Source organism: Pleuronectes platessa, chromosome 7 (assembly GCF_947347685.1).
Source record: "Pleuronectes platessa chromosome 7, fPlePla1.1, whole genome shotgun sequence".
Classification (NCBI taxonomy): domain Eukaryota; kingdom Metazoa; phylum Chordata; class Actinopteri; order Pleuronectiformes; family Pleuronectidae; genus Pleuronectes; species Pleuronectes platessa.
In genome coordinates this window covers 5,867,300-5,989,195 of record NC_070632.1, presented here as the reverse complement: position 1 = coordinate 5,989,195, position 121,896 = coordinate 5,867,300, and the positions used below count along the sequence as shown (strand labels likewise).

Here is a 121,896-nt window from a genome sequence, read left to right as displayed (position 1 = left end):
AATGAGTGCTGTTTAACTTTAACATGTTATCCTTGGGATTTAATTGTCTTATTGTCTGCTAATCCATAAATAAAAATCTATCTATCAATCATACGATGAATATAAAGATGGATGACAGCTACAGAAAAAGTGAAGCCAAATCACCTGGACCGCCCCCTAGTGGCAGGCTGTGGTACAGGTCTCAGGAATCGTCTCGTAATTATCCCATATTTTACTATAATGGAATAATTATAATGTCACATGTATTCTGCTTGTTGATATATTTACCTCAACTCGCACAGAAACAAAGAACCGGATGTGTTGAAGTCGTGTCTTATCTTCAAAAGCCACAACCGGAAGTTGCGTTACCTCTGAAATACGTCAGTCCATGTGAACCCGCCAGGAGCTGAAGTGAGTTCCAGCTGTTTTCTGAAGTTCTGCTGGAGCGGTGGACAACTGTCACTGTTTGTGTTTACTAACTCTACACAAACACAGACTTGTACCAGCAGACATGGCGCTGACCGACGCTGACGTGCAGAAACAGGTGAAGTGGAAGAAAACACTCGACACGTGAAAGTGAAGTTAAAACCACCAGGATGCAAGTGGGAGGTTGTGAACGTCAGTAAACATGTCAGCTTGTTAGCTACGAAGCTAAAACACCCCCCGAACCACGAGGTTTCTTCAGGCTGTTTAAATGTTGTACAGAAACAACTGTAACATCTTATAACTCACTTCGTTAACTGAAATGTTGTGTTACTCTTCACTTTGAAGAGATAAATAAGATGTTATGTATAGATCTGTATATATATACATGTTATGAATAGTTTGTACTTGTATATAAAACACTGACTTGACGGGATAAAGACTAAACTCTGTCTCTTGTCGCAGATCAAACACATGATGGGCTTTATTGAACAGGAGGCCATCGAGTCAGTTGAGGAAATTCATGGCAAGGTAACAGAAGTCTGTCTGTCTGTCTTTCTGCCTGTCTGTCTGTCTGTCTGTGTCTATCTTTCTTTCTGCCTGTCTGTCTGTCTGTATGTCTCTGTCTGTCTGTCTGTGTCCATCTTTCTTTATGCCTGTCTGTCTGCTTGCCTATCTGTCAATGTGTCTGTCTGTGTCTCTTTCTGTCTCTGTCTATCTGTCAATGTTTCTGTCTGTCAGTTTGTGTCTACCTTTGTTTTTGTCTGTCTTTCTGTGTCTGTCTGTGTCTATCCTTACCTGTCTGCCTGTCTTTCTACCTGTCCATCTGTCTTTCTGTCTCTATCTGTCTGTGGCTCTGCCTGTCTGTCTGCCTTCCTGTGTGTCTGTCTTAGTGCTGTTGGCCTCATTCACTGCAGTGACTGTCTCTCTGTCCTTTTGTCTGCCTGTATGTGTGTCTATCTCTGTCTGCCTGTCTGTCTGCCTTCCTGTGTGTCTCTCTGTCCTTCTGTCTGTCCTTATGTCTGCCTGTATGTGTGTCTGTCTCTCTGTCCTTGTGTCTGCCTGTATGTGTGTCTGTCTCTCTGTCCTTGTGTCTGCCTGTATGTGTGTCTGTCTGTCTGTCTGCCTGTATGTCTGTCTGCCTGTGTGTGTGTCACAGTGCTGTTGGCTTAATTCACCGCAGTGACTCCAGCTGATGTGTTAACAGGCGGAGGAGGAGTACAACATCGAGAAAGGTCGTCTGATTCAGACTCAGAGGGTGAAGATCATGGGTCACTACGAGAAGAAGGACAAGCAGATTGAACAGCAGAAGAAAATGTGAGTTCCTGGTCATTCAGAGTTCGAGCAATCTCCATGAACACAGACAAACACATTCCTCCCCCGAGGCCCAACAGTCCCTGTGAATTCAATCTAGCTGCACACACTTGTTGTTTTTCTGTCAAGATCCCTGAATTTGGGAAATTTGTGAACGTCCAATGAAGTTCTATCTCGCAATGAAAAAGAAAGAGACAGAAGTTCCTGGATCTGCCTCTTTTCCCGCATCCACGCCAACATTTCATGGTATCCTTCTTGCCCCATGTTTGGTAGTCATCCATCTGGTTGGTTTTTGTGTAATCCTGCTAAAAAACAAACCAACTGTTGAGCAAAAACATCACCTCCTTTACAGAGGTGTTTAGAAAAGCACAAGAGCACAAACCTCCACCAAGGCCAAACTATCCTACACATGATGGTCTGGTTCTTATAGTAGACATGTTGCAGAGAAGAGGACATGCTCTGATGACCTAAATGGTTTATTTCTCATTAAACATAGTAAAGAAAATGTAAAAAAGGGTTATGAGATGAATCAAACCAGTTTTTTCCACTGTCCTGGTTGTCTTTTAAATTCCATTTAGATTCAGTGTAAAAAATGTACTGGAAACAGTCCAGCCAATTTACTCACTGCCTACTTTTGCCCTCCCTCTCACAGCCAGATGTCCAACCTGCTGAACCAGGGGAGGCTGAAGGTGCTGAAGGCCCGAGACGACTTGATCGTGGTTAGAGATCAGCTCTTCATGTCGTACAACATTTACATTCATGACACGGTTGTATTCATGAGATAGGATTGTGTGTTTATTAACTCAGGCCACTAGTGTGTATGTGCGCTCATGTTAAGTCCCATTTGACTCCTGAATTAAATCTACGTTTCAGTTGGGTCTCCTTCCCCACTATGATGGAAGTAATGGAATTTAAGTTATGGTCCTAAGATCATAACATTTACCTTTCACCACAGACAAGTATTTTTTACACAACTGCCTATATTTTTAGTAGCTTAACTTACTTCCACTTGTACCTTACTTCATAAATGTGTCTTATCCCACTCTATCACTCTAGAGTATCAATCTATCTATTAAAATAATCAAAATTAATCCATGAACCTGCCGACACTAGTCTCTCTGTGATGCTGTCTCAGGATTTGCTGAAAGAGGCTCGTCAGAGACTTGGAGAGATCGCCAAGGACCCTGTGGCGTACTGCACCCTGCTGGAGGGCCTCATACTGCAGGTAACTTCTCCCAGCTGCTGTGGCACCCTCTCCTATCCAGCTGTTGCTTTCCTCAGTTTGTGCGTTTTCTCTCTCAGGGATTCTACCAGCTGCTGGAGCCAACGGTCACCATTCGCTGTCGACAGCAGGATGTAGAAATCGTTAAGGTGAGGATGATGTGTAATATGGGGATGAGTGAAAGAGGTTATTTCGGAGATAACAGAGCATCACCATAGCTTCGCCGATGACAGTTGATAGCTTTGTGTTTTTCTGGTTTACTACATGATAGGCTGCAGTGATTAAGACCATACCCATCTACAAAGAGGCAGTGAAGAAGAACATTGCCGTCAGAATCGACCAGGAACGTTTTCTTTCATCAGGAATGTAAGATGATTTAATGTTATGTAACATCAACCATTGCTGTTTCAATTTTTTAGTATATTATATCAAAGTATATTTTCAGATTACTCTGTTTTTATATGGTGACTATGATTGAAATAGGTGAAGAAAACACGTACCCCCATCTCTCATGTTGTAATAAGTCCCTGCTCTTTGTTTTTACAGCTGTGGAGGAGTAGAAGTGTATAATGATAATGGGAAGATCAAGGTTGCCAACACTTTGGAGAGCAGGCTAGAGCTTATGGCTCATCAGGTAAAGTAACTTTTAATAAATATCAAAAATAAAAATCATTGTTTCTGATCTGAATGACACACTAAACGTAGTTCCTGCTGCTCGCCTGAAGAGGGCAGCACAGCCCACTGGGATGCCCAGTGAAATGTATTATGGAAAGGAGGGAGAGCTGAAAGTTTCCAGTGGTGGAGGAAGTAGTGAAACCTTTTTTTTTTTTTGTAGAAATATTATTTGCCTTTAAATATACTTGCATATTACATACTTAAAACTAAAAGTAAAACTACTCTCTTCCCTAATACTACCATGTACTACATTATTAACTTTGCTGACTTTATTTGATGCGTGATCCATTTAGTTGAAATCTAATGCTTTTTTAAAAATGTATTAGAGTGTAAAGTACAGATATTTGCTGATAAATGTAGGAGAGTAAAAGAGAAGAGTACCTCAAGATAAATCTACCTAAGTAAAATGCAGATACATGCATGTATGAGAAAGTACAGTAACAAAGTAAATGTACTTTTCAAGATCCCACCACAGTTTGTAAATTAATATTAGTGAACCTTATCTGTCTATAAAATAAATAAGAGAATTATTGAAGCTTATTCACTTCATCACTTTACTCAGGTTTCTTCCTTCCACTTTGTTGCGTGAGTGATTCTAACTTGTATCCTGACCTTCCCTCTGACAGATGATGCCTGAAGTCAGAATGAACTTGTTCGGCGCCAACCCCAACCGCAAGTTCACAGATTAGCGTTTGGATTTGAAGAGGGAGCAGTGCGGACACAGATGGAATATTTAAGGTGACCACAGCACAACCACCTGCCGGTCACCAGGGTCAGAGAAAAGCCAGATTTACTTAACAGGATGCTTCTATTTTACTTATGGGTCGTACAACGGACTGCTTGCAACGGCTTTGAAAATATATATATTCCCTTGGTTGTTCGGGGTACATTTTTGCTCTTTCTAAGTTATTAAATTGATAAAATCAACGTGTTTATGTCACAAAAGATACACGTGTTCCTCAAACAGACTTACTCTACATTATCTGTAGATCAAACAGTATTTGAAATAGTTTGACTTAGTGTGTGCTTGTACGTGTGTAGCATAGGCCCCAATATGAAGCTGCATGATTTGAAGCCAGACCATCTTGAGCACCTCCTGTTGGCTGGTGACACTATAGGTCATAAACTCCATCTTCTCCATGTTAGCGGATGGGACGTGGAATTAACTGAAAGGTCACACGTTCAATTATTTTCTTCATTTTTTTCAAAGATAGTTTCTGTCATTTTAGGTAGTATCACACTGACTGTTTGTCCAAGTGTTCATTTTTGCGTTAAGTTCGTATCAATTAGTAATTTGATGGTATAAAAACGGGTAGAACATGATTGACAGCACCTGTATTTGAGATATTTTGACCTTTTGTTGTTTTGCACAATGGGAGGAAGTCCTCGTATACAGTTTATGTCCGGGATTTGCAAGGGGGGGGAATATATTGTCTTCATGTTTGTGTGAGTGGACACACGTCGTCCATCTCTTTATACAATCTGTGGCGTGTGGACACAGACGAGATGTTTTCAAGTGTTGTGGAGCGCAAAAAAACTACCAAAGAAATAAAGTCACGTGACACATAGAAACCAGCATGTATGAGATCTTTTATTTACAGCTTGTAAACAAACAGTTTACTCAGGCTATGTTCACTCTACAATGAGGGAAATGTAGTAGCCTAGGTGCACTAGCCACATCGAAACGTGTCCTTCATTAAAAATGTAAAAAAAAGCATTTAGTGCCACCCAGTGGACGTAAGTAATGGCAAACAGTTGGCAAGACAAGCTGCCATACTCCCTCCATGGGTCTAACAAGTACGGTGTCCTCGCTAAACTGGACTCAAGTATGCAAACAATATTTCAACACCACCGATCCAACTGAAGTCAATTAAGACTTACAGTTTCAATGCTTTGAAATCTATCAGGAATGATAAGGCTTTAATTGCATTTTTTTTTTGTTAAGTTAATGTGCGCACATTATTTGAAGCAATTTAAATGTTTTTATGTGTAGCTAAGCAGTAAATATAGGCCTAGGCTTCTGACAGGTTTTATCTGAACCCCTCTAAGATGTGAAGAAGAGCAAGTCAAGGCCACGAGACAGTGGCCCGGCAGTCTAACCTGTGGCCTTTAGGCAGGAAGTGATCTGTGTGTTAGAGTATATTGTACACTAATACAGGGATTAAAGCATTACCGTCAGATTAACAAGTGACCTTAAAGACCCTGGCAGGCAGAACCCTACCCTAGGGAATCCGAGATTACAACTGAGACCTCACGGATGGAGTGGGAGTAATGCGTAACCGGCTTGGCCAAAAGAGATCAAGCTCCTTTTTTCAGAGAAACGCGTCAAAGTCGAAGTCGACATCACCGGCGTTTGAGGTTGAAGCCAAATACCCGGCTCGAGTTCTGAGGTCAAACTTTAGGCAATCATTTTAAGATTAAAGGGGAATTTGTCACTTACATTAACCATGAACACTTTGTCATCATGACCACAGGTGGTCAAATTGGTAGGCATTTTTTAGGCAGCCTCAAACAAACAACACGCAGCAGCTCTTTCTTGACCTTTGTGCATCCCTTTAAAAAAATTATGAAAACATATTGCTTCCACTTTGAGTTAATTAGTCCTGATCTTTTTGCTCCTTTTTAATTATTTGTATATATAGTTTTTATTCTTTTTAAATGAATACTGTCTATATAATAAATATATTTTGCTCTAAAACTTGCACTCAGGACCTTCGAGGACAAAAATATGTCAAATAAACTCCCAGTAAAATACATTACTATTATTTTCCCCTTGTCATAACTACCCAACATTATTTCAATTTCATTTTTTCTGTTTACACATCGCTTTATTTGTATCTTCCATATACTGAACCATTTGCCTTTGGTTGATATGGACGATATCATATTTACTTGCATTTAGGCACAAAAGTGCATCAAGTACAAAGATGTACATCAAAGCTCAATAGCTAATATCAGTTTTAATGATTTCACTGGAGTCATTTGTGTCCTTGTGATTCTGAGTGTACACAAAGTGTTATAGATGTGTTATTGTATGTAGAAATTCCCCAAAAATAAAAGCCTTGGCAACATGTTTGCTGTATGTATTAACACACCCGACATGATTAAAAAAAGGACAAAAATCTTTTTAAGGATGCACAACTAGAGAATAATCTCTCCCAGGTAAAAGGAAGAGCCTCAGACATATTGCAGCGAGCACGCTGGTATAGACCCGTCAACGTGGGACACAGATCCTCAGATTAGTCACACAGACCCAGAACCCTGTGTTTCCTACAGGACCCTGCTGACAGCATGACAAACCCAGAGAAGCGTGATTAGCGTGAACGAGCTGATCCACATATTAGTAATTAGAGCATCTTCATATCTCAGACCAGCAGATTGATCCTCTCCGGCTCTCTGTTTGTACAGCGGTCACTGGGTTGTGTCACCATGCATTCACTGCAGATTAAACCAGCGAATCAGTTGAACAGAGACGACACAATTGCCACCACCGATGCCAAAGCACCTCTATTCCATCCAACCCAGAACCGCCTCCCCTACCCCGAGAAAGTAGACCCCCTGTGCAATGCCAAAGAGAGGAGCGATGACCAGAGCACGACACGCTGCGCCCTTCAGGAAAGCTCCCGGGCCTTCTCGTCTCAGGATGCGCCTGCAAACGTTCACAGAGACGTTGAGTTATTGTCACTCGGGCCTTTAAGCTTGAGAAATTTAGTGAAACAAATCTCAAACAATAGGATATAGTCGTACCTTGTGCAGTCAACAATTCCTTTGTATGTATCCTCCCCTTCCCCTTTTTGCAAGGTCTGCAGACGAGTCTTTATTACTGTGAGGGTAATGAAAAGAAGGATGCAGTGTCATTGCATGAAGTGAATGATGATTTCAAGTTAAAGCAAACAACAGCCACTTTAGCCACAAAAATCACAGGATAATGATAAAAAGGCAAAACAATAGTAAATACATGTAATGACTGAGTCCTGAATTTTACTGATTGTCCAAATTGTGTAACAGAACTGATCCGTAAAGCATTTTTACACAAAAATAATGATAGAGTAAAAATCCAAACTCTTAATTTGCTTTTCACCATTTACTAAACTTTTGATTATCTATAACTAAAGGAGATATGAATGAGAATCTTGAGTTGACTAACATTAGTAACAATAAGACACCAGTCATATTAGAGGCTGTGAACGTATCATTCAAGGGAAGTTTGAGTGATTTTTCTGGAGCACACCGAAACTGAAATTGTAACATTGATATATGCAACGCTGGCTTTTATTGAAGAGGAGAATATACTTTATACACATTTGACTTTCGAGCCTTTAACCCACTCACCATCCAGTGGCGTTACTGCCACAGCTGCCACTGAGCCCGCGGAGCAGCCAGCCAAGAAGGACTGCCAGAACGGTGCCTTGGCCTGCACGTCAGTTCGGCCCAGCGCGTTAAGGTTGGCAAATAGAGGGAAGTAGATCATCGAGAAGGGGACATCCCTGAAGAGTAAGGTTTAGAACACTGGTTAGTTTAATTGAGATGGGATGTAGAGACACTGAGAGACAGAGGGACACTGAGAGACACTGAGAGACACAGCTCCCTTCAGCTGCAGCACAGTAACCAGACATAACTGCAGGGATCTATTGATTGGGTTGACTGGCAGAGGAAATGTAACCAACACAGAATGAGTTATGCAATTAGAATCAACAATAATCTAAGCAACTGTAAATAGAGTTGAATAAAGGAGCAGACAGTCACTGGGCCTATTTCAACATATGTCAATACACAATATGTTTGGATGTGTTGTTTATGGAAAATGACAAACTCTCAGTCTGGCTCTTTGCTTTAGTTGTCAGATAGTAAGGAGATATGCACATGTATAACTAAAATGTATTGTGAGTAAGTTGGTGAGAGTGTGTGTTTATGTCCCGTGTGTCTGACCTCGTTAACGTGGCCCCTGCTCCTCTGTACAGTCCAGCCAGGCCACGGGTCTTCAGCAGCTGCACAGTGATGCTAGTGGCCGAGGGTCGGTGAGGAGGCGGCGGCCGGGCCTGCGTCGGGGGGGCCGCCAACGACGGAGCTGGACCGGGGGCAGCAGCAGCCTGAGCTGCGGTTGGCACAGGCCTTTGTGCAGCTGATGAATAAATACAGTGTCCCAGGTTAGCAAACACATGCAGACTGATGCCACCCATCACTGTGCACGCTTTATATTATTGAACAAAGGAGAGCCAGCCAACCGTTTGGCATGCAAATGTTGTATTACATATTTATATTGCATTTTATTCAAAAGTAAACATGAGCTTATTTGTTTGAAAAAACATTTTTAATACGAATTCATGATAAAACTCTGCTAACGCTCCCCCTCGCCTGATATCCTGGATCTGCCCATTTATCTGGATCAGTTCCTATTTGAATGGTTTCTTCCTTTTGTCACGACTCATGACTCACCACTTTACAAAATGGAAATCACATGAGGATCTTTTGCATAATCCTGAGTTCCGAAAACAACCAAAGTGAGCAACTCACAGATTCGTCCTGCGTCCTGCAGCTGGATCTTCAGCATCTCCATCGGGGTGGTGACGACCACCTGACAGGTCCCAGCCCCACACCCGGCCAGCACCTCCCCCCACAGGGGCAAATGCCTGCAGACACAGAGTCAGAGTCAGTGATAGAAACACAGAGTCAGAGTCAGTGATAGAAACACAGAGTCAGAGTCAGTGATAGAAACACAGAGTCCGAGTCAGTGATAGAAACACAGAGCCAGAGTCAGTGATAGAAACACAGAGTCAGAGTCAGTGATAGAAACACAGAGTCATAGTCAGTGATAGAAACACAGAGTCAGAGTCAGTGATAGAAACACAGAGTCAGAGTCAGTGATAGAAACACAGAGTCAGAGTCAGTGATAGAAACACAGAGTCAGAGTCAGTGATAGAAACACAGAGTCAGAGTCAGTGATAGAAACACAGAGTCAGAGTCAGTGATAGAAACACAGAGTCAGAGTCAGTGATAGAAACACAGAGTCAGAGTCAGTGATAGATACACAGAGTCAGAGTCAGTGATAGAAACACAGAGTCAGAGTCAGTGATAGAAACACAGTGTGAGCAAGAGACGGACATGACAACAGTGGTCTATCATAAAAACACTGTTTATGATTCCTTTTTTATTGATGTAGCTTTAAACACTTGCTTAATTTATCATTAGAAATATGACTACAGTAAAGGTATTTCATATTTAGTAATGGTATTGGTGTAATACAGCAAATATTTAATGAGAATAAGTTATTTAAGTTATTAAAGACTAGGTCAAGGCATCGGCAGCAATATTCATTAATTAATTCTTAATTCATACATAGCTAAAATAATGAAAAACTATGTAATTAGAGTTATAGCATTTTAGAGACAACTCATGTTGATGGGGTTCAACGAAAATTTTATAAATTTTTCTAATATCTCATTAGTTTTTTGTACATCATGAAGTATATTTTGGCAGAGCTGGTAGATCTATTGATTCTGTAGATTGTGATTATGTCCATGTACATGGATCACGTGATGCATCAGTTGTATTGGTGATGGTACGTTACCCGTCCTTGGAGAGCTTCTGCCTGAAGATGTCATTGGCTGCCAGCTTGATGGCTTTCTCCGGCGTGACGAGCGTGAGGTTCACGGCCGCACCTGGAAGAGACACAACAGGCTGAAGACAGCGACACACAACCGTTTCATGCCACAGGACCCACAAATAGAACAAAACCTACACAGCAGCTTATGGCTCGCCGCTGTGGGCTAACGGCAGCCCACACCGGTTATTATGATAGAGAGATTTAGGGCTCACATGGGAAACAACAGCGTAGGAGACAGATTAAGCTCAATAGTAAAGCGCGGCCGTGGTGTTGTTTGTGACGGGGATTAGAAACGTGAAGAATACCTCTGTAGCACCCGAAGTATCCCTCTGCACGAACCGTCTTCGCCAGACAATCCAGCCTTTAGAGACAAAAGGGAAATAAAACAGCTATCAGATCTTTCACCATTTAATCTATTGTCATAAACTTCTGTCAAATCAGAAATATTATCCTTCATTTGTCATCATCACCCTCATTTTGGCCTTTAAACAACTACACCACCACCCTGTATCCTGTGCCAACAACAAACTGGACCAGTGTTGTCAAAGAACTTTTTCTTTGCAAAGGGGGAAAAAAGAATCAAGCCTCATGTTTATATAATCTGGCCTAGAGGAGAATGTTTTATCCTCCTTCTTTTCCATGTCTGACTCACAGTGGAAAACCGCAGTCTGCTGACAACAGGATGGCCCCACCCAGTCAGCCAGTCGTATTGATGCTGTCCAGATTTGTGCAACCAGTAACTCAGGGTCAGGGTCTTTTGAGGACACAGAATCTGCCCTTTTCCTACCATCTCTTACTTGTTTGTACAATAGTACAACAAATCACGACCTATGCAAACAGAGCTCATTCCCCTGATGTGCTCCCGTGTTTGAGTTCAGCACATCCCCTCAAAACTCTGCACCAAATATGGGAAGAGTGTTCACATGCGTCAGCCTCTAGGATTCATTGGATAACTATGTGAGATGTGGTGATCTGAGCCATTTTGTGTTGTGGGGAGCTCAAATTAGAGTGCTGTTAACCAGAGAGCACATGTGAAACCATTTACCAGCAGGAAGATGCAGATATTCTGAACTGGTTTCGGACTTTTACATTACTTTTGCACATATTTGCATGTAGAAAAGTACCCATCAGCAGCCCTGCACCTACTCAAACTATTATTTTAGAGGCCTTTTTTAGACTTTTAGCAGTTATAGCAATTTACAAATGTATAATTCAGTGATACTAAGAGAAAAAGAGCTGCCTCACCCTTTACGATTCATTGCAAAAGTATGTGGGACGTGGTAATCTGAACCATATTGTGTTGTGGGAAACTCAAACTGGAGCAGTGTTTACTAGAGAGCACATGTGAAAGCATTGACCACCTTGAAGATAGAAGGTTTTACAGTTTCAGATGTAGAAAAGAATACTCATCAGCAGCCCTCCACTAACTTTAAGGATATACATGATTATTTGAGGTGTTTTAGAGACGTAAAAACTAATTTTAAAGTATCACTCGGTGATACTGAGACAAAAATATTGCAGCAATGTGAAATTCTTATCTTTGTTTACACATATCTCCAACATCAATTATAGTGGGTTAACTGGGGCCGGGGGAGCCCTACTCACATTCCTTTGTAGACTTGGACGCCCTGCTGGTTCTGGAGCCGGGTCTTGGCCAGGTCAATAGGAAACACACATGTCACACCGACCAGGCCTGCCACGCCCCCATTAATCAGCTTAGCTGGGAGGCTGCTGCAAGGGGATCAACACAGACACACGCATGCACAAACCCATTCACACGTATGAACACCGATACACAAGCCATGCAAACGACACATCCGTTCATGGACAAACATGCAAATAGTGCAGACAGACACACACACACAAACGCACACACACACACACACACACATGCAAATACTGTCAGACACCAACATTAAACCAAGATGCTGCTTCCATATCTTGAACATATCTTTATTTAGTAAAACAGACAAGATAAAATTACTCACCTAACTTTCTTCTCCGCCATCCTGCTTGTGTTTGGGCTCCAGGCCCTGGTCCACTACTCCTCTCCTCCTATTACTCCTCCCCGAGCACCGACTTCTCCTCCTCCTCCTCCTCTTCCTCCTACTTTCCCTTGGCCCTCCCGCACAAAGTTGTCTCTGCGGACTCTCGACCTCTCTCACTTGCCCACCCGATCCACAAATGCAGCTCTGTGCCTCTCTTGGTGTGACAGCGGTGGTCCGCCTTCTCCTTCCTCCTCCCTGGTGCGGCAGGGGTGGACGCCCTCTTTCCTGTTGTGTCCAGAAACCACTACTGTTGCATGTGTGTCTCCTGGCCGGGCTTCCTCCTCTGTTGTACCTCACACCGACATCCAATCTCTCTCCCCCACTGCCTGGGAGAACAAAACACTCAAGGTTAATGTGGATTGAATACTTCTAATGAGTCTATTATTCATTATTATTATTTTGTTTGCTACTGGAGGCCAAAATCTGTCTGTCTATCTTTTTATTGAACTGATTTTCTGTTCACTACCACTCTATTTTCTCAGTCAACGCCCTGTTGAATAGACATTTGTGATGGCTTTATAAGAGAGTAGCAGGGCATGATTGTGATGGAGGAATGATTAATCTCACATGGACCCTCAGCTGCTTTAAAAACCCAGATTTAGTCGTTCATAAATATGAATAGAGGCATATCCCCAGGACTACCATACTGAGACTGAACATCTTGAGTCTCTCTAATCTGCCAGCTAGAAGGGATTTGATCTAGGTAGGAGGGCACCACTGAAAATGAGGCTTACTCGGTTTCTCTTGAATGCATTTGATCTCCAGGACTGAAAAGAGGATTTGAATGGAAGTTGGTAAATGTGTTGGACAAGTTTTTTTTTTCCTGTCTCCTTTCTTTCAGGGAGTACAATAGTCGGTTGTGCAGCCTAAGGAGCATGAATCACAGGTAATACAAGAGGCCTCATGAAGGGTCTGCGTTCCTGTACTGAGTTTTCTCTTTCTATCATTCTTTTTCTGCCTTTTCCCTTCCTGACTTCCCCCCCTCTTTCCTCAGCTCCCTAATTAATCTCTCTCTTAATCCCTCCTCCATTCTGCCTCTATTTTTACCACTGTAAATCTTCCCATTATCCTCACCTGTCTTCTCTGGTGGGGAGAGTACCGGACACAATCAGTTTTTGGCTCTGCTCATCCTGCTGGACGTCCGTTTCCATCACCAGTCCAACTTTGCATCTCCAAATATTATTTCTGCTCATGTCCCCCTTTTTAAAACTCTCGTCTTTTCGCTGCTCGAGCCCCGTCACATTCTACACATGCCTTTCACTGAGCCTCTTTCTGTGAAACTTTCTTTCAGAGCTCGGCTCCATTCACGCACGGTGGTGACCCTGCCAAAAACACAGACAACGGTGCCTCGGCCCAAGCCAGCCTCCAGCTCCCAGTCCTCTAATTCCCCTCAAACTGCACTGGTACGCCCGGCTCACACAGTTCTCGTTCTCTTCCATCACACAGACATAGCAGTGGGGAGCGGGGGGGGGGGGGGTCTTACCTCTGTCGGTGCATCCCACAGGCAGGATCAGGCTGTCCACTTTCCTTTCACTTCAACAATGCGTGCAGCAGCGGTAGTCAAGCGAGAGCAGTATGAGAGAGCCGGCCGCCACTCAGGGGCCGTTGCACAAACACCAGCATTGTCCCACTGCCTAAGTCCCTCCCTCTCGTGGTGACTCCCCTGTGTGACACAGCCGCAGCAACACAGCTCTGCACTAACACAATTTGACATAAACTCATGGCTGTGGAGCCGCTGCCACAACACATGCAGGAAACAACACGGCAGAGTGGGAACACACACTTATAAGGGATCGGTGTGTGTTGTTTCTGTGAAGGTACAGATGAGAGGAACAGAAACAAAGAAGAGAGGGTGTCCTTCTGTAATTAGCTTTCTGCTCAACAGCCCCTGATATTACATAACCCCTCAGGATGCACTGAAGGCCACACGGGTTCATAGATTTACATTTACTTCTGAGTTAACTGTGATGAAACCAATGTGATCATCTCCGTTTGGGAGTTTTGTACAATTATAAAGTATTTAAAAGAAGACCTGTAAAAGAAGAGAAAGTTATGTAAGGACATCAACAATAAGAGCATGTGATCGCCACCACGGGAACCACTCGATGCCCCTTAACCATGTTTTCATGAGCATTGACTGATGTATTGATTCCCTGGTAATGGAAAATGAGTGATCGGTGATAATGTCACTCGTCAGCAGTGGAAATCTTTAATTGAAGATGACGTTTTTCTAATAGGTCAGGTCGTTCACTGTTGGGAAATGAGGTGAAAAAATAAAACTGCTTTTTGCAAAGTCGCTGCAACACTGTGTGGCAATCACTGGGGTTGCAAAAGTGCAGCGTTCTTAAAGACGGGCAGCAGCTACAACCGAACTGTCAGGGCCTCTTTTGCAACAGTTAGAAATTAGATATGGTTTTTATCTGAAGACTGCAAAAATACAGAGGATGAAACTTTGGCTCTATAAGAATACATATTATTAAGTTTATGGATACTTGTTAAGTACCTTAGGACACTGGATGTTCCCAGGTAAGAAGATGATTTTCTGTTTTATTGTTACAGGTGAACTGTGGCTCCAGAACTGAAAAGTAATTTCAAAACGCAGGTAGACAGAACAAAATACACACTTACAGTAAAAGTACACATGTTGATGATGAGTCCAATGTGTATTACTTCCATGAGGACACATTTGTGGCATGAGTGGCTCAGTAGACATTTTCCATAGGAGATGTTCTGACTTTCCACAGCAGGAAATGTGCAGGTGTAATCAATTACATTAACAATGGCTCAATTGTAGTAAACTGGAACTGGCTCTCCTGGTGGAATACAGCCACCATTATTGTATTCCATTACAGCTGGGCTTTCTCCTACCATGACAAGTCAAAATACCTCCTGGGAAATAACAGTCAAGAGGAAACTAAAACCTGGTTTTGTTTCCTGAAGATGAGGAGTAAGTATTCAGATACTTTACCTATAGGTACAAATAAAATAAATATAATTGGTTGCAAATAAAAGTCCTGTGTTGATTATTATGAATAAGTGAAAACAAATGTGTACTTCTGACCAGTATTTGAGTACATATGAATATACAAGCATGCATTCTGCAACAGTCACAAAGAAAGACAACAGATTAAACTCAGAGGAAGAGTTAACTGCTGCTCCTTTTACCAGCACAGTTCAGACTAATGGTCCAACTGGGCAGCTCGTCCTCGGGGTCTGCAGGACATGCCTCACTGGTGCCTTTGTTATAGTGACCAATGATAAAAGCCACCCGCCTGACCTTTAATGAGAATAAACAGATATTAGCAGTTGATATATCAATGATGACATTTTACCGTGCACTCTTCTCCCTGTTGCCTATAAACACTTTTTAGAAAAGCTTGGATTTAAAGATGCAGAACACTCTTAACTGCTTCCCCGAATCCCTGAATTCCCTCGCAGCTTACTTCCTTCCTTTCAGTTTTAAGTTGGACCAATAAGCTCGTCGTCACTCAGAGGCCATACTGGATTGCTCTGTCACCTAGCAACACCCCCACTCGGGGACTGATGACCTACAGACGGAGCTGTCACGACACTGACAGCAGGGTGAGGCCTGTCTGCTGAGGCCCAGCCCCACTGACAGTGACTGTCAAGGAAAAGCTCCGCACACCTTTCGAAGGATATCGAGTTTTCCTATGAAATCTGAGACGTCTGGAAAAAGTCAGTCAACAAAGATGTGTGACATTTCTATAATCTGTAGTAGGAATATGATTATATGCAACTATTTCATATGCTATATCACCTTACTTTTATTGGTCTCAGAATCTTACATATTTATCTTATGACAGGCAGTCACGTCTTTATTAATATGAATATAAAACAAAGCTAGAAAGACTAAAACCAAAAACTAAAGGAGGAAAATCTCAAAAGCAGCACCGACCAGACCAAAGAAGGATGGAATGCATTCATTTGCAATCAACTTCTTATATTGAGATTTTATCCTTATCTTTATATAAGTATCCAAATATGATGAGGACTCAAAATGTTTTTGAGATGTTTTCTTTTATTCTTACTCTTGTGTTAAGATAATATCATTGTGCATAATCAAGTGCTTTGTTTAATCCTTTAAATTTAAAATCCTGGAATTGATGAAGGTTTCCATCCTCAAGTGAAGACACCAGTGGTATTAAGCTCATAACGAGTATGTTTTATGATTACAGAGGAAGAATGTCACAGGAGAAGGATATTTGTAATGCTTATCTAGATCAAGTATTAGCTCATTTATTATTCAATCATTTAATCATTTTTTAATCAATCATTTAAACATGTTTTAAATCTATTTTTATTACATTTAATCACTTTTTCAGTTGTATTAAGAATATGTCCATACTGTCCTTCATCATTATAATGGTTTTGATTGTCATTTATTTATTTTACTTGTTGTATTGCTCATTTTTATTAACATATATATACTTGTAATTGTCCACTGAAACCAGTTTACACACTATGTAGCCCGATTAGCAACAGATGCTCTTTTCAAGAGTTTGGTCGACAGCTAAATATCTCACTTAACCACTTAACCTCCGTGACCCCTGTGACCCTTCCTCTAGCACCACTTCTAATCTATCAAATCTTCTGAAGGTCACAGGTCACATGTCTCAATCCTGCAGGGGCAACAATTTACAAGGACACCTTATAAGTATTCACCATTTAGTTTTTTAATTGGGATCCTAATTATAAAGAAAAGTCAAAGTGGCTGTTCATTGATATATTTTTTTTTAAACCTTGGCCTTTTAAACCTTTGAACTCTATACAAAGCAGATTGTCTTTGCTTTATTCAAATCTACTTTTACCCATGAGGCAATGATGTCTCATTGGAACTCTCACCATGGAAATAGCTTTGGTCCAAAATTGAATTGCTGCCAGTTTAGCACTCAGCAGATACTGTCTATTATATATAGTACACGGAATGCATGTATATGTTTGTATATATTATTTACAATACAGCGAATATACTCCCTCATTAAAGAACCCTCTCCATAATTGAGAATTCATGAGCTTTTCTCTTGCACCACCTTTAGGCCAAAATTGTTACTTTCATGTCCTATAAATCTGATAGTGTAATTTTGTGGGTATTAAAACCTTTTACTTGTAATGAGATCACAGCCAATCTTTAGGGCAAACGTCGCAGTTTCACCTTTTAAATTATATTTTTCGAGTTAATGTGATAATTTAAATGCATACATCGAGTTACTGCGCTGAATCAAGCTATACGGGTCATGTTTCATAAAGAGAAAGGGAGTCAAACTGGTTCTGCTGCTGAACGCTGATGAGGGCCTCGTGTTTACACTACAGGTTATTACAACTTTTCTTAGACACTGCACCAAAAACATGAGCGAGTGAGAAAAGTGCCAAGTGGGATAGTGATTTATCTAAGAGAACAATAATTACCTAATAGAACATATGTACATTGATCATTTAACTGTGCAAACAACCTCAGAGAGAGGTGGCCACTGGTAACAAGAAATGCTGTGCAGTCTTATTAGCTTGCGCTTGTCACATATTGCGATAGGGGGCGCTCCTGTGTAGTGTGTTGGCCAAAGCTTCCATCAGGGATGTTTACAAAACACAAACTGTTCCTGACATGTTGCTGGAGCCAACATGGATCAGCTGAGTGAGCCTGTATGGGCATTTAGGATTTGTGGACAACAGTTGTTGCACATGCAAGGAAAGGAGGGCATGGGTTGAATACGTTCAAGTGTATCACTCAGTTGGATGGACTACAAAAGTCCTGTTATTAATTCATTCATCTTTATTTATTTTTTCGAGCATGTAAATAAAAAAAAGAGAATTTAAACAAACAAGTGAAAGAAAATAAACAGAAAAAAGTATGACAGTGATGACAGAAAAGAAAATCAAACACCATGATTCAATCTACATATTCGAAAATTCAATTTAAAAATATCAATCTCTTCTCCCATTTAAAACCAGTATAGAGCACAAGATCCAGTAACTACTTTATATATATATATATATATTTCAGTCTTGTGTTCCCCTTGGAGATTGTTTAATCTTTACGATGCGATGACTTTCATGAATATTTTGACTGTTTTTATTAATGTATTGTTGTTGTGTTGTTGCTCGTGTTTAATTCTGTGTTGCTGATTGTAAATGTTTCTTGTTCCAAGGCCTCTCCTGTTAAAGACATCTTCTCCTAAATGTAACTGATTAAATACAGATTAAGTGGAGACTTTTTATTTTATTTTATTTACTTATAATTTGATGCCAAATAATGAAATTTTAAAATAGTACCAAACTGGACTTACCTGACTTGTTTTAACCATTAGTGGTAGTTCAGCCTTTTCAGTGGTTCCCTTTAAATGGCCGCTACACTATGAACCCGGCGGGGGAACACCCAACTGCAAACTGTTGTTATTGTAATATACAGACGAGTCCAGTTGTATAATTTGTTTACTACTTTGGCTTAATTCTCACAATATATACACAAGCTAGGATTTTTAATCACATTCAGGCTCGTGTGTAGTTGTATATATATTTGTTAAGTAACCCGTCTCCCCCCCTGGTCGCCGTGCGGTGGTACACTCCGCCCCATCTGCTCAGCCCCGGTGATTCTCATAGAAACATATTGACGCTCTCCCCGGGTCGCGATGGTCGCTGACGGCCGCAGCGAGTGTTGTTGTGTCGGTAATGTTACGGAGACGCGATAAACCGCCGAGGAAAGTACTTTCTAATGTGAGAAGCACACGTCCCGCCACGCCGCCGGTCCAAACATGTCCCGGGGATGTACCGTTTCCGTGGAGGAGGTCCAGTCCTGGTGGGAAGTGCCCGCCATAGCGCACTTCTGCTCGCTGTTCAGGACCGCGTTCAACCTGCCCGACTTCGAAATAGAGGTAAAGCCCGCTCGTGCGCCACTTTCAGCCGCGCCGATGTGTTCAATGGCGGAAATGAGAAGTTGTTTGTGTCAGGTTTTTTGTGTTTCCCTCACGTCCTGTTCGGTTAACCAGCTTAGCGGCGTTCCGCGAACTTCTCCCTCGCGGTTAACGTTTCCTAAGGCGATCCTGTTAGGTAACGAGCTAGCGGGGCTCGTTAGCACCGCGGTGGGGCTAGCCTTCACGGGGGCTAACCACCGGGAGTCGAAGTTTGCAAATGTCAACACCGGCCTGAATAAAACATTAACTTCATTGTGTGGTTGTGGTCCAAAGTGTGTGCCCACGCTACGTGTTGTGTTGTAAAGTGGTTCTGTTGTTGTGTAACTTTTTTAGACAGAGCTGTCCGTTCAATACAACCATGTGCCGTTCGTTTGTTTTCATTCGAGCCTCATGTTTGTGTCGAGGAGCGATCCCGAGCTTCTGGTCCTTTTATTTAAATAAGACATGATTGAGACAACGTGAGACCCGAGGAGGGGAAGGGACGTAAAGAAGCGAAACTTGATCGTCATCTTAAACAAATCACAATCGTGCCACCGCACAAATGTGGATGTGCGTCGCAAAAGTCGCACGTTCACTCGAATTGCCGGTTCCTACTGAATACACTACACAACTGCAGTTTCTTATATACACATATATATTCTTGTATCGGATACAGTTAAGTTCATGGCGTGAGGCTCGAGTTTATTGTCCTGGAGTTGGAAGCCATCTGGCTCGGGGGTAGCCATAGGGACGCAGATGCTGCCCGGGCATTGTTTGCTCAACTCCCATTCTGCTGCTCGAAGTGATGCTTCTAACGAGAGTTTCTCATGTGTGTTCTCCACGAGACGTGAAAGATGCACAACCACGCACCTGCGCCTCATTCCACCTCTGAATACACGCAAATTACTACACTGCGATCTCACAATTCAACTTTATCGCTCGACTCCCCCCCCCCCCCCTCCCCTTCTTCCTTTGCTCTCCGAGCTCTATTCTTAGTTTACAGAGCTGTTAATTCCAATATACATCTATCCCCGTGTTACAGCAGCGTTAATGGAGATTTGGTCAATCGTTCGAAGAATGATTGCACTTTAAAGAAATTGGTAAGGTCAACACCACGCATCAACAGCCTCCATCACTCATTCATCCCCACCCCCTTCCTTCCACCGAGGGAAACACACGCTCGGGCTTCGCTTTGTTATTGAACGAGGCGCAGGGCAGATGGAGGGGAGGGAGGGGGGGGGGGATCGCGTTGCGCTTATAGTTTACATGGAAGTTGAGGGGTTGTGTGTTGCTACTTTTCTCCTTTGCTCCTGGTTGGATTAACGTAAAACGCGTGTTTTTGTGTAGGTAAATAGATCAGTGGAAATGTCAGGTTTCTCGTGTGTTGTTTGAGCCGTGTAGCTTTTTTTTATACGAGGGTCGATGATATATTCGTCTTTAACCGCATCACTAAGCACATCACATCACCCTAACCCTTCAAATGGATTTGGAGGAAATATTGAGATTGATATAGTTATTATCTTGAGCTTGGACATCCTAATCAGACGCACAAGTGTTCAAGGTCACAACTCCTCTGGCTCGCTGTCATTATCTGCAGCTGCAGTGATAATAATGGTTAGATAGCAAACACGACAAGAAACCCACGGCTTTAGCTCTTTGATTGATGTCATTCCACTTTAATACGAAAACTGTGAAACGAAATGTAGAGTTAATCTTGTCCTGTCGCATATTTGTGGTGTTGGCACCCTGTTCAAATTACTGAATTATATTTATAAGCCCACTGGCACATGGGATGGATGATGGTTTGTTATTCAATTTAGCGACATGACAGTCCTGTTTCCTATTTTGTGTTGCTAGACTCAAAATGTATTTCTAGGATCTGATTCTCACTTCCCAAGGGCTTTTAGAGGGACCATGTTGATGTTAGTGTTCATCATAACTGAAACCACACATTTTAAGCCTGTACATTGTGTTTGATAACTCAAAACAGGAGTTGGTGTCATATTAGACACAAGTCATCATGGATCATTTCCAAAGGATGTGACGATTAAGCAAACTAGTGTGTTTGCTCACAAATGAGTTTGAATTTGTGTGTTCCATTAACAAATTGTCATAAGCTAAAGTGCATGTTGTCAGGGTTTCAAAACGTGTTGTAACCTACGTGATGAGTGGCTCTCCAGTGTTTGAAACAAGAAAGTGCTTTAAACCAGTTGGTAGATTGTAAATCAGAAAAAAAACCCAGTATGCATCTAAAGAGGGAGTCTGACTGTTCAGCTCATGTCTGACCTCGGTGGTTCAGAAGTCAATCCTGGTTTTGGTTATGCTCCTTCCATCTTTTTATATCATCAAAACACATGTACAGTGCTCTGAGTTCTGCTTCCACACCTGTGTTCACCTATCAGTTTATTGTTTGACGCAGGCTTTTTATCAGATGCCATTGTTATGAAGAATAAAAACAAGGTATCATCAGACCTTGTTGTTTCAGATACTAAGTGGAGGACCTCTTCACACTACCAGCTACACTTGGGATAAAACAATGCATGAGGGTTGATGGATCATTTAACGACCTACGGTAGAAGGAGTCATTTTTAACCCGAGTGCAGCTTTTGTTAACGTCGTCCCCTCCGACATTTACACACTTAGTCCAGCATTTGTGGAGCACGTGGGTCCTCTCTTTGTAGGACTCGGCTTTGTAGTGGTCTCCAGTGTGTTTACGGTGACTGGCCCTCCAGGACGGGGCTCATCTTCCAGACTCCAGCTGGACTCAACTGCCTGACAAGAGCTTTATAAGTCCCCTCTTGTCTGCCGTGGACACTAACTTAACATCTAAAAGGAATCAGCTGACACTGTCCTGTCCTATTAGTCTCATTGTTGTTGTCGTGCTCTTTCAAACTGTTGTTTCTGGTATCACAGTGACATGTAACAGTGCTCGGTGACGGTTTTATTCCAACATTTGGAGCCATGATCTTTAGACTCTTGTGTTGTAGAAGTAAGAGTATAGTAGTAGGAATAGTCAGGCAGACAGGTTTGTTTTTCTTAATGCCACATACCAGCAACAGGACCGGCTGGCCTGGGCACTTCCCACGAATGTAGCACTTTGGCTGACTCATAACTCTACCTTTTTATCTTGCCATCTATGGTCTTGTCAGTATAATTGTGAGGTCAGAATATTCATTCGAATTTGAATTCATTATCTTTCTTCCTCATACAATGTGTGTAAGCGGTGTGAGAATGTTTGTTTGGGTTGTGTTGGTCGGCTACAGTCATATTGTATCTGTGGATAATCGGGTTAAATTACTCAGGAGTCCGGGGTTTGGAACGGGGGCAGGAAGAGGCCGTCAGTGCTCAAGACAGAGTGGGTGGCGTCGAGTGATTTCACTCTGGTTTGGGCTTTAGTGTCAACAGTCTTTGACATGTTATCAGTCCTACCTTGTAGACACGGTGTCTTATGTTGGTTGCTGCTGACTTGTATCAGGCTGTTCCACCAGGCCCCTATGTTATACCAATTGTGGCCTCTGAGGGCCCCCCAACCAACTCTGCACATCTGAACTTCTGTGTGTTACCGTGCCTAGCTTTTCCCTCTGGTGTCAGGGAGATTCATAAGAAGGGTGTGGGACACATACCTGCTCAGTATTGTGGAATTCAGATCTTGTTAGTTAGGTAAGAGGTATTTCAGGGGAGATAACTCAGGATGGCTGATCCTCCCGACTCTCTGTCTGTAATCTGTTCACTGAAACTATTTTTTCTTATCCCTATTATGAGAACTTTTGTAATTAAAGCCTCATTTCCGATCACAAATGTTTTACACCCTCTGAAACCACAACCGGGGTGGATGTTGAAACTCACTGATCCGGACCATCAATGCTGCTGTGGTACTGTTTCGGGGGCAGCTCTTTTCTGTCTACGGTGCTGGTCAGTGATAATGGCGTCTCTCCCCCCACTCTCCTTGGCTGGTCTTACAAAACAGCCCCCTGCACATTGTTCCTGTGCTGATACACTTCACTGTCGCTGGTTTCCACTTTCCTCACACTGTAAGCAGGGAGCTGTGTGGGTGAGATGGAGAGGAAAGAAAGAAAGAAAGAAAGAATGAGTGGGAGGGAAGGGGAAAGAGGGGAAGTGGAGAAAATGTCCTAGAGATGGAGAGTGAGGAAGTGAGAGGACATTAGTATGAAGGCGCAAAGTGGGATCTACAAGAAGGAGGCCCAAGGTCGACATAGTCTTGGGCCTCGTTTTTTGTCCCTGTGGCGTATGCTTGATTTCTTGGCTATTTATCTGTGAAATGATGCCTGAAGTCCCGCAGCTAACGGACACTGTAGACCGCTGATTCTGGATCCTCAATGATGTGCCCTCCATCAGCAGACATGGCTCCTCATGGCAGGGACCTTTTCCCCTGTCATCTTCCCACTCTGTGCTCGGCGGGCAGCCTGCTTGGCACATTGTCATGCCTTTTATTCCTTGTATCTTCATCATTGGCTTGTCGACGTCTACTTTGCCCCTCGATGATGTACATTATCAAAACAGCAAATAGAAGAGACATTTCTAAGCGTTGACCTGTCATGTATATTTAATGTTTCTCTCTGTAGATAACTAACACGGCACGTTGAGTTTGTCATGGTGCAGATGTTTGTGTGAAAGCCCCGAGATCCCCTCTTCCGGCTCTAACACATTGATCCATTTATGCTTTGAAAGGCACGGCCCATATGGGTTAGAGAAGCTGTTCTTTTACCACAGACCTGGTTTAAGTCGTGTCCCAGAAGACTTTGTCACATTTGGCAGGGGGTCTGTGCCGCCCTGGTGTGAGAGGAATGGCACCTGCTGCTCCCACGCGCCAGTTGATTCCATCCGTATCTAACACACTTGATGCTTATAGTCATAGATCATGTCCAGGACAGAGGATCTATATACATACCACAAAAACTGGATGTGCAGAGACACATTTTAAAGGTGAAAACTGGTTTCTGTTACCATTTCATTTAGCTTTTTCTTCCCAACCATTGTCTCTATGGTACCAACTTTTTTATGGTTCTCTTTTTCTCTGTAACACCTGAACTTTTGACGACCTCCCTCCCGGCAAACCGTTAATCAACCCTCACCGATGTTTTCTATTCATGTTACCTGAGTCGACCATGTCGGACTGTGTGGGTGTGTTCAGGCTGTACCGGATTGGCAGCGCATCCACTCCCCGGTTTGTTTTGTTGAACCGGCTAGGGTGGGACAGCTTGCATCATCAGCATTGTTGTAAGTTCTTAGAGTTGGTGATATGACATCATTACCCACAAAAGCCACGCACAACATTATCTGATGCGATGTATAAATAGACAAAGTAAATATAAACTGTTTGGGTGTGAAGTGTCGCTGCTTTGAGACTCAAACCAGAGAATGTACAAGTGAGCCAATGTGAGAATACAGCAGGCTAATGTCAGAAGAATTCTCAGTGGACTAGGGCATGTTGATGACCTTTCTAACACAAGATGTATGCAAAGCTGTGTGTGGGGGGGGAATACAAATATATTTGGATGTTAAAGAGGTGCCATACACATTTCAGATGCCGATGAAGATGTCAATTAAGGAAGACGATGAGATCCGACAGCTTTTGGTGATATGAGCCAATGTCTATATGCTGCATTCAAAAACACATGATTTCAACAGTAATACGTTATACTGTATACGATATGTCCTGCTGCTGGCATGCCCTGCCCAGGTGCCACACTAACCTGAATGATCCGGACAGGGATTGGAGAATGTCAGCAAATTTTTTGGAGTTCATTTGTCTGACAACAGCTTAAGCTCTTTCTTTTTTGTTTTTCTGCTGCTGTAAAATGTTCTCACTCATTATTACCTGTCAAACTCTTCATCTACATTATTTCCCTCCCCTTTCCAGTCCGCACAGTACCCAATACCCATTTGCAGTCCCATTGCCCCATCCCCTTCTCGAGCCCCAGCAGTCCCCCCGTCTCTGAGCCTCAGCCCCTGGCATAACCATGACTAAACCCCAGATGGTGGTTCTTTCTTTCCCTTCCCCCTGGAGGGTGGAGGCTCTTCATTCTGACTGGGTGCTAGCTGCGGCTGCTGCTGCAGCCCTTCTGGGGTGGGGGCTATTATTTTTTTTTGTTGAAGCCCCTAGTGTGATTATAAAAGAAGATTTAGTCCTATTAGATCTGGTAAATAAGTGAGAGCATGCTGCCTGTGAGCAAGTCCTTGTTTCTGTTGTCTACAAAGCAGATGGATTAATGGGGGAATAGGATCAAGGCTTTAGTGTTGCTACATCATGGCCCAACTTCAGACAGACAGACAGACACACACACACTCGCTGATTCCCTCTTCTTGTGCATTATAAGTGCAGATAGCAGCCATTTAATATGTGTTGCCAGTCTGGCTTCCATTAGTAGGCTTTTCTGCGAGGGCCATAGATGATTGTCGTAAAGACGCGTCACTCGCAAAAGCAAATCATTTGTATTTCTCTCTGACATCTGCGTGATCGTCAACATGGATCATTGGCTGGTGATTGAAACCACTGAAAATGATTTTACCTTCGACCTTGGCCTGTTTTATCTTCTTTGTCTTTTCCAGTGAAGAGATTGAAGGCCCCCTCTCGACAGATCTGTAGTGTTCACTCATCCCTTGCATCCCTTCCATCCCTTTCTCTCCCTCTGTCCCACCCACTGACACATCCCCAGCTCAGCCATTCTTACAGCCCCACAGACACCAACCTCTGACACGTTCCTATCCAGATCCGGCTCCACATAATGCCCCTCAAAACTTTTTCACACTCTGTGAATACCCCAAGAAGATCAAGAACCCTTTTGCATGTCTCTCTTAATACCCTTCCTCACATGCACTGGGAGGGCAAGAGGCTGCTGCACCTCCCCCAATTGTGATTGACAAGTGAGAGCAGCAGTACATGCATCAGATGGTTTCACATGGGGAGTGTGTGCTCAGGGGGGGGGGGGGGGGGGGGGGGCAGAGGGGCAAATACACTGGGGTTTGTTTCAGCCAGTTCCATTGTTGCAGCTCCCCATGGTTCCCTCTCTCTGTCTCCAGTCTGTGGCGGCATCCCTCCGCTGTTGCCTTTTCACCCTGTGTGTTTGTGGCTGGTTAAGAAACACAGATGAGAGGAGTCAGACAACTCCAGTAGTGAGAACTTCATCAAACCAGGTCTCATCCAGTGGGAGCAATGTAGAGCTCACTGGTTGCTTCATGTTTTTAGCCTGCTGAGAAACCGTGTTTGTGTCTGTGTGACTCAACATCACAGAAAGAAGAGGTAATAAAGAAAGATATTTATTCCAAGACATGGCACTGTTTGTTCTTATAGAAAACAGAGTAGGCACAAAAAGAACAATGCAAAGAAAGAGGGAGCACAGACATGTAAAGTGGTATAACATTTTTTGAGATGGGCTAACTAGAGGTTGGACTGAGTCAGAGTGACTGGATGCAGAGTAGGGATGTGAAACTTGGAGGTTTTAGACAGGTTCCAGCTGGAACACACTCTAATGTACAAGTACTAATGTTTTCTTGTTTTGTTTTTAAACTGAAATTATCTCGATTCACACAAGAGTATTAGGAATAATCCCTTTGCAGCGATACTTCAACACCTGAAAATGCACATAACCTGACCAATCACGAACACTGGACATTTCCGTGCCGGTGTAAACAGGAAACAGATCGTCAATTCAGAAGTTGTTGTTTTGTTACGGAAAATACTACAAGGAACAACAATGTTGAAAAGTAAGAAGTGGGATTTCTTTCGTTTCATAGAATATGGGGTTAAAAGTGTTTATGTAGAGTAGATGAGCTCTGACTGATGGGATCCAATCGGGAAGTGAATCTAGTGACTTGAGTCATCGTTTCAAAATCTCTGCCCATCAATATTACAACACAGCCCCTGAGAACTCCATAGCCATGTGGATGAGAGGTCCATCTAGTAACAGAGTTTTGTTTTAAAAACTTACAATATACATACAAAATTGTGTGCAGTGTATCCAGAGTAAACTCATGGTGACAGCAACTCAAACAAGACAATATTAGCTAAAAAATAAATAGGCTGCTCCTCACCTGTTGTTACTGTCAGCACTGTTACTGTGTCATGTAGAACTATAGTAGTAGGCGTGAAAGCGACTTGGCAAAGGCATGATGTTCCTTTTACAGTGACACAATGAAATGAAATCCAGGAAAGCTGGTTTAAATAATAGATCTGTTAGTCTGAAGGCTTAGCACCTGTCCAAACACAAATTGTCCAGGTGACAATCAATTTGGCTTTCATGCGGATGATTGCAAGGTGAGTGGAGCGGTTTTCACACATGACCTGCGGGTGAAATCCTGACGTCTTCCTTTCACACATGGACAACGTGGCATCAGATTCTGTGCACAGATGCGTTCACAACCCCAACAAATCCTCTGCATTATTCCCACGAGAGATGGAGCAGCCGGGTGCAGCAGGAAGTGATGTAATAACTCTGCTGCAGAGATCAAGTGGTTTTATTGACAACACACGGACACGAGTAGTGGCAAACACACAAAGATCTTTGTCTGTGTCTTCTGCGTGAATGACACTGGTTTTTCATCCAGAGATCCAGTTTTCTTTTAGTTTCTTTCCAGAAAAGGCTGAGACTAGTCCCAACTTGGTACCCTGGTTACATCATAGAGAATTAGGGGTCTTGGTTTTTATACAGAGGTCAGTCTGAATGTGGCCTAAGCGACTTGGCAGCTATTGCACCGTTGTTTGTGAATGTAAGGATCCTGACACACTAGACTGACCTCAAAGAAACGGAGCCGACTGCTGTGTCTCAACTGCGTCACCTCAGGGCTGCTGCACACCGGAGGATTTTCATCTCTTGACCGATTTTAAAAAGTGGCAGACCACAGACATTATGACAGATTTGGATGTAGTCATGGCTGAGAAGGCTTGTGCACTTACGGTTGTTTTTTAGTCACAGCTGTACAAGTACGCAACATCTGGGTGGAGCTTCCTGTTCAGCTCGCTGTCGCAATTGCAGATTGCAGTCTGAGCCAATTATGTTTCATATTTACAATTCAAGATTAGGGAGGCTCTGACTCAATTGGTAGCATTAAGATTATTTGGTTAAACCCCCCCACACACTTCAGGATTATTTAGGCAGATAATCGGCGCAGAGTGACCTTCACCCGGGAACGCACCCGTGATTGTCAGAAGGGGCCCGGTTATCCTCTAGTGTGCAGCAGCCTTGAACCCCCATTTGATTCAAGTTTCAGTCGTATCAGTCAATTACCAGTGATGAATGCAACATGGATGACAAATTTTGTGTTATTATTTACCATCAATAACTCTGTGTGCGTGTTTGTACACATGCACTGAATGTTCGTGTAGTTCGAGAGTGGGACCACTCAGATGTCAGCTGAAGTAGGAAGCTTCATTTTGTATGAGGAAGTTGACGATGTGACTTCCTCCGAGCCGGCAGTGGAAGTATGAGACATGCTCACCGCGGCACCGGGTGGCCTCCATCTCCTGTGCTTAATGATCCTCACCCACACAGCCAGAGAGCCGTGCCGAGGCAAAGGGTCTCCGTCGGTGTGGAGGGAGCTCGACTCCGGAAGGATCTGTCCACCATCCAATCTCTTCCTTTACAGCCCGGCCGCCTTCCCCACCTGGCCATGACATTGACACTGTAATAAAAGTCAACTGAAAGCTGACACTGACCGTCCAGCTGTGTCGTTTATGAGCTATATTTACTGTTCCCACATGATAGTGCAGCTCATTCAGCACAACCTGTAGTCACTCCTCTTCTTTGCGGGGTTTTTAATGAGCTAATGGTGTCTTTGTCTGGAGGTTCTGATGCATCAAGATACTAGTTAAGGCAGGTTTGTAGGACTCGACTCATCACTCTACCTCAAACATATTGAAGATCAGGAATGGCTGCAAAGGCAAACCAGCCAACAAGCTCTTGTTCTGATGCAGTCAATCAGAAGTGTCTGGCAGTAACTCAAAGATGCTGATGCTTTCCACTCATCAGATCAACAATACATCCTGAGGATGCGAGGGCGTTTTCCTGTGGTGTTATGGCTGTGTGTGCATGTTTGTCATGTGGCAGGAGGTGGTTACGTGTGGGGGTGGAGGGTGTTGTCAGATGATGGCTCCTGGAGGAACCATGTGTGAGCTGAAAGTGGGAGGGGAGTGGGGGAGGAAGAAATAAAGAAAGAAGCAAAGGAGAGGAAGAGAGGAGCCTTTACACAACAAACAGGCCTCCCTTCCCCCTCCAGCTATCCGTGCATACATCCTCCAACTGTTGGTGATATAGACCCCGGAGGAGCTGTTAACAGCAGTGGCGTGGAAAGTGTTTGCTGTGAAGGTAGCCAGAGGCCACCCCCCTGATACTATAGGCTCTGTGGATCTGCCTTGGAGCTGCTGCACTGCTTATCGCAGCCTTTTCTTTCCTCCCTCTCATGTCACATGCAGCTTGCATGGGTCAGACGCAAATACATGCAATGTACTTCAGCCTCTCTCTCTCCCTATCTTGCTGCAGATATCATTTGACACACGATGAGGGACTTGAATGTCCAGTGAGAGGCACATTTCACTTTTATCTGAAATTACAGATGGTCTGCTCTGCCTGGAAGACAGGTGTTTTTTACTTTACACCAGTTTAGCCTAGATATCTCTTTGATTTGACAAACTCCGGTGAAGTCCCCCACTCCACTCAGTGGATTCTTTTCTCATTTACATTAGCCATGCTCACGTCAAACAGAAACTTTGTGTGATGTGAGACTCATCTTAGGCCTGCATGCAAGATGGTGATAATGAATTTTTTTTTTTTTTATCTATTCGTATGAATCAGCTGTCAGAGGATTATTTTTGCCCATATATCTTATTTATTATTATTTTCCTCATGTCTGATAAAGGATGTCCAGGTGTCAATATCATTCAGTAATTCCCAGATCTAATAGCATCTGGTAACAAAGGCTGTAGGGAGGGTTGCATTTTAGGGTTGAGCGACTCAAGCTCACCCTTTCAGATACAATGCATGTCCCACTGTCGACCTGAGGCTACAGCCACTCGACTAGGTTTTGCTTTTAATATGCATCCCTGTCGCTATGTTTAGGCCTGGCCTCCACACTATGTTTCTCAAGCACCTAAAACTGAGAAGATTGGAAATGCTGTTGGCTATTTTAGTTTGTAAACTGCTTGTTTACACTGTAGACTGAAGTAGAGTTATTCGAATCAAAACTGAGATATTCTTATCGATGTCACAATCGCAGTCACCCACATTCGTTCCATTACTGGTTATTTTTAGTCACAATATAACAAGTTGTGATGGTCAAATTTAGCTTAAGCTTATACCTTTACTAACAGTTCCAAGAAAATAATTTCCTCGATTTGCTATTCACCAATTTTGTTTCTCGTTTATAATATTTGATGTAATATATTGCCCAGTGTACATGAATGGTTAAGTGATATTCATTTTCAGGTGGCTTAGTATATAGACATGGATAACTTCTGAGATGGAACTAAATGCTTGTGTGGGTTGAATTTTTTTAAAACACAGTTTCATAAATGAAAATGTCCTAGTATGGATGCAACCTAATTGAATTCTCACCTGTAAAAGGAGACAGAAAATGGAATGTGCGCGAGCGATGGCTGGAAGAAGCTTTTTCATCCTGTGTACGTTGACAGCCGAATTCTGGTGGGAGGTACAGATGTCCCTTTTGACATTTCAATTGGATTGTAGCATGATGGAAAACATAAAGGGAGAGATTATAGAAACCCTTCCAACTTAATCGAGGTGAGACAACCTCTGCTTTGTTTGCCAGTTGGTTGTTTTTGATTTCATCTGCTGATTCTGACAATCCCTGAATCAAATTAAATCTCAAGTCTCGCCTCTGTATCATGAGATATCATATTAGGTTAGAGGATATTAGAAGCAGACTGCCACTCACATTATGACGTTCATTTGAAAGCTTTGAGTCTTTTTCAATTAGACAAACTGCACGTGTGTTCTTTGTTTCTTTAACACTTACCATGGGTTTAACTTTAGCCGTGGTAAAAGAAATAAAGGATTCCTCTGGATTTTGAGACACAAAGTCATGTGACAACAATGCACTTATCTGTTATGCTTGTTTGAAAAGCTGGCTTTACATCTTAACAACTCAAATGGCACGATGTGGAGCGCATACCTCTACCAAAGTCTGCCAGGCCTCCAAAATTCAATAAAGCTGCACAAAATGTCACATCCGTTCCCTGCTTGATCTTTTTATCAAGTTACATTATTTCTTTCTTGGGAAATGGTAAAATCCTGTTTCATGGAAATCTGTGCGGTTGTTTTTGTATTATCTTTCTTAGTTTGTTCTCCCTCAGCCTGTGCCAGGATGTTTTTGACTCACCCATTGCATATTTCATAATGATGATGATGATCTCAGGACTGAACAGTTGTGATCACTCAGGACAGATGTTAAATTCCAGGTCTGAACGAGGTCTTAGGGATCTGAGGGATCAAATCTCAACTGCATCTTTATTGTGTTATGGGTGAGTTACACCTGTAATTAAAGCCGTCCACTTGTGATCAGATTACTCCAGACGAATGTTAATACCAGGTCTGACTGGGGCCTGTGCGTGACTCGAGCTGCTATCAGACATGCACTGAGCGCCACACTTTCTCCGGAGGAGGAGCGTGGGTGAACACAAATGTCCCAGTGAGAGCCTCCGGATTATATGCAGACTCCTGGCTCCCTAGTATAAAGTCAGCAGACATCCGGAGAATCCGATGTGAGAAGACAGAAGAGGACACTGCTGTGGGGGGGTGATGGAGCTTCCAACAAATGACAGACGCAAAAATTAAGAAAAAAAACAGAATCCTGATGAAAAACTGGTGGCGTACCAGTAGAAGACACAGATCAAAGATATTTAGAGAGTTTGAGGCGATTAGAGTTGACGCAGGTGTCAGTGTGTTGTCAAGAAAATCACGTGAACTCCACAGCGGAGTTAATGCATTACTTCCTGCCTCCGCCTGCTGCACCCTGAATAATGCAGAGGATTTGATGCTGTTGTTAACGTGTCTGTGCAGAGAACCTCCCACTGCGATGTGAATGTGTGAAACGCGAACTGCAGCTGAAGTCCGGACCCAGTTCTGGGGACTTTATCCGCAGGGCACGTCTGAAAACAGCGTATGACAAGGACTTGAGAGGAAGAGAAAAGGACAAGTGGCCAGTTGTGTTAACACCACAGGTGTTACTTCTCACACCATGTGACGTTTTATTGAATTGATACCTCAAAGAACGGTAGTCCGTTGTGTTGTGTTGTGTTGTCTTCAGCTGAGATTTCAAACAAGTCCAGGCGAGATGCTGCTTCATTTTTTCCCACCATGGTGCTGAATCATTTTCGGCAGATGCAATGCTAATCCCATTCTCCTTTTATTATTTTGGATACTGTGGTGTCCCCAGCTACAGTGGAGCCAACAACTGGCTGAAGCAAGGGCCCTGTGTGTAGGGTGAGGAGAGATAAGGAAGACTGAGGGAGGAAAAGAATGGGGTGGAGAGGGGAGTGAGGGTGTTGTCAGGGGAATAATAGAATGCCTCAGAGGCCCTCATAGACACTGGGCAGTAAGACAGGGGGAGGAAAATGGTGTGGAAGGGAGGAATAAGAGGTTAAGCCAGTGAGAGAGGCAGAGAGAGGAACAGCAGGGGAGTTGGGTGAGAGAAATGGAAAATACCTTAAGGGTGAACTGCTGATTTCCAGCCAGGCCCACAGAGGGTCTGTGGCGATGACACACCTTTTTGACTAAGCCTTTACTCACCCTCCAATCTTTGCCTCAGTGTGTGTGTGTGTGAATATGAATAGCCTGTTTTGTTCAGTGATAAATCTGACAGCTTGGATGTGCGATTTCTTCTCTTTGTGGCTTATCACTGATTCAGCTCGCTTATCTTTGAGTCCCATCGATCATTAATGTTAAGCGGCCTAAGTAGTGAGCTGTGTTCACTCTGCTGAGACACGCGCATGAGTCTGTTTTGGCATAGGTGTGTGTTTTTGTCTGCTGCCGACTGTTAGTCAAAGGTTGCGAGCTGTGTCCTTGTGGTGTACGCGGTTATTGAGGGGAAAGGTTTCCCACAGGACACATCCAGCTGCAGCGGATTGTCCCTGCAGCCCTTCATCAAGCTGAGTGTTTGTTAGCACCAGAAGAATTGACCGGCTGGACGGATGGCTGAAGAAAGGGCACGGACACCACATTAATTCCCCTTCCCTCTGCCATCTGAGATGCCGTGTTGCACATCAAAGGTGGAGCGGGGTGGTGTTAATCCAGGGGCTGTAGCGAGCTCTCCACTCGGCTGTGCTGTACTCGAACCCTCCACTCTTCCCCCAGCTGTGGCCCCCGGCTTTTTTCAAAGTGTGATCAAAGTGCAGTTTGCCTCTGATCGATGGCGCACTCTGGCCCAGTAGCTATCTGACATGGCACCAGGAAGTTGAAGGGAGTGTGACAAAGGTTCTCTCTGCATCCTGCGCACATGAATCCGTATTTAGACGTACCATCTTTCTATACTTATTTAATAATCAGAGCTCACTGGCTATGATAGAGGTGGATAACATGTACACATGTGAAAAGGCCATGAGTCGTGTTTTCATTTTAGCAGCTGTTTAAATGCACATATAATTGGGTTTCTCCATCAAAACAGTAACACAAGTGGGGCTCCCGCTATCTCACCTGGCTGAGTGGTCACCAGGTTTCACCCCTCTGCAGCAGCTACAGGTTCTTACCCCGACTTGGATCCCTTTGCTGTGTATCTTACCCCGGTTGATTAATCTGTCCTATCAATAAATGAAAAATAGCCCAAAATGATCTTAAAAACTAAAGACACCTCGGTGACATCAAGTACTATAGGATCCTTAGCATTGTCTTGATCACTGTCAACTTCTCCTGGTAAGGATTCTGTCTGTGTTTTTTTTTTTTACCAGAGGCCGAATTATCATCAGAACTCTCCTCCGCTTCATAACAAACATGACCCACTGACCAGAAAACCTGCATAAATTACTGAAGCAGCTTTCAGACCGGAGCTGCCTGTGTGAACGCAAAGGTCCGAGTGAGACGCTCCGACGTTTCTGTGGACTTTCTGTGCCTGGCCCCTTAGCATGATGTCCATAGAAATCCAGGAGATGAGGGTTAGCTGATCTGTGGGCTTTTAAATTGATTTTATAGAAGGTGCTCATAAAAACCTAACAAAACAGTTCTTCCCTCGAGTCATGAGGCTACTGATTTTTATCTACCAAAATCAAACTCACCCTTCTGGTGCTATTGTAGCTTCTTTTATTTTGAAGCAGGAGGAAGTTGTCCTGAGTGTGTCCTTCATGCTCTTTTTCATTTCTAATCTTAAGCATAAATGTTCGTCTTATCCTGTTTTTCTCTTATCAACCTCCGTTCTGTCCGTTCCCTTCTGTTTTTCATTGCGCGGATTTGCTGGCTCGTAGCTTCCGCCCCTCTACATGGCCAGGAGGTGTGTATGCTGACCTTCAGTGACCCCCTGAGCTCACCCAGGTTCCTCTGTTGAGAGGCAGAGAGAGAAGAGACGAGTGTGGACACCAATTAAAGGTGCCTCCTCGTCCTTGAGATAATTTTACACAAGTGTTGACACTCTGAGGAGAGGAATCTATAGACTATAGAAACCATACAGCCAGTTTGGATGTGTCTCTAGATGGAGAGCAGTCACAACAGCCCTTTCAGACACGACCTGCGTGTCAAATCCGGAGAACTCTCTTGACATATTCGTCGGTGTCTTCTACGTGTGGGTCACTGCCTTTTCACCGGGAGATATTAATATTTTCATTTTTGTGTGTTTAGCGCATTACAAGTGTCATCACCCCTCCCACTCACTCTTGGTGAATCCAGTGGGGGATTCTATGCTGTGTTCATATATCAGAGTCTCCTGGATTTCTACAGACCTTATCCTAGAAGGCCAGGCGGAGCAAGTCCACAGAGACTGCGGAGCATCACATTAGCCATTTGCGTTCCCACATGCACCTCCTCCAGAGAAAATACGGAGGACTTGCAGAGTTCAGTGAATGTCTAATAGCAGCTAAGGGGGATTGAATCTGATCTCTTACTAGAGAGCAGAATGCAAAATGGAGCTTCAAGTAAAATGGACACTTGCCTGATGAAGAAAGAAGCATTTCTACCCTATCTGGCTCCTGTTCCCTTTCTTTTTGCCCTCTCGTTCTACTCCAGAGCCTTTCTGGTGGGTATCATTGGAGAGAGAAGTGCATGCTGGGAAAAGCCGTGTGGGGAGCTGCGTGGGGTTGGTCAGCAGAGGAGAGGAGGGGCCCCGGCTGTGTTGCAGCTCCAGGCCCCTGCTGCCTGCCGTCTCTCCTTGGTGCTTTCAGGTCTTTTAGAGTTTGCTCGGCTGGTTACTGCCGCTTCATAAAACCTCAATGGCTGAAACACAAAGCCAGGCAGGAGAGGGGTCATGGCTGAACTTGAACCTCAGCTCCAGCCAAGCAGCCACTGGCAAACCAAGGAACCCCTCTCAGTCAAGTTGCAAATTCCAACCATCCCTCCTGCCGTCTACCTCTGCCAGCTTACCTCACACTGATAGCAACACTCTTACTCTGGATGAATTAACTCACATCTGATTAAGTTCCTTTTCTTTTACACACACAGAGATACACAGAAGCAGCCACAGCATTAAAAACACTAACTCTTTTAATGTTGTGGCGGATTTTGTCAGTCAAATCAATACAAATATTCGGCAGCTGCCTCGACCTTATTCGAACTCACCCTGGGTCCATATCCACAGCAGCCAGAGCCCAGCCACGACATCTTCACCGGGCAGAAGGGACAGGCTGACATAGTTGAAGGATTTTTACCCCAGAGAGTCATGTGAAAGCAAGGAGTGTTCACTCTGCTGCTACTTCTTGCGACCAAAATGTTCCCTGAAGTTCCCTTGTGCCTGACAGTCTCAGCTGATTGACAGGTCTCCAACTGGTGTTTTGAATTGTTTGACTTTCAGGGGGCAGCCCTGATTAATAATAACAATGGTTTAATACATCAAATATCACCTTTGGTCATTATGGTCTTAATACTTTTACTTTTTTAAAAGACTTAGTGCTTGTGGATCTGGGAACATGTTATAAATTTGCACCTTTTGTTCCTAATTCTCAGCTCTGTTAAGTTGTCCTTAGTCTTGACCCTTGTATTTCCTTTGTTTTGTGTAGGAGTTGGAGAAAGCCCTGTCCGAGCGGGACCTGGACTTCCTCGGGGACCTCATTGCCTGTCTGTTGCAGGGATGCTACCAGCGTACTGATATCATGTAAGTATCAGCACCGACATCAACATATTCACTGTTAGTGTTTCGTGTTCTTTCCATCATTGGGAAATACACATTTCAAATGTATGTATACAAAAACATTACTTCAACTATTAACTCACTTAAACATAAGCATGTTTCACGAATAAAGAGTGAGTAAGCTTACTGGCAGTTGATGCATCATGAGGTAGGAGTGGAAAACGGTACAAGACGACTCAGATCCCTCTGTTCCAAAGTCCCTAAGTCAGTCCTAAACCTGCTCTGACTTGTATTGTTGTATTACTTGTATCAGACTTGGGTCAAAGACTTAACTCTGTCAGGACTGGTACACCACGTGAGAACATTATTTCTTAATAAACCTAGATGCACAGTGGGTAACACTGAATGTCAATTTCTTTCCTAATATGATTTATAACTGCCAAGTTTAAACCAATATTTGACCTCAAAGTAGTCATAGCACCCAGGAACCTTCACAGAAAATTTGAGTCAGTGGAAACATGACTCGCTGAGGAGTCAGAGTTAACTCATACCGTAGTGTGAGTCAACGTCTGTGGTGAAATCATGCGTTTCTTCTGCTGTGAAATAGGAACAGCACCGCCCCCTTGCACTGTATTTTTCTATGTGATCAAACAATGGGAGAAAGTGAGTATGTAGCAGAGGATGTTATTCAAATCTACAAATGTGCTTCATCTCACATGGGGATTCCCCTTGTAATCACCTCCTGCTCTAGACCCACATTAGAAAGCATACTGGTATTAGTTGGGTGATAAACAGAGAGGCTGGAATGATACCGTTTCCTTGTCCAGGGAGCCGCTCACAGGACGACAACCTGCTTTATTGGACTGGACAGGCACTGGCATCCTGGGGGTGGCTGTTCAGCATTGGCCTTTCACAGGGCTGCCCTTTTCATCCACACATGTTAAACGCTCTGCCGGAGCAGTTGGGGGGGAGGAGGAGGAGGGAGGGGGATGCTGGAGAGAGAATGAGGGATAGAAAGGAAGAGAGAATTGGGAAGTGAGGAGGGGAGGCTTTGTGAAAAGTGCACACTGCTATATGCCATATGTTCTGTCCCATTTTCTCTTTGCTGCCTCGTAGATGCCCACCACTGCCCCGAGCACTGTTCCGTTAATCAGAGCTTGAACCGAACGTTACAGGTTAATCTGTTAGACCTGAACCAGAACCAGCGTTTATTTACCAGCTCAATTCAAAGGAACGCTTTCTCAATAGCCACTGCGGCTGTTTGAACTTTGCTTCGTTTGAACTTTGTTTCTAAACCTATCTATTATACAAGGGTGCGTGAGCTGATAGTGAAACCTAGTGTTGGCTTTTCAATGTGCACACAGCATTTGCAACTGAATTGGTTGGATTTATCTGAACTGACAGATCCCAATGAACCAAACAACTCTCTTGTCTGTGTGGATTCTTTGTTATTGTTTAAGAGGAACGTTATATGAGACTTTTTAAACTTCCTTATTTGTAGTTAGTACCATGTTATGTTATTGATGACTTTATGAAAACAGCCCTTATTTATAGAGCTCCAAATCACAAGATAAGTCATCTCAGGGCTCTTAGTAGCTCTAGACAGTACAGGGACTCTGCATTTCTCTATGAGCTAGAACTTAGTGGCAGTGACAAGAATAAACCTGGAGCTGAATGGGGCTCTTGGTCTGTCCCGGCCTCATTGGTTGGGTCAAATAAAAGTGAATCAAAAATATTCAGGGACTAAAAATAATCACTAACCTTATGTTGGCTACTAAAATGCTGTAATCAAATTTCAAGTGATACTATCTAACTTGTCATCAAAAGTACTGCTGCAAAACAAAACACATTAAAATAAAAGAAACAAATGCTTCATTCATTACACCTCGTCAAGTTGTCATTCACCCCAAACCTGCGACCCTCAAAGAAAGTCGATCACAGCTTTGCCTTGGGATGAGACAATAAATGACACAATGGGTTACTGTAGATTCTGCAAAGACAAAATCATATAGTATAAACATTGGCCCACTACAGCAGTGAAACAACCTCAAACACAACAAGGATTGTGACAATATGTAGGTATATCAGCCCCAGGAATATAAGATGCTTCTTATAGGTTGACCGTTATTCATATGGCTGAGAGTATTATGTATTTTGTTTGTTTTTAAGGTTTTCTATAAATGTGGTGTTGCACCTTCCTTTTCTCACTCTGTCAATCTCTCTTGCTGTTTTTCTCGGCTCCTCAGCCCGGAGGCGTTCAGCAGTTACCTGGACGACATCATCAGCTACCGGTGGGAGCTGGAGGAGGGGAAGCCCAACCCACTTAGAGAGGGGCCCTTCGAGAATCTGCCTCCACGCACTCAGGTGGAGCTGCTGCACCGGCTCTGTGATTACCGCCTGGATGCTGCCGACGTCTTTGACCTGCTGAAGGTACGACACTCGCGAGGAGCAGCTGAACGAACCCGAGTCAATTGAAATCCAAGCCATTTAATTGTCGGCAATGATACTGGGTATTGGAGCGTTACAGCAGCTCTATAGAGGCTGCATTAGTCTGTATGCAAATACAACAGAATGACTTTCCATTGAACTTAGTGGAAGGGAAGTACCCATACTTTTTGGTACAGATCCAGGAATTTATTTTCCACTTTCTGTAATATTGCAAGATAGGCGTTTTAAATATCACTGTTTTCCCAAGGAATAATTCATAGATCCTGATCACACAGAATATAAGCATATTAAGGGCCTTGCTATTTATGAGTGTGTGAAATTTGGTGTAGCTTCATTGAATTTAAGGGGACTGTATGAGTTCTACTGCGTTACCTTCTAGTTTTATGTACATTTAAACGAGCAGGCTTAACAAAGGTATGTGTGTCCTGGCATAAACAAAGCTGTGATTAATCGTAACATGACAGTTTTATCCTTGTGTTGTCCGTCAGTTTGGTTTTCCTGTTATATATTTTGCCTTTTTACCATGAGATAGGATTTTTTTTAAAGCCAATTTATCAGATTCAATTAATAAAGGCACTCAGTGAGATAATGAAAGCGCTTCATGTCTGTGTGATTCACAGCCGCGTAGGCTAAAAGGACTAAATTACCTCACCCACTGATGATTTAAAAACACGGTCCTACACATGATTTATAAAAAATGTTATGTCCCCACCCCCACTGTCCCTCAGGGCCTGGATGCAGACAGCCTCAGGGTGGAACCAATGGGGCAAGATGAAAATGGAGCCCTCTACTGGTACTTTTATGGGACTCGTATGTACAAAGAAGAGCCTGTCAAGAGGAAAAGTGATAGGATCAGGTAAATAGTTCTGAGTACTGTGTATCACCTTCATCTGTCCTGTTCACCAGAATGAAAAAGTTACGTCACTGCTCGTGTTTTCCGCAGTTGACAAGCACATTTGACACTTGTTTACAGGCCTGTTACAGGATAATTATAAATGTTATGTCAAATGTCAAAGCTAATTACCCATGTTACAAGCCCTTATTTTCTTTTTCAATAGTGAACCCTCTGAGCTTGCGCTACCAGAGAAAAAGAAAAGGGGAAGACCACCAAAGAAAAGAAAGTCGGACGACTCTAATCTGAGGTGAGACAACTTTTCTGCCTGTCATCACTACCAACAGCGGATTTCAGAGAAATGCTGACGTGCAGATGTGCAAGTGTTACACAGATGTACGAGTCATGTCAAAGAACACATGCGTTGAACTGTATGAGATGGCAGGTTGTTTAGTTGTGTGGTCTTTGACTAATATTGTATATAACATGGCTTTTACAATCATATAAAACAAAAACAACAATGTGGTAGTAGTGGAAAAGTTCCAGCAGATAATAGGCTATTAGAACTTTGCTTGTGTGTGATCATTTTCTGTGGTCTTTGTCGGTCGTTGTACAGAATGACCTTTAACCGACAACTAGATCTGCAATGTAATTAATAATTAATTGTTTCTTGGGCACAATCAGTAATGAGTCATGAACACGTGCTGTAATTTAATTCACAAAGTACAGTACTGCTGCTCTTGCATTAGGACTATTGCATTTTAATATTGTTTGTCATTTTGTCCTTTCTAGCAGACTTTTTGAATTATATATCTCCCTGTTTTTCTTTTCAGTGAGATAGAAAGAGAAGAGCCAGAAGTCAAGACAGAAGATGTACCGGAGGATCCTCCCTTGAGGAGAAGTGAGATGATCTCATCATTATAAACTTTTTATATTTTATGTTCCCAACATCATGGAATCATGGAAACGTAATTTTGGATTTTAATCGATAAGCCAATGTGTGTCCCTCCAGCAGGCATCAAGCGAGGCACTTGGTCCCTTGTGTGTGAGACAGAGGAGCAGTGGGTCAGTCTGGCAGAAAGCATCAAGGACAAACCCTCCCCACAGGACCGCCACCTCCACCGTGTCATCAGCCAGAACTTTCTGCCCGAGATCAGCAGCATGATTGAGCACAAGGTCAGACACGTAGGAGACATAACCATTAGTCTCAATCACAGAAGCCCATAATGTCGCCTTAATTTCCATTTTCACTTTTATCAGCCTACCTTTGGCTTTATGTGTGACCACGTTATTCAAGCTTGACAGGTTGAACCTCCATTTAGCTGCATCTAGTCTGTTCTGCTGCAAATCAGTCGACTGCCTTCGTCTAGCCGTTTTGGGAGATCCTGGATTCCTACCTGGGCCGGCTGCAGGACGGGTTCAGTGAAAGCTGGTCTGAGCTTGTCCTTAATTCTGTGCTCAGGCTCCGTGGTGATACCGGCCTCAGGCCTTAAAAAAATGAGACATGACAGTGAAGAACTATGCCCTCCCGCTAGTTTGGTAGAATGAGCGTCCAAGTTTGACCACACCAGGGGTCAGGCTCATTCGTCATTATTATCCCATGGAATGTGTGTTCTTCAGGAGCAGATTGTTGGCGTACCTTTTTTTTTATTTATAGTTCATAACGAGCAGGAATCTACAGCCGACACAATTTACTCAGTTTTCCTTTCAGTTTAGAATATTTCAATGGTTTGCAGTACAATATTGTTAAGAGATTGAACGCTGCAATTATTCAAAGCCCCAGCAGGTCCTTGATTTTTATACCTCCCTTTGTATTAAGACGTGTGGGGTTCACTCAACTCCTGTGTGATGTATAACCAGCAGGGCCTGTTGCTATAGAAACCCCGTCAGCCTCTCTCCATCATCATCATCATCATCAGTGAAGTAAAGAATCCTGCTGGTCGACAGAGGGGTCACTCACTCTTCACACAAATGGATGAATGTGATCCTGTCCTTCACTGACTGCACAACTCAACATTATATATAAAATGCAGAAGACCGTCTGTCTGTAGCTTCCCTCAGCGCTGGGTGTTATTGAAGCAGCGGGCAGCATCGCAGACTTCTGTGTTTATGATCTGTTGTGATTCCACCAAAGACAGATTTATTTAAAACCGAACCAGGCAGCGCTTCCCACTCTACATGGTCTCTATCAAACATGATCACAGGGCGGAGGAAAGGAACTCTGATTAATCTGACTGCGCTCAAAGACTCAATTAAAAGGGAAGAGCATTCCCCTAATGTTCTTTTTATATGCAAATAAATTCCACTTATGTCGCACAGCGGGAGATTACACTGAAATACCCTCTTTATTAATTATATATTCATTACACCAACACATTTCACTGTAGCTCTGTAGAGGGTCTGTTATTGATTTAAGACTAAATTTATCTTGGTCAAGCAGACAGTCGTCTTTTCATTCTGTTTGGTCTAATAAGAGACAACAGAGGCTGTGATGTTTGAATGAAGAACAAATGTCTCAGAGTCCTTGAATCCCTTTTCCCCTAAAACACACACTAACAACTGCCTTTTGTCTGCAATGGGATTGGATACGATCGGCATTCACTGCGATCGGCCGTGATGGAAACAGGACTCCCGGGTGAACGTTTTAATTTGTGTGTGATCGTGACGCACCAGGAAAAAAAAGACAGAGATGCAATTGCCTTTTATTGGCAATGGGAAAAGGGTTTACCCTCGTTTTATATAACCTGTTTATACCTTCTAATCTCTTTTTTTAAATTAGAACGGTCTTCAACCTGTTAAGAAGGAAGCTGGAAGCAAAGCAAATTTTCAGTATTTTGCCTGTTGAATGGTTTTAAATGTGGTTATACCACAGTGTAGCATGTGTGTATACTTCACATAATTATACCCGTATATGTGGGTGTGTGCCTACGACTGTGTCCAATTCACTGTGTGTGTTTAGTGTTGAATCCTTTCCACACATCTCGGGCTGCTGTCACCAGCCATTTCACGGGGCACTGACAGCAGGCGGGCGCTCACCTTGAGGCAGAACGGAGCCTCTTGAATGACAGCTCTGCTGTGCCGCAGGATTCGCTCTTCAACCTCTCTCAGTGGTGACACCAGGGGCACTCCATCTCTTATGTGCTTGGATGGTGTGGGGGATGTAGAGAGGAATTGTAGAACCCCAGGATACGCCCGTGCTTCAGAGGAAGACAAGGCAGAGATGGCGTCGGGGCAGAAGAGTTGTGGAGAGTAGCATAGATCAGATCCTGAACATCTGTCTTCTTTTTTTTCCTTCTCGTTTCTGACTTAATTTCTTTTCCTCTGTCTTTCAATTCCCCGACACCATCATCCTTCCTGCGTTGTTTGTCACTTCACCTGCACACAACTCCACGCTTCATACAGCTGCTGATGTATTTTTAGACCGCCCACAGTTATTTTATTGATGGCCAGAAGCCCGACTGTGACACCTCTCAGTGCTGTTAGCTGCTCTGGGCTGATGGTTATTTACAGTCCTGCTTCCCTGATGAACTCTGACATGAGCTGCAGAGGCCAGTCCCTGATATAGACAGGCTTTCAAGGGATTCGCTTATAGCTCTGTTGGCTGGTGTCTCCCTCCTCCACTGCTTGCTCTATCTGGATTACGGATATGTCCTGGATGTTTGTCTCAAATGAGGATTTATAGGCCTTATTATTTTCAGGATGCATCCTGAGGAATTCAACATGTTGTGATCAAAAGCTCCATGATTGGCTGTGTGTAGTGCAGTTGTCAGGCTGGACAGCATGCCCTTACACCGTGCCGTCAAATCATTACGAATGATTAGGAGAGTCACAGGAGACACACATGCTTTTATTTCTCCTTGTCCCCCCCCAGGGAAAGGTGGGGGAACGTAGGCAGCAGAGTGGAGAGGGTGACTGGGGGGAGGGGAGAGCCAGTGACCTCTCAATACTGAGTGCTTCTCCACAACTCCCCAGGGCCTGTCACTTTAGTGTGATGCTCGTCTGCTGATCTGTCTTGAAGGCTCAATCAGTGATTTGTTGACCATAATTTACAGGCATGTTCACGACATTACGTAATATAAAGATTTCAAAAAGAAGTTGAAAATATAAGATTGATTTATTCACATCTGCACGCCTCAGTAAAGCAAAATCACCTTTTTACAATCAAAGAGAAGTTGTACTTGGCTGCTGTTAGTTGGCTTTCTATCATTCAGAAGTGAGGTTCCAATTTGCATTGCCCCTTTTACCACTGAAGTCCCCCCTGTAAAATGTTAATAAAATGTCAGTGAGCCCATGTGACAAAACAGCAGGGGAATTTCCGGAAACTTCCCAGTGAGGAAGTGGTGGGGTTCTTTCACACGTTTCCAACATGTGAGAGACGTAAAACTAACAAGAGGTGTGAGACGAGGTGCAAGCCCTTGACGAGGATGTCAACTTGTGGGTTTATTGTCAAAACTAAGTAAACATAACATCTGAGTCAGTAGCTTCTTCTTCTATCATCTTCAATGTGCTCAAAACAAAAACACTGTGCAGTGGAATTCACACTTTTCATCCTGCCTCCTGCAAACTCTACACAGATGCTATCCCTCGCCAGAATGATCCGGAAATGTTCGAGTTGCTGTGAATGTGTCTGACCCGAACAATCTCGTGCTGCTATCTTCACCTTTTTGAAAGAATGTAGAACAGGTATAATTAGCCGAGCTTAATCTTTTTCTCTTTGTTTTCTCTTCAGGAACGAGAACAGAAACAGAAACTGCTGGACCCCACCCCGGTGCGCACGTCACAGCGCTTCTCTGGAAAACACTTTCAGCCAGAGGACGAGGTGCGTGTGTTTGTCTGTGTACATGTTTTTAAACTACATCTGCAGTAGCATAATGAAAACATCTATTTACAGACATAATGATATGTTTTTCCAGAAAATATAGTTTTTTTTTGCTAGTGCAGTGCTTCCCCATGTAATTAAGGTGTTTCAGCCCCTAGCAGTATTTTGGGTCTGGGTTGCTTCTGTCCATCATTCCTACTGTTGCAAAGATATTCAAGTTTCAGCTTCCTCTTAATCCTTACAAGCTTATCCCATGATGATTCCAGTGTAGAGTAACGGGCTTGTCTTGTGTGTTTGTATTCAGGACTGTCCAAAGACTGTGTCAGAGGAGGACAAGAGGAAAGACGAGGAGCTGGACAGGCAGGTTCTGCTGGCTGAGCAGCGACGAGAAGAGGAGCGGATTCTGCAGGAAGAACGGCAGAGGGAGAAGCTGGAGAAGATCAAAGCTGTGGAGGGTAAGATGGATGGACACGCAGATAGATGGGTCACAAATGGGAAGTTGTGCCAAGGATCCAACATCATAATCATCATAAAAACCTGTTGGTAAATGCCAGAAAAATTATTAAACAAAAATGAAGCTAATTGCCAGAAGTCAAAAAGTCAAGGAGCAGCGGTCATTTCATATTCTTTCATCAGCGACCTGTCAGCAGCAGGTAGGTGTCTTTCATGTTCCTCTTCCAGGTCTGGGATGAAGGGCAGAATGGATCGTGAAGGACACCCCATGCTCAGCCTTTAACATTTCCACTGCTGCTGGTTTGGCTCTTAGCGGCTGAGAAATCTCCAGTAGCATAGCTGCACTGGAAGCCTTGTGATTTATGTATAGTACACAGAGACTGCGAGAGGGAATGTTCAGGGCCTTTAATCACAGGATCACTTCTCCTTTTCTCCCTCCCTCTGATGTCATCTGTCAAGGGTTAATGAACTGCTGATTGTGCTTCAGTAGAGGAGCCTCATTAATGTATTATAGATGAACAGCAGGACCTGGCCGGCTCTCTGTGTACATTGCATATGTGGAATCCACCCTCAAACATCTTTAATGCACCCGGCAGGGGGGCTGGCAGGGCCTCTCTGCCTTTCATGTTAAAAGATAAAGCGGTGATACATTTCTCTTCTGCTCTTTTGATCAGCTGTGCCCAAGAAAAGACGGCTCATGAATCGCTCTCTCTGCTTATCTGAATTGCTGCCGCCTCTGATGGCGAGCGCCTGGTTTTCATTGACTCCCCTGACATTGTCAATGGGCACAAAGTGCAATTTAAACTGTAACTCGCAAGCCTGAAAAAGCAATTAAGTCATTGTTGGCCTGAAGCCTCCAGAGACTGGTGATTTTTATTGTTTGTTCGTCTAATTGCCCCCCGTGTTTATCCTTCTATCTCAGAAAGAGCAAAAAGGCGTAAGATGCGGGAGGAGAGGGCCTGGCTGCTCTCTGAAGGCAAGGACCTGCCACCTGAACTCCTGAATCTGGAGCCTTCTTCACCTGTCCTCAGAACACGCAGGAACAAAGAATTGTAGGAGGCTTTGTACATTTCTGACATGAGATTTCACTCTCTACTGGAATGACTCAATGATTCTTATTTGTAACATGTCCTGGGTTTTGACATTACAGCTATGAAATGGATGATGACTACACCGCCCTGTACAAAGGTATGCTTACAGGATCTCTACTAGAGACTCTTTCTTTGTCTCAATCCACATGTCTGAACTGATCTAATCTCATCTTCAGTGCTTGAGGTGCTGAAATCCCATAAAGACGCTTGGCCTTTTTTGGAGCCTGTGGACGACTCCTACGCGCCCAATTACCATGAGCTCATCCGGGTACAAGTTACTATCATTGTTTTCACTAATAGTGTTTGTGAGTTAATGAATTCATGTTTGGTTTACCACCGAACGTGTGTGTGGATATTTGCATGAGGTGTTAATTGTTATTCTCTTATTCATATCCCCTCAGACGCCCATGGACCTGTCCACCATTGAGAAAAAGCTCAATGATGGCGATTACATTGTTAAGGAGGAGTTTGTTGCTGATGTGAAGCTCATGTTTGAAAACTGCATCGAGTACAACGGAGAAGACAGTGGTAAATTAACACAAATCCAGTTCCTCCTATTAACAGGTTGTCTCAGCAGGAGACTATTGCATTAAAACCAATTCCAGTAGATGAATGTTGTGAGAAAGAAGTGTGTATATGCGTTCATGGGGGTGAGAAACGGGGGGTGAGAGTGGGAGAAAGAGCAAAAGAAAGGGGGCCGGACCTAGTGGTGGTTTGGGGCCGGGGCCAGGGCAGCCTTGACAGTGATTAATGGGGAGTGATTGAGCTGTGCTCCAGTGCTCAGGGGGATCTGAGCCTTGCAGTGCCAGAGAAACATTCCAGGCCCTAAGCCCCCTGTCTGGAGCCATCCATCCAACTGAATGCTCTCCCCAGGGACAGGGGGTAGAAGAGTGTGTAGGGGGGCCTGGATGGAGGAGGAAGGGGTTGGAGGGAGCAGGGGTCAACCGACGCCCTCTGACCTGGTCAGTCAGCCGGTGTGAGCTGAGAACAGAGGAGCAAGTGTGTGTCTATGGGCACATACATGCATATTAGTTGGCAGTGCTCGAGGGTAAGGGTTAAGAGTGACCAAGAGATGGGGTGATGTATGTTAGGAAAAGAGGAAGTGAATGAAAACCTATTATTGTTTGAGTATACATGAGTGGATGTGCTACAGGTGTTTCGAGTGTGTAACTGTGTGTATGTGGTTGTGTGAAAGAACCTTTGTTTGCGTTGTCTTGATCCCACCTGACGTTGATCCCTGTCTGCTTCCAGAGTACAGTATCATGGCAGAGTCCCTTGACCGGTGTTTCAGTCGGGCCATTTTAAAACATATTCCATCAGAGGACTGCGACACGGACGAGGAATTCCACATCAATCGAGAAGACAAGGAGCGCAAAGACAAAAAGCGCAACCGTGGCAGTAAAGGTTCGGGGCCTGAGAGTCTGATCAAGGCCACTGAGCAAGTCCAACGGAAGAGAAACTCACAGGGGGGCAAAGGCACCACACCCTCAGAGGAAGAGGAGCACAAGCTGACACGACCACCACCTCCTCCTCACTGGGCCAATGGCCCCCCTCACCCTCACAACCTACCTCCAAGCCATCAACGCATCCACGAAGGAGACATGAGAGGCTTGTACCACCCTGGGCAACAGGTATTGACAACACAACTTTGGTTTTTTAAAGTTTGAATTAATATCTCACAAATTCTCAGATATAATTAAACCACCTTAATCCTATTTCTGTCTGAAATCTACAAGGAAAGATTAATGAATTCTCTCCATTTTACCAGCTCCGTCATCCACATGGGCCCCCTGCTCACCATGGTCCACCTATGTATGCCCAGAGGATGGGTATGGACCCCCGCTTCGCTTACTCAGCTCATCTTCCTAGGCACGGACACCCTAATTTGAATCGCTTCGCCAGTGACTTCAACATGCAGGTATTGATTACTGTTACTGGTATTAGCTACAGTAGTACTGCGTGCAATTAATGCAGGTCTGAATATGTGTAGCTGCCTTATGTGTACAGACTGATGTAGAGATATACTTATCAAAATACCCTTATAACATTTTCTTCTGTTTTTCTCAGCATCGCATGGTAGAAGGACATCACATGGGCCCGAGGTATCCAATGGGCCAGGATCCTAAACAGCAGCCTCATCCACACCAGCAGCAGCACCCTTACATGGGTCCGGCTCATGGCCCATCTCTGGGCCCACGTCCCATGGCCCTACAGCCGGGAGCTCCTCCTGAAGCCAGCATGTACCCAGCCCACCACCATCCAGAGAGCCACACCATGCACCCCATGGGCAACAGATTCTCAGGACCAGGTGGACCAACTCAACACAACTACCCAGGCTTGAGGCCACCTGGCATGGCTCTCTCACACATGTGGCCTGGTATGAATCACCAGGAGAGACCCAATGGGATGCACGTACAAGATCCCAATATGGTGAACCAGCGTAACTTCGGTTACGGTGGAGTCCCACCTCCAGTAGGGCATAAACCATGGCCAGAAGCTGCAGGATACCCTCACCCTCCTCCCAATGCCCAGTATCAAATGTCTGCAGGGGTCAGCTCCCAGGGGCCCATGTCCCCCCGTCTCCCTGTTACCCACCCAGACTCCTCTGGCAGGACACGCTTGGCTTCCATGCTGGAAAGCCCAGAGATGCTGGCCCTGCAGCAGCTGTCAGCCTCCTCTGGACCCCCTGCTGGTGCCCCTCATCAGCACATGGGCAACTTTCAGCGGCCTGGGCCCCCATCAGGAATTGGCAGCATCCCAGCTCACCCCTCACAGCAGCCTCCCCCTGCCCCTGAGGTTCAGCTGCTGCATCCTGCTAAAGACAATGGGCCAGACAGCCAGCTCCCTCAACAGACAGACACACAGCCCAAAGGTAGAACTGACCTTCTCTCTTATTATTTTGCATTTCACATTCTGCATGAAGGAACCTAAGTACACTCTAACCTTTTTCTGCACAAATTATCCTTCTAGTCTTAGTGTCTCAATTTGTTAACCATCACAGAACACATCCTTGCCCTTTCTCCCCCTCAAATGTTTTTTTGTAATTTGATTTTAATAATTTTTCACAGTAAGTGGCAGAATTAATATTCATTAATGTAGTGAAACCTCTCGCTGGTTGTTGTCAGTTAAGCATCTCCAGAAATCTTACAGATGTGTTTGCATCTTTTCTGTGAAGGAATGGCACAGCAACACATTTTATAGGTGGCATTAAATGAGACATCTATTCTTTCCTTGTCTTTATATCTGTATTCTTTGACGCTACATTTTTCTTGTAATTATAGTTCATCAATCATCAATGCTAACCTCCCCATGCTATTCTTTTGTGCTAACTCATCTTTCATCCTTCTGTATGTGAACAGGCACAACGTCGGAGAACAAAATGGCTGTCAGCAACATTTCTAAAGAATCTTCTTCACACAAAAACACTTTTTCAATTAATCAAGAGCACCCGTCCAATCCCAGTCCTACAGGACACCACAGTGAGGCCGCGGAGGGAATGCAGAGCCCCCCAGTCCCTAAATTGGTCCGATTACAAGAGAATCCCTCTGGACCAGGGCTTCTGCCAACATCAACAGAGAGTCAGTCCACCACCAACTGTCCTCCTCAACCCACCAATGCCACTACTGTTTCCACCCAGCTCAACACAAGTAACATCAGCTCCAGGGATCCAGCTCCACTCAACACCTCTCAGCAAACACAGAATAGTCCACAGCAATACGAACCAAGACCTGCACTTCATCCCCAGAATGCATCACCACTGCAAGTACCAGCCTCGCAGAACTCCACTCAGCAGATGTCGGAGAACAATTCCCCACACGTGCAGAATTCACATCAGCAAAGTGAGCATCAGCAGAACGTCCAAAAACAACAGCAGCAGCTGCCTCGCGCCACCCAGGGTACCCCCCCTCAATGCCCCCCTTCCAACTCGCCCCAGCTCATGACCCAGAATTCACAGCAACACAATTCCCTGTTACCCCCACAACCAGTCCAGCAAAACATCTCTCCCACACAGAACAGCCCCATGCATGGGATGCCACAGAGTGCTACACAAGGAGCCCAGCCTGGACCCCCTCAGCCAGCTCCTCTCACATCTTTACCCCCCAGTCACCCTAGCCCACTGTTGCCCTCCCAGCCAAGCCCAGCAGACCATGGTAATCAGAGACCCAGTGAGCCGACAAGTAGAGCAGACACAGAAAGTAGTGCCGTTCCTCCGCAGCACAACGGAATGAAATCCGGACCTCCGAATGTTATTTATAGACACCAGGATTTCAGCCCCGGCCACCATCAAGCGCAGCTGTTGAGCAGTAACACGGGTATGCAGGCTCAGAGAGGGCTCTCACCGGGTCACAATCCAGCCATGCCTCCTCAGTCCCAAGTGAATGGAGCCATGGGTCCATACAGCATGGGCAACCCTCAACATCCACACTACAGCCAGACGAACATGAGCAGGTCCATGCCGTCATCTGCTCACCACCCTTACCACAACCAGACCATCAACCCCCACCACAATCCTGCTCAACACCCCTCCTACCACCAGCAGGGAGGAGCTGCCTACTCCTACCACATGCAAGGCCAACAGCACCCTCAGGCCCACCCCAACATGTACCCACCTCATCAGTACCAGCAGCAACACTTCTACCCCCAGCACCATCCGCAAGCTCAGACTCACAACCAAGCCCCCAGTAGAGGGGGCTATCCTCAAGATGAGTGGCATCGGTCTCCTTATCAGCCTCACCAGCCAATGGCTCCTAACGCCTACCTACCTGTAGCCAGTGCCAGAAGCAACGCTCAGTCAAAGATGGAGAGCAGTCTATCACCGCAGGGCTCGGAAGCCTCAAACGGTACAAGTTTAGTTTCCCCTGGCTCGGTGTCTGACGCAGGCCCAGAGGAGGGAAAGCGTGAAAGGAGGTCGCAGGCCATTGGCAGTCCAGCTGGAACCGAGAGCTCAGAGCGACCTGACAGCCCAAAGGAAATCCTGGATCTGGACAGCCATAATGCGGCTGCTCGCCACCGTAGCACCCAGCCACATCAACACCCGGCTGCACACATGGCGTCTGGCTTCATGTACAACCCTCGCGTCATGCACCCTGGGATGCAGCACGGTGGCGTTCCTCCACCACATGTCATGTCTCAGGCCCGAGGAGTTGGAAATGGAAGCCTTTACCCTCGCCAGCCATACCCAGACCTAGGGCGCTATGCTGGCCAAAGACCTCACCCACACCTGATGGAGGCTCTGCAGCGGCCCCAGCAGCTGCCTTACTCCCCGGGTCAGTCACGCATGGCCATGTACCAGCATCCCCGGCCCGGTGGGCACTTCCAGGGCATGATGATTCAGCAGAGAATGTTGTCACCAGAACACTTCCTACACCCAGGGTAAAAAACACATTCTCCTGCAGCTCTCATGGCCATGTTGTTATTTCTCTTTGAGCTTCTATATCACTTTTCTGCTTTTGTCCATTTTTCATAATATTTGTCACTATGATTTGAAAAACTAAATCCAGTTATGTCCCATAATGGGATAAAAAAGTTTCGAAGACGTTATAATCTTTGGTGCTGCAGATATCGATACTCTCTGATTCTGTATCTGATTCAGTCTCAGCCACGAAGAGATGGATTTTAGAAGTTGTCTTTTGCATTCAATTATGTTCTATTACATACTTACTAATAGTTACTGGTCCTGGTACTGATAAGGGGATGAAGTATGCACTGCCCCCTGACGGGCTTCCTGATGTCTGGCCAATCAGATGAAAGTGGGCTGAGGCCTTAGCTAATATTACTTATTTCAGTGGATGCAGCAAAAATCATTAAGAAAGACATGAACCAAATTGGTCCCATTTAAATGAGTGTTAACATTATTTATTTTTCTGTGTTTACAGGCAACAAATGATGACGGCTCCAGGCGGCCCCAACAGTAAACAGGGAGTGTGACGTGTGAGCAGAGTGAGTGGAACTAACATAAATATACAGAACTTTCCTACCTGCTGTTACGTATATTTCATACCTTCAGTTACTATTCCTAAGATCACGATAATGCTGCCAAAAGGCGTTTAACACATGTGCTCTATTCTGTTCTAAATTCTATTTGTTCAACTCGTTCTTCTTCTTTCAGACATGTCAATATCAAAGAACATCTGGACAAAGCGGCGAGCTGAAAAGAAAGAAGATAAATGCTGACTGGGCAGACAGAGGCCACAGATGAGAGGCTTCGCTTCACACGCATCTTTTAGTGATTCTCTCCCACTGAACAGATTTCTTGGAGCTCGGCTCTACCCACCATTGGACCTGAGTATCTGACCAAGCAGCTGGTTTGACTAAGATGATAAAAAATGTGAAATGTTATTTAGCCCTGGAGAACGGTTCCCCTGCTCTTCTGCACACAGAGCTCTCTCACAGGGGTCCAGAACTGAACAGCTCTGTGGATCTGTTGGAAGATTCACTCGAGGACTCACCTGCTCTCATCCGGAGCCTTTTGAACTCGAATCCTCCAGGAGAAGGGCAACCTTTTTTTAACCACTAGTTCCACCTGTCAAACACAGGGGACGCTGCCTTCAAGAAGCCCTTTCCTCTTTGAGGAGTTGGAACACGGAAGCATTAAAGGCCACTGAACTCGGCCTGCCCGTCCTGTTCACTGAATGAATCCTTCATACTGAGGAAAGGGAATTTTTTTTTTTTTTTTTGTTACTACTATTTTCTGTTCCGACTGTATCTTGAAACTCAGGTGTAGAAAAAGGAGGTACTATGAGACTGTCAGCCTGACCCGGTCGACTCGCAGGCCCCCTTGCCAGCTGCCTTGGTCCCCTTTTGTGAATGTATGAGTGAATGTGTAGGTTACGGCACAGTAGCTGCATGTGAAAGAGCACGAACACTGATCATCTGTCTGAAGCATGAAAACCGTCCTGAAAGGGCCCAGTCAGTCACTGTCTATCCCCCCCCCCCCCCCCCCCCATTGCAGAATATGCATCTTTCATAGCTGCCTTCACTGATGAGAATGTCTTTGACTTAGCAGAGAGGGAAGCAACCAAGATGGTGATATTTCTATCCGACCACACTCGTCTCTGTTGTGCACTACATGGTTTCTGTTGGTCTAGAATTGAGAGGCCTTGGATAGTCTTATTTTTAGTCAATGCCTGGTAACGTATATATGTATGAAAAAAAATATATATATATTCACTTTTACTGTAGAGTCCAACCTCTTATTACAGATGAGGTAAATCTATCCCACTAGCTGGTGTACACACACACACACACACACACACACACACACACACACACACACACACACACACACACACACACAACCACCACAGACCCATCAAATCCCGCTGTTGTGTTTTTAGGACGTTTTTTACATTCCACCTACAAACATGTGTAGCTTTAGTCCTTTTGTTTGTTCACAGCCCTTCGCTTCGCATGGTTCCTTCCTCGTCACCGTTTCACGACTAAACATATCCTCAGGGTGTACAGTTTCTATATATACGGGTATTTTTCTGAATCACTATATGTAAGAGGAGCAGCAAAAGGAAAAACGTGGCTAACGACCGTGACAACCACCTCACGTGATGAACTTGTTTTTTTAAAAGGGGTCTGTCTTCATCGTCCTGAACAATATTTGGCTCAGCAAGCTGTCAGTCTGTTTGTGTTTGTGTTATTGCAAGAGAAATTGATTTAATTTGTTTTTCTACATTCCTGTAAATTTGATTTGTCATCACAATTAATTTTGGCCTCGTCAACATGTGTCGTTTTCTCATAACTGGTGTATTATTTTGGGGATTCTTTCATTCACCCTAGCATATCAATGTTGCACCTGTGTGACCCCCCCCTCCCCCCAACAAGCGATGGCAGCAAATGAATCTACCTCATCCAGCCCGTCAGTGGCATTTACGGTCCCCTTTACTTCCTATCATGCTCTGCCAGACTCCTGTGGGTCTATGTTCTCTGACCAGCTTTAGCTTCACTCTGGTAGTTTTTTAGACTCTGAGAACTGATGAAGAAACGGCCTTACAATACTTCCCTCATGAGATGAAATCTACGGTCGCCGTGCGCACAGATCTGGACTCAACGAGGCGCTGTCGTGATCTTTCAACTGTCGGTTGGTCACAGTGTGCTGGTGCCAGTGGACACTGTCTACTGGGTACCTTTCCCTCCCAGTGTTTTAATGTCATCGCTGGGACTTTGTTGTACAGATTGCATGCCTCCCTGCCTACATGTCGTTGAAACTAGACAAAGTAGGCAGTATTCCAATCTAGGGTCTGTGATAGAGTTTATTAGAGTTTGGCAGAAGTGTATAGGCCTTAGAAATATGTAAATAAGGCTTTGTTTGAGGGGGGAAAATGGCGGAACATGAAAATGCTAGCAGCTGTGAGACACAATTTTATAAACGTGTCACACAAGACTTGTCATAGATGACTTGCTATTCTGTTGAAATAGGGAATTGTCTCAATATTAGGTGAGTCTGATGGGGCCACTGTGGAGGTAGCGTGTTCTCTCGTGCTGTCTAACGTGTGGAGGGCAGTGTTTGTTTTTAAAGATCTGTGAGGTTGTGATACTGTCTTATGGTGTACAGATGTGGCGTGTGTGTGTGTGGGTGGGTTTGTGTGTGTGTTACTGGGGTGTAGAATCGACACCAGACGACTGGAAGTGTGTGTTCAACTCTTCATCTGTTACCCTGCTGTCATCCCTCTGCACTAGTGAAAACCATTTAGACGTGATTAAATGTGAATCATATTTATTTGCTCTTTTAAGAATTTTTGTACATTTTTGGACTCGTTTTAATATAAATGTGGTGTCTGTTTCTTTCTTTTTTTCTTGTTTTTTTTTTTAAAGCAGTTGTCTTTTACCTCAGTAGCATGGGGGTATTGAAAAAAAAAAGACCTGTGTGTTTTTAAGTGACGTTTACAAGTTCTTATCTGACTGACATAGATTATTTTGGAAATGGAACTGAGTATTTTCTATACTGTACATTTCTTAGAAATAAATAACTTTTCTTGAACAAGAGTTTGTTTTATCACTGAAATCATAATTGTTTTCCAATGTTTTTATTTTTTTTTCCAACTTCATTTGGCCTGAAACTTGCAACTGTCCTTTAATTGTATCTGCTGTGAATAAATGAACGTACAAAGAGGCCGTGCCAGCGCATAGTAATGGGACATGTATCAGTAATTTGTTAAGAGAAACTGAAAGGCTAAAAGTAATGAAATGCAAACAGCCAAACCAGAGGGCCAACGCCAGACAATGCATTAATCTATCAGAGCGGCTCACACCATCGCCTCTCATTAGAGCCCGACCTCCTGACAAACACCCTCCACCGATCATATGCTGCCTCCACCGACCCCTCACGTCTGCAGCAGTCGGTGATGTGATGTGACGTCAGGGGTGGAGGAAGCTCTGCAGCTCCTCAGGCCTCCTTCCACGGGCTCCCTGTGAGCCAACAAGTAATATATTCTTTTGTCCACGCCTAATGAGGACGCAATCGGCGGTTGAGGCGTGTAATTAAGGCACTTTAATTGAGCCTAATTAAGCTAAGTTGTAGAGTTAAATTGTAAAAGGAAAAAACGGCTCCGTATATAACATTAAACAAATAGATTGAATGTTAAAAGAAAATTGGATTTAAGCTGTAAGATTCTTACATTTATGTAAAAGATGATACAAATCTGAATGGAATTTAATAAGAAATATATAAATTGCTTCTGAATAAAGGTATTAGAAGGATTTGACTTAAGCAAAGTTAAACCTTAAAGCAACTTTTCAGTTTCTATGTGAAGGGGATAATTGTACTGAGTTGTCAATGCATCTTTGTTTCACACAGGTCATGTGAATATTTGAAGAAAGAAGAAACGGTAAACAACCATCTTGTTCTTTAACCTCTAAAATGTTTGGTATATCTGATGATATTCATTTGTTCATCTACATATTAATAGTGTCTGTGAAGTTCCTAAAAGCAGGTTGTGTCTCGTCTTCATGTCACTGGGACTGGGTGAGGGAGGTATTTAACTGAATAATAACCACAAAGATAATATAGCAATAATGATAGAATGACTCCAACCTGCATGACCCTCAAAACGATCAATATAGATGATAAATGTGTGGATAATAATATCAATAACAATAATTATAACAATTTGATAAAGTAAGGACAATAAAATACAAATAAAACAGGAACAGTTAATAATGACAGCACTTTGTTCTCGTTTACATCTAATGGATGAAATCTTATTCTTCTACTTAAATATTTGAAAATCTCAAAACGACCTTAATAATAATCAATTTGTTGATCAATCAGATTCAGGTTTTATTGCCAAGCAGGTTTACACATATATTTTTGCAAGTATAAATATAGAAAATATAGATAAATAGGAAACATAGTTGAATAACAAAAATACTGTAAGCAACAGGTGAGGGATTATATTATATATATTTATGCTATCATCTATAATACAATTACATACATATATATTATTGCAGTATTCCATGTTACAAAAACTGCTTTTCCCTTTTTTTTCAGTTTACATTATTTGATAAATGCGTAAATGTAACGCAGTTAAAAAGTAAAAAACATAAACCTATACTCTCTGTGTTACGGACCGTTAATGCGTCCAAAGTCCACCAATCAGCCGCCCGAGCGAGCTCTGTCTCGGCCAATCACAGAGGAGAAGGCGGGGCTTAGATGCAAAACAGCGGAAGTATAGAAATCACTGGGACGTAAAGATTCACAAACACGTAAACACCAGCTGTGCGTAAACTGTAGTGTTTCTGCGTTGCGAGCTTCGTTGTTTACATCATATTCACGCCGTAAAGTAACGGATTCGAGTTAAACACGCACGTATTTCCCAGCGGACTGCGTCGTGTCAGTGTCGGTTCTTCTTATTGTGCTTTTAAAATACAGAGTTTAACATTCACCTGCAGCCGAAACTGAAGGTAACGTGCTTTATATTCACTGTTGGTCGTGTTCAAGTACTTTTTGTGTTGTTTATTTACAAAAGAGTAAAACGCTTGTTTACTAAAATAAAACATCGAGTTGTTGTTGACTCGGGTTGCTTTACTCCTTAGATCGTGTTTTTTATAACACCAGTGTTATAAAGATATATAAACAGAACAACAGTGAACAAACAGCTTGACAACCTTTATTTTATTTTTATATTATTTTTCTCCTAATTTTCACACATCTATCTCTTTTATCTTTTGTTGTTAACTGTGCTTTTATATTTTTATATTTTATTTGTAGCTCTTTCCTGTAAAGCTCATTGAATCAAACTCTGTGTATGAAAAGTGCTTTAAAAATAAAATTGCCTTCCCCCACAGATAATAGTGAAAGGTAATTTTAAACATCAGCTGCTTTCACTTCCCCTTTTTCTCATTTGTCCTGTTGGCAGTGTCTTATCTTATATTCATTCTTTTTCAAGACCATGGCAGTCCAGCTACAGCGCCCCCTCGTGGCAGCGGCGTGTCTCCTGGTCATGCACTACCTGGCCGGGGTCCTCTCTGTCCCGGACCCCAGACAGAGGGAGGCCCTCATCGAGCAGGAGGCCTCCATGCAGACGGGTGGGCAGGTGGTGCTGAGCGACGCTGAGCAGCGTGTGGATGCGCTGCTGTTTAACATGAAGCAGAGGGAGGTTCTGAGAGCAGACTTCCCCCCCGCCATGCACTTCTTCAAGGCCAGAGACCTCATCAGGTCCAGTCCCATCTTCAGCCTCCTGCAGAAGATGCCTAAAGGTACGTCCAGCATCTTAGTGGAGGGTTAGCTGTTTGTTGTGAGCTGTAGTTTAGGATCAGTGTCTTCATGGATCACATTTTGTAATTCTCTTCATAAGAGTCTGAGCAATTTCTCATTTAGCTGATTAAAAAACAGCTGATTTGAGTCTTTCACAGATTTATCCGTGTCAGCATTGATATTGGGTCCAGGTCTAGTTTTTATCATAACTGCATATCCCGGACGAAACAATTAACTAGTTAACTGTTAAGTTTATTGACAGGAAAGCAGATATTTTAAGAAACAATCAATTTAGTCTCAATAAAGAAGGTTGGCAGATTTTCTCGTCATGTAACTAAATATCTTTAAAGTTTGGATATTTGAAGATGTCACTTTAAAGCTCAACATGTTTCACTGCTACATGACATTTTAATAGATGAACCAGGTCATCGACATATTGAGACAATTATCTGTAGATGAATTAAGTTCTTGTACAAAACCTCTTAATTGATAGAGTCAGGTTTGTTGTAGGTATTCCGGTTCTTTATGTCGAGATAATTCTATAATTTTCTGTCTCTAGGGGGCGCTCTACACGTCCATGACTTCTCCATGGCTGATCCACTGTGGCTGGTGAAGAACGCAACCTATCGGCCCCACTGCTACATGTGCTTCACCGACAGCCACTCCGTCAGGTTCATCTTCTCGTCCCAGTTGCCGAAACCTCTGCCGCGCTGCTCCCCCTGGAACCTGCTGGAAAACCTGAGGGCCAAGACCAGTAACACCACAGACCTGGACGACAGGTGAACCACACTCTGCTGCCACTAGGACTTCAGATAGAACCAAGATTTGATCAAATATCTTGAAGGAATTTCTTCAACCTCTGATCAGTTGCCACTGGGACTCAAAGATGAAGTGATTGGATTTCTCTAGCGAAAGGTCGAAGGTCACAGTGACCTTATATGAATCTGGAAAGAGAATATCTTTTCGTTAAACCCTTGGTCCACTTGGAGTGGACGGCCATCTACACAGAGATGCCAAGAAACAAATGCTGTGGACATCTTTATCTGTTAATCAGATCATAACTGTGTCTTCATATCCACAGCATCCTGCGGAACCTGACGCTCTTCACGGATCAGGATCCAGAAGGTGTTTACCCCAGTCAGGATGTGGTATGGAACGTGTTTGAACAGTGCTTCTATGCACTGTGGGGTCTGGTCACGTATGCTCCTGTCTTCAGAGACTATTACTACCAAGGCCTGACTGAGTTCTACCTGGACAACGTCATGTATTTAGAACTACGAGCTTTACTCCCACATGTGAGCGGATGTCTTTGAGTATTACGTGTATTCTCCCGTCTATTAGTATAATTGTTTTTCTAAGTAACTTTTTCTTGATACTCAGATATATGAACTGGACGGCAGCACTCACGACTCGGCCTGGACTCTGAAGACCTACCAGGACGTCACCAGACGGTTCACAGACGACCACCCAGACTTCTACGGAGCGAGAATCATCTACACAATCAGCAGGTGACTGCTCAGAATGCCTTTCTAATTAAATTGACCGATTCCTCTGAATGGCATTCTGCACGTTGCCCTCACTGGAAGATATCAGAGGATGTAGACATGTCACAGATCACACTGACACAGAGTTTTCTTCAGGAGCGTGACTGTTTCCACGATGACTGGAGCTGTGGAGACGGCCATGAAGCTACAGAAAGACTTCCCAGACATCATGGCTGGTTTTGACCTGGTGGGTATTAAAATATCTTATAGTATGAATAGTGTTGAGCAGCAGAGGTAGAGTGGGCACAGCTTGTACTGATTTTCTTTATCTAAAAAACAGAATGACACCAAGGCCCAACAGTGCTCTTAAGTTAAATAAAGCTGCAGCACAAATCACACTCTTATATCAGCCTCCTGAATGTGCCTGGTTTTTCATCAAGATCCACGAATTGTTTCCAGGGAAAATGGTAAAAATGTCCATAAAGGCCAAAGAAAGAGGTTAAAGAAAGTGAACAAATCATTGAGTAGAGGGTTCACTTTGTCCCTGCATGTGCAGGTGGGCCGCGAGGACACAGGCCGACCGCTCTGGTTCTACAGAGAGGCCCTATCACTGCCGGCAGAGAGGGGGGTCACGCTCCCTTTCTATTTCCACGCTGGAGAGACGGGTGAGTTCATCAGTGTTTGATTTGAGAAGTAACTTCATTCTTTACCGTGTAGCACAGAACGCTACTTTTGCGCAAATAACAGTTCTTCATCCTCAGTTTTAAGATCCTTCTCTTAATGCTTCACCTCAGTCGGTGCTGCTGGAGAAAAGCAGAGACTCAAAATGTATTTTTTATAAGTCAAGAGTAGCTACAGCACAAACCTCCAATCTGCTTTTATTGATTTGAGGTTTGTTATCTCCAGATGAAAAGGGGCTCACGTTCTCTCTCCAGGCTACACTATGAATTTTGGAATGATGTCGATATGGACGAGAACAAAACAATGATTTGAGTCTTTTATGTCAAATATATGATACATGTTTAAAATCTGAGCACATCACATCCTTCAGACATTTCTGAAGGGATCACTGACCCTTTCTTTCCACCGTAGATCTTAGAGAAGGAAGTTTAAATGTTTAACTTTTGGGTAAAACTAATTAAATGCATGAACAGATCAGTCCATGTGTTTTAGCATCGTTTGATATTAATTTCTCTTTACTCCACACAGACCTCGAGGGCACGGAGGTCGACCAGAACCTGCTGGATGCTCTTTTGTTCAACACGTCGCGCATTGGCCACGGATTTGCTCTGCCACGCCATCCAGTGGCCAAAGACATATCCAGGAAGAGAGGAGTGGCTGTGGAAGTTTGCCCCATCTCCAACCAGGTGCCCTGTCATCTCTCAAACAGAACTCTACACTGGAATAATGAGCTCCATTTTGAATGCCTTCTCCTCATGTCCTCATTCAGGTGCTGATGTTGGTGAATGATTTGCGGAATCATCCGGCAGCTGCTCTGATGGCGGAGGGCCACCCGGTGGTCATCAGTTCGGACGACCCGGCCATGTTCGGTGCCTCCGGCCTCTCGTACGACTTCTACGAAGCCTTTGTGGGCCTCGGTGGGCTGAGCTCCCACCTGGGTTCCCTCAAACAGCTGGCAACTAACTCTATTAGGTGAGAGTCGGCTCAGGTGGGATGAACACATTTCACATTTACTTCGATGAAACCGCTCTCTGACCTGTCCCTGTCTGTTTCTCCAGGTACAGTTCTCTGGCTCCAAATCAACAGGAGAAAGCTTTGGCTCTGTGGCAGAGGAAATGGGATAAGTTCATCTCAGAAACTGCCTTTGAAGCGAGAAGGCCTTGATGTCTTTAAAGGACTCTTACCTCAGGTGGATTACAAATGGAAATCAATGTGAACACAGCCGGTTTGTGTCCAGAGCAAAATTTGACATTTTAGCACGTAAATGGGAAAAGCACAAATAATATTAGATAGGGAAATGATTTGGCCAGTGTGAGACAGGCTTGAGCTATGTCTATGTTTTGGGTTTCATTCAGATTTTGCTTTTGTATTTTGCACTTTAAGATTCATGTTTCTGGTCGAGGTGCTAAATACTGTTTGACTCTCTTTGTGGTTTGTGGGCGACAAAGGCCCCCCCCCCCCCCCCCCCCCCCCCGATCGCAGCTTCATCGCCGTTGAATCGACAGTTGTGTCGTGTGAACTTTGAATTAGAGTGTAGTAGGTAGTTTGTTGAAATGGATGTAAAGTCCTGTGGGGCTCTAAACATTGTTCTGTAAAGACAGTGTTATTTTGTATATTTTTTTTAGTATGTCGTTTTTATTGATCATTTATATATTTTCTTTATATGTCATGGGTCTATGAAAGGATCTCGGCTTATGTCAAATGCCTCAGTCCCTTCCTCCCAAGGTACAGTGAGCTCAATGAGGAGTACAGGGCGGAGGGTTGTGGTGTTGTGTACTCGTTGGTAACTGAAGCTGCCGGCTGTGGCCGACTCTCATGTTCCACTCAGGGTCAGAGGAGAAGAGTCTCGGTCTTACTCTTGGCTCGGGTCCTTCTCCACTTCGTCCATCATCTGCTGCAGGTGTTGAACTTGAAGAAGCTCTCCAGGTCGCTTCCTCTTTCAAGGTCCGGTTTCCTTAGAATGAGAGTTTAGAGACACAGTGAGACGATGCGCTCTGTGTGGAGTTTAAAGAAGAATTGTTTTATAAGTGTTACCGACTGTTGCCTCTGTAGTTCAGCCAGTTGGAAGTTGGTGCTCTCCTGGTCTCGTCTCAGCTGCTTGCTCAGTTTCACCTGCTTCCTCTCTAATAGCAGAGCCGAGCGAGCAGAGGCCAAGCGAACACGATCGTGTTGCTCCTCCTCTCGCTTGTTCTCTAGTTCGATCCTCTAGAGACGAACAGAGAACAGACATGAGACAGGTTCTTACAGACTGGTTTTCCAAATAAATTATAAAACAGAGCATTTGTGTGTTTTTTGATTGTGTCATTTGTTGCAGTTTTACCTTTTTCTCCACTATTTGATTTCTCTGGAACTGGAGGACCTGCTCCAATGTCTCTGTGGGGCCTCTCAGATCAAAGCCTGGACACAGACCAGGTACTCCCCACCTGCCCAAGGCAGGATTGATATCCAGACCTCTGTTGTCGTCATCGTAACTTTGCTGACGGCGCTTCTCTTCAATCTTTGACAAAACACACAGAGTGAAAATGAGAGAGTGATCGACAATATCAGTTGAGTTAAATTCAATTCTCAGCTTGAACTTCATGAAGTTTGACACAACATTACCACAGAAAAGCAGTTGTCATTAGTCATTAAATATCTATATTTACTCCTCGAGTATGAACTACAATGGAAGTTTGAAAAGAAACCCTGCCACTTTCATCCCCACCCCCCACTCAACATCTTTTCCTGCTCTGTGTAACTTTGGTGAATCTATCTGCATAGTAAAGACAACACTGGCCGATGCTTTGAGGACATTACACTCAGTTGTGTTTATAGCTTTTAAAGTTTGTTCAATTCTGAAATATTATGATTGGAACATAAACATTCTGTCCCCTGAGCCTGTCGCACTTTAGTGTGCACAGCAAAAGATTCCTGACAGTCCTGTGTCTCTATTCCCAGATGAAAATAACACTAAAAAATCTGACTGAGTTTTCTCCATATGGTACAAATCTGATGGCTGTGTGCATCTGAGGGATCAAAATACAGACGTATAAAAATAAATACCTTGTTTCCACAAGATAATAAATAGTTTATCTCAGATTTTCAGTGAGGACACTTAAAATATGAATAATTCTAAAAGGAGTTTGATGTTTTTGTTTCAGCTGCAGCTCTTCTGGTTCAGGAAGCCTGGGACACTTACATTTTCGAACATGGAACAGAATTAATCACATCTTAGTGAAGCATTAATAGAACCAGCAGATAAAATATGTGCATCTCAGAGTGTTTTCAAACATTAGCCCTCCTTTGTTGGTTAAAAGATGTTTTCAAAGCAAGTTTTACCTACTTCATCAAACAGTCTTAGTGAGTGAGCGGTGACTTTAATGACTTACCTTGGCCAGATTGAACTCTTTAGTGGCAACGGCTTCTGCCCTGCTCCTCTCCATCTCCAGGCTCTGAAGCTGCAGAGCTCTGTTGTCCATCTCTACTCTCTTCTGGTCGTAGAGCAGCTCTGGAGGCCAGAGGAGAAGGTGAAAGTGAGGCTGTGTTTCCTGTGTATGAACCGAGGGTGTGTATCCTCCATGGGATCAGACAAACTTACTTTCTAGCGTTTGCTGGTTCCTCTCTGCCGCCCGCTCGCTCTGCTGCTGGTTGCTCCACTGTCTGATCTGTTCCTGCTGCCTCTGCAACCTGTTCTTAAACTCTGGGTGTTCACCCATAAGACCAGGAGGCATCATTCCTGTGTCTGTACTGTGGTCTGTGTCGTTCAGGTCAAACCCCTGCTGGCTCGGAGGCTGCTGGTGCTGCTGCCAGTAGGTGACGAGTTCTATTTGCATGGCACGCTTATTCTTCTCCTCTTTGTGTTGGAGGATGAAAGCTACTTTGCTATTATGGAGCGTTTCAGCATCTACGGTGTAGAGTGATGGAAAAAGATCACACACAGTCATCGTCGCATCATTAGAAGTTATGAATGACTATAAATGTAAGTGGTAACATATGGGTACACAGATGTTTGAAACATAAACCTCCTGAAGTTATTATTGGATTCTGTTTTGACTAAGTGATAGTGAAAGATTTAGACGTTAAGTTATTGGATGGATTTGTCAAAATTGTGGTGACCTATTTGAATATTTACATGTTCCTGCAAATCATCCTTCAAAAAGTTAAATAGCAATCTAGAACTGATTGGTCAGTTTCAAATAAACCAACACATATCAAATTGTCTGGATGGGTTTAAATTGAAAAGTATATATTCTTTTAAGGATGTAAAGATTTTAAATATAAAAACGTGTAAATATCTGTTAACATGAATATTAACTATGTAAGATCATACATTTACTTTATTAAATTAACTATAATATATGAATAGGTTTAACCTCCAAGTCATAAAATAGGATTGTATTCAAACTTCTTATTGCGCAACCAATATATCATTCGGCCAATAATTGGTATAACCCAATATCAAAATATTTATATTTTTAAATATTTCAATTTCACAGAATACAAAAAGAAGAGTTGAAATATCGAGCCTCAGTTACATTCCTATGTTTTGGGTTTGATAACCACATCTTAGCGATCATTGTTTTTAGGTATCGGCCCCAAAATGTCCGTATCAGTCGGGTTCTAATCCTCAACTGGATCGTTTCCTCTGCGTCAGATCCTCACATCGCTCCAACTGATCAGAGCCAATGAAACCAGGTCACATGAACTAATGAACTCACCCTGAACCTTTTGTTTCTCTTCTTCTGCCTCTTTTAGTGTCTTCTTCTCTTCCACCTGCATGTCCAGAGCTTCCTTGTCAACCTGACGAACGAGCAGCAGCACAAATATCAACTGAAATGTTCATTTAAATACGCGTCTCAATGATTAGCACCGCACGTTAGCATGTTCATAGCTTCACTGAGGAGTTGTAGCCACTTACTCCAGTGATCCTGAATTTGTCATTAAAGATCCTCTGCCTTCTTTTGGCCTCCTCATCGCGACGTCTCTGTAGACTCGCCTTCGCAATGCGTTCTTCAACTGTTTCAACGATAAACATTTTGAAGCACAAACTGTAGTTTAGATTTTCCTCGACTTTAACCCCCTGATCACAACGCTACCGTGCACCAGAAACCTGAGGAACCAATCACAAGTCCAGAAGCACCTCCATCATCAAAGGTGAAAGGTCAGATCAAAGGTTATAATTCAAAGCAGACTTCATTCCAAGTGTGTCTGAGAAAACTATAAAGAGCCTGAGAAGGTGCTATGATGCACTACTTTCAGGAGGAACTGCCATTTTAATTTGGATTAAAATGAGCACATTTCAAGACACGTTTTACACATTCATATGGAGACATTTCTTAGGATTCATTAACTTTTTCTTGTAGCTGTAGATCTTAGAGAAGGACACGCTCCCTGTCAGGGTTTGAATGTTTTAATCACAATGACCAGAGTTAAATTAATGAAACGCTTGAACCCGACTTGCCAAAAAATTGTGATACAGTAACAGAGCAGTCGAGTGTATTTTTTTTCTTTATTGTGGTCATCTTATATATCAAAATCTAACACAAGATATCATGCAGATTAACTATTTCACATTGTATCGGTCAGAGAATTCACAGTAAGTCAAGTTTACAGAGAGGAAAAGACCAAATAAAACATTCCAGCAACATAAATCATTATTTACTTTAACATAACAGGCATTTTGATTTTAACATCCCTCTACCACACTGGTGCACTGGCATGTTGTAAACAGAACGCTAAACTAAAATAATGTTTTCCATTTTATTGTCATCTTATCATATCCTCATTCAGTTGATTTAAAATGTTTACTTGAATGTGTTTTTAAAATGTTCGGCATCACACAGACATTAAAAGGTTGTGAACTAAATTTTAAACATTTAAACAGCTGCTTATTGACTGTGGGTCAGTTTATTCTGTTGTTATCATGGAGCCCTGTCGTCAGTAATTCTCCACATCGTCCATCATCTGCTGCAGGTGTTGAACTTGGAGAAGAAGCTTTCGTGCACACTTCCTCTTTCCAGGTCAAGTTTCCTTAGAATGAGAGTTTAGAGACACAGTGAGACGATGCGCTCTGTGTGGAGTTTAAAGAAGAATTGTTTTATAAGTGTTACTGACTGTTGCCTCTGTAGTTCAGCCAGTTGGAAGTTGGTGCTCTCCTGGTCTCGTTTCATCTGCTTGCTCAGTTTCACCTGCTTCCTCTCTAATAGCAGAGCCGAGCGAGCAGAGGCCAAGCGAACACGATCGTGTTGCTCCTCCTCTCGCTTGTTCTCTAATTCGATCCTCTACAGACGAACAGAGAACAGACATGAGACAGGTTCTTACAGACTGGTTTTAAAAAGAGCATTTGTGTGTCATTTGTTGCAGTTTTACCTTTTTCTCCTCTATTTGATTTCTCTGGAACTGGAGGACCTGCTCCAGAGTCTGTGGAGGGGCTCTCAGATCAGAGCCTGGACACAGACCAGGTACTCCCCACCTGCCCAGGGCAGGATTGATATCCAGACCTCTGTTGTCCTCCTCATAACGTTCCTGACGGCGCTTCTCTTCAATCTTTGACAAAACACACAGAGTGAAAATGAGAGTGATCGACAATATCAGTTGAGTTTAAGTTCAATTCTCAAGTTAAACTAAAAAAAAAAAAATCTCAAAAACTTGTATTGGAGGAGCAGCTGACACTAGTCATAACATTTAAGTGTTCTTAAAGCAACGATACAAATCTTCGTTTTTTACCTTAGCTGCATCATCATGAGTTTGATGGTTCACTGAATCAGAATAGGGAGAATTAATCCTTTTCTTCTCCTCCCTCTGAACAACAGTTTATGCTCTAGGTAACTTTTGTGACTGGGTACGATCTCCTGGGAGAAGCGTGTTACTGACTGATAGTCGCAGCTTCGATTGTCGGAATCAGGTCCAACCAGTTCACCAGTGATGCTGAACTATAGGTCAGTTGAGACTTTTAGGGCTTTTATCTCCAATATTCAGCCAGGGAACTTTTAAGATGTGAAGAATTCTAGACAGAGTTTGGTGTGATTGTTACAGTAGCAGCTCTTCTGGTTCAGGAAGCCGGAGATCATGGGTAATAATGGGAACATAATGGGACAGTGCAGTCAGAGCTCCAGTCAACACAGTGATAGCCCAACAGAATGAATCATGTTTGGCTGCAGAGGGCGCTGTTGCTCAGTAAGAGTTACTTGGTGTCTCATTAATGCAGCTAAAAGGTTTTTATCTCAGTGTGTTTCCGAGATTCCTCCTTTGTTGGTTTAAGGATTTAAAAATGTCTGACATGAATGACTTACCTTGGCCAGATTGAACTCTTTAGTGGCAACGGCTTCTGCCCTGCTCCTCTCCATCTCCAGGCTCTGAAGCTGCAGAGCTCTGTTGTCCATCTCTACTCTCTTCTGATCGTAGAGCAGCTCTGGAGGCCAGAGGAGAAGGTGAAAGTGAGGCTATGTTTCCTGTGTATGAACCGAGGGTGTGTATCCTCCATGGGATCAGACAAACTAACTTTCTAGCGTTTGCTGGTTCCTCTCTGCCGCTCGCTCGCTCTGCTGCTGGTTGCTCCACTGTCTGATCTGCTCCTGCTGCCTCTGCAACCTGTTCTTAAACTCTGGGTCTTCACCCATAAGACCAGGAGGCATCACTCCTGTGTCTGTACTGTGGTCTGTGTTGTTCAGGTCAAACTCCTGCTGGCTCCGAGGCTGCTGGTGCTGCTGCCGGTAGTTGACGAGCTCCATCTGCATGGCACGCTTATTCTTCTCCTCTTTGTGTTGGAGAATGAAAGCTACTTTGCTATTATGGAGCATTTCAGCATCTACAATAGAGATTGAGATTTGAAACACACACACACACACACACACAGACATGGCATCATTTGAAATTATTAATATTTATAATTATAAGTATATCTGGTATACAGATGTTCAAAATACAAACCTCCCTCTGGTTTTAAAGTGATTTAAAGGTTAAGTTAATTAAAATGTTTTAATCTTAATGTTTAAAAAAATAGTTTACCATACATATTTATATTTACATTAGTTGTTAGTGCAAATATTTAGAGCAAGCAATGAGTGTCATAATGAAGTAGTTCCCCTTAAATGTTCTGCATTAAAATCTACATACAGTGAGGTTCACCGTGAACAAGTCTAATACAAATTAACCTCTTTTATGATTTATTTTAATAATATTTAATTAAATGCTGATGAATCCAGGTCACGTGAACTAACTGAACTCACCATGAGCTTTCTGTTTCTCCTCGAGTTGCTCTTCTCGTCTCTTCTTCTCTTCCACCTGAACGTGCAGAGCTCCTGTGTCAACCTGACACACACACAGTGACACAATCAAATACACACATTTCACCTTAGCACACTTAGCTTAGCTCGCATTAAAGAGCCACTCACTCCCATGGTGCGGAGTTTATCGTTAAAGATCCGCTCTCGTCTCTCGGTCTCTCGGTCTCGACGCCTCTGCAGATCCATCCTCTTCAAACGATCCGAGGCTAACTCCGCGTTAAACATGTTGACGCGCAGGTTCTGGTTTATAAAGTTAAACTTTGCGTTAAAACACGGAGCTCGAGTCTGTTCACTGAGATCAGACGTGTGTGTTTGACACTCGGGTTGCTAAGGAATCATAGGTTCGACAGCCTCCGTTAGGTGTCGCTGTTTCCCGCTGAGATCGAAAAGAAAATCCTCCTGACTGTAAACAAGTAAACTAACAGATAAACAAGTAAACATACAAACGAGTAAACAAACTAATCAACCAACCAAGATCCGTGTTGCTCCAACAGACAAAACGTTCTGACATTTTTACACAACCGAGGGTTTGGTTATTACATTATAAATTCTGCATCGTTGATTAAATTCCAAATACGCGTCGAGTTTCTCACAAAATATTTACAGAGTCATATATAGAAACTAGATTTCTTCAGCACTTTTATTTCTAATTGGCAGTCATTTTGAAATTAATTTCTAAAATGACATTTATAGGTTCTTCCCTGATATTTGAACAACTTCTGCACTTTAAGTATTCCAGTGCTTGTAAAAGTAGAATTTGTGGCATTAGTTTTGTTTGGTCACACACTAAACTGAACTCTCATCAAACCAGCAGCTGTAGATGAGGCTGTAGGAGTTTTTAAAGATGAAAATAAATAAGATAACTGGTCGGAGCTGATACAAAGACACAATTAATCATGAGTCATCATTTTGGATCCATGACAGAAGAAGATCTAAACAATATGGGATTTGCTCACTTATTCTTCTAAATTGAAATCTTTAGGTATTTTTCCAAAGTCAATTCATACCAATGAGAATCACAACATCTTTCTGACCTTTGCCAATTCAATTGTGAAAACGATTTGCAGCCGTTACTTTGGACACACAAGATGTAAAACAAATCTATAAAGGTAAAGTCAATTCAGAACTCAAGATTTACAAAATGGGGACAAGACACAATTTAGATCAGTCACATTAATTAAACTTAGTATTTTATATTTTAAACATTATTTTCTTCACCTCTTGTTGGCCACACACACAAACTTTTTAAAAGGCTTTGACTATGTTTTCAACTTTCCATCTTTGACCAGTGCATTCCTGCATTATAAGTTTGTCGTCTTTCATTTCCAGGCATCTTTCTGTCAGTGTGTTCTTCAGCTCTTTGCCCTGGAAAACAGAAGAGTGATGGAGTGATCAGTGTGTTGTGTTTCCACCCCCATCGGATTGTTTGTGAGCAGGATTACACACAATCTACCAATTTGAGTTCTATGAGGATGAGATATGGGGCAAGACAGAAGCCATTACAGTGTGACACAGATCCACATAAAAAGGACTGGATCCAAGATATTGTGTTTTCTACTTTCTTCAATACTGCACGATTTTCATTAATTTACCAGGAAATAATCTATGGATCTTGAAGAACTAGATTTAGGAGACTGATATCTATGAGTTTGTTCAATGTGCTGCAGCTTGATTGGATTTAAGGGGGCTGGTGGCCTTGGCGGAGGCCCAGGCTCGAGTGCCAGTCCATTCATTCCTTTTGCAACATCTTCCTTGACATTCATACCCTTGTTTTGATGATGATTTATGTTGTTGTACCTGAGTGAAGCCCCAGTATATCCCCATTCCTTTCTGAATGGCCTCCATGCAGTTGTGAAGTCCAGGCTCGGTTTCTGGTTCGCCGGCGTCGGTTATACACCGGTTGTCGTTGTACTTGTGGGACTTGATGCCACCGATGTAGAGCTCACCAGTCCCGCGGTAATACGTGACCTAAAAAAAAAAAAAAAAGAGAAAACTTGTCAGAAAGCAGGACGGTTAAAGACGACGGGAGGTCTAGAGTTGGATTACTTGGGGTCCATAGGAGTGGCAGCTGTAGGCGATGGGTCTGGGACCCTGCACTGGGCCTTGGTCCAAGCACATGTTGGCGTCCAGATTCTTCATCTGTCAGCAAAAGGATTTGGTGCAAACACACAGTTTAGACATGAAAACACACACAGGATGATATCTGATACTGCCACCTGCTGAGCAATGACTGAAACTGAGCTTACTCCTCCATAGGCCAGTATGTCATCCCAGGGATCCAACTTGGGATACACGTTCTCCAGGTACCATTTGAAAGGTTTGCAGTTCAGCCTCTCTCTGAGTTTTTTCCTCTCAGACACGTCCCCGATGTCAATCCCGTGATTCTGCAGAGGCAAAGAATTTGGCGTAGCTGGTAATATTCTGATTAGACATTTAAAAATCATTCCCCCCTGTCATTCAAGCACTTGAAGACACTCAGTGGACAAATAACTCAACTTTCCAGTGCCACAAACAGGGCTTCACTTCTCAACCGTGTGATGACGCACCTCAAATGGCAAGTTCCAGGCCAAGTTGACGTTGTGCTTGTAGTCGTCCATCCAGATTTCTGCTACCCTCAGTGCGTTTCTCTTCATGGCTTGACTCAGGTCGGGCATGTAGGGCTTGTGGTTCCTCTCGATGTGGGCGATCTTGGAGCAAGGGACCACTTCAACACTGCCTCCGCACGTCCACACCTTTATGAGGAAACAAAAAACAAAAGTGCACTAAACTTCAACCAGGAAGCTCCATTCAATTGGTCTGAAGGTTTATCAGAAACAGTTGACAGCTTTTTTTTTTTTTTTAACAACTCCAATCATTTTATCAATGATTCAACTGGGCATGCGTCGCCAGATGTAGGATTTAATACAAGATAGGTGAGGTTTTACTCACACGAATTCCCAGCTCAACATTCTCCCCACCGTACACTTTCATTCCATCATCGAGAACTCCAATCTCCCCAAGGAACTCCCGATCAGCGACTAGGATTCCCATGATGGATGGACTCCTCCAGAGAAAGATGAGAACATTAACTACTGGGTGCTTTAAAAACATCTTTCACACAATGCACCACGACTATCCAAGATGCAATTAATAAGAACATGTTCATTTTTTGAAAACATATTGATTGGTTGGTTTCACGTGAACTTACTTGCCGGGCAGTGAGCCGTCTTGGAGCTTGTAGTACTCAGGGCTGAATCCTTCGTACATGCACCACAGAGCCCAGTCGAAGGCGTGCGCCGCTGGCTGGTACAGAATGACCTCCAGGTTGTCGAAGTTGACTTTGTCGAACACGGGCGACACCACCACTGTACGGTCACCTTTGATTTGAGTGAGCAGGGGCTCGGCCCTGTGGAGGAGAGACACACTTCCTTAATTTAAAGCTCCACAAAGTAGGTGTGCATCAGTTGGTCCTCGTCTTTTGATGAATAATTGAGTGATGACTGAATATGTTTTACACATTTTAACAAGGATCAACAGACTCTTAGTGTTTTTATATTTCATTGCAGTTTCAAAGTGAAGTCTCCCACTGTACGTCTTTGTTTTCTTGTCCTGTATCTTTAAATTTGATCAGTTTTCTTATCCGTACTGTGTGCATTGGGGTCGTTACCCAAACTGTACCTCGCGATCATGAAGATGATCCATCCATCCAGAACTATACTTTATATTATCCTCAGTGCTTGAACAAAAATAACAGCATTTCAGCCCCGTCCTCACCACCTCTCGTGGACCTCGATGTGTGCGTCCAGGATGGCCACCACCTCAGCAGTGGCAGCCCTCCACCCAGCCACTCTGGCGGAGGCGAGCCCTCGCGGCTTGCGGTGCCTCACTCGAGTGACGTGTAGAGTCGGGTTCCCTCTCTTCAGTGACTCCACGTACTCGTCAAGGTCGCCCTTCAGGTCCTCTGGATCGAGGAGGAGAATGACGGCATGTATTGAGATCATGGGAGAACAGGACTCTACAGGTTTAGACACAACTGAGGAAACAGTTTCCACAAAACGTTTTTTAGAATGCAAAGCAGCTAAATGTTTTATACACGGAGGAGGAGTCACAGTTCTGATCACACACACGGCCCCTCGCACCTTCACAAGCTATAAAAACATTTCACTACAATAAATACTTCTTAGAAATTAAATGATGTGACTGTAGCTCAGGGGTGTCCAAACTATGGCCAGGGGGCCAACTGCGGCCCGCCATCCAGTTTTAATTGGCCCGCATAAAAAAATAAATAAAAACAATTTAGTAGAACTTAAGGCACTAACTTATAGCACTTTGTAGTTTTGCTTTATTTTTGAACAAATTGTACTTTCTCGATTCTTGTTGTTCTGGGTTTGTGTTGAATTAACTTATTGTAATTTGCTTTGGATAGAAGCGTCAGCTAAATGAAATGAAATGTAGCGGACTATGGCCCACTGTATTGCACTTCTCAGTTTAGACACTAGGTGGCCCCCAACTCACCCCTGACCTGCCAGCTGTCCCCAGAATGCCGCCACGCCCCCCCCCCCCACCCTTAGAGCCTTGATTGAGACGCATTGTCAACAGTCTGCTCCAGGGCAGGGGGGCGTGGCGGCGTGAGTGGGCCAGAGCTCGGCATAAAAAGTCTGGACACCCCTGCTGAATAGAAGTTTCAGTTTGTGGTTGCATTAGACCGAAACAGGGTTCTAATGTTTTATTTGTACATGTGAATTAGGTGAGTGCAATCCCCATCACCATTTACAGTCGCTCTTTAAATGCCATGTCAATGTGAAAGTCTTCAAAATCAAACATCTCTCAATCGGCTCGTCTGTTTAGCCGATAAACACCAGATGTTCTTTTGCTCATCACAAGTGCAATCAATCAACCAACCAACCATGAGAGCTGCCGTCGTCCACCAGTATCATCTCCTTCAGGATGCTCTTGGGGGTGCGGTCGATGATGCTGCGCAGCGCCCGCTTGATCACAGACAGAGCTTCGTTCAGGTAGATCAGCACCACTCCCAGACTCGGCAGGTCTTTGGCATACGTCTTCGTCAGACACCTGATCAGAGACGGGGACGTTACACTCAAAACAGCTCTCAACTACTGTTTGCATTGGAAAACTGTGTAAATGCAGAAAGTCTGATGTGGCGTCGCACCGCTAACCGCTAACATGCTGTCGATCAGTAGTTAGTGATCGGTGGACGGTTGGTCAGGCACGTGAAAAGCACTGATGCACTCACTGCTGGATAATGTGCTCAAAGGAGATGCTGCAGCATGTGTGGAAAGAGCAGGATGAGATGACAGTGGTACCTCGGATCCAGAGTATCTGGAAGAACTCGGTCCAGTGGGAGGCGATCGCTGAGGAATGTGTTGTACCCGTACTCCAGAAACAGAGCCTCGGCCTCTCGCTGCTCGACCTCAGACAGGTTCTGCCCCCAATGCTTGAACAGGGGAGAGTCAGGAAACAGTTGTTTAGACGTCACCGCTCCGGGGGCATTTGGGATCTCTGGCTCAGGATGCTCTGGCGGCTCAGGATGCTCCGGCTGCTCACTCTGCTCAGGATGCTCAGGATGCTCACGATAATCCGGCTGCTCAGGATGCTCACTCTGCTCAGGATGCTCAGGATGCTCACGATAATCCGGCTGCTCAGGATGCTCACTCTGCTCAGGATGCTCAGGATGCTCACGATAATCCGGCTGCTCAGGATGCTCACTCTGCTCAGGATGCTCCGGCTGCTCAGGATGCTCCGGCTGCTTCTGGTGTTGCGGCGGCCATTTGGCCTCCACAGCTTTTCTGGATCCGTCTATGTTTTCAAGCATTTTCTGCATGGCCTCCTGCTTTAGTCCAAAATCTTCCAGCATTTTGTCTTGACAGATTGAGGATGAAAAGGCAGAATGAGCCGGAGACATTATAATAATAGAAATGGACATTTTACCATGAAAGGACAACATGTAGTGAGTTATCTGACAATTTATGAAATCAAATATAGTATTACACATGAGATTCATGTGTGCATCTTCGCTTGATTGATTGATTCTGTATCACATTATAACATTTCATCTGTTGCCAGGGTTAAGTTAGCAGCAGCATATTCTTCCACTAGATTTGAATATGGCATTTTATTTATTGTCACTGTGCTGCTGCAGACAACACAACCGAATAGCAATGGCACTCCGAACAGTGTGAATATTTCAGATGTATAGGTTTTAGATTAAAATACATAAAGAAATCAGAGCCCATCAAGTTTCTTGGCAGTCTCATAAAAAACATAAAGAGCCTTTCTCAGTATGTGTATATTTGCAGGTATGACAACTTTTATTTTACACAATAAACAGAAGCAGACAAGACGTGCATTGATGTTTCTTTATTTAATGTATATGTAAAATATATATTTCTATATAATTGGTCATATTTGTGTTTTCTTTTTTATAGACTTATTTATATAAAAGTTGAAAGTTTAAATGTACAAATAGTCAACTCTGAATAACATTTTGTCACGATGCTTGACAACGACAACACAAAGTGTAACCCGCACTGAAGATTTGTATGTTGGTATTTTATTTCCTTGTTATTTGTGTGCAGATTTTTTGGTTTCTACGACATCACACACAGAGACGGTTTTTTACATTTAAATTTTGACTTGATGTCGAGTGACACAAACTAAACTTAATGAACACATGTTGTGTCTCTGCCCAACAATAATTAGTCATTTTCTTGAATTGCTTTTTCCATTGACAAATCGGATGTTCTAATTGGCTGCTCCTCATGAAGCATCTGGCAGGTACGAGATACGGCCCACGCGCTGGAGGTCGTGATCTTCAGTGACTGTGAAACATCTGTTTGTACTCACACATGTTACCGAGTCGCGCCTCCAGCTCAGACAGACTCTTGGTCCCTCGGGTCGCAACCCGCTCGGGCCCGGGCCGCTGTTTCAGAAACATGCCCACGTTGAAGACGAGTGCGAACCCCGCCAGCACGAAGACAGGTCGGTTGTTCCACGCTAACCTCATCCTGACACACACTGACGCCTGGACAGCACCTCACTTAGCCGAGCAGCTCACAGACATAATTCAGGTCCAGGTCTCTGATGAGGAACAGGTGCCTCTGATCAGTTGATGGGATATTTCACCTGTGGTGCTGGTTCCAAAAACCACTGGATCCTACAACTCCCATCATGCAAATCGGCCACTGTTCCGAGTGGGAACAGTGAGATGGATTGACAGATCTTCACAGGAGGAACATGAATCAATCGTGTGAACCGCAAATTTGTATATTTAAATCATAGTCAGGTATCAAATAATGTTGAATCCTGTATCGTGGACTATGATCAAAAGGCTGCTTGATATGCAATATTTCTACTCATATACAATAATCCATCAATTCATTTATATTCCATTATGCTACAAACTGTTTATTCTAATCTATGTAGCAAATACCCTTATCTTGTCTTTCTGATGTCCTCGTTACATGTGGTATCTATAGCACTTGTGTCTGTCCTGGGTGAGGGATCCTCACATCTTCTTTTCATCCTGTTATAAGTTTTTATTTTAGTAGTTATTACTCTTACTCTCATTGAGGGTTAAGAACAGAGGATGTCACACCTTGTTAAAGCCCTGAGACTAACTGTGATTTGTGAATATGGGCCATACAAATAAAATGTGATTGATAAAATTCAGTAATGTCATAGAATGTGAAAACAGGTGAATTCTCTTCAGGGACTCTGTCATTGTAACATCAAGTCTAACGACCACAATCACGATGAACACATGAAAAACAGTCAAATCAAGGAAACCCTTAAAGGATAATTTTTTATTTATGTACAGAATATATGTTACTGACAATAGCAGAGGTCTCCTCTGACTGCCGGAGCGATGGGGACATTTCTCAACAGGTTTAGTAGTTGACCGTCTTGGCGGGCTTGGCGTCTTCCAGGTCAGCCTCCAGGTAACGGAACCGGCGATGGCGACGCAGAATCTCGATCGCCTTTTGTTCTACAGTGGAAGGTGTGATCCCGAGATCCTCCAGACCAGGAAGTCCTGGGTACTTCATGTCTGTTATGTGAAACTGGAAGAAAGAAAAATATGCACAGGGGAATTAGTTCGTGATTGTTTTTTTTAACTGGAATAAGCAGGAATATCAATAATGTGAGTAGAAGCTCGACAGTGAAGAGTCGTGGTTTTCTCACCCTGTCGATTTTGTCGGGGGTCGTCCAAGGCTCAAAAGGATTCATTGCAAAAAACTTAGCAGCGAGGCTGAAAAGAAACAACAGTAACAATGACGTCAGTGTGCAGCAACAACTGGAGCTTAAAGACACCACGTAGAGCAGCGCTCACCACGTAGAGCAGCCCTCACCACATAGAGCAGCGCTCACCACGTAGAGCAGCGCTCACCAACCTTTCCCAGAACAAGATCACTTTTGTATTCCAAACGTAAGCCGATATCTATAACCCTGATATCTTCCAAAAATGTAATATTTATTAGTTTTACAATCTCTTATTGTCACAATAATCATTCGTTCATCTTCATTTCTTGCAAGTATTTCACAATACAAAAAAACTTTTAAACCAAAGAATGGATTTGGTAAACAGAAACGCTGGAGTGCTTTTATATTGAAATGCCTACAGAAGGTTTTGCAACATATGTTCATCAGATAAACATTCAAACTCATTTCTGCACAACAGGGTGGCTGTGGGTCAGGAGGTAGAGCGGGTTGAAAACCCCTGTAGTTTGATCCCCGGTTCCCACAGTCACAGACAGTGAAGTGTCCTTACGAAAGACACAAATTGCCCCTGACAGTTGTGAATGACGTATAATAGAAAAGGTGCTGCATTAATGTGTGTGTGAGTGGATGAATGTGGTTGATTAGACTGGAGAAGCACAATATTAATGTAGAACATTTACCACATTGAGGGAACTTACTGATAGAGAGGACGGGGCAGGGGGTAGGGCACAAAAGGTCTGTGTGCCACAGCGTAGATGTACTCCACCAGGTCATGAAGGAGGTAACGGTTTGGGCTGCGCGACAACACAAGACAAAAACAATCTATTAAAGAAAATCACATTCAATCACTGAATTAAGTTCACAAACACTTGTCTTTGCTGAGCCTGAAGTCACAAGTCCTCAAACCTACCCAACGAGTTGGAAGGTCTTTCCATTAGCGTCAGGGTCTCTGACAGCGTTGATGATGGCCTTGGCTACATCCACCACCTGAGGAAGGAGATGGAGAGTTCATTTCAGTTCAGTTCAGTTCAGTTCAGTTCAGTTCAGTTCAGAATCCAGAAGGAACTTCATGTCCTTCTGACTGGGTCAACATGTAACAGACAACATAAGTTAGGCAGTTTACTTCTTCGACTACGACTTCTACCTAAGAATGAATTCATTTGTCAATAGTTAATGTGAGACTGCTTAGAACCAATAGGATTAAGATGATGCCACAAAACTGAGCTGTGACTTATATTTGGGAATAACAACATGTGACCAATAATGTCCCGTCACTGTGTCTGCTAGATCTTAAAACATTCCTGTCATCAAATGTCAACGGAAACTGAATCCGCCACGTGAAGCTACCGGGTCATCAGTTACTGGTCTACATGCAAATGTGGCTTGATTAGAATCGACTGTATATCACAAAGGTCCCTTACATGAACCGGCTGCTTCACCGTCTTCTTCCCCATGCCAATGAGTGGAACAGCGTTTCCAAACCAGCGCATGTCTGAAACAGGATTAAAGCCAAACATGAGACTGGCTAACTGTGAGACGTGGAGGGAGCTTATTTAAATTCTAGAACAGTAAAGTAATCCAAAAGTTTGAAATGGTCTCATTCACAAACAAACAAACAACTTCGTACTTGCGAAGTAGTTGAAGAATCTGTCCTCTCTCCCATAGATCTCAGAGGGCTTCATGATGATCGCCTCAGGGAACTCGTCTCTCACTGCGTTCTCTCCGACAGCCTGTGGTAAAGGAACATGACGCACAATGATCGCCTGGATTTAAACACACAAACCTTCTTCACATATTAATGTAGCCATACAAAATGGGAAATATGTCTTGGGCTCTGCACCCATATAAACACATTTTATACAGATGATATACCAAAGTGTCAATGACTGACAAACAAGGTCAAGCACCTAAACAACATTAAATATACAGAAAATAAACAAAGGTGTTATTAGATAACGGGACAAAGTTTTACAGCTTCATCAGACTTCCTTTTTAACTGCAATTCACAGACACTGGTTGTGTGTGTGTGCCAGTGGACACAGGAAGCAGAATGTGTATTTTGCAGGTGGTTGCTTAGTTGAAGAAAATACTATCAGCAAGAAACAAGAGCAGGGACTTCGTTTGTTGGACCGGTGACGAGATGTAACTGTTATTAAAGTGTGTGATGCACTTTACATTCACAACACATAGCTGAGTGAAAACTGGTAAGACCCACTCAGGAGGAGAATGTGGCGGATCATTTTTCAAGTCTCTATTTTCTGACGTCTGCACTCAAACACAATCCCAAAGTTGTTTTATAGGCTCAGCTGCATCTCTCCTTAAGGGACTCCATCTTCAGAGTAGTGTAAGTGCCAGACATAAACATATCAGAAGTGGTGCACTTTAAAACTCAAACTTATTAGTGTGGATGAAGCCTCAAAGTACCGCAGCAAAAAAACAAACAACAAACACTCCAGATCCAGGAGGTTTAGGTAAATGTTAGGAGTGGGACTGATGTGCATTATGTAGAGAAACAGCTCACCTTGTTCCTCAGGTACTTGGACTGGCTGCGTATGTCAGCGTTGAGGTGAGACATGTGGACGAGTTTAGTGATGCCGGCCTCTCTGGCTGCCTTGGCAATCTGCTGAGGGATGGAAACGAAGACGTCCTCGAAGCAATAGTTCCTTCACACAGAAAGAGGGGAAATGCAGTGAATGTTAACTTATAATAACAAAGTCATCCAACGTGGGACAGGATTAGAAATCAATTGACAGAACTGAACATGAATCACATGCTTTAATACCTGGTCTCCCACTCTCGGCCCACCAGGTTGATGACCACGTTAGAGTTCTCCAGAGCACGTTTCATGGAGTCTTTGTTCCTGGCATCCCACTCCTGCCACCAGACAGAACACAGACACCACATTTTACATTTTAATTCAAGGCTCTTAAATACTTGATTTCACCAGTAGAGGAGTATTTCTACAACAAATGTCTGTGAAGTCTGAGAAATGTGCAAAGTGCAAATCTCACCATGAAAATGATTTGTCCCAGGTCACCCATGGGCCTGAAGTACATGAGGTCATACTGATCACAACGGTGTGGGATTACAATCTGAGAGCCCATCCGACCTGCAGATCATCAGCAGATACAATAGTAAGTAAATATAGGTGTGTACATAAATAGTTAAACATCAGTATAATGTTGTATTTTTAAACTCACCCAGCCTGCTGACCACATATCGGCCCAGGAAACCTGTGGCCCCGAACACCGTGGCTGCTATTCCGCTTGAAGAGGAGCGCCCTCCTTTCCCTTTGGGGATGACGGCATGGTGCAGCTTCCTCTGCTGGCCCGTGGACACGCAGGCAGCTGACAACACAGCAGGGGAGCAGCTACCTATCGAAAGGGAGAGGAACACAGGCAGCGTTAGGTCGGGATCAACAGGGAGGATTGCATTCAGGGAACTAAACTTACTAAGGTACAAAAACCACGGCTGTGCAATGAATCCTGCTTTGATCTGGGTTCAGTCTTTGATGAAACAGTTTGTGGTGTCCTTCAACTGTAAAGGTCTTAAACTGAGAAGTGGTTCTTACACATCTGTTTGTATGAATAATATCAAATAGAAACACAGCTGAGTTTGATCCATTTTATTCTCAATGAGCACTTTACCATCTGCCAGATAACCAGATGAATCACCCAAACATGTTGCTGCATAGCCGTAACTAAAACCATGCAGGTACTGGTCAAGAGCTTGAGTTGATGATCAGAATGGGGTTAGAAATATGATGGAGTAAGATGGGGACTCTCATGGACAACCATCTCTAGAGTTTACTCCTGCAGGTCAGAAAGGACGAGGCGAGGTCAAGAGAGGGGCCGGACAGATTCAACAGCTGCGAGAACAACTACAGGAAGTGAGGAAACCAATCTGTTTGACTGAAGTAAACAAAATCACACTTGTACTGGAGGCTGAGGGTGAAAGTACCACTTCAGAGAACATCAGATTGAATGTACGAGGCAGCACCCAGTAAGAGAGGACGTAAGCAAATCAATATCAACAACACATCAGTTATCTTTTATCTTATGAGGCTGACAGCTTGATATATATCAATCAATCAATCAATCAATCAGCGTTAATTATCATCCAAACTAAGAAGCAACAACTGAGAAGTTAAATCTTAAAACAGTGTTGTGAGTGTCTCGAACACACGTCACGTCACGGTGGTCAAGCGGAGAGGACACACTGACCAACACTGGAACTAATCTTTAACTAAGCTTCACCCTTCAGTAATAGTTCCACAGATCGATGCTAGCCTTCAGCTTTACACTGTTAATTACCATTAAAGTGCTGCACAGGGCTAACTGGGAGCTAGCAGCTAGCTGAGGTGCTAGCAGGTGTTTAGCCGGTTAGCAAGGTCACTGGATCCGTGTGATCAGTGTGAACACGGGAGCAGGGATGTGATCACACAGAAGAACAGATAGTATCTAGTATCTTCTAACACAAACTTCTACACGAGCACTGGCGACGGATCAGAGGTTACTTACTGCAAATCTTTGGAAGGACATTAGCCGGACGGCTAACCAATGCTATGGCCGCCATCTTCCCCGACTACGGCGTCCCGTTCGAGTCAAAACACTACACACGTCTACGAGGCGCTGGACAGTGACGCAAAAAAAGGGCCAAAAATATCAGCGTTTTTCGTTTTGTTTTTATGTTTTACATTTTTCTACATATCTAAAAATGTGCAACAAAAAGTGAAACACGAGCTATTTGTATTTGCACTGAACGGGAAGTCTGTGAAGTGACTGTTGAATGCCAGGAAATAATGTGGGTATTTGAGATGTTTGGTTTTGTTTATAATAATGTTCAGTGTCTGTTTGGTAAATTAATAAATAAATAGATGAATAAATAAATAGTTGAATATAAAAACAAAAGAAATAATGAACAAACGGATGAATGAATTTATAAATCATTCATTTATTAACCTGTAATTTTTACTTTATATCTAAACAGTGGCTCTTCAGTTAACTCTCTGTGGTCTAATTCAGATTGTGTCACTGTTCCTGTTTCCTTTCAGCTAGAGTAACTGACACAAACACAACTTTGACGATACAATATAAAAGTAACTATGAAAACACAGGTTCTTTGAAATAGTTTTTTATTTACTCATAAAAGACATACAAATTACTGTTCTTGACTTTTTTTCCCAGCTACAGTCCTTCCTCTCTGGATCTCTTGGTTAGCTAATCGATAAGGAGGGCACGGGGTCTATGTTCAATTTAACTTTGATTTCTGTTGGCGACTAAAGACACAAATAAAAAGACGGTAAATGTCCCGTAACATGACCAGAGACATGATTATGTCAAATTGGAGGGATCCTGGCAACTCTGTCTACATGTTTGACAGGTAAGAATCCAGCTGTTTCTATCCAGGTGTTCTCACACACGATATTAAGTGCAAGATTTCTAATACTGCAAGGCACAAGCTATCAATAGTAGGATTGTCTTGTTTGTTTCTAATATAAAAAATATCCTGAATGACACAGACATAATGTTTCCATACAGTGACAACACAACAAGTAAAACCTTGTCTAAACCCTCCACAAATATCTTAAAATATTTTTTCTTAAATAAGTCTTGTATTACACATACATAAGAAAGACCAGAAATATGTACAACACATTCTATTACAAATACATACTTTATGACCGTCAATTAAATTGTTGCACAAATATTGAACATAGGATCGAACATTTCTCATAATAAATAAAGCAATAATCACTAGGTAATCAACTGCAATCTACAATTACAAAGTACATGATAATAACTTCCTTGTCAACATGATTAAAAAAAAGAAAGTTTTTTTTTTTTTGGCTCAGCCTTTATTGCACAAAAATCCTTCAAATCTTTTACCCTCACGTGAGTGTCAGTTTTTAAGTGAAGCGAAAATGTTTTAAAAGCAAAGAAAAAAAAGAAGCAGAAAACCGATTTGCACTTTGTTTGTTTGTCAGCAGGGTTCAAACCATCGGGTGGATTTCGATCAAACTTGGAGGAAGGATGTGATCCAGGAATATTACTGTTGAATTGCATTTAATTTTTTTGTAGTTGTCATTTTCACCCATTTCCCAGGGAATAATTCAGGACTCTGGATGAATAAAAATCCGGCACAATTAAGAGACTGATATCTATTAGTGTGTGAAGTCTGGTGCAGCTTGATTGAATTGACTGTTGGTGGAGGTATGAGCGCTCTAAAAAAATGAGATGTCAATGCACAGCAAAGATTGGTTTCAATAAATAACACAGGAGACAGGGACAGCGGAGACAACGATGAAGATATTGAACCATTCGATCTGAACTGGACACCGACGACTCCACTGTCACACATTCCATCGACAGCTTCACTCCCTTATATAAAAGAAAGTGGTTGATTGATGTCACAGTCACACAAACTCAGAATCGAGATAATCCACTAAGACGGCAATAAAAAGGAGATCTCTGCCACCACACGTCAGGGTTTAGTTCATGGCCGGTGGGAACTGGTGGGAAACTTGGGTTCGAGCAGCTTTTTCTACCTGAAACTCAGGAAGTCTCACTTCTCTCACGCTTTGCTTTTCGACCTCATGTAGACGCAGCAGCAACATGGAGGATCTTTAACATTCTCTGCGTGTGCAGAGTCAAACAGGCTCTCAGCTGTCCGTTCACCACCACTGCCTCACTCAGGTGGGAAGTGGGAGAACTGCGAATGTCCCCAGTTCCCCACTCGTCATGAACGCAGCACATTTCCCCTCAGACTGTTACATGATAGGTGGCAAACACTGAGATGGCTCCTGGCTGTCTTTCCTCTCGGTGCCCACTTCCTCCTGCGGTTTGATGAAGATGTGAACGGGCCTTTCACCACCTCCTTGCTGTTTGGCGTCCGTGGAGAGTTTCCCGTCGCCCTCGCACACCTCCTCCTCCTCCGCCGAGGCCCCGATGGGCCGCAGCCGCTCGGAAGCTGCCGTGTTGGTTCCTGTTTCCGAGCTGTCTCTGTTCAGCTGGTCGTCAGTGCTCCTCTCTGAGCTGACCTTCTCCCCTGCGCCGTGGTAAGAGAAGACATTAAACGTTAGCTGGAGGTGAACACAAAGAACTGTAGTGTGGGTTTGTCTGAGCATGGCTTCAGATTTTTATCATTATTATTACTGGACATCATAATAACAATGAAGTGACATTTCTTCATACCAATCCAGCTTAATCCCTGTCCATAATCACAGAGTGGAAATAATTTGTATTTCGTATTAATTACTAAATTATTGATTGAAATTGTTTCACACAACATAGTAATTATAAGAATTCGCCTGACAAATTTTTTGACATCTAAAATCCTTGTTATAACTAATATTTGGAATGAACAGTATACGAGTAAATCAGTGTTTAAATTAGACTTGATATTTTAATTAAGAGGCATAAAAGTATGTGATTTATATGTATGTATGTCTATGTACAGTAAATGTGTAAATATGCATGTGTCTATGTGGACATAAAGACTTCTACACTGAATGAGTTTTGTTAATGTTGTTATTTAATTGAATCGACACTAATGTGAAGTACTTTCAGTATCATGAAATCTCACAAGGGAATAATATGCATGGTATGGATGGTGACTCTACTCTTACCAGGCCTGCTGTTAGTCTGTCTGTCTGTGCTGGTGGAACTGTCTGAGGTCTTCTTCACCACCGGCCTGGTTCTTGGCCGCACTCTGTTGAAGTTCCCCTCCAGGATCCACTCGTGCTGCAAACCCTCGTCAGGACTCAGTCGCTTGGTCGGATCCCAACTGAGAAGAAGAGGCAAAATAATTTCAGTTAGCAAACGCTTTAATGCAGTCACTTCAGGATGAAATAAAAGGAGCGTATTATTTCAAAGGAGTGTGAATGTGACATACGTGAGGCAGCGTTTGATGAAGTCCAGGAACAGAGCATCATTGGTTTTCAAAGCAGCCGACAGCTCCTTGGAGTTCGGCCTCCGCTTCTTCCCCTTGCTGTTGGTGATGTTCCTCGGGTTTCCTTTGGAATCTACACAAAAAACACAGCAGAGGGTTTTATCCTGCAATCCCACATTTGTTATCCGGCTCTATAATCTGCAAAAGAATGGAATATAACAAATTAAATATCCGCAGAAATAAAGTTGTGTCAGTGAAGAAGACTTCTCACCGAAGAACAACCTCCTCCTCGACGCCGACTGAACAAAATCATTTGGAGGCATCCCGAGAACCTGCGAGTAATAATATCTGGTTACCTTCATATACTCAGCAAACACATCTCATTAATGAGTATAATAATAAATAGAGACACATCTATTTCCTTGGACTACCTCCATTATGCAAGCTATCTGCTCCACTTCGCTCTCTCCAGGAAAGAGAGGATAGCCTGTGTAGAGCTCCGCGAGGATGCAGCCCAGACTCCACATGTCGATGGCCATGCTGTACGGCTGACCCAGGATCACCTCTGGGGAGCGGTAGAAGCGGCTCTGGATGTAGGTGTAGACTAACGGAGGAGAACGAAAGCAAGTTCATATATGACTTCTTGGAAATCACCTCTAAAAACTGTGTTTTCATTCCTTATGCTCTCACCTCTCTGTTGCTCATAACAGCTCGAGCCAAAGTCCACGACCTTGATGTTCCCTGGTCCTCTCTGAGAAAGAAGAATGTTCTCCTGTGCAGAAGTAAACACAAAACCATTCAGACACGGCTGCTTCTCAGGAGCACTGCTGATGTTACAATGCTCCACAAGAGGGAGCAACATTCACACTATTGTCTCTGCAGGGCACGTATCAGATGCAGTCCAGTGGTTCGGTGTAGAGGTCTGAGTGACGCCAGGTTCTATTGACTGCACCATATTTATATTTCACATATCGGTTAAGGGTTTACAGATGCAATACAGATAAAACAACCATATGTAATATGTTACATCTGTCACAAATTTTTGAATCCCTTTAAATTAAATTTGTTTTGTTGTTTTATCCTTTTGTGAAGACATTTTTTACTTTGTTAACAAGAACACCATAGAAAGTGAATAATAACATAATATACAATAATGCTAATAATAATAAATAATTATTATATCATATATTGAGGTATACTATATTCTATTATACTTTAACACACCTAGTTTTTACAGCAATACTGTATCTTGCTCTATATCTATAAGTTACATATGGATTTCCATATACTCACTCTGTACTGTGATAACATACAGCAACTTAATCACCAGTGGTCAACACAGTCCTTTGTTGTCTCTTCTTATGTAATGTTTATAATATGTTGTATGTTTTGTGGCGCTACATTTTTTTTGCTTCAGCCCTATTCTCCATATTCTCTGTATGATAACTTGATCTTTATGAGTCAGTACCGGTTTGAGGTCACAGTGGATAATCTTCTCCCTGTGCAGCATCTGCAGGCACCTGAGCAGCGCGTGGGCAAAGCGCCGGATGAGGGCAAGACTGAAACCCTGGAAGTTGTTTTTTTTGATGAGCTCATACAAGTTCACCCTGTGGGGGGGAAACAAAACAAAAAATGCAAAGAAAGTTGAATTCCTTTTGTTGTAGTTCCTCAAAATGAATACATTGCATTTTATCATAGAGTGAGTTCAGTGATGACTTTATAAAAACGCTATACTCAAATAAATGAAAAGAAACACGGCAGACAAAGTTATGTCACTCTACACTTTACATCGTGTAAACCTTCCACTTACTTGTCACTTGGAAATTATCTATGATTGACAAGCAGTGTATCCTCGTGCTATTTCGTGCCACTTGTGATAAGCACAAACGTCTTTAGCCTGTGCAACACGAGCCTTCACACCATGAAGCAAGAAGGGGTAAGAGATAGCGACCTAATCAAGGCCTTAACTAAAGGATTGGTTGGCGGTAACCTAAGACGAGGTGGCAGTCCAAGACGTCCTCTAAAGGTCACTCATCCACACTGATACACACAACTATCTCCCCTGAAATATAGATAGAGGACTTCAGTGTTCCAATGCAGATGTTGAGGGTGCACAGGTAAACACTTGACTTCTCACTGACTCCATGTGGAGGTAATGGCTAGAGACAAGTGAGAAGGGCCTCTGGTGACCCACACCCTGCTGGTGCACCTGGGGAAAGGTGGCTAACCATGACCGCGCTCGATTAAGAGATGAATTATTCAGTCGTGTCTTTCCTGAACGTGCAGGCCTGTGTGCTGGACGAGTAAGTGGACAAACCCGAGGAGCTCAAAGGAGATGCAGAGGTGGTTTCGGAAGTAGAAGTACTCCTTCATGTGGATGACGTTGTGGAGGTTGTCCTTGTCTTTCCGCTTGATCACATCCAGGATCTTCAGCTCCACCAGAGCCTGGTGGTGAAACCTACGGGGGAAATGTGCAGAGTTGTTAGATTCACCGGTACAACCTGTGATTTAAAGATGATATGTTCCAGATACAGCCACGTCAGAATAAACCAACTTTTGGACTCTTTCAAAATGTTTGATAAACAACATGAACATGTTTTGTCCAAGCACAAAAATCCCTCAAATCCCTCCTTCATGTCCAGCAGTCACAATCCTCCTCCAGGAGAAAGAGGATCTGCCACAGCTATCTGACACAGGGAACACTTCCCCTTCGGTCTGTGCTGTGCCAGTTTGCACCCATTTTGTTTTCTGCATTATTGAAGCGGTGGTAAAACCCGACAGCTCCTGCGGCATCGAACCTACAGGCCCTCATGCCTGTTGCTGCCCCAGCGCTCCTCAGCGAGCAGGGACAGGTAAGATTACACCGAGGAGGTGCCGACTTGCGTCATGCTAAATCAGGATCTCAGCGATTTTGGCAGAGTCCTGAGATGTAAAACGATCACGGCGCAGGCATGTGGGAAAAAACCTCACAACGGGACGGATCAGGTCTCACACGAATACCACACTCCCTGAACGTGGAGATTTACTCAATCTACACAGTCACATGCAGGTTGTCTGGTTCTAACAAAGTGGATTAGCTGTTTAACAAAGATTTAATTACACATGAATGGGTCAGAATTAAATTGAAGTGGTGCGGTGCCAGTTCTAAACGTTCTCCTTGTCATTAGTGAGTCCTCCTCAAATAGTTCTACGATACACTGTCACTTTTTATCGTTTGTGCAGAGCTCTCTTGGAGAGTAGAGTTAGAAAACTGTGCGCTCATCCTACCTGGTTTATCTGCTTTGATTAAATCGTCAACATGTTTTATAAAAAGAAACTGAATTAGCTCTATTGCTGTTCACGTTTGTGGCTTTTTGTTTGTTACCTTTTCTTGTTGCGAATCATCTTGATGGCTACGAGTTCATTGGTTTTGTGGTCAAGACATTTCAGGACCTGCCCGAAGGAGCCTTTCCCGATCACCTCAAGAACCTCAAACCTGTAGGCGATGTGGTCGTGCAGCACCTGGAAGAGCAAGAGGACGAGCACAGGGAACATTAAAGCAGAATTCACTGATTCATTCAACCTTTTACATATTTACTTACAGTATTATGCGTAATATGAGTGTATGTAACTGACTGATCCTCGAACAGTGGTTATTCACTCAGGCTTTAACAGCTCATTCAGCATAAAGAGGATCAAACTGTCTCCTCAGAGCAGGTTCTTGTAACACACTGTTCAAGAATAATGACTGCAGCTGCTGGATTAAGGTCAAATGGAGGCAGCGCAGGCAGCTTGGAAGGAGTGTGTGTCTGTGGATGTGTGCGTGTGTGTGTGTGTGTGAGAAAGAGAGTGAAAAGATACAGAACATGGCGTCTTCATATTTTCACATAACCTTCTTACTTTAAAATGACCTTAATTCCATGTCTTTACACAATCACATGCACAATGTGTTTTTTAAAGTTTCCGGGCTAAACAGACCTCCTCGAGTCCCTGATGATTTTGGATTTTACATTTTTTTGCCCATATGACACTGAACATGTTCACATCACTGTAGATGAGGTTAAAGAATCAACTTAATCCAGAGATATTAATATTCTTTATTATTTGTGTCTGTCTCGTTTTAGGAACTTCATCAATGTGCCCACCAGCTCGGGGTAAATCCTGCGGAAAGGGATCTCCATACAGCCCCCTATGGAGAATGTCTGAAGATACTCCGGATATCATCGCAAATGTTAAACCTGTTATGAAGACATTACCCTGATGTAGCTTCCGTGCTCGTCATCATATCCGGAGTTTTGCGGCGCTCCTTGGGAGCCCACGATCTTCTGAGAGGCCAGACCCAGGAACCAGAGCTCGCTGTAGTCTGCGATTTCCTCCTGCTCAAACGCCGTCAGCCGCTCCTGGAAGTTCTTCAGCGCCTCTGCAGGAGGAATAAGGAGGAGGAGGAGGAGGAGGATGAATCACTTTCATATTGATTACACCTCTGCCAAGTGAAGAGGATTGTGAAGAGTCGCCTTGTATGCCAACATGCTGAGTGTTTAAAAATGAAGATATGCGATAACGTCTCTGTGACGTTCTGACTCTAACAACACACCTATGGGTGACATGGGTAGTCTCTGTCCCTCATATGCCTTCTCCTTCTCCTGCTTGTTGCTGGACATCTTGCTGTTGCGAGGGACGGACACTTTATCCGTCACTCCACCGAACCGCATGCTGAACTGCTGGGCGGGCTTCGGCCTCTCGTCCTGTCATGAAAACACACACAGGGAAAGAAGAGGATCTGTTAATTTCCCTTCAATCAAAACACATTTAAGGAACTCGTAACTGCACTAGAGGCTCACCTTGTGCGTCTGGAAGTTGTTCTGACCCCCCTTGTTGGCGATTTGGGGCAGGATGTTGTCCGACTGCTGGTGCTGGTTTTTGGCATTGCTGACCACCACCTGGACCACTGGTGGCTCGAGCTGGGGCAGCGTCCCTACACCCGGGCCAAACTTCTGCAAATCACAGGGAGGATTTTTAAGAATTTTAGAAGAACTTCACACTTGTGACATCAAGGATGGATTGTGGAGATAAATAGATAGTCATATTTTTAGCTGAAGATGTAATGATAGCCTTTAATTCACAAATCCAGGGAGGATATTAGTGAGAATAAACAAAAAACTGCCAGAACTTGCTTCAAAGATCTTTTCTGCAGGGAGTCTCCCAGAATAACAAACACTCAGGAGCACATTTGAAAACATTCATCAAAAAGCAGCCGCAGCAGAGCGAGGTCAGTTATTCCTGTTCGAGCTGCAGCTACACGCTCTGTCACAGCCTCCTTTCCACCTGCTCCATGTCGGGCTGTGACCTCCTCAGTTTTGGTTTGGGATCTACATCCCCTTTCACATGCGTCTCGGAGGTGCAGGCTCAGGTGACCCGGCCAACCCAGCTCCCCCCCCCTCCTCTCCCACCCCCTGCAGCGGGTATAGGCGGGCTGGAATTACTGATCAGGGGGGGGTGAGAGTGAAATGGGGACAGAGCTCCGTGAGGCCGGGTCCTGACAGGGCCTGTCCGCGGGGGCAGACCTGTAGGGGAGGTGAAGAGCTACAACCTGCTCTTCTCTGGCTGCCATCCTGCTTGCTCCGGGGGCACGACTACATGTGTTACTGCCTCAAAGCCCCAGCCCCGGGCAATGATGGGCAAAATTAGAGCTCTGCCCTGTGCTCTGAGGAAAAAATAAGACATCCTACAGGCTCATCCGAGTCTAGAGGGGGGGTTCGAAAAAACATATTTAAAACCCATTTCCACTTATGATAAAAAAAATCCACAAATTTAAATTTCAAGTCGAGAAACTCAAAGCAGATCTGTCCCTCCGTTTAAATTATTTCACATTAATTATCAACAGGAAATAAAAGCTCTCCCATCCATACAGTGAATGGTTCTGATATTTCTCACGTGTTTAGAGCTGCTGCAGGATCTGCCAACTTGGTTATGACGCTTGGAGATAAGGCTAAAAATAGTCGCAAAGCACCTGCCACAACAGGCCGAGGAAGTAAACACAGCTATGTGGCTGTACGTAGCTGGGGGGCATGCTCTCTAAATAAGATGCTCTCGTATCACTGGACATCTTTGATGCGTGACACCACATGGCCTCGTGTGTGCAGACGGACGAGTGCACTCATGTCCATTTTGTTCTTATTTATATGGACAACCATGATATTTTATAATTAGGCACTTTTTTTCCTAATGAGCTGCTTCATTATCCTTGAAATGCATACTTCATTCAAAAGTTGATAACCAAAATAATACAATTATAGCCAAGGATAATCATTTATCACATTCTGGTATAGTTTACTGCAGGTGTTTGCAGTAGAATGCAAATGTTAGCGCTCAAGAATAATTTAAGCAGCAAATTACATAATTCAAACTGTGGGTTCTGGGTCAGATGCTGCAGCGTGTTACAGAAGGGGGGGGGGGGGGGGGGGGGGGATGCTGACCTGTGAGCAGGAACGGTTTGTTCCGAGCCGGTTTCCCTCTGCTGGGAGTCTGTGGGGGTGAGGGAAAGCCTCCGGTCGTGACGTCTGTGGGAGGAACGAGAGCGAAACATGAAACATGTGACAAGATTGAGGGGGAGAAAGAGACGCTTCTCATTTAACACGAAATGCTGAAGTAATAATAGAAAATGAGAAACCATATTTTTCTTCGTCTCACAGGCACGTTAAATAACAATACTGAAAAGTGTCTCTTGGGTCCGTGCAGCCTGTGGGCGACCGAGCGAGGCTGCAGCCACACAAGCAAAAATAATGCACTGCGATCCGAGAATAGATTACTCCTGCAAAAACCCAGCAACAAGGATCCTCACTCTCACTGTCAAGCACTCCCCTGCAGGTGTGTGGCCATGTGCACATCCATGTGGTCAGCAGTGCACGTGCCTGCAGAGAAACTGAAGGACTGAACTGAATGGGTTAAAAATGTTGGGCGGGGGGGTAAAATAAACAGCATAGTTGATTACAGGCACACTTCGAAACCAAGGAAGCTTACACGTGCTTTATTAATCAGTGGGTCGTGTTGGTGTTGGGGCGACACCAGATGGGTGAAGTAAAGCTCCAGGCCCATATGGGGATGTGAGCTAAACCCTGCCAGCCTGGCAGGATGGGACAGAGGGAGGGAGGAAGACAAACTGAGTGGATGAGAGACAACGTCCTCAATCATGATCTTAGGCGAAAGAGATATTTCCTGCAGGGGGACGAGACAAACTGATCCACCTCAGAGTGAAACACTGGGTTCACATCTTTTGGTGGAGGCTGGCCAACACTAAACCTCCCTGTACCTGTCAATCAAATGAATAAATCCAAGCTGCTGCAGAGATAACTTCTTATCACCGACTTATAAACCTCTGAGACTCCAACTGCTCAGCTGAGGCAAGTAAACACATTCTGCTAAACACTCCCTCGCTCATGTTGTCCACCATCCGTCTGTTGTTGTGATAATGAAACCACACGAAGCCAAACGAGGGAACAATACCTCAGTGTATTCATGTTACAATCTCAGGAGCCATGTAGGTCACTGTGGCAGGTCGGCATCCAAAGCATCACCTGCAGAGGTTCTGCTGTAAGCCTGGCTAATGAGCACTGAGCCAGTGGAAACCCAGTGACATCATTACATGTGCCCAGTGCCAGTAGGAATGACCGTGACCTTTTATTACCCTGAGATGAATGAGATTAATCATATATAGAAATAATAACAGGTTATAACGGCAATCCCAGTCCATACACTGTATATACTGTATATACAGGCAAATAACCGTTCATGCTCACATTCACACCTACAGGCAATGTAGAGTCTAAAATTAACATACTGCATGAGAACACCCACACATGGGAGATCCTGCTAAACTCCACAGTGACGTATAGGGCCCAGCAGATCGACAGGGTCGAACCCAGCAACTGAGGCGACAGCGCCAACCACTGCACCACTACGCCGCCCTCATTACAATCAGTGGAAGATGAGGATTCAACATTCAGCTGATGTTTAAAATGTGCCTAACTTCAGTGTGTTAAACAGGAATCACTTTAATGAAGTGCTGATGAATGCAGGTCCATCCACATGTCGGATGAATTCGATGAAGCTTCATGAATTAATCATTGGAAGTAAACACAAGGAAACTACGGTCAAGAGCCGAGCTGACTCTTGATCCGTGAGGTCATAGCTGGAGGATCATCCCAGCACGTCTGGGTTCACAAGGATCATTTGGTCAAAGGGTCAACAAGGCAACAAAACCAGCTGAGGGTAAACATCAACAAGCTGTGCTCAGAGACACCGTCAGACACGTACAGTCATTATTCATATATATAACCAGGTTTTCTGTCACTTTCACTGCACAACAAGCTGTTCCCTGTTGGTCTCAAGTGGTGGATGCATGAGAAGTCACCATCATCACTAATCAATCATTGTTCAGACGGGTGGCAAAGCAAACATTCCTGCGCTTCTCACCTCTGACACCCAAAAAAAAATGAAAGACACCAAATTCTTCTAAGATTTAAAAACAGCAAAGGGTTAAATTTACATTGGTTTCCTTGTAGGGGGGGGGGGGGGGGGAATACACCCAGAACGCATTTAGACTTACAGAAACTGTCAGCACAACAAACACTGAAATAAGCTAAATGTCCGACTGAAATAGAAATGGATCCGATTTTTCCATCATAACTTGGCGTGTGGTCACAAGAGAAAGGGGCTGGACTATACAAAATAAGCCTTAAAGTGGGATAATGTGAGAATCACTGAAGATGAAGAGAGAATTTTGATGAAATGATTGATTTTCAAGGATACCTGTGGAAGGTCTCCACCTGAAATGGAATGAGCCTGGAGTGAAGCCATGCATCTGGTCCAAAGTGCCTCTTATAGCATGGAAAAACCTATACATTAAATACACTAAGACTAGATAAGACTATGAAACCTCCCACGCAGAAGAATTCCCTTGTTACAGCAGTGGATCGTCAGAACGAGGGAGACGAGAGAATAGACGGAGGCACAAATATGAAAATAAAGAGAATATTCACTTAATAAAAACCTTTTCACTATACGAGCACATTGTTTGAAGAGAAATATGGAATGTGTGTTAGTTTTAAACCTAAATGGGATTATTAATGTGATGTAGAGTGTAAGAATATAGAAACTCTTGAATTGATAAAATAACCAGATTAATTTTATATTCATAACATGTAGATATTATAAATAACAGTACCACAGTCACACCTCAGTGAACCACATTGTATTCCTGCCCCCCGTCATCCAACCACAGTAACTCCTCACCTTGTTGTTTATTTCTGGCAACATGCTGTTATGAAGAAATCCGAACCCAGACGAGAGATTATTATAAAATCCAATGGAGACTCATTGTATCCAACTCTGTGATTCCAGCCTCAAAACCAGGACTCTCTCTCTCTCCTCCGGTCCAGCTTCACCGAGTGATGAGGAAACTCCCGACGACTGATCAGATCCACGGATCCCGAAGCTGCTGCTGCGCTGCGGGGGGTTTTACGCACACATGGCGTACAACTGCGCTGTCGTCAGAGAACAGATTAGCGAGGGAGACAAGCTGCTGAGGGTCCCTGCGCCTTAAGACGTCGCAGGAGCCACCTGTTCAGGTTCCTGCCGCGGACAGCTGGCCCCGTCCAGATATAGATTTGTTTTTTTTATCCGGTGGTTGATGCGCGCTCCAACGAACCAGGAAGGGGTTTGAGCACCGACGCACGCTTCACGCCGTGGCCACACTGTTCCATCAGTGACACCCACAGACTGACCCCCCCCGTCACACCGACGCGTCCCCTTCGCAGGAAACCTCATCTCTGAGCAGCAGAACAAACCGGACTCTGTCGCTTTCATCCGGGTCCAGCGGGACTTGATCCAAGAGTTTCACCGATAACATCAAAGAGACACAGAATTCTAAACCGGACACAAATGTTGAATGTTTTTTATCTCCAATATAATTAAATATCACTTATTGTCCATTGTCATCTATCCATTTGTATTCTCTACACTGAAAAGTTATTGTGCTTCTGTGTGACTGGTGAATTTCCTCTGTAGTTCTTTCCCCTTATTTTCCTCCACAGAGGATCAGTAAAGTTGCATCCTATCTTAAACCTTTCAACATCAAATGATGGGGAGAAAAATGCTTTTAAACCCCTTTTGCTAATTAATTTGTCTAATATTAAATTACCTCATGTTGAGATATATTTAGAACTTCTAATGAAATAATACAAATGAGGGTTGCTTCCTCTATATGCCTATAAAGTATGGGCTACAGGATCCAACTAGGTTTTAAGCATAAACAAATTCTCAAATAAAACCCAAAATTCTAAAAAACACAACCCCCAAAACCCCAAAAGGTTTTTAGTTAAGGATTTTCTGTTGATTAGTTATCAGTTTTGGGAGTCCTCGCCATAATAAAAGCTCTAACAATGTTACAGAATCAACTATTACTAATGGAAGAAGACAAATAAAAAAAAGGTTATTTAACATATGATATCATCTTTGGCTGATGATACATTACACGTTAAGTTTTCAGAAACGATGAATAAAAAAACGATCTTATTGCTCGATTTATTTCTAGCCCACACTGTGCAGCCAACATATTTCAATGAACCTTATTATACTAAGAGAAGAGAGACATAAACATCCCAGATCTTCAGTTTGAGCAGGTTTTCATCTGATCACACAAACTTGTGAAATCATATTTTATCCTTCAGGGATCGAAACCTCAGAGTTGTTTTCATGGCTCAAGTTTGACTAATCCCCGCTGCAGAGGGGAAAACAACTCAGCTGCTCCATGTGATGAAGAGCCCGGAGCAAGGAGATGAATATGATTAGAAGACAGCAGTTATGCAACAGCAGTGGCCACTTCAGTAATCAGCATCTACCTTGGGACTGGATTAGCAGCTATCCAGGAAGCTGCTCCTCATTATTACTCTGAAGCAATTTCATAAATCAACCATAACAAAAAAAGCTAGGAAACACAAGTGGGGCTGGATTCGACCTGTTGAGTGCAGCTAAGGAACATGCAAGAGGCATGATTTCAGGATAGGAGTGATTTGGGTCCCTGCTGGTGGAGAGGCCGGCTTCCAGGAGGACCAGGGAACAAGTGGACAGCGAGAGGGAGACAGGGAACACTTCTCAGAAGTGGGAGGCTTCTTTAAATCTGGCCTGATTAATAACAACGAGCCGCAGCAGACATTCATCTTACACAACCTGGATTACCGACCAGCATTATTTGTTTGTAGGGCGCTTACACAACACAATCACACATCGTTTCGGATCCACTTTCATCTCCACACTGCTGCACTATGGTGAAAAACATGTCGTGGAGTATCAGACAAGCACAGCAATGTTTAGTTTAAATGTTTCATCTTTTTGCATTCACGCTGAGGGTTTAATTCAAAGATGGATATCTCTCAAATATGCTGCTTCCAGCTTAAAGATTTGAAAAACGAAGAAACTGCTTCCGATCAATGTACATCTCGTTTGTTTAATCCTTACAGCTACTTCCCCAAAAGTGAAGCCAAAGCAGCTCATTCACCTCCTAGTGGCGGGCTGCAGTATAGCTAATAACCCCTGCCTCCTCCGTGTTAGTGAGTGGGACATGAGCCAAACTAAAACGTCAAATAATTTCTTCCCAGAGATGCTTTCTCTCATTTGAGGCAGTTTTGATCTTAAGTTTCTTCAAGTGTTCCCATATTTATTAAGACAGTCTTTGGTTATGACAAGACCAGTCAGATTCTTTAAACTCTGTCTCTAAACCAAATATTAAACTGTTCCCTTAACAATGAAGTGTGCAGAGAAAACAGAAGTGACATTTCTGAACTATCACACGTAATGAAACTGCCACCATGCCTGCCACTGTAAACCTCTGTAAACGTTTATTACAGTTTACCAGGGAGAGTTATTATACCGAGTGCATTGTCTCCCAGGTAACATAGCGTTGGTGAGAGGAAGCAGGTGGAGCAGAGAAATGCACATACAGTGTGACTCTCTATGACAACCAAAAGAAACAAAGCATCCCAGTTTGTGTACACATGACACAACACGAACAGAAAAACTGTGCAAACAATTCTCCAAATAGAAATTTAAATACTCGGAACAGGAAATCAAAGTTTTAAAACAGAGGGAGAGGTCCACGGCATGTGATTTGGACATTTTTTATTTCCGCCTCCACACATACCTCAGGCTGGACCCTCCTGCTCCGGCCCCAGCAGCAGCCGTGGAGGAGGAGGCTAAACCCACAGCAGGCGGGTGAGGTCCCGTCTTCCCACATAGCACATCTCACCCATGCTGCTACAACCAGACCCCGAAGCCAAGCTCAGCCTCCGCACACCATCTCCAGCCCCCGGGGGGAGGGGGGAGGTAGTTTCTCAGCAGGTCAGAGATCAGACGGATGCCATCAGAAGCAAAACAAAGGATGAACACGATGCCAGGCCTGCACGTCCCACTGCTCTACATCTGGAAACTGCGGGTGTCGCTCCTTGGCTCCATTCGACAAAATAAAAGCATAAAAGAATCTCCTCGAACGTCACAGAAATCCAGTCGTCCTCACGTCGACTTTCCGCCGTCTTCCTCTTCAGTGCAAATCCTGGAAATATGTTGTATCACTTCTCACTCCCTGCAGAGCTACTTGTGTTTCTTCACAACTCTCCACTGTGCCCTGGACTTGGCTTGCAGCATTAATTCATATAAGGTTACATTCCGGTTTGTGCGAGGCCTCGGTGCGCAGTGGGATTCCTTCCCCGTCAGGTTCCTCCACACTATTCCCCTCTGCTCCGGGACACTGACAGAAGAGAGAGGCAGGCTGCAGGCAGACAATGGGAGGATGCTGCCGCTGTAACCGGTGAGGGAGTGCTCTCTGTCTCCGCTGCTGCCAGTGACGTATGGATGGGACTCCACAAGGGACCCATCCTGAGCCGGAGACAGGCCAGCAGGGGCCTGGCACTTAGCTTCCTCTGAAAGGGGCCCCTGGGTCGAGGGGTGGTGTTGGGCTGGGGTGGGGTTATGGGACGAGGGAGACATAAGCTCATCGTGATACAGATCCCATCGTCCTCCCAGGTGGGCTCTTCACGGGGCTGAGGAAGTCAGACGGGGAGGAGGTACAGTTCTAATGGGTCTCCCATGTGGTTAAACAGACGCCTCCTCTGCCATCTCACTTGCCACTGTATCCTGGAGACAAAGCCGGTGGGGCTGTCTCCTTATCTCCTCCACCGTCTCCGCTGCCATCCTCCACCTGCTCTGCTGCTGTCACAGACCCCTGTGGGATGCTACAGACTTGCTGACAAATAGTGCGTAGGTGAAAGCTTATCCCACCACGCCCTGGACGCCCCTGGCTGCCTGCCGACTGCACACGGCAGCAGGGAACTGCAGCGTCCACAGCAGGACAAGGCAGAGGCTTTATACTGCAGGGGGTCACACAGGAACAATTATTATGTCGCAGTGTCTCTACTTGTTCTTAATAATTATGAATATTTTAAAAAGGTCCAGTGTGTGAGATTTAGGTTAAAGGGATGTTTTCAGTAGTGTGTTTCATCTAAATTGTCCAAATTTTTGTTTACTTTAGCCTAGAATGAGCCCTTTATATTTAAATACTTTATATTTACATCTGGAGCAGGTCTTCTGTATGGAAGCCGCCATGTTTTTTACAGTAGCTCAGGCTAGACAAACTGAACACCTTTTGAACTTCACCTCTAGATGTCACTAAATTCTACGCACTGAACTTTTAACCTTAAATAAGCATCTTGAAAATTGTATTCCCACCCTGAACATCTGTCCTAACTCGATGTAACTTTGTTAGTGGGTATATCTCCTGTGTGGGATATGGACCAGCGAGTGTAATGCTGAGCTGTAGATCTGTTTCATATATGAAGAATTCTTAATCTAAGGTTTGGTGTATTAGTTACACTGGCACATCTGGCTCCGGAAGCCAAGGATCATGGGTAAGTTCCATCCCACTCACTGACCTTGGCTTTGTACTTGAAAAACACAAAGCCAGAGTTAATCACCCCACGTGGCTGCAGAGGGCGCTGTTGGTCGGTAAAAGTTACATGGTGTTGCTTTAACCTCCATTATTTAGTTTGGTTTGTTTCAAATGTTGTCTTCGTAAAAAAAGCACATGTTCCTCTCAGTGAGCACAAATATCCGTCTGCTCAAACATGTTCTGCCCGGCTACCAAAAATAAAATCTGTAAATCACCTTGTTTTGGTGACAGGAAAAATGTTGCTATTTCTGTAGCATGAAGGGCCGGGGTACTGTATTTCATTACTGCCCTGTCAGCCAGTCTCAACCCGTACATGACACACAGGGGAAGCTGCCGTGTCCCCGTCCCACTCGTCGTGTTCAGGCTTTTAATTTACAATATTAATTCACGGCTCGACACAGCTGCGTATATCAGCGGCATTTGGCAGGCGGGTGGCTACACCCTTCCCACGTCTCTGAACGAAGCCGACCACATCGGGATAGAGTGAGCAACAGGTGCTTGGGACAGGCTGCACTGGGCCAGATGAGACCCAGTTGAAGCAGGGGGGCCAAATTCCCTCCTCTTAGACGACCATAACCCCGATGCCTTACATTCTGCTCGGCCCTTGGCTAAAATCGCTCTCGGGTGCCAGGCGAGGCAAACTGAAGCGAGAGGAGCCACCAGCCAAAACCGACAGTATCAGTGTCTCCTGCCATCTGGCACGGAGCGGTGTGGGTAGTTTGACCTGACTGGCAGGCGCACTGCCGCATCTGCAGATTTAGTCCCACAGCATGTCACCATGTGAGATATGGGTCAGGTTCACAAGTTGACACAAGCGCACACACTTAGACAGACTCACAGAGGCACAGGCGATTACAGGCTTAAATGTGTCTTACATAGGACATGTTAATGGCGCTTAGCAGCACAAATTGTTGGGCAAGGACGTGTGGATCAACAGAGAGTCTGTGGTGATGCTGCCTAGGGCTTTAATCCAGCTGTTTACTGGTGGAAGGAGCAGGACTTCACTCTAATCACACATGACACTGAGCCACAGTTTAGTCTCCTTGACCAATTGTGAAAAATAGGTTTTCATTAGAAATTCCCAACTGAAGCGTTTGATATAAAGAGATTTTTAAACAAGTCCTACAGGGTTTGATTTGTATTTTTGCGATCACAATCAAGCCAAATCCTGAATGTTTCCCTGATTATCTCTTAATATTTATCATCAACATGCTCAATCAAAAAAGACTGATTGTGTGTGTGTTTGTGTGTTTGTTTGTTCACGTAAATCTTCTCATCTTGTTGACACAGCGGAAAATTAAGAAGGGCTCAAGTCAAGCCAAATCTCATTAGCCATGTGGAGTGCTCCGTCTCCATGGCGGTCAAGGAGGTGGATGGAAAAAAAACAGACCTCCATTGATCTCGGGCCCAAAGTTAGTAACACAAGCCAGTGTTTGATTGTAGAGCAGCACCGGCAAAGGTCAAGGTTTACATTTGTGAATGCATCTGTCAGAATTCGTCTTTTACTGTGTGTTAACAGCAACTCCTTTTTCTGTATGTTTGGCTAAGTAGCTATATATGTATGTGTATATATATATGCATAGATAGAAAAAAAAAAGTCCTTGTTTTGTATGTATACGTTGTACTTACACGTTAAAATTGGCACCATTATATCTGAGGGTTACAAGCAAATATACCACAGCGTTACATCCACAAGACTCAGAAAACAGAGTAGAAATAATGTATAAGGTCGCATGATGGAACATCAAGTAACTGTAAGTAAACTCACAGTAAAAAGAAATCAATTGATCACATCATATTATTGTGCTGAAAGTTAATAAATGAGAATATTGAATCTCTTTCTCCACAGTTTATATCCACTCTTGTGTATTTGTGTGTGTGTGTTCTATCCCTCACTTTTGAGGCTACTCTAAAATACAGACAATAAGCGCTCTCCTTTAAAAAGAAAATCTAATCCCAGTGTCCCAGTACAGAAACAAGCTGGTGTCAGTCACCCAGCAGCTGATAAGAGAGTTCCTCAACACACAATCTGCTAGAGCTCCGTTCGGCAATCAGACAATACTCAGGAAACACTACTCCTTCAGTTCTCTCTTTCCCCCCATCTCCACCCGTCTCCTGTTCCTGGTGCGGAGGTGCAGCCATTAAACAAGGGATCGATACAGGAGCCAACAATGACACTGCAGATCTGGACTTGATTACTGTGAAGTCATCCTCTTTAAAACACGGGTGGGACTGTTTCCTGTGTGTGGGACCCTGACATCAAAGTTAAAAAATCCAGGTATGGTGATGTCACGTAGAATAACTGTTCTTGTCGTCCTAACTGTCAAATCGTATATTATTGTCTTGAATTGTTTTCTATCGCATAGTATATTGTATATATTTAATCTAATTTTAAGAACAAAGAATTAAGAACACAAAGTTCATGTAGCCTTGTAACACCGTGAGAAGTTCACTAATGTCTTCATCAGGTTTAGTAACGTTACCATTGTTTACATGCCAACTTTGTCTTCTTGTTCAGCTCGACGCCCAAGACAAAATATTTAGAAAATGCTCCATATACTCCAAAGATTAACAAGAAGATTCTATACCTGCTTCAGAACCAAGACATGATAGAACCCAGATGTCGTTCTCTACAAATTGCTGCAGCGGTGAAAGTCTTACCTCATTAATCATTCTCTCACTTGTGATCTGCTGCCTCCCGTCTCTGGATCAAGCCCCAGTCCAGGGCCCCGATGTCGGGCTCTGCTCTCCCCACAGAGCGCCGCTGTTGTTGTTTCAATGAAGCTGATTGGATGAACAGACCAACCAAAATAACTGGCCCACTTGTGAGGAAGCTTAAGCAGGTGCGGCATAGAAACTTTGCTCAGGTACACGTGTGTGTGTATGTGAGAGTTTATCTCCATCATCAAAAAGGAGTGCGTCGCAGGTTTCCATGTTAACCATGCTTACAACACTCTGGGCTCCGGCCCCTATCAAGTGAATGCAGGTGTTGACCCAGATGCCCCAGACGCTGCCCTGCCAGCTCTGAGAACGTGAGGATGGAGGCGACGCGCTCAGGCAGCCAGTCCTGAGGGAGTGATGATGGGCGATGCATTGGAGGTCACACAAACCACTTGTCCTCAGATGCCCTGGGTGACGTCTCCAATGAACTGCAGAGAAAGTCATCAGGAGTACCCTCATGTCTCTAGAGGATCTGCACCAGACTCACTGCCTTAGCAGAGATAGTAAGAGACACCACCCGCCCCTGGGCTGTTTAGCCTTCTGCTCTCTGGCTAACACTGACCAGACTAATCAAGATACAAAACCAGTTCAGATACTGACATAATCTATAACCAGGCTGCAACCTATTAGTTTGTGAAACTTCCTTTTTGAAGCCTCCAGTTTGGCATTTTGTCCAGCACCATCTTGTTTTTTTGGTGGAGCCTGAACGAGAGCAACGCCCACTTAACCCTGTGACCTGCACCCATTGGGCGATACTAGCTGTCAGTCATGAATGCCCCGATGCATATCGTGCTTATCGTCTATTTTACTCTTAACGGGACAATCATTTCCTATATGAATATCCTGCTGAATTGAAGAAGTTTACTAACATTATAAATCAAGTGGGAAGTCTGGGTCATTTTTCTCATAGACTTCTTTTTGCAACCAGAGGTGTCGCCCTCTATTGGCCGTTCGAGAGAATACAGGTTTCTTCTGCCCTGGTTTGACTTTCACAACCTGGAGTCTAAGTCCATTCTTATATACAGTGCCCTCTCACACCTGGTTCCTGTCTCAGGGGTGATGGGAACACACCTCTGTCACCTCGGTAAGTCGAGCATTGTCAGCCCTTCTTTTGATCCCATAAGTACCAACTGGCACGTCACCTTCCACAACAAGCTTCGCAAGGTGATCCACCCTTTGTAGCCGCCTGCACACAAAAGACCCCACGTCTGAGCTCGACTGACACAGACAATAAACGGCTTTCGAATCGTAGCAATTAGCACAAATTGCCGAATTAATCTGATGACGCGTGTGGCACATGTGGACAATGGGGACTGAAACACTTGTTGTCTCTGGGTGCCAAATACAAGAGGCTATACTGTGCCACACAGTGTCACCAGTGGACAGACAGTAAAGACGATCCTGTGTTGGACTCTAATGGATTTATTGGCCGAGGCTCAGGTGCAATCTGCTGCACCTCATTCAGCAGATGTTTCAGGTTTATAGTGACACAGTCCGGCCAGTGAGTCCAACACAGGTTAATCCTGATTACTGCGATCACAATTATGTAACATAAATCAGACTTTGTGCAAGGAACGGAGACATTTATAATGTCCATGATAATAGATATATAATAATATATGTTATTTTAATATATTATGAAAAATATTTAGTTTAGTTTAGCTGTAAACAAAATGTAAAAGCAGTTTTTATGATTTGATTTCGATGTTTGATAAAACCCTATGCAAGATAGAATGAAATAAAAAAATAAATAAAAAGTGAATAAAATCCTGGATCTGAGCCTTTGTCCCGATCCACACCAAAATCTCTTATCGCGCATTTATTTGCACAAACTGGCAAATTGATTTTGTATTATATCAGCCTTGGTTGTGCTTGATGCTCTATAAATTGCAGTGGTAATTCTATACGTTGTCGTCATGACTGTAACACACAGCTTCTGTTATCATAAAGGAACCCGAAAAACTAACAAGGCGACAACAACCCTCCTCTTATATAACAACATCTTAAATAAGACCTCACACACCGTTACACAACAATGCTCCTGAGCCTATGGCGATGGAGAGAGAGGGTGTGAGGGAGGGGGAGGACGTTGGCGAACCCTGCGTGTGCAGCTCGGTACTGCATGACTCACAGTTAAAAGAAAACAGACACACGCAACCGAGCCAGGCACTCATTAACAAAACTCCCTGGGTGGCTGTTTACCCAGAATTCTTGAGTAAACCAATTAATGTTTATCGGACGTGGGGAGAGTTTCTCCGTCCAGCTGTCGTCTCTGGAGCAGCAGCAGCAGCAGCAGCACCTGCTCGGCACGAGAATGCAGCTGGGACCTGAATGGGCTCGGCCTTGGCAGCGCCTGAGGCCAAATGCTGCCCGGGCTCCCACGGTGCTGCGTGGACCAGTGGGAGGATAAACAGTCATCCACAGCTCCGGGGATGCTGCGATGTTTATTATGGAGCTTTACACAACCTGGAGATTCACATGTTGAGAAGCGTGGGCCATGTGACGGAGCCAGAGAGCGGCCTCTCTCTCTCACGGTGCACATGGATGCTCTCGATGCAAGCTGCACACATGAAAGCACAATATCACAACAGCCGTAGCAGGAGTGACTGTAAGGGAGCTTCTATTGGCTGTAACCTACTTCACAGGGAGGCCGCCTTGTTCCCGGTGACACTGATATCAGCCTGTAATTCAGCAGAGGTGCACGCTCTCCTTTAAATGACCGGCTCCACTCCAGAGGGTCCGGTGTCAACGAGGGACAAAGCTGTGATGAGAAACTCTATCAGGGACAAGGTTCATCAGAATAATGGGGAGGCTCCCTGCGTGGGGGGGTAAAACCTGGGCCAGGTGAACGGGTCTGCTCTGATAAACAATACTCTGGAGTAGGTGCAGAGAAAGAATCAAGGTCATGAATGGAAAAACTCAGACGGACAATTAAATTCTGATTGATTTGATGATAAATTCATGATTGATTTTTACATTGTAAACTGAGTATTGTTGTGTTTTGAAGCTGTTGAAGACATCACCGGACAAATGTGGATATTTAGAGGCCTAAGCTGACAATAAAAAAATATAGAAATGGCCAAATCAAAACTCAGGCATGTGACAAAATAGTTAATCGAAGAAAACAATCATAACCCAAATTTGAAGTTAAAAGCTTTCATGCAAATCTGCATAAAAATGTACAATACAAACCAACCACAGCTTCGACCTTTACTGTTTTGTGGAACCAAACTTCAAAATAATCTTCAACAAGTGGACGAAGGCCCAAACATGAGTCACGTCCATGCAACATACCACTTTCCCTGGAAGGAGCTGGCAGCACTTTCTTATATAAAAAAAGACTGAGATGTCAAAGGTGGACTTCAGCAGTGAGTCATATCACATGAAAGCAACAAACAAGAAAAACACTTCTCCTGCTACAGCCTCACGTCTTGAAGCCTGGCGCTGCCTCTGCTGGGAGCAGCTGCTTGCGTCTGTATTTTGGTAATGACGCAAATGCCCTGTATTGATATCCCGACTTAGAGAAAGATGAATTCGTTTGAACCGAGTCTGCTCACAGCACGAGCACTAACAGCTATGAATGTTGCCTCAGACCTCCGCTCTGTCTACTTTCTCACTGATGCTCAAACATTTTCAGCTCTTAGCTTGAGTCTTGGCTTTAAAAACCTGCCCTGGTTAAATTAATGAGAATGTCCGAAGGAGGGGCTTCATGTAAAGAGCGGAGATCAAAGTAAATCAAAGGAGTCAATGACGACCAACACAGACTGCAGAAAATGTTTTGACATTATATTTCAATGTTTGTTCTGCGTTTTAACCCGTTTGCTGTGTTTTGTTATATATATTCTGTGTTGTTTGTCTCTGCTGTTTGAAACGTTTCATTTCATTGCTGCCCATGTTGACCATAAGAAGGCAGAGGACATGTTGCATCTCAACTGGATCTTCCAGGTTAAATAGAGGATTGATAAATATAAGATCCACAACAAGTCCTTCATCCAGGTGACCTGCAGCTTTGTGTACAGTGTGTCACATCCCAGGGATTCAATTGTTCCTGCTCCACTGGTTTTGTTCGCTCTGATGACAAAGAGCTTGAAACTGCACTCAAACTTTAATCAACGTTAAGTAGAAAAAGTTCCTGTAGGATCTCAGGCAGGACCAAGTGAGATAATACCTCCATGAGTGTGTGTGTGGGTGGTTGGTTTAACCCACTGCTTCGTGAGCGTGTCCTTGTAGGGCCGAGCTGAAGGTTGTGGTACTTTCCAGGAAGGCGGGATGACTTGGGGGGGGGGGGGGGGGGGGGGGTCAGGCCAGTGGGGGTCAGGGTTGGGCAGTTTCGCTCTCCCAGCCTTTGCAAATGAGAACACGGCACCTCTCCCTCTCAGATGGTGCAGCCCGAGAACATATCGGGGCAGAGCGTGTTCCCTAATAAATCATTTCTGCTGAGCGCACACAATCTCCTAAATAACATTTGTTTAATGGTCTGCACATCAACACAAGGTGTAGAGTTGCTCAAGGGCCCACTGCCACCCCACAAAAACGTGGCCTCGACTATAACTTATATCCTGATGTGGTCAGACTGACGTGAACAGAGGAGACCATCAGAGACTGTTCAAACAGGAATGTCTTCTTACCTTGATCAGCAGAGGAAAGGTGCCTTTTCTCTCCTTTAAAAACTTATCCAGCTTGTTTTTGGAGCCATTCCTGCCCAATGGAAAAAACAAGTTAGGTCGATATAACTTGCACAGGCAAGTTAAAAACACAATGTTTAGACGACATGAATATTATTACACAGCTCAGACCACTTCTCCACTGGTGAAGCCGTTAGAATAAACTACACTGACACCTCCTGGACACGTTCGTCTTGTATTAAAATCACAAGTTCTATAAAAGGTTTGACGGACACCTCTTGATTGCAATAAATGTCAGATTATCAATTCTTTTGAGTTTGAAAACTGATTTTTGAATGAGTGAAACTTGTGGTTTTTAACTATTCTATAAGAGTAGAGAATAAACACTTGATCAACATTTATAAGCAATATATCAATTTTAAATTTATTGTTTAATTTATATTGCGATTAGTATAGAACTGCCTCAAGGGTAAAATATGAAAGTTTTTTGTAAATGGTACCTCGGGGAAAAAAACTTGTTCCTTCTACATTGATGGTGAGCATCAGGTACAAATTAACTTCTTTTGAAGGCATATTCCTGAATGTACTTGGGGTTATTAGTACTTTATATCATTATATTTTCACATTTCCATTATTATACATGTACACTACTCTCTTCTGTATTATAATCATTAGTTTTCTTGTTGCGCAGCCCTTCTTTTTACATATAACCGACAGATCCATCTGCAGGAATCAACAAACTTTTCCAATAGGCCCCAACAGGTGTCAGATATCATATCGACTCAAATAAAGAAGGTGTAATGTAAAGTCCTCCGACCAACAGGTGGTCATCGCTCTTACCTTTTCTCTGAAGACTTGTTGTGCGCGCTCATGGTGACATGAATCAACACGGTGGCTCAGAGGAGGCGGCCACGCGTGACATACTGAGTGTTTAGGTTCCAGGTGATTACACACGAGAGAAGTGACAGTGTTTCCACCAAACACGATGACAACACCGTGCACTCGCTGACTGTTTGATTCTCTGTTGGGTTTTTCCTCTGGTGCAGCTTCAATGTGCATGTGAGCAAGAGAGAGAGGGAGGAGGGAGGAGGGGGAGACAGAGGGAGGCACAGACACCCACTGGGATATACATTTACATCCACCTCCATTCTGTGGGTCCCAGTCACACAAAGTAACTGTGCAAAAGTTAACAGCATGAAAACTTCAACACAGACAGTACTGAGAAAATGCATAATGTATTAAAATGTGCATTGGAAAAAAACATGAATGAATGCCATCATTTATTCAGACTCCAGGTCCAGATACAATTCAACACAATATAGATTAAATTACAGACAAAAGCCCAAAAGATTATTATTATTATTATTAGTAGTAAAGTAAGAGCTGGATATATATGGTTATTAGATCAAAGAGCTTGAATTTAATATATTAAAGAAAAAGACTGATTAAAATTACAATCATTTCAGTCCGTCTGTTCTTTGTGGATAATAAATCTATGAATTTTACATGTGGAAGCTCCCAGTGAAACAACCAGGGAATCTTTAATCAAAGATTTGTGTCTGAACTCTGCTTTACCTTCCAATAGCCCCAATAAACACAGAGTCTTATACTGCACTGAAAACACAAGCTTCACCTGAGACACTGTTGTTTTATGATCTTCTCTAAACAGACCTGGACAGGAGCAGGTCACTATGGGCAGCAGGAAAAAGCCTCCAACACCCTCAGTAATGTCATTTATTCAACTGGAATATATTCATTTGTTGATTAATTATTAAAATACAAATAATCCAAATCAAAGAGGAGTGATTAATAAACAAATAACAGAAGCCAGGGGAGTTTCAGAACAGAAACAGACTTAACTTTTGGAATTCAACTGGAACAGAATTCACTTCTTCAGGCTCCAGGGATCATCTCATGTTCCTCTTGGTCCAGGAAGATTGTAAAAAAAACCAGCAGGTTGTTGGATCAACTGCAACTACTTACTTCCTCTTATATCACATATGTCCAGAAACTGGTTTATCTCTACAACAATCTCCTTCCTTCATCTCTCACTCCTCAGCTCTCTTCCACGCTTCCTTGTTTGCTTTTCCCTCCTTTTTGGCTCACAGGTGTGTCCAATTTATAATCTCCTAGGCCCCGCCTCCTTTTCCTGTTCAGGTGTAAAGGGCCATTCTGAAGATCAACTTTCCTTTTTACTGCTACAACATTATAGCTGTTTTTATATTTGCTGGTGTTTATTTATTTATTACCACGATCAATTACCCCTAAGTGGACTATTAGAGAATGATCTTATCTTCTCTTGTGTCATTTGCCTATACTCTTGTTTCTTTATCTTAAAACCTGCTTCACATCTACAAACTCACTCACTCACTCACTCATCGTCATCCGCTTATCCGGGGTCGGGTCGCGGGGGGAGCAGCTCAAGCAGGGGGCCCCAGACTTCCCTTTCCAGGGCCACATTGACCAGCTCTGACGGGGGGATCCCGAGGCGTTCCCAGGCCAGTGTTGAGATATAATCTCTCCACCTAGTCCTGGGTCTTCCCCGAGGTCTCCTCCCCACTGGACGTGCCTGAAAAACCTCCCAAGGGAGGCGCCCAGTGGGCATCCTTACCAGATGCCCGAACCACCTCAGCTGACTCCTTTCTAAGTAAAGGAGCAGCGGCTCTAATCCGAGTCCCTCACGGATGACTGAGCTTCTCACCCTATCCCTAAGGGAGACGCCAGCCACCCTTCTGAGAAAACTCATCTCGGCCGCTTGTACCCGCGATCTCGTCCTTTCGGTCATCACCCAGCCCTCATGACCATAGGTGAGGATAGGAACGAAGATCGACCGGTAGATCGAGATCTTTGCCTTGCGGCTCAGCTCTCTTTTCGTTACAACGGTGCGGTAAAGCGAACGCAATACCGCCCCCGCTGCTCCGATTCTCCGGCCAATCTCACGCTCCATAGTACCCTCACTCGCGAACAAGACCCCGAGGTACTTGAACTCCTTCACTTGGGCTAAGGACTCATTTCCTACCCGGAGTAAGCAATCCATCGGTTTCCTGCTAAGAGTCATGGCCTCAGATTTAGCGGTGCTGATCCTCATCCCAGCCGCTTCACACTCGGCCGCCAGCCGATCCAGTGAGTGCTGAAGGTCACAAGCCGATGATCCAATGAGGACCACATCATCCGCAAAAAGCAGTGACGAGATCCTCAGACCTCCGAACTGCAACCCCTCCCCACCACGACTACGCCTCGATATCCTGTCCATGTATATCACAAACAGGATTGGTGACAAGGCGCAGCCCTGGCGGAGACCAGCACCCACTGAGAACGAAACTGACTGGCTGCCGAGGACCCGAACACAGCTCTCACTTTGGGAGTACAGAGATTGGATGGCCCTGAGGAGAGACCCCCTTACCCCATACTCCCGCAGCACCTCCCACAGTTTCTCCCGGGGGACCCGGTCATACGCCTTCTCCAGATCCACAAAACACAAGTGGACCGGATGGGCATACTCCCAGGCCCCCTCCAGGATCCTTGCGAGAGTGAAGAGCTGGTCCGTAGTTCCACGTCCGGGGCGAAAACCGCATTGTTCCTCTTCAATCTGAGGTTCGACGATCGGCCGAACCCTCCTTTCCAGCACCTTGGAGTAGACTTTACCAGGGAGGCTGAGAAGTGTGATACCCCGATAATTGGTACACACTCTCTGGTCCCCCTTTTTGAACAGGGGAACCACCACCCCGGTTTGCCACTCCTTTGGCACTGTACCCGACTCCCACGCGATGTTGAATAGGCGTGTCAACCATGACAGCCCCTCAACACCCAGAGCCTTTAGCATTTCTGGCTGGATCTCATCAATCCCTGGGGCTTTGCCACTGCGGAGATGTTTGACTACCTCAGTGACCTCCACCAGGGAAATTGACGACGAAACACCATCAACCTCGAGCTCTGCCTCCAACATAGAGGGCGTGTTATTCGGATTCAGGAGTTCCTCAAAGTGTTCCTTCCAACGTCCGACGACCTCCTCAGTTGAGGTCAACAGAGTCCCATCCTTACTGTACACAGCTTGGATGGTTCCCCGTTTCCCCCTCCTGAGGTGCCGGATAGTCTTCCAGAAACACTTTGGTGCCGACCGAAAGTCCTTCTCCATGGCCTCTCCAAACTTCTCCCACACCCGCTGCTTAGCCTCCGACACGGCAGCAGCTGCAGCCCTTCGGGCCTGTCGGTACCCTGCAACCGAGTCCGGAGTCCTCCAGGATATCATATCTCGGAAGGCCTCCTTCTTCAATCGGACGGCTTCCCTGACCACCGGTGTCCACCACGGTGTCCGAGGGTTACCGCCCCTTGAGGAGCCTAAGACCCTGAGGCCACAGCTAGCCACCGCAGCTTCAGCAATGGAGGCTTTGAACACCGCCCACTCTGGCTCAATGCCCCCAACCTCCACAGGAATGCCAGAAAAACTCCGCCGGAGGTGTGAGTTGAAGATACCTAGGACGGGGGCCTCCTCCAGACGTTCCCAGTTCACCCGCACTACTCGTTTGGGCTTACCAGGTCTATCCGGAAATTTCACCCATTCCCTGATCCAACTCACAACCAGATGGTGGTCGGTTGACAGTTCCGCCCCTCTATTTACCCGAGTGTCCAAAACATGCGGCCTCAGATCAGATGACACAATCACAAAATCGATCATTGATCTTCGGCCTAGGGTACTCTGGTACCAGGTACACTTATGAGCACCCTTATGTTCGAACATGGTGTTTGTTATGGATAATCCATGACTAGCACAGAAGTCCAATAACAAACGACCGCTCGGGTTTAGATCAGGGAGGCCGTTCCTCCCCACCACGCCTCTCCAGGTGTCTCCATCATTGCCCACGTGGGCGTTGAAGTCACCCAGCAGAACTACGGAGTCCCCTACTGGAGCCCCATACAGGACTCCATTCAGGGTCTCCAAGAAGGCCGAGTACTCTGAGCTGCTGTTTGGTGCATACGCACAAACAACAGTCAGAGTTTTCCCCCCTACAACCCTTAGGCGCAGGGAGGCGACCCTCTCGTCTACCGGGGTAAACTCCAACACCGCGGCGCTCAGCCGGGGATTTATGAGTATCCCCACACCCGCCCGGCGCCTCACGCCCTCGGCAACTCCGGAGAAGAATAGAGTCCAACCCTTATCCAGGAGTACGGTACCAGAGCTGAGACTGTGCGTGGAGGTAAGCCCCACCAGATCTAACTGATAGCGCTCCACCTCCCTCACAAGCTCCGGTTCCTTTCCCCACAGCGAGGTGACGTTCCACGTCCCCAGAGCCAGCTTCTGCCGCCCGGGTCTGGTCCGTCGAGACCCCTGACCTTCGCTGCCACCCATGTGGCTGCGCACCCGACCCCAACGGGTCTTCCCACAGGTGGTGGGCCCATGGGATGAAGAGAGGGGGGGTGCCACGTAGTTTGTTCGGGCTATGCCCGACCGGGCTCCGTGGCAAACCCGGCCACCAGGCGCTCGCCATCGAGCCCTCCGTCTGGGCCTAGCTCCAGACGGGGGCCCCGGGCTTCCTCCGGGCCGGGTCACATCTCCTCTTTTTCCGTTATTCATTGAGGTTTTTTTTTTAACCATTCTTAGTCTGGCCCCTCACCTGAGGCCACTCTGCCATGAGAGACCCTACCAGGAGCACAAGGCTCCAGACAACACAGCCCTCAGGTTTATAGGGACACGCAAACCTCTCCACCACGATAAGGTGACGGTTCCAGGAGACACAAATACTAATATTCATTATGTTATTGTTATTTTCACCACTTTCACTTGTATCTTATGTAAATTACTTTTCTTATATATATACTCTGTTTATTGCTTATAAATATATACTCTGAACATACTATTCTACAGAGTCTGCATTGCCTGAGAGTCACCAAAAGGCCAAAACCATATTCGTTGTGTAGAAGTGAATGTTATAAACACTAAACTCTCAGTCGAGTATCTTCCCTCACAAATAACATGTTGTAAGTGTATTCTCATGTAATCCTTCTGAGAGTAGAGCATTGTGCTGTTAAAGTTATGTTTTACTGTTCTTTATTGATATTTCTGATGACATTTAACAGTGATGTCTGTCTTTGTCCAGTAGTGGGCAGCGTTGACAGGGTCCTGAACACAAACTGGTTCACTGAACAAACACACACAGTTCAACATGTGTCAGTCATGTGACATGTTTAAATACAGGAAAGCAGCAGCTCGTCAAATTATAACAACACGGACGTGCTTCTCTGTGCTGCTCAGGATCAGGTCCAGATGTGGAGCCAGCTGTGGTCCTCAACCTGTCTCTGCAGGTGGAACAGGAAAGAACATAGAACTGAGCCGAGCTGCTTCAATATGTCAAGTGTGAAGTTTATTGATAATACTTAAAGCACAGATGTGGTGGAAAATATTCTGCAACTCTACGATTGAGGCTTTACACGGTTCTGATCTTTTATTTCTCTCTCTCTCTCTCTGTCTCTCTCTCTCTCTCTCTCTCTATCATCTATCCAAGATTTCTTTCAGCAAAAAAAAAAACGACGCGTCGACAATGTTGTTTCTGTTTATTTAGAATAAACGAGGCAGCATTGCAGCACCAGTTAGGCAGAAACATTCAGACATCACTTTAGAGAATTCATGGTTACAGCTTTTGTTTTAACCTCTTCAGCTTATTCTCCTGTTATTAGAGGCAAAACATGAACGTGAGCACCTTTTATATTATCGATAACACGGACAGATGAAGAAGACTGAAGCAGGTTCAGCTCAAGAGTGACACAGACTTTCTGACCAGTTTTCTAAATCGGCTCCGTGTGGAAGCCCTTTCTGTTAAAACACTCGTCCAGACCAACGTGAAGCTGTGATAATTGAACTCAGACTGAATCATCTCGTTTGTCAGATGAGCTCCATTTGTCACCAGATGACACATTCATGCAAAAACAAACATACAAATTCATGAAAAGCTTGTGTAATCACAACATTGGTAGATACTCGGTTAAAAACTAAATTGTTGCTCAAATGACTGAACTCAATGGAACTCACCATGCTGTGCTTTTCCAAATCCCTCACATCTGACACAACCCACACTCTCATATGGCATTTATTCTCGTAATTAGACATTTTAATTCACATTTGGGTTTCATTCAAAGATGCTGGGATGTCTCCCCATTTGTCTCTAAAGCCTTCCAGATTATGCAGAAATTTGAATCGCGTGCTTTGGAGAATGAGCCACAGAAGCGTTCAGGTTAGAGGGTTTGTCCAAGTGTGAGAATGAGAATGAGCGTTCGATGCCAAAACTGCAACGTTTCCAAACATCCTGTGAGATTTATGATAAAAACAACTGTGGTGCACAGCCTGCTTTCTCTTCTTCTGCGTCACCACCAGCACCCTCTGCTCCTTCCTTTTCAGAATATATATCAGACAGAGAGAGGATAGAGAAAATAAATGCAGGTATTTCTTTGGAGCTGCACTGCGGATGCATCGGTCTCCGGAGAGGCCACCGAATAAAGCAGAAGAGGAGGTAGCCGAGTGAGAAGGTGAGATGTGGTCCTGCTTCAGGTGAGATGTGGTCCTGCTTCAGGTGAGATGAGAGCAGATCCACTGGGCTGACGTCTGAGGTCGTGTTATGGTCGTCACTGAGGCCGAGGTCACTGTTGATCTGAATGAAGATATAAAAAGAAAAGACAGACATAAGGTCTTCAGGTCTCAGGGGAGATAAAGATTTATTTTTTTACCCAACACCATGAAAAACGTACTTCAACCCAGGTGCTTGTGCTGAAGTTTTTCGAAGCCTACTGCATTGTTAGAGCCGGTACCTGTCAGTCAATGAAACACAGCATCACGTCAGGCAGCTCGACCCGGTGATTGTGTTTTTTTAAGCTAAGTGTCTTTTTAAGTGGTTTTTAAGTTGTTGTCTTTACCTCACTTACCTAAGTAATCCTTGTAGTCCTTGAAGTATTTGTGCCTCAGGCCCCGACCGTCTGTGAAGGAAAGGAGACAAAACAAAAATATCGGATCTGTATATTCCACATTTTGTATTTTGAATTCAGGTAATACAAATATTAAGGTTCATATTTCTGTCCCTTGCTATTTTTTTTTAATTTGGAGAGTGGTTCCATTAAACGGTTGGAATGGACTGAGGATAGGAGATGATGTCCCAACCAATCAGCCATACCGGGGATGCCGGGGACTTACCGGAGTTCCCACGCTGCTTGATGCACTGACCCCGGTTGGGGATACCGGTGGCGGGGTTTCCCTGGTTGATGATGTGGCACTCGTAGCCTGTGGGGCAGTGAAGGGGCTCATCTCCATCCTCAGTGGTGCTGCAGGCCTCGGCTGGTGGAAACATTAAAGACACACACTGGGCATTAGAGGAAATCAAAGACATCAACTACAGCTTGTTGTTTACTTCACTTCTTTAAACCTGCTGAAGTTTTACCCTTTTAAATAGAAGGTTGAGTTTAAGCATTTTGACACACGTTTTCTATTATCTAGCACTTATTAGTGATCAGATATACACAACAACTACACAACAGATATCCATACAAGTTTGTGGAGGGCTGGGACATACAGTTCCTCTCGGAGGAACCCATTAAACTTTAGGAGAGGATTAGGAATTCTTTCTTTCCTCTTTCTTTAACTTGGTGAGATGGCAGTTATCCTCCCTGTAGTTGCTGATGTTTTTCATTTCTGAATGCTTAATGGGACTGGTATAAAAACTGGGAGACTTAAAAACACCCCAAAGAGCCGAGAAACAGACTCACAACAGGAGTTTAGAGAGTAAGAAAATAGTTTTGCTCATATTCACTGGAAATATAGTCTGGGAGCATTTGTGGTGGGAGTTTTGAGATTTTCTCACCTTGCAGAACCTCTTCAGGGCCGTCTAGCAGCCAGCCGTTACCCCCCAACCACCGAGGCTTGGGCTGCACCAGCCAGTCCAGCACTGTCCAGACACACACACACACACACACACACACACACACACACACACACACACAAAACATACACACACACACACACACACAAAGACGTTAAAGATGATCTTTTCTCTGAGCTGTTAAAATATTAAATAACAATATTTCCTCAGAGTTCTGCAGCAGAATCAAAAACCATCTTATTGTAATTTCACCTGTTAAAAGGTCTTAGTTGAACTACTTCGGGTCTTTTTTTCAGTCTATACTTCACTCAGTTTTCATGCATTTTATCTTTATGGGTTATTTTCAGGCCTGTGCAAAAAAATAGGGACACCTGGCCAAAGGTCAAGAGGCCACTTTTCTCCCCTATAGCTGCTCAGCTCAGACATAAAACCATTTTTTTGTCTGTTGCTTCTGCCGACCTGGTGGAGGCTGGACGGACTCCAGGCAGGCGTAGATGCAGCCGTTGTAGCAGCAGCGTTTGTGGCGCTCGCACTCCGAGTCCGAGCGGCAGCCCGGCACCTCGCAGGCTCGCTCCGGCAGCATTTGGGGCGGTGGAGGACACCGGTCGTTCTTCTGGTGCTGTGTGGACTGGGGGTGGTTGGGGTACTCGTAATCCTGAGAGACAAAGAAGTGAATTGAGTCTATTAGTTGGATAAACTCTTTGAGATTAACCATCTGGTTTTCAAGTGGGTCCTGTACACAAAGAAAAACACTGGAATACACTCGAAGAGAAACTCTCCCATGAAAGATGTCTGTGGTATGAAGGAGTGTGTGAGGTGGTTTTACTTCGATCCTAAATAATACCAACGATTATTCTGGATCAATCAAAATCTGACACTCACTCATGTTCCTCAGGGATTGATTTTGATTTGAGAGATTAGAGTTTAAAGAAATAACATTTGTGAAAGAGAAATCAAAAGTCCCATTTGATTCTGAACAAAAAAGCTACTTCACCATTAAAGCAGGTGACTGGTTTAACTCTTAAGACGTTTTAGGAGATATTTTGGATTATTCTTTTTGTTATTAAATGTTTGCATCTTATTGTTTGTTAGAAACGTCATCAACTCCCCCAACTCGCTTGCTGTGAACCCTGCAGAAGACTCTCTGCAGGTTCAGTGCCTGTCTGAAAGAAGCTCATCTGTAGTGGCTGATCAGTATTTATCACACAGGAGTTGGAGATTGCACTTCTCAGCCATCAGAGGGCAGCATCGGACTCTTTACATCCCAGCACAGCAGCAGAGAAACCAACAGTGATGCTTTACTATGCATTCTCACGTCTCGACCTGGATTGGGAAGGTGACTCACCGTGGGAACAAACACTTCCCCGTGAGTGTGTGAGGGAAAAACCAGGCCACGGGACCCTGAGCTGAGCAAAGACACACTTCACACACTCAGAGCAGCAGTGTGTACACACATGCACACACACACGCGCACTCTCCTCCACTGCTGCTGGCACGTTCTGCTCTTGCTCGCATCACAGCATCGGCATCTAGTTTTAACACAAAGCTGCAGCTCATTATTGATTCTGTGGGTTCATTCATTTTTCACACGACCATGCATCAAATATCACGAGTTCTCGGCCCGTTCATTGTTTTCCGGGCTGTGCACACATGGGAGATATTACAGCGAGGAGCACAGCTGACCTCCACTAAACATTAGCCCCCGAAATGTTTTCTCTTCCGCTGCGTTTGCTTTCCTGTGCGATCGAGTTCCCAATTTATTCCCCTTCTTTCTACCGACTGCTGCGAAACCAGCAGATCCTGTGCTGGTCTGTCAGTTCCACAGCAGAGGGACAATATGAGGATATTTCAATCACAGACTGTCGCAGGATCAACTTTGAACTCCCAACTTTGAGCTGCACAGGATTTCATCAAATCCTGCTCATTCCTCAACGACTTCTTTGTCGAAGTTCAACATCATTTGTTTTCCAGCAGTAAAACAAATGCTGGTTTTGTTTGTCATGTTCCTGGTTTAATGATCCCACTGCCTTTGCCATCCTGTCATTAAACTGAAACTTTGTGGTTACGCTTGTTTGTCAGTAACGCAGCATGTGTTCTCAGCCTTTTGACAAACAGCTCTTGCCCAGAACACAATCTTGTTCTCTTTCTGATTTCATGTCTTCATGTGAATTTCCCAGACTTCCCAGTTTCAGGGATTCATCCTGCGTCTGTATCAGGGTGTTCCACAGAGAAATGTTTTTTTCTTTTTTCTCTACACTAGATTAGTAATTAGATAATCAGCTTGTGGTTTGCACACGATCATTAAAACTGTGCTGTTTATTTGGCAGGCCGACTGAAACGCTCTCACAAACCACCCGGAAAAATGAAAGCAAATGTTTGGCGGTGACGGTGGTGTCACACACACTGTATGTGTGTTCACTTTAAACACCCATTAATTCGTTCTGGCAGCTGCGAGCTCAGTGGGTGGAGGGTTATTTAGGGGGAGGGAGCGTGGGGGGGGGGGGGGGGGGGGTGTCTGGCTCTGGCAGTCGAAGCTTGTAAAAGTTACTGTGAGTTCTGCATTTTACTGCAAGTAATGGAGGTTTTGAGGAGTTTGGGGTAATTTCTTAAATATGTCTGTAACTTTGAGATTGTTTTAAGAGATTTGTTTCTATTTAAAACTGCAGCATCCATATTTATTAAGTAAAGTAAAAAGGTTTCACTTATATCGACGATTCTCCTTCTCCTCTATGGAGCCTCTGAGGTCATTCATTTGGTCTAAGAACCTGCAACTGTTTTGATTCAGCTGAAAAAGTCACTGTAGGAGGTATGGAGACCCAAATGGAGCTAAAAGGAGAGTAAATATTGAACATACAATCCCCAGCTGGACAGAAACATGACTCCAGATGAACAGGAGTGTCGCTCTGTGTCTGGTTGGTGAAACAACAATATTTCGATCTAATCTTCGCACACAAGTCCAATACTCTCACATACTCAGACTGGATATTTCCTCTCTTTTATTGGAGATGATCGAACCATGATGATCGATGATGCCGAAGAGCTGGAATGTCTGGACCATCAGACACTGCGGGTGATAAAGTGAAGCAGCCGTTCATGCGGAAATTAATGCGGAAATAAATGTTGTTGTTAGTTTCTGTCTGAAGTCTGTGGGAACTGAGCAGGAATCTACTCCAGTGTGAAACTATCACTTCAAGGTCAAAAGGCTTGTATGTTGTAAAGGAGACATTTTCAGTTTTACTTTCCTCTAGTGTGTTGTACAGATCTTTTGTGTAAAGAAATCGAGAGTTTGCAAAAAGCATTTGAGATTAGCTAAATGCATGACAAGCGGCTATTCTGGAACGCTTCTACCAAAGCCAGGTGAAGCGAGACAGCGATGGCCGACATTTCCTAGAAGTGCTGAGAGCAGTTGACCAATCACAACAGATAGCCAATCAGAGGAGACTGGGCTTAAAGCGATGGGAGCTAAAACCAAGTGTTTCAGACAGAGGCTGAAAAGAGGAGCTGCAGCAATGGAGAGTTTGAGGAAAGTGATGTGTTTTCTTAAAATCCGAGCATGAAAACATTTGTAGGTAACAACACAAATTTTAATTATAAACAAAATATCACACATAGTACACTTTCCTCCCCTTCATTCATGTGGTTCACGGTGTCTCCTGCTCCTCTGAAATCTATGAATGAGTCCCACAACCTCTGCTGGGATTGGATAATGACATAATGACCACGGCTGTCTCCCCTTGTCTCATATCCGATCTGTTCCCAACGTCTCCTGCAAATGTCTCCGACAAAAGGCCAAGTGTGCCCTTCCTGTTTATGTGAGTGTGAGTGTGCATGTGTTCACTCATGTGTTCACATGACTTTGCAGAGGTGTGTAGCTGCTTCGCTCTCTGGGCTGCGTCACCAGCGCTATCACACAAACATCTCTCTGATGTTCCACATTGTTTATTTACACTCCCGGCTGCCATGCTGCTCTCTCGTCGAGACGCTGCCAGCGGGCCGGTGTGTGATGTTCATGTAAGTCTGTGGGCATGTCTCTCCCCCCCCCCCCCCCCCCCCCCCGCTCTCTGTCTGTAACGCTGTCACCATCCCTACTTGTTTATATTCTCTCCTTGATTTTTTCCCCGTGCCTTTCTTCCGATCTCTTTGATCTGACATGGAACTATCTACATAATGATTTATCTCGGCTGCTCTGTTTCTCTGTCAGTCGCTCTTTCCTTGTCTGTTGCTCTGTGGTTTTACGGGGAGTTTGTGAGGAGAAGCCACATGAGAGACCCTGCAACTGCTCTGAGATCAGGTCATTCATGAGTCCAGGCAGAGATCTCAGAAAAATACGGGGCTTCCTTTGTGCAAGGACACACTCACAGACACACACACACCCACACACAGTCTTTGACATATGCCCTGACATTACTGCAAGGTCAGGGTTATGCACACGTACATATACAAGGCAGAGCTGTGTTCTTTCATACGAGTGTCAGCTCAAACGCCACAGATTTCCCTCTAAATGAAGTAGCTCACAGGACACATCTGGTTAGCTTTGGAATTGTCAGGACTCATTTCCTGTCTCCGCACTCGGGTTTGACAGAACGATCGACAGACGCGTAGCAGCATCGAGACGCAGCGGGCTCGGCTGCGAGGCAAACAGACGTCCTGTAAATCAGCCGGAGATGAAAGTTTCCGATGACTGACGGGTCGACATGCTGACAGACGAACAGGTATATGCCCGGCGGGGGAAAGCAATCGTTGGATTGAAGACATGCTGGGAGACAGGTGATGTCTCACCTTGAGAACCAGACAAACAGATGGAGCTCCTATGACGTCTGGTTCTCACAACTGGAGAGAAACTGAGACACATGACCGTAGCTCACGTTAGCTACATGTCCGTCATAGCCACAGGTAGCAGTGATGGCCATGATAAACTCCTCTACTGTATCACACATATATTTTGTGTGCTTGTAGTGATGCAGCATAAAACACATGTACGAATATAAACAACGTGACAGCTCCTCAAAGGTGAAGCAATAGTCTCGTGATCGCCCCCTGGTGGCTGGACAACATTTCTTGTTGTTGAAGATGATATAACTTCACAGCTAAACAAACATCAGAGGATCTGTGTGTTTGGATTTTTGGTTTGTGAGTGTTTGTGTACTTCTTTTGACGTCCTGGTAAGGCGAAGAGGTAACATGTGAATAGTGGTTAGTTCAAGGTTGGGGATAAGGTTTTGTTTAAGCTGTCCACAATGAATGGAAGTCAATACAGTGTCCTTATGAGGACAGCTGCACAAACCTGTGTGTGTCTGTGTTTGTGTGTGTGTGTGTGTGTGTGTGTGTGTGTGAGAGTGCCTACTGCAGGTCAAACTTCTCCAGTGTGAGTCCAGTAATGTGCAGCTGACCACATCATCTGACTGGGATTAGTCCACTGGATTGCACAGGCTCACAAACCTATTACTTGCAGGAGGATATTGTTCAACATTTTCTTCAATCAAAAATCGATTAAAAAAACAAATGCCTCCCGGCCGAAACACAGTTGCTATCTCAGATTTTAGCTTCCTGCAGTTTTCCATCATCTTTAAAAGTCAGCGCTGTCAGTGTAGCCTCATTCAGTGAGATGAATTCATGAATGAAGCAACAACTGTACAATCTGCAGCAACAAGAATAAACTTACTCCATCGGGTTCCCAGTGGTTTTTTGTGAAAAACAAAACTAATCCAGAGCTTCGACTGCATCGTCCCACTCACTGATTCTGTTTGGAGTTCTTAAAACGCTTATTTCATGCATGTCTTATTGCATTACTCTTGAATTGCAGATTATTATTCAATTACAAATGCAAAGTTACATTGAGCAACAACAGGCGCTCGGGGCACAGACTGGAAATGAAAGAGGCCAATCCCCCTGTTACAAGTCAGTGTACCATCAAAATGGTTCTGAGGCTTTTTTCCTTAAAGGTAAAAAAGGATTAACTTTGGTCCCGCGAGCGAAATCACTATTTACTGTGATTCCCTTATAAATTAATTGGAATCCCCCCCCCGAAAATGTTGTGGTTTTGAACGCTGGCATGAAGAAGCCTCTACACAGAGAGCGCCTGCCAAGTCTGGATTTGTCACACATTCCCAGGATTTGTCAACTCTTTGTCTTAAAGGCTACAAACCCTTTTGCTCATGCGTTAAAACACAGTTCCTACATTAAGTAGTGAAATCTGTGTAATTCACTTCCATTCAATATGTGCTTATTTCCCGGCTGCTACAATCCAATAGGCACGTCTAATCCCAGTCAATTTAATTAATGACACAAAACGTTGCCTGGTCTGTAATTTAAAACCACCGGGGGTCATAACGTTCAGTAATACTAATTATTTCTATAAACTTACAAATTTCCCTCAGCCTCAAAGCAGCGTAAGACACTCGTCTGTTTCATGTAGCAGACCGAGCAGAGGCAGAGCAGGAAGTAAGTGTGTCTGTGTGACATCTGCAGACAGGGGCCCCCTGTCTTCAGACCAGGTGGTGTGAGAACAGCCCCCCTCACCTCGAATCAAGGAAACTCTAGAGATTTCACGATGGTCGCCTCACACACTCCACGCTGACACGCCCTGACAGGTCTGAGCTGGAGTGTGCTACAGCCGCCGGAGACTAAATCATCCAGTGTGTGTTTAGGGGGGGGTGGGGGGGTGGGGGGGGGGACTAAAAAGTTTCACACACAGGAGCTTGGGACGGTGAAGAATGTTGCTTTTGATTGGGAACTTCCCTCTGCGACTACTTCAAACTACTAAATCCCTGTATTACATGTTATGTGATCTTTGATAATTTCTCTGTCAAACCCAAAAAAGGAAATTAGGAAAGTGCTACTGGTGACCTTTGAACCTTGAGGTCTTGATAAGGTGGACATGGCTCGGGTCCCTAAACCACAAACCACCAACCACCAACCACCATCAACCAGAAACCTGCACTGCAAAAAACCTTGACTTTAAAATCTGATGAAAGAGTAAGAAAGGGAGAAACTAGATTTGCAGATGTGCTTTTCTAGCTTTCACATTATATTTTGACTTATATTTTCAACTTTTCTACAATGTTATCAAGCACAAGCAGAGCAAAAATATCAAATGAGTTCAAAATGAAAGTGGTTGAAAGAAGTCACTGATCTCTTTCATGTGTCCTTTTTAATTACGAGCTCTTGGGGGATCTCCACATCTGCAGATTATTTGAGGTAACAGATCCACAAAGTCTCTAATCAAGCATTTTGGGGTAATTCTACATTGTCTTTATGTTGATGAGGAAACGTGAGCATCAGCCTCGTCGAGAAGATTATATTAATTTGAATTCAATACGTGTTAATGTACATAAATCTCATGAAATCTTCCATATTTAAAGAACAAATGAAAGCAGGTAGTGAGCATGTTGGTGGTCTGGGTTGGTTGAAACATTTTTGACATTTACTCG

General features: G+C 44.0%; 10 protein-coding genes across 12 annotated transcripts in view; 3 read left to right on the top strand and 7 right to left on the bottom strand.

The window, feature by feature from the left end:
• The first annotated feature begins 337 nt into the window (after nucleotides 1-337).
• atp6v1e1a (ATPase H+ transporting V1 subunit E1a) lies at nucleotides 338-5,188 on the top strand. Its single transcript, XM_053427178.1, has 9 exons — nucleotides 338-523; nucleotides 868-933; nucleotides 1,610-1,719; nucleotides 2,369-2,435; nucleotides 2,852-2,941; nucleotides 3,019-3,087; nucleotides 3,210-3,304; nucleotides 3,485-3,572; nucleotides 4,240-5,188. Exons 1-9 carry the CDS (start codon nucleotides 491-493, stop codon nucleotides 4,300-4,302), a joined length of 681 nt encoding a protein of 226 aa, XP_053283153.1. The 5' UTR covers nucleotides 338-490; the 3' UTR covers nucleotides 4,303-5,188.
• slc25a18 (solute carrier family 25 member 18) lies at nucleotides 5,184-15,359 on the bottom strand. Of its 2 annotated transcripts, none has more exons than XM_053427177.1 (10): nucleotides 13,749-15,359; nucleotides 12,206-12,591; nucleotides 11,823-11,945; nucleotides 10,523-10,578; nucleotides 10,182-10,272; nucleotides 9,128-9,243; nucleotides 8,543-8,735; nucleotides 7,946-8,100; nucleotides 7,361-7,436; nucleotides 5,184-7,262 (listed from the first exon to the last, which is right to left on the bottom strand). In XM_053427177.1, exons 2-10 carry the CDS (start codon nucleotides 12,223-12,225, stop codon nucleotides 7,121-7,123), a joined length of 972 nt encoding a protein of 323 aa, XP_053283152.1. In that variant the 5' UTR covers nucleotides 12,226-12,591; nucleotides 13,749-15,359; the 3' UTR covers nucleotides 5,184-7,120. The 2 variants fall into 2 exon arrangements, with proteins under 2 accessions (XP_053283152.1, XP_053283151.1); XM_053427176.1 differs by having other exon boundaries at nucleotides 11,823-11,948; nucleotides 13,749-14,668.
• A 3,535-nt stretch (nucleotides 15,360-18,894) lies between these two features.
• LOC128444421 (chromatin remodeling regulator CECR2) lies at nucleotides 18,895-52,980 on the top strand. 2 transcript variants are annotated; one of them, XM_053426903.1, is made up of 19 exons: nucleotides 18,895-19,152; nucleotides 36,335-36,429; nucleotides 38,652-38,835; nucleotides 39,582-39,709; nucleotides 39,912-39,995; nucleotides 40,519-40,586; nucleotides 40,701-40,861; nucleotides 44,415-44,504; nucleotides 44,809-44,959; nucleotides 45,880-46,009; nucleotides 46,108-46,145; nucleotides 46,225-46,316; nucleotides 46,450-46,576; nucleotides 47,300-47,679; nucleotides 47,817-47,966; nucleotides 48,116-48,920; nucleotides 49,408-51,421; nucleotides 51,925-51,988; nucleotides 52,158-52,980. In XM_053426903.1, exons 1-18 carry the CDS (start codon nucleotides 19,033-19,035, stop codon nucleotides 51,974-51,976), a joined length of 4,869 nt encoding a protein of 1,622 aa, XP_053282878.1. In that variant the 5' UTR covers nucleotides 18,895-19,032; the 3' UTR covers nucleotides 51,977-51,988; nucleotides 52,158-52,980. The 2 variants fall into 2 exon arrangements, with proteins under 2 accessions (XP_053282878.1, XP_053282877.1); XM_053426902.1 differs by having other exon boundaries at nucleotides 40,698-40,861.
• Nucleotides 52,981-56,762: 3,782 nt separating this feature from the next.
• ada2a (adenosine deaminase 2a) lies at nucleotides 56,763-61,374 on the top strand. The gene is made up of 10 exons (XM_053426857.1): nucleotides 56,763-56,962; nucleotides 57,448-57,757; nucleotides 58,315-58,534; nucleotides 58,837-59,050; nucleotides 59,136-59,263; nucleotides 59,396-59,486; nucleotides 59,796-59,904; nucleotides 60,449-60,606; nucleotides 60,690-60,892; nucleotides 60,979-61,374. Exons 2-10 carry the CDS (start codon nucleotides 57,451-57,453, stop codon nucleotides 61,082-61,084), a joined length of 1,536 nt encoding a protein of 511 aa, XP_053282832.1. The 5' UTR covers nucleotides 56,763-56,962; nucleotides 57,448-57,450; the 3' UTR covers nucleotides 61,085-61,374.
• A 216-nt stretch (nucleotides 61,375-61,590) lies between these two features.
• LOC128444082 (RIB43A-like with coiled-coils protein 2) lies at nucleotides 61,591-64,934 on the bottom strand. Its single transcript, XM_053426383.1, has 7 exons — nucleotides 64,818-64,934; nucleotides 64,618-64,699; nucleotides 63,498-63,803; nucleotides 63,289-63,407; nucleotides 62,241-62,417; nucleotides 61,959-62,125; nucleotides 61,591-61,874 (listed from the first exon to the last, which is right to left on the bottom strand). The coding sequence occupies exons 1-7, from the start codon at nucleotides 64,932-64,934 to the stop codon at nucleotides 61,808-61,810; spliced, it is 1,035 nt and encodes a 344-aa protein (XP_053282358.1). The 3' UTR covers nucleotides 61,591-61,807.
• A 925-nt stretch (nucleotides 64,935-65,859) lies between these two features.
• Nucleotides 65,860-68,477, bottom strand: ribc2 (RIB43A domain with coiled-coils 2). The gene is made up of 7 exons (XM_053427596.1): nucleotides 68,293-68,477; nucleotides 68,128-68,209; nucleotides 67,401-67,706; nucleotides 67,192-67,310; nucleotides 66,269-66,445; nucleotides 66,014-66,180; nucleotides 65,860-65,929 (listed from the first exon to the last, which is right to left on the bottom strand). The coding sequence occupies exons 1-7, from the start codon at nucleotides 68,407-68,409 to the stop codon at nucleotides 65,860-65,862; spliced, it is 1,038 nt and encodes a 345-aa protein (XP_053283571.1). The 5' UTR covers nucleotides 68,410-68,477.
• Nucleotides 68,478-68,892: 415 nt separating this feature from the next.
• On the bottom strand, nucleotides 68,893-75,187 carry LOC128444081 (probable polypeptide N-acetylgalactosaminyltransferase 8). Its single transcript, XM_053426382.1, has 12 exons — nucleotides 75,028-75,187; nucleotides 73,944-74,043; nucleotides 73,488-73,727; nucleotides 73,070-73,236; nucleotides 71,938-72,124; nucleotides 71,372-71,569; nucleotides 71,113-71,227; nucleotides 70,731-70,916; nucleotides 70,431-70,568; nucleotides 70,231-70,323; nucleotides 69,982-70,152; nucleotides 68,893-69,549 (listed from the first exon to the last, which is right to left on the bottom strand). The coding sequence occupies exons 1-12, from the start codon at nucleotides 75,185-75,187 to the stop codon at nucleotides 69,430-69,432; spliced, it is 1,875 nt and encodes a 624-aa protein (XP_053282357.1). The 3' UTR covers nucleotides 68,893-69,429.
• A 784-nt stretch (nucleotides 75,188-75,971) lies between these two features.
• Nucleotides 75,972-81,029, bottom strand: ndufa9a (NADH:ubiquinone oxidoreductase subunit A9a). Its single transcript, XM_053426804.1, has 11 exons — nucleotides 80,919-81,029; nucleotides 79,599-79,772; nucleotides 79,410-79,507; nucleotides 79,181-79,272; nucleotides 78,920-79,061; nucleotides 78,026-78,128; nucleotides 77,820-77,890; nucleotides 77,309-77,385; nucleotides 77,097-77,192; nucleotides 76,363-76,429; nucleotides 75,972-76,241 (listed from the first exon to the last, which is right to left on the bottom strand). The coding sequence occupies exons 1-11, from the start codon at nucleotides 80,971-80,973 to the stop codon at nucleotides 76,071-76,073; spliced, it is 1,146 nt and encodes a 381-aa protein (XP_053282779.1). The 5' UTR covers nucleotides 80,974-81,029; the 3' UTR covers nucleotides 75,972-76,070.
• A 1,808-nt stretch (nucleotides 81,030-82,837) lies between these two features.
• dyrk4 (dual-specificity tyrosine-(Y)-phosphorylation regulated kinase 4) lies at nucleotides 82,838-93,582 on the bottom strand. Its single transcript, XM_053427225.1, has 14 exons — nucleotides 93,559-93,582; nucleotides 90,744-90,827; nucleotides 89,109-89,261; nucleotides 88,862-89,012; nucleotides 88,524-88,687; nucleotides 87,653-87,789; nucleotides 86,606-86,746; nucleotides 85,757-85,895; nucleotides 84,979-85,060; nucleotides 84,720-84,892; nucleotides 84,560-84,620; nucleotides 84,292-84,421; nucleotides 84,026-84,183; nucleotides 82,838-83,445 (listed from the first exon to the last, which is right to left on the bottom strand). The coding sequence occupies exons 1-14, from the start codon at nucleotides 93,580-93,582 to the stop codon at nucleotides 83,168-83,170; spliced, it is 1,875 nt and encodes a 624-aa protein (XP_053283200.1). The 3' UTR covers nucleotides 82,838-83,167.
• Nucleotides 93,583-112,141: 18,559 nt separating this feature from the next.
• The window catches only part of wfdc1 (WAP four-disulfide core domain 1), a 12,220-nt gene continuing 2,465 nt past the window's right edge, over nucleotides 112,142-121,896 (bottom strand). The window contains exons 2-7 of the mRNA XM_053427050.1: nucleotides 114,927-115,122; nucleotides 114,450-114,533; nucleotides 113,786-113,926; nucleotides 113,521-113,571; nucleotides 113,347-113,406; nucleotides 112,142-113,249 (exon numbers count right to left, since the gene is read on the bottom strand). Coding sequence (XP_053283025.1) covers nucleotides 113,348-113,406; nucleotides 113,521-113,571; nucleotides 113,786-113,926; nucleotides 114,450-114,533; nucleotides 114,927-115,122 — 531 coding nt within the window. The 3' untranslated portion in view covers nucleotides 112,142-113,249; nucleotide 113,347. The remainder of the gene's footprint in view (nucleotides 113,250-113,346; nucleotides 113,407-113,520; nucleotides 113,572-113,785; nucleotides 113,927-114,449; nucleotides 114,534-114,926; nucleotides 115,123-121,896) is intronic.

Bases quoted from the DNA above. Each gene is read 5' to 3' on its own strand.
- atp6v1e1a (XM_053427178.1), top strand. From the start codon at position 491: ATGGCGCTGACCGACGCTGACGTGCAGAAACAG. The intron at 934-1,609 runs GTAACAGAAGTC...ATGTGTTAACAG, and splicing joins TTGAGGAAATTCATGGCAAG to GCGGAGGAGGAGTACAACAT. The intron at 3,305-3,484 runs GTAAGATGATTT...TTGTTTTTACAG, and splicing joins CGTTTTCTTTCATCAGGAAT to CTGTGGAGGAGTAGAAGTGT.
- slc25a18 (XM_053427176.1), bottom strand. From the start codon at position 12,225: ATGGCGGAGAAGAAAGTTAG. The intron at 10,579-11,822 runs GTGAGTAGGGCT...TTGTCTCTAAAG, and splicing joins GTCCAAGTCTACAAAGGAAT to GCTGGATTGTCTGGCGAAGA. The intron at 8,736-9,127 runs GTGAGTTGCTCA...TTTATTCATCAG, and splicing joins GCAGGACGCAGGACGAATCT to CTGCACAAAGGCCTGTGCCA.
- LOC128444421 (XM_053426902.1), top strand. From the start codon at position 19,033: ATGTCCCGGGGATGTACCGTTTCCGTGGAGGAGGTCCAGTCCTGGTGG. The intron at 46,577-47,299 runs GTAAATTAACAC...GTCTGCTTCCAG, and splicing joins GTACAACGGAGAAGACAGTG to AGTACAGTATCATGGCAGAG. The intron at 47,967-48,115 runs GTATTGATTACT...TGTTTTTCTCAG, and splicing joins CCAGTGACTTCAACATGCAG to CATCGCATGGTAGAAGGACA.
- ada2a (XM_053426857.1), top strand. From the start codon at position 57,451: ATGGCAGTCCAGCTACAGCGCCCCCTCGTGGCAGCGGCGTGTCTCCTG. The intron at 58,535-58,836 runs GTGAACCACACT...TCATATCCACAG, and splicing joins ACCACAGACCTGGACGACAG to CATCCTGCGGAACCTGACGC. The intron at 60,607-60,689 runs GTGCCCTGTCAT...GTCCTCATTCAG, and splicing joins TTTGCCCCATCTCCAACCAG to GTGCTGATGTTGGTGAATGA.
- LOC128444082 (XM_053426383.1), bottom strand. From the start codon at position 64,934: ATGTTTATCGTTGAAACAGTTGAAGAACGCATTGCGAAGGCGAGTCTA. The intron at 63,804-64,617 runs GTGAGTTCATTA...TCTACACCGTAG, and splicing joins AGAGAAACAAAAGGTTCAGG to ATGCTGAAACGCTCCATAAT. The intron at 63,408-63,497 runs GTAAGTTTGTCT...TCTGGCCTCCAG, and splicing joins GAACCAGCAAACGCTAGAAA to AGCTGCTCTACGACCAGAAG.
- ribc2 (XM_053427596.1), bottom strand. From the start codon at position 68,409: ATGTTTAACGCGGAGTTAGCCTCGGATCGTTTGAAGAGGATGGATCTG. The intron at 67,311-67,400 runs GTTAGTTTGTCT...TCTGGCCTCCAG, and splicing joins GAACCAGCAAACGCTAGAAA to AGCTGCTCTACGATCAGAAG. The intron at 66,446-67,191 runs GTAAGTCATTCA...GTTTTGTCAAAG, and splicing joins AAGAGTTCAATCTGGCCAAG to ATTGAAGAGAAGCGCCGTCA.
- LOC128444081 (XM_053426382.1), bottom strand. From the start codon at position 75,187: ATGAGGTTAGCGTGGAACAACCGACCTGTCTTCGTGCTGGCGGGGTTC. The intron at 72,125-73,069 runs GTTGGTTGGTTG...TCCTCGATCCAG, and splicing joins GGACGACGGCAGCTCTCATG to AGGACCTGAAGGGCGACCTT. The intron at 71,570-71,937 runs GTGAGGACGGGG...TCTCCTCCACAG, and splicing joins ATCGAGGTCCACGAGAGGTG to GGCCGAGCCCCTGCTCACTC.
- ndufa9a (XM_053426804.1), bottom strand. From the start codon at position 80,973: ATGGCGGCCATAGCATTGGTTAGCCGTCCGGCTAATGTCCTTCCAAAG. The intron at 79,273-79,409 runs GTGAGATTTGCA...GTCTGGTGGCAG, and splicing joins TGGGACAAATCATTTTCATG to GAGTGGGATGCCAGGAACAA. The intron at 77,386-77,819 runs GTAAGGGACCTT...CTCCTTCCTCAG, and splicing joins CGGTGAAGCAGCCGGTTCAT to GTGGTGGATGTAGCCAAGGC.
- dyrk4 (XM_053427225.1), bottom strand. From the start codon at position 93,582: ATGTTGCCAGAAATAAACAACAAG. The intron at 89,262-90,743 runs GTCAGCATCCCC...TGTGATTTGCAG, and splicing joins CAAACCGTTCCTGCTCACAG to AAGTTTGGCCCGGGTGTAGG. The intron at 84,184-84,291 runs GTATGTCACATT...TCTTCTTCTCAG, and splicing joins TTCATCAAACGCTGCCTCAC to TTGGGATCCGACCAAGCGAC.